Here is a 112,112-nt window from a genome sequence, read left to right as displayed (position 1 = left end):
TAAAGACAAAAAAATGCTGGCGTAAAATCAAGGGCTCGTTACAGGGACATTTTAATGGTGCCAATGGGAAAACTAAGTTTTTTTTAAAACTGTCTCTTCTTAAAGTTCCTAGGAGAAGCAAGCAGGAGCTACACCAGTTGGTATCCGCTATTCCCTTGCTTAATAACTAAAATCAAATAGACCAGAGGTTCTCAAACTGTGGTCCGTGAGCTCCAGTCAGGTGGTTCGTGGATAGTTCCCTCTAAGGTACACACGGGGGTGCCCCCACATGAGAGAATGAAGGGATAGCTCAGTGGTTTGAGCATTGGCCTGCTAAACCCAGGGTTATGAGTTCAATCCTTGAGGGGGCCACTTAGGGATCTGGGGTAAAAATTGGTCCTGCTAGAGAAGGCAGGGGGCTGGACTTGATGACCTTGCAAGGTCCCTTCCAGTTCTAGGCGATTGGTATATCTCCAATTATTATTATTACCTAATTAGCGGAGCTGCACAGGCATGGCTCCACTAATTAGGTGCCTGGACTGGACCCTGGAGAAGACGCACATGTAAGGTGAGGTGGTGGCCTTGGGGGGAATAGGGGGTAGTTGGGAGGGGGCAATGGGGTGAGAAGAGGGATTGGGGGGGGAATTTGGGACGTGCAGGGCTGTGGCAGCCAGAGAAAGAGGTGACTTTCCCCAGCTCCAGGGCTGCGGCTGCCGGGGAAACACCCCCTTCCCTGCCCTTCCCAGCCTCAGCTCGGGGGCTGCCGCGGCGTGGGAGAGAGGGCACATCCATTGCATTAGGAAGGTAAGACTACTGATATTAAAATATGAGTTGTGTGCTTTTATTTGTAGAAGAAAAAAAGCAAATTATTATAAAGGGTTTTTTATATAGCACTTTTAGCCAAAGCACTTTTCAGTAGTTAGCTAATGGTACAAACAACATTTGGAAAGATCATTAAGTGGTCCACCGAGACCCTCAGCAATTTTCAAGTGGTCCACAAAGAAAAAAGTTTGAGAACCACTGAAATAGACATATTGGGGTAGATTTCCAAAAGGGGTCAGCTAAATAAGGGCCAGACTTTCAAAAGGTCCAAGCGCCCATTGTGACTGTGATGGCCGCATATTCCAAAGAACTCGTGAGTTCTTCTGAAAATCTGGCCACTTAATTTTGAGCTCAGATGGGAGTTGAGTTCTTTTGAAAATTCTTACCATCCAAGATGAATACAAAACATGAAACCCACAATAACTGCTACACATACTATCCGAAATCATTTGAAGAGATATAGTTATGAACCTTAGATCATCTTTAAAAAAATACTTTTAGGTACCATCACTGCACCCTTCAGATTCAAAGCTAACTAGACTGTGTCTCTCTAAATTAGCAGTTAGTAAAGCAGGCCGATTGCCACTACTGATCATTTCTTCACCAGCGGGGCAGGGTATGTGAATGGTAATTCTCCAAATGTTGATCTACATCCTTCACCAAGTTTCAGTGAAATAGGGTGATGAGTCTTGAAGTCAGAACAGTTGTTTGCCAAATTCCTGCTGCTGGGGTCTCTGTCTTACTAGGTGCTTTGACACGTGATGACGATGCAGGAGGAGGAGGCAGAGATGTGCCCACTGGCCCAGTGAGATGAAACTTGGTGCCAAATGCTTTCAAAATCAGCATTAGTGTCAGGGGGATTGGCGTATTTTTAGACCAAACGGGCTGTAGTATCATCCCCAGGTGCAAGGGACAAATGCTCACTCATGTGCAGCCACTTCACGTAGCCTGTGCAGAACTTTGACTAGAGCAGACATGCCACTTATGACCACGTACATTCCTTGGGCTGCCCAGAATGCTGTTGGTGTTTGGTGTGAGAGCAGCAAAGGCCATGGCAATGAACGTGCTGTTTCTAGAGGGCTGTTGGGATATGGGTGGGTAACACCATTCATGCAGTGATTGGCCTTCTGGGTCCAGAGTGTGCAGTTTATAGTTACCATCTGATGGTGGGTCAGTTACCGTTGTGAAATCTCAGTTCAGTTCCCACTCCCTATCATGTTTGCCACCAAGGGGCTATCTACAGGGTAAGTGAAAGTATACCATGGGGTAGGCAGACCTGCATTGGCTTTATTTTAGTTAGCATGGGTAACAATAGTAGTGCTGACATGGACTAGCAACCAGAGTATGTACCCAGGAGTTCTGATGGACTTGTACTCATGTGGCCAGGCTGAAACCTGTGCCAGCAAATCTACACTACTATTGTTACCTGTGCTGGCTAGATTAAACCTACCATCACCCCTTCACGTGCAGTGTGGTCATACTCTAACTTGTGCCTTGTGAGCTTCTCAGCATGGCCAAGGACTGACTTGCCAAGGAAACTGGAAGACCCTTGAGATGGTCCTCCCAGGACAGGGTCTCTGTGGGCATAGAGAGGACTTCAGTTGGAAAGGCTGGCCTAGTGGCTAAAGATTCTGCATTGAATCTTAGGACATCTGGGTTAAACCCCAGACTTTGCCACAGGCTTTCTGTGTGGCCTCGGTCACATCACTTTATCTCTATGTGCCTCAATTCCCCAGCTGTAAAACAGCAATAATGATATTTCCTTTCTCCCGCCCTTTGGGCTGCCTTGTCTAATTAAAGTGTAAATTCCTTGGGGGAGGGACTGTTTCTTTTGCTAGGTGTTTCTACAATACCTAGTGCAAGAGGACCCAGCCTCGATTGGGACCTGTAGATGTTCTGCTATACAAATAATAATACTCCATTAAATCCCACACCTTTCACCAGCACTAAATCACTACACAGTCTTTTTAAAAAATGGATCACACCCTTTTTAAGCAAAATGGTGGCTTGATGGCCGCAGCTTTGAGCTTCAAGAAATTATCAAACCCAGTCCGTTTAAGTATCAAACCCTTCTGCACCTCTCCAGTGGCTGCTGGGCACAGTCTTGTTGGTGCTGCTTGACAGCTGCCTTTGCTTTTTTAAAGGTATCGTTTGTCCTCTAAAAAGCTTTATGTACAACAGAAAGACAGACAGACACACACACACACTCTCATTCCAAGAGGTGCCAAGCACGACTGCCACCTACTGACCACATTGGGAATTGCAGGTGTAACCCACACACTCCTGGGTTTGGTGTTCTGTCCCATCTAGTGGCACCAAGACCACTTAGACTAAGACAGCGATTAATGAGTCTGCTCTACAGCCTTGACAAACAGCCAGTTGGGTTTTAGCTCATGCAGTAGAGGCTCATGCATTTAGCTCCAGAAATCCCGGGTTCGATGCCGATGACCAGGGTCTGTCGGTGTTACACAGGCACTCGGTATCATTATGCATTAGACCATGAACACCAAGTAACCTATTTTTTAATTGTACATAACCATGGGAAGCAGAGCGATGCCAATGCGCATGCACCACATCCTATGATCCAGCGCTTATTTTGATGCAACTGGGCAAAGCAGATGTAGACCCAAGTCACTCCCATTTTATCTTGCTCTGTACCTCTTTCAAAGCCTCATGAGGAACATCAATATACACACACACACACACACACACACACACACACACACACACACACACACACACACACACACACACACACACACACACACACACACACACACACACACACACAAAATAAAATAAGTCCTTGGAGCTGGTTAAGAGCCCCAGAACACCATCCCTGGAGATCGCTGCACCAAGGTTTTCAAAAGTGGCTAGTAATTTTGGTTGCCCAACTTGATACATCTTAGAGGTGTTTTTCGGCGGGTGGGCACTCAGTGCTTTCTGAGGGTCCAGCCCCTTTAAGGTGTCACAGGTTGGGCACTCAGAAATGGTGGCCCACAACATTGCTGCTTACCTTTGAAAACCTTATCTTATGTGTGGAAGGGGTACGGAATGGGCACCATTAACACCATCTTCCCCCCACTCGCCCACTGTAGGATGCCCAGATATGTGAATTGGGAAATAAAGCTGGACAAGGATTCTCAGGCAGCGGGTGTTAACGACAAGTAACTAACGAAATGAAAACAGCATCTGAAATCTCTCTCTGTCTATTCAGCTACTGTGGTATCCATGTGCCGTGTATAAAATTAGGTCCTGATTGTACAGCTGGGTCTGCCTGGCTGGCCCTCTGGATCTACATGGAGCCCATGTGGCATACAGGTAGGCATGGAGGTCTGACCGCGGGGAGCCAGTTGCAGGATTGGGAGAGGAGCCTGGGATGTTTTCTGTAAAAGACACGCCCCCCCCATCTCTGCTGTGGGCCTTCGCTGCTGCGATTTAGAACGTGCTGTTTGACTCCTTTAAAGTGTACGTGAACCCTTCTGCTCTGGCCAGGGCACCAATAATTAGAACAATTGCTCTGAAAGTTGTCAGGTTGGCAGGGGTTTGGAGTCCAGAGCCCCGGGCCCTTCCTGGAGAGTGCCCTGCCTCCTGCACCCTGATACTTACAGCTAGGGCCTGGCGGCTTGAACAAGCCCCTGGGTCTCAGCTCCTATGGTATTGTGATGAGGCTAGGAGTGGTCTCTACACTGCAGGAATTGCACCTGTTCAGTGTCCTGTCTCTGATGGGGGCAGTACCCGGGGTGTCCGAGGGAAGGTCTAAGCAGCATAGTAGCAGTTATGGAATAACCCTGGATCACAGGCCCACCACTGGGGTGATTTGTGCCTCCAGGGGTGCTAGAAGAGAGCATCCTCCTGCTCCCCTGAATGCAGGGACTGTGACTGGGCCAGACCCTCGTGCAGGAGCACAGGGGAGGCCCCTAGCACCATGCCCTATCCTGTGCTAAAGCCGGGTACAGTCTTCTCCTAAACAGGCAGCCGCGTGCTCCCCAAGGTGGCGTGTCCCAGGAAGAGTATCCTGCAGCAATCCAGCCGCAAGGTGGCAAAGCACTGGATCACAGCGGAGACAGAGACGGAACAAAAACGGCCTCTTTATGTATTTAACTCTTGACATCAGGGCAGTTGGAAGCCAAGTTTCCGTCCAATACCATTTTAAACAGCAGAGCGAACCGCTAGCCCTCAGGGTCCAAGTTCTGTAATGGAAACACCAACTCAGCCGTAATGATTTCAGTAAATAAAACAGTGTCTGAGCCTGGTAGAGCGCAAGCTGCTTTCACAAAAGGGATTGATGGATGTGATTTGACACTGGAGGTACATTTGCAGTAATGTCACTCGCGTTTCTGAAGTGCCTGGGGCACAGATCGGACTTAATCAACATCTGTAGCAGCCTAAAAGTGTCGGTGTGTTTGGCTTCCCTTCTGAACTTGTATAGTCTTCTGCCGTGTGTGTGTGTGTGAGAGAACAGAACCAGGGAATCCTTTAGTCACCAGGTTCCGAGCTGCTTAGACACATTTGCTCCTAGTCTAGGAGGAAGGACTTGGTGACTACAGGCAGTGTTTTTAGGGCATTTCTTGAGACTGGTCTTCTTGTGGTTAAGGCTAGACTGGCACTCAGGAGATCTGCCACAAACTCATGTGACCCTGGGCAAGTCATCTAGTCTCTCTGTGCCTCAGTTCCCCATCTGAAGAGTTGGAAGGTTTTCATAATATCTAACCAAATCTCCCTTGCTGTAGATTAAGCCCATTACTTCTTGTCCTTCTCACCATCCTCTTTATAACAGTGCTTAATATATTTGAAGACTGTTATCTGGTCCCCCTTCAGTAGACTTTCTTTTAGATCCAAGTTTAATATTTAGCTCTCTTTCTATAATACTATAATTCCTACCACCAGCCAATAAAGGCTTAGGCTGGCATAAATTCCCCCAAGTAAAACATTCATGTTTAATACAAGAATTGCTAGTCCTTTGAAAAATTACTATTATGGGACTTGTGATTGTTGTGCATAGTTTCATGGCTCAGAAATGTATCATAGAATGTCAGGGTTGGAAGGGACCTCAGGAGATCATCTAGTCCAACCCTCTGCTCAAAGCAGGACCAATCCCCAGACATTGTACATTCCTTTTCTTTCCCCAAGAATGCCAAGTAAGGAATTGCTAACCATAAATGTGTTCCGTCGAGAAACAAGGAAAATCAGTTACATTGATCTATCTGATTTAATGACGTCCATGAAGATTAATAAAGTCCAGAATGTTGTGCACTGTGAATAGAGCAACCAAAAGGTCTGGTAAGATTTCTCCTTTCCATTTGCAGAGTGAAATATAATAGGCAATTCTTCCAAAAAGCTAGACAATACAAAATATTCAATAAACTTTAAGATGGTTTAGGAAAGCACTCATGATTTTATCTTCAGATTTTATCTTGATTCTCATGATATTTGATGTTTCATAAATCCGCAGCTGCTGGAGTCATGTGATCAGGTGAAAATCTCAGCTTTTCATTGAAGAAAAGAGTAAAAAAAGACTTGAAAATGTGACCTATGAGTGACCTGAGGGCCGGGGAAAAAAAGCCAAAGTTAAAAGCACCCATTTATTTATTTTGCTCATGTTTTTTAATCCAATTACAGGATTTGGGGTGGGGGGACTGTCTCATTATTTTTAAATGCTTGCAGTTGGCAGTGCTGGAACTTGCAAACTGGTTCTTTTCATCCAGCCCCCAAGAAGCAATGGGCAAAGGATGGATCCAAGCCCAAACAGCTCCAAAGCTTTTGAGTGTTTGGATGTGGGATTTTGGTTCTGCTCAGCAAGACGATAGTGGCTCAGCTCAGCAACGTCACTTGGATCTGATCGTCCTAGGTCTTTGGCTACTGTACGAAGTACCATATCAGTGCTGTTTTACACCAGCGGGGCATCTAGCTCTTTTATGTTTATGGTTTAGCTCTTTGTGACTATGGAGGATTCCCACTCTAGACTAGAGGATGTAAGACACTCATCTGTGCTCGGGGTAAGGGTGCAAAATGGGTAATAACTGGCTAGGCAGTAGTACTTCAGAAAAGGATCTGAGAGTGATAGTAGCTCACAAACAGAATGAAACAGCAGTTTGATTACTCACTTACTTAGCACTTAGTTCTGCCTGTGTCGCTGACACATTGGGCAGTCCAGTTCCTCCATACATTATGGTCACGCATTAGATGTGATACTTTTTCCCAGATAATGCCAGTGCATTCAATATCCTCTGTCACTATCTTCTGCCAGTTCTTCCATGGCCTTCCTCATTTTCTCTTTCCTCCCTCGGGTACCTAATTCAATGCTTGCTTAGCATGTCTCCCATCTTCTATATGGAGTACATGTCCCAACCACTGAGCCTTCTTTCTTTGATGACATTGTCTGACATGTCCTACTCTGTCAGCTCCCCTACTCTCACATTTTATATTTTGTCTTTCCCTGAAATGTGTAGTATCTTCCTCTGCCATCTGTGATGGGTGGCCTCCAATCTCTTTTTGTTAGCCACTGTCATCGGCCACGTCTCTGCTCCATATGGTAGCATGCTCAGTTCAGTTGCATGGCATAATCTGTCCTGGAGTCTGGTGTGGTAGGTGACCTTGTTTGACCAGATATTGGTCATCATTCCAAAAGTGGTGTTTGCTTTTCCTATTTTCGTATCTTTATCGCAGCAACCTTCAAAGGTCATCACCCTCCCTAGGTAGCAGAACTCTTCTACCTGTTCAATTTCTTTTCCAGCCATGTACACCTTTCGCTCTGTTGTCCTCTTTCTTACCTTCATAATCTAGGTGTTGGCTGCATTTACTTTCAATCCATTTTTTGCTGCTTCCTGTTCTCCCTGTGATGAAAGGGCAATCATTCTGTTCCATGTCACACTTCAATGTCATTGGCAAAGTCTAGGTCATGTAATTCATCTCCGCTATCCCATTTTCCACCATCCACCAGGCCTTTTGTTGCCTGCTTCCTCACTCATGCTACTGCTAATGTAAAAAGAATTGGGGATAACACACATCCTTGCCTAACGCCAGTCATAATGTTGACCCTCCCTACCCAGGCCTGTATCTGATCTTACTGCCTATCTGCTTCCATGATATAAACTCATTATGTTGATCATTTTGGCTGATAGTTTCTAGCATGTGAAAGCTCCTGGGGGTGACAGAATTCCAGCAGAGGTACTCAAGGTGCAAGGTGAAATTCTGAATGAACAGTTAACAAAACTCTAACAAAATATGGATGAAAGAAGAAGTGCCACTAGACGGGAAAGATGGTATCATCATGGCATTGCCAAAAAAGGATGAGCTTACTCAGTGCACGAACAGAAGTGGTATTGTACTGCTATCCATCCCAGGCAAAGTACTGGATACTGTTATGCTGAATTGAATGAAGAGGGTGGTGCATGAAATTATTACAAGAAGAAGAGTCTGGGTTCCATGCTGGTAGATCAGTTTGTGAACAGATATTCACTCTTTGTCAGATCATCAAAAAAGCTCCTGCCATTTTAATTAACTTTATCGACTTCAGGAAAGCATTCAGTAGTATCCACAGGGAGACGCTGTGAAATATTAGAGCTATTGCTAGAAGATCACTATGATGCTGCAGCGAAAAAGGCTATTATCCTGGGAGGCTAACAGGAGGGTCATATATAAGAAGAGGGAAATAATTTTGCCACTCTATTTGGCACTGACGAGGCCTCAGCTGGAGTGTCCAGTTTGGGGCACCACACATAAATGTGGAGAAATTGGAGAGTCCAGAGGAGAGCAACAAAAATGCTAAGAGGTTTAGAAAACACGAGAGATGAGGAAAGGTTGAAAGAACTGGCCAGGGTTAGTCTAGAGAAGAGAAGGCTGAGGGGGGACATGGTAACAGTCTTCAAATAATTAAAAGATTGGCATAAAGAGACTGGTGATCAGTTGTACTCCACCTCCACTGAAGGTAGGACAAGAAGTAATGGGCTTAGTCTGCAATAAGGGAGATTCGGGTTACAAATTAAGAAAAACGTATTTAACTATAAGCCCAGTTAAACTGGAACAGGCTGAGTAGGGAACTTGTGAAATCCTTGTCACTGGAGGTTTTGAAGAGCCCGTTAGACCATCCCAGAAAAGTGTTTATACTTGGTCCTGCTTCAGTGCAGGGGCCTGGACTAGGTGAGCTATTGAGGTCTCTTCCATCCTTACATTTCTGTGATTCTGCAAAGGTACATTTTGTTTCTCACATCACATACCTGAAGCACCCAAACATGCACTTACCTCCTTAACTAACCCTTGACCATCCCATGGCGTTGCGTTAATCTGGGCCAACAGCCCTGGCTGAGTAGCAGCAGCCCCCCCTCCCCCAAAGGCAATGAAGCAGCATCAGTGAGGCGGAAGCAGCATGCGAGACCCCAGGGCTCCTATTAAAGAGAATGGTTCCTTTACTTTGAGTTACAGCAGTACAATTTTGTCTGACAGCATAGCATTACCCAGGCTGATGGCTAGGTATGATAGACAGGGACTGCCGGGCATGAGATTCAACATCAAATTTATGTCTCTCTGTGGGGGCGTGGAAATTAATCTCATGTTGGCAAGGCAGAAGCTGACAGAGTGTAAACACAGTCAAAGCTGTCCTTTGACTCAGAGTGAGTGTTAAGGACCCTGGTTCAGAGTTTCATTAAAAACTCATTCAGCTGCTAAGGGTAGAATTCACCAAGGTATTTTGCTGCCTAACCCCCATTGCAATAGCTGGTGCTTCAGAACCTGGCAGGTGTGACACCAGCACGTGTTATTTAATAAGTGCCTGTTTGTCTTTTGTAGGAGTATTTCACAACTATAGAAAATATCACCGCAAACATGTCCTGGTCACCTTAGCCTCCTCCCCCCACACCGCAGATCCCCGAGCCTTAGCTCCTACTATGTTCTCCAAGCAGCTGGACTCTAAACCTCCCCCTCCCCACCATTTCTTGTGTACCAGTGAACTGGGGACCTTGCAGCTGGCGTCTGCCATGCATCGCCCCACCGTGCCTGCCTATAGCATTGTTCTTCAAGCAGCCCAGCTGGCCAGTCTACATTTTAACAGTCTGACAAGCCATTCAATCAGTTCTGGTTCTGCTAGTTGGGGGCATGGACATATACACACCGGCCAGTTCCTGACTAGCACGGCAATTGCCTGGCCGGGGTTGGAATGTGGCATTGAGGAGCCGGTTATTTTAGCCTGGCTCTAGCACCCACAAAGCTGATGTTATGGACTCCCTGGCAGAGGATGCTTTGGCAGGCCGTGGAATGTGGTTGGATGCCTGTTGACTAGGTTCTAGTCAGGAGCCATTGAATGCCCATCAGAAGGTAATGACTTTTACTCATGTCTTGTGATTTATTCATTATGGGGCTACATCCAGAACTGAAGCCAGAAAACAAGCCGTTTCCATTGTGATTCTGACCCAGACCCTAAACTATGGGGGCGGGTTTTGGATCCAGGCGTTGGAATTCAACCCGCTCTCGCTCCCAAAATTCCAGCCAATGGGATCCAATTTGAGCTTCTCTTCTTGGCCTCTCACATGGAAACGCTGTCCATAGGTAACCCCTCCCCTCCCAGCCCAGCCCCACTGCAACAGCTCAACAGACAAAAGCCAGGTCCAAGATGGCAACTTCGTCCTACATCATTAACGAACGCTAAATTATTCAGCAGCTTCATAAAAAATGAAAGATACATTTTACTTCACTAGAAACCCAAATATGTCGCACAGACTGATTGTTACCAAATGAGAAGTCCTGGCCCTCATTAAATATATAGCAAAGTGGGGTAGAACATGAAAGATGCATGGCGATGGGAAGAGAAATAAAGTGCTTTCAATCACAGCTGAGGGAGAGACGTATAGAATAAGGAAAGGAAAAGAGATAAATTGGTCAAAGAAAGAGAGAGGAAAAGAGAGGTAAAGAACTCAGGTTGGGCTTAAAGACATTAAAGTGACCAGGAGCATAAGTCCCATTGAAAGTCTTAGCTCACTTAGAGTAAGAAACGTGTCCATGCTTTTGATTATTTTAGACATTAGGGCCAGATTCTCAGTTGATGTAAATCAGCACTGGCGAAAATGGAGCAAGGTGTATTTACACCAGTTGATTATCTGGCCCATAAGATGGCACTAAGGGGTGTAGTGAAAGTTGGGGCCTACTCCAATTGAAAGATTCTTGGAGCAGCTAATCCTGGACTACACAAAGGGAGAGGCAATTCTTGAGTTAGCCCTCAGTGGAGCACAGGATCTGGTCCAAGAGGTGAATATAGCTGAGCTGCTCGGCAACAATGACCTTAATGTAATTATATTTAACATCCTTGTGGGGAAATACTGCAGATGCCCACCATAGTAGTAGTTAACTTCAGAAAGGGGAACTATGCAAAAATGAGGATGCTTGTTAAACAAAAATTAAAAGAAAGTCAAAAAAGTGAAATGCCTGCAAGCAGCATGGAAAATTTTTAAAAACACTATATTAGAGGCTCAAATTAAATGTATACCCAAATTAAAGAGAATAATAAGGGACCAAAAAAAGAAATGTCACCATGGTGAAACAACAGAATAAAAGAGGCAGTTAGAGGCAAAAAGGCATCCTTTAAATAGTCCTTCTGAGGAAAATAGAAAGGAGCCTAAACTCTGGCAAGTCAAATATAAATGTATAATTAGGCAGGCCAAAAAATAATTTGAAGAGCAACTAACAAAATCTAACAGCAAAAAAAAAATGTTAAGCACATCAGAAGCAGGAAGCCTGCCAAACAGTCAGTGGGGACACTGGCCAAACAAGTTGCTAAAGGAGCACGCAAGGAAGACAAGGCCATTGCAGTGATGCTAAATGAAATCTTTGCATCAGTCTTCACTGCAGAGGATGTGAGAGAAATTCCCACACGTGAGTCATTCTTTTTGGGTGACAATCTGAGGCGCTGTCCCAGAGTGACGTGTCAATAGAGGAGGTTTTGGAACAAATGGATAAATTAAACTGTAATAAGTCACCAGGACCAGATGGAATTCACCCAAGAGGTCTGAAGGATCTCAGATATGGAATTGCAGAGCTGTTAACTGTAGTATGCAACCTATCACTTAAATCAGATTCTGTACCAGATGACTGGAGGATAGCTAATGTGACACCTATTTTTAGAAAAGGCTCCAGAGGTGACCCTGGCAGTTACAGGCCAGTAAGCCTAACTTTAATGCCAGGCAAATTGATTGAAACCATAGTAAAGAACAGAATTATCAGACACTCTTAGATTAATACAATATATTCAGGAAGAGTCAACGTAGTTTTTGTAAAGGGAAATCATACCTCACTAATCTACTAGAATTCTTTGAGAGTGTCAACAAACATGTGGACAAGGGTGATCCAGTGGATATAGTGTACTTAGATTTTCAGAAAGCCTTTGAAAAGGTCCATCACTAAAGGCTCTTAAGCAAAGTAAGGTGCAATCGGATAAGAAAGAGGGTCCTCTCATGGATCAGCAACTGGATAAAAGATAGGAAATAAAAAGTAGGAAAAATTGGTCAATTTTCACAGTGCAGAGTGGTAAATAGCAGGATGTCTGAAGGATCTGTACTGGGACCAGTGCTGTTCAAAATATTCATCAGTGATCTGGAAAAAGGGGTAAACAGAGAGGTGGCAAAGTTTGCAGATGATACAAAATTACTGAAGATCGTTATGTCTGAAGAAGACTGCGAAGAATTACAAAGAGATTTCGCAAAAGTGGATGAGTGGTCTTTTAACTTAGCTATTACCACTCAAGAAACAGCTCTTGGAGTTATTCTGGATAACTCTGGGAAAACATCCATTCAGTGTGGAGCGCAGTCAGAGTAATGACAGTAAATAACATAATGCCATTATATAAATCCATGGTACCGCCCACACCTTGAATGCTGCATGCAGTTCTGGTTGCCTTATCTCAAAAAAAACATATATTAGAATTTGAAAAGGTACAGAGAAAGGCAACAAAAATGATTAAGGGTATGGAACAGTTTCTGTATAAGGAGAGTGTTAAGGTGTCACCCTCACTTTGAACTTTAGGGTACAGATGTGGGGACCTGCATGAGATAATCCCTAAACTTATTTACCAACTTAGATTAACAGTAAATTGCCACCACCAAGCGTGTTCCAAATCTTAGGGGAGAGCCACTTGGAACTCTGCCTTCCCCCAAATTATTTCCCCAGTCTTTACCCCCGTTTTCCTGGCAGGATTGAGACTGATTCACCGCCCACCAATTTCCGGTGAGCCCAGATCCAAAAAACCCTTGGATCTAAAAACAAGGAAAAATTAATCAGGTTCTTTAAAAGAAGACGTTTAATTAAAGAAAAAAACGGTGAAAGGAATACCTCTGTGAGATTAGCATGCAAGCTACTCTCACAGACAACAGATTTAAAACACAGAGGATGTCCCTCTGGGCAAAAAAACCTTAGTTACACAAAGAAACCCAGTTTGATTCTCCCACTATGCAAAAACGAAGTTACAAAAGAAAATAAACATAATCTAATACCTTTCTTCTCTAAACACTTACTACTTTTAAGAAATGTTAGATGGCTGATTCCTGGATCCTTTACTCAGGCACAAACTTTTCTGAACAAAGACTGATTTCCCTCCTCCCTCTTTGAAAACATCTTGTCCCCCCCATTGGTTCCTCTGGTCAGGTGTCAGCTAGGCTATATAAACATCTTAACCCTTTACAGGTAAAAGAGGAATTAACCCTTAACTGTCTGTTTATGACAAAGAGATTAAAAACACTGGGACTGTTCAGCTTGCAAAAGAGACAACCAAGAAGGGATATGGTAGAAGTCTATAAAAATTATGACTGGTGTGGAGAAAGTGAATAAGGAAGTGTTAATTGCCCCTTCACATAACACAAGAACCAGGGCTTACCCAATGAAATTATCAGGCATCAGGTTAAAACCAACATAAGGAAATATTTCTTCACACAATGCACAGTCAGCTTGTGGAACTCATTGCCAGGGGATGGCGTGAAGGCCAAAATTATAACTGGGTTCAAAAAGGAATTAGGTATGTTCATGGAGGATAGGTTCATCAATGGCTATTAGCCAAGATGGTCAGGGAGGCAACTGTATGTAGGGTGACCAGATGTCCCAATTTTATAGGGACAGTCCCGATTTTGGAGGCTTTTTCTTATATAGGCACCTATTAGCCTCCATCTCCTGTCCCACTTTTTCACACTTGCTGTCTGGTCATCCTAACTGTAAGCCTCTGACTGCCAGATGCTGGTACTGGACCACAGGGGATTGATCGCTTGAAGATTGCCCTGTTCTGTTTCTGCTCTTTGAAACATCTGGCACTGGCCACTGTTGGAAGACAGGATACTGGGCTAGATGGACCATTGGCCTGACCCAGTAGGGCCGTTCTTATATTATTATGTAAAGTGGGAAAGTGGATAAAGTTTATAAAGCATCACAATAAACTATACCAATAAATAGTGATGGGAAAAGGTGCAAAAGAGAGACAGGCAGACTGAATTAGTCCAAACAAAATGTCCTACTGATAACTCAAGATCTGTGTTAAGGTCATGCCTGGTAAACAAGAGAAGTGTGGGACTAGTAATCAATGAACCAAAATTGCTGTATCAGAAATTAGGCCTAATTGGTAGACAAAACAGCAAAGAGATGGGCTATTCCACCTGTCACTCTCTTTTGGGTCCTTTAAAAAAAAAGATCTTGAGGGAAGCTAATGCAACAATTGCTGACTGAAAGCAGGGGAAGGAGTGAGCTTGCTGCCGTCCTCACCATCTTCTGGGACCCTAGGATCCACCATGACATCCTTGGGCCTTCATTAGCCTGATTTTGAGGTATGTCTTGACCTGACTGGGCCAAGAGCAGGCCCCAGATGACTTTGTCATCTCTCTCTGTTTCTCGCTCACACACACACACCAGGGCCACCCGGAGGGGGAAAAGGGCAAGTGGGGCAATCATAATGGTCCCTTCTGACCTATGAATCTATGTTGTGAAAATGAAGGCCTTACAGAATACTTTACATTTCGTAGGCTCTATCTCCTTTGCTTTCTTTTCTGTTTCTTTAATAAAAGGTTGAAACGGTTTTAAATGATGTGTTTGCCATGGTACTACGCAGGATGAGGTCTCTGTATACCAAACCCTGTTAAAAACGGCTTAATGTTGGGCAGTTTCTGGGTCATGTTAACACCTTTGACTCTTTGGCCCCATTTGTTCCATCAAAATTAATACCACAGGGGCAAATTCAACTGATTTCAGTGGAGTTGCATCAGGGATGCCTTTCTCCCTGGACTCATAAGTATGTCCCCCTTGGCTCTGACTGAGAGGAAGATTTGTAGATGGTTGAAGGCTTTGTCTGTACTGTCTCCCCAGTCCCCAAGTTCTTTCAGTCATTAACACATTACATGGAAATAACCCAGAAGATTAGGCTTTTTACAGCTCTAATCCCTCTTAATGCAGTTAGTACCTTTGGGGTGCAGCGAATTTACACTTCTCTGCAATGCCTTGTATGTGCCACTCACTGAAAACCAGTACGAAGCCTGAGAACTGCGGTAGCCCTGGGCCTGCCATAAAACCAGAAGATAATCCAAGTTCAGAAATGGCCTTCCTTGTTTTCAGTCTGGCCACAGCTTTGTGCCAGCCTATTGCTCCTCTTCACTGATCTATGACAGCTCTCCTCTCTGGTCCATTCCCATTACCCAGCCAGCATGAGCTCAAGAATCTGCACCCCTGCAGCCCATGCGTCTCTGTCGCTCTTCATCTGATTTCAGCTCTCAGCTGGAAAGATTTCTTTTTCTCTCTTTCCTCTAGCTTTTTCTTTTTTTAATCTCCCATTGTCTCGTCCTGTTCTGGGCTTGGCCATGTACGGGTTTTTTGTATTTTTCCCACCCTACAGCTACCTTTGACACTGCTGTTATGTGTAAATAAATACCGCTGGTGTGTTGTAACACGCAGAAAGCATTTGGGGTATGAACGACACTGTGGAAAATAAAGTCCCATTGAATTGCTATTGCTGCTGAGAGTATGATTCTGGATCACTTGCTGGGATCATCTGGCTATATCTCACCTAATCAGCTTCGGCCCTCAGTGACACAGGCGCCGGCTTCCTCCTTTCCCCAGGGCTGCTCAACTCCCGCTCAGCCCCAGGCCATGCCCCCGACTCCACCCTACTCCCAAGGCCCCGCCCCACCTCTTCCCAACCAGTTCCGCCCCCTCCGCCAGCGCCTCCTGTACTCCCCGGAACAGCTGGTCGCAGCGGGTGGGAGGCACTGGGAGGGAGCAGGAGGAGTTGATTGGTGCCTATGCTCAGTGGCACCTCGGTCTCTCCTGTTCTTTAGCATACAATTTAGCTTCCTAAGGACTGACATGTTTTGGTCTAACTAAAGTCTTTGGGCTTAATGCAGAGGCAATTGGGTGAAATTTAACAGCCTGTGTTGTGCAGGAGGGCAGACCAGATGATCTGATGGTATCTTCTGGTCTTAGGTTCTATGAAACGGTTAATCATGTTTATTATGGTCATGCCTAAGCACACCAAGAATGGGGTCACATTGTGCTATGGCCTATAAAAACAGTGTAACAGACAGTCCCTGCCCCAAGAGTTTACAATCAGAATACTCACAGCAGACCCAGGGTAGGGGAATGGAGTGTAACACACTAGCAGAGTGAACAATATGATGGTGGCAAACGTAAGGTTAGTTCCATGATTTTGGGGTGGAGGGAGGGGACTCGGGAAGCAGGGAGTAGTTAGGAGGGGATAAGCTAAACAAAAAGAAATATGAAGCGAGCACAGCCAATACCAGTAGCAATAAGGAGACCAGAAACCAGTGCAACACAGAAATCATTAGGAGCTATCTAACTAACCCAGGCTAATACATGGGGTTTTTTTTAAATGTGCACACCTCTGCACCAGCTAGAAGCCAGGATGCCTTTATTGGAACTCTGATGCCGATATCATTGATATCAATAGACATGGGCCGGTTTGCACCAGATGAGGCCTTGCCTTATCTCTTGGGTGATTTTCCTCACTGCTGTCCAAAGGTCTTACAAACCATTGAAAACATACTCTGTGATCGCGGAGCAATGCATACGTGGTTTGTGATTTTTTAAATACAGCAAAAAGCATCCTCAGTTCCTTTTCCTTGCATGATCCCATTTCACCTTCTTTGTATTTAATGACTCTTGGTGGGCCTGAAGTGACAAATTGGGAGCGAGACCTGAATGGTGCCAGAATTCAGTGTGGTTCAGATCCAGGGTTTTGGCTTAGCCCAGTATAGAAACAGCTGCAATGATCTAGAGTGAGATTTCCTCAAAGCTCCAAGGGCTGTTTGGAACTGGAGCTTTGCTGTGTGCCATCTCTAGTAATTGTGTGATAATGGTAATTACACACAAAAAGATAATTTCTTAATCATGTGTAATGAGCACCCTTCAGCTAGCAAGCTATGCACATGCTCATTCCTGCTATTAACAGGCTTTGAATCCACCTCCTTTTGTACTGACTCTGTCCTTTGTTACCATACGCAGCTTCTCTGAGATGCTTTGTAATGGTTTGATGACTGGATTTAGTCTAATATCTTCTTGGTTGTTACCTGACAAACCCTGTCATTACAAATCCTGTGCTGTGTTTTGTCGCCTTAACAGGTGTTGGAATTTCCTAACATCCATTCCATTCCCAGTGACGAGAGTCACCAGATACCAAAAGCTTAAGGTTTATATTTAGCAAGCTCTGTAGCGCCAAGACCATCTTTCTGTTCTGTGCCTGTACAGCACAACACAAATAATAAACAATAGCAATAACTAAGGGTTTCCTGTTTAAAGGTCAAAAGGTCTGAATCTCTTATCGCATACACTGCTTTTATACTGGTGTGAAACTATTAACTACATGGGCGTTACTCCAGATTTACACTGGTGTGAAAGGGCAGGGACTCAGGCCCACAACCTTCCAAATCCACATAGAAATATTTGGGGCTTTCTTCAGTGCTTCATCTTGGGCCACTTTTGAATCAGGTTCCTTCTGGTTTTGTACCCAGCCCCCTGTAGGGGGGGCATTGTTTTGGGGCTCCAGGAGTGACTGTCCAACTCTCTTCCTACCTTGCTAGAAATGGCTGCCTCATCTAATAGCGGCAAAAAAGAGACGCAGGCCACCCTGGCCCAGAGCCTCAAAGCTAGTTAGGTGCCCAAATGCTTCTGAGGATCTGGTCCTTTGTGCTTATAGAGAGATGACTCACTAAAGGTGAAATTCATCCCATGCACAGGGCCAGCCTAAGGCAGAGGCACCACTTAAGTCTTACCTGAAGGCTTAAATGGAGTAAAGTACAGCAGTCAAAATGTTTGTGTTAAAACAATGAAAATTAGGTTTTTGACTGAACAAAGTTTTTTGGGAAAAGTATCTGATCTTTGTGAAAAGTTGTGCAGTGTCATCAAATTAAAAAAGCCAACTGAAAGCAGAAAACTTCAGCCCAAACCCTATTTTTAGAAATTAGAAAATTCCACTGCAATGCATCATGGGAGTTGTAGTTCAAGTGCCTCATGCCCTCATTCATCTCTATGGGCTGGGGTTTCCAACTGGATGCAACTCCCATGATGCCCCAAAGATATTTGACTCCCATGATGTATTGTAGTATCTCTCCAAGAGGGGACACTGGGGTGCATTATGGGAGATGTAGTCCCACCAAGGTACATAGCCAATAGTGGAGAACTGGGGCATGGAACACCTGAACTACAACTCCCCTGAAGCACTATGGCAGCATTTCTCAAGTGAAATTTTTGGGTGTCACTTTTCCACCAAAAAAGTTCACTCTGCTCTAGTGTTTAGGACTTGTGTTGGCCTTAAAAAGTATAAGATGCTCTTGACTGCAAAATAAAGACAAGGGATTCTGTCTTTCTATTGAATATTGTATACAGCAGGGATTCTCAAACTGGGGGTCGGGACTCCTCAGGGGGTCACGAGTTATTACATTGGGGGGTCGAGAGCTGTCACCCTCCACCCCAAACCCTGCTTTGCTGCCAGCATTTATAATGGAGTTAAATATATAAAAAAGTGTTTTCAATGCATAAGGGGAGGGGGGGGGGGGTCGCACTCAGAGGCTTGCTGTGTCACCAGTACAAAAGTCTGAGAACCCCTGGTATAGAGCCTGCTTAATCAAATGGCATCCAAATGTGGGTTTTTAAACATCAGTTAAGAATTTATATTGCATTAATCCTCTGAGGATTTCAAAAAGAACTGCTGACCTTGTAAATTAGGCTCCTAGGATAAGCCTTAAAATCCAACGATACCTGCACAAGTCTGTCTCTCACGAGCCAATATCAGCCAGAGTACCTCAGCTGAAATCAGTGGCATTTCACCGGTGTAAGCGAAGGGAGCATCAGACCCATGGGCTTTCCCTGCTCAACCAAATATAAATCATGATCAAGTAAAATAAATGACGCTGACAGAAGTAATGTTTCAGTGACTGACAGGCAACAGAAGATCCCATTCCAAGCAGTTCACCATTTTTATTGTACGCCGTAGGACTATACACATTTCATGCAGGCTCTGTGTTTGTCCCAGCTGCCACTCAGAATGAAGTGCTTCACTTCATGTGGGTAGGTCCTGGGCTAAGGTACTTGGTTCCTGGTCTGTAGTACCGGTGGCTTTATCAAGGGTCCTGCAAGCAGAAAAAGAGAGTCATTCCACAGCGGCTAGACTGAATCGGTGATCAAAGACCACAGAACATGCCCCCCACCCCTCGCCAGTTGGTATTGGCCTAGCAGTGAATCACTGCCTGGAGTGCATTCATTTATTATAACACAATAAATAGTTTATACGTTCACCGTATTGATGATGGGCCTGATTCTGCTCTCATTTAGGGACTGATCTAAAGCTCATTGAAGTCAATGGGTGTCTACTTCACTGGGCTTTGGGTCAGGTCCGTGCACTGGTTTTATTACACCTGTGCAGCTTCACTGACTTCAGCAGACTTGCGCTGGGTTTGGGCACAAACAGGATCAGGCCCAATGGGAAGCCACAAAACGGCTATAAAAAATGTTTGCCAATTGATTATAACCTGCATAGGAAGTCAAAGGGTGTCTCACTGTAAAATTGTTTAATAAATAAGCAGTGTGTTTCCCTCAAAGCAAGCAATGAATGCTGGTGAATGCCCTGTAACATATGGGAGCTGTGTGCAATAAATTAAGGGGTGACTCATCTGCCCTGAGGTTCTTAGGGACCCCTGAAGTGCTCAGATCCTGCCGTGTCAGTAAAATGATTGGCTTTACCAAACAGCAGCTGCCTGAAAAATACAGGCCAGGGTTTAGAGTGAGCAGATAGCAATGTGAAAAATCGGGACACTTTCTTTTGAGGGGTGGGGAAATGGGGGTATAGTTGCGTATATAAGACAAAGTCCCTAATATCGGGACAGTCCCAATAATATTGGGACGTCTGCTCATCCTACCAGGATTCCACTCTGCCAACACCTTTCATGTGTAAATTCAGCGATCCAAGGGAGCTGATGCCACGTGGATGGTGGGTGAAGCGTCCTCTGGGGGCTAGCTCTGTCCCCCGCTCTGCCTCAGGCCCCTCCCCATCCCCACTCAGCCCCCGCGCTGCTGCTCGCCACGTCCCTCCTCTCCTCCAGCTTCCTCCTTGTGAGGGCCCCCCCCGCCTGCCTGCCACTGGCCACGTCCCTCCTCACCCCTCCTGCCCACCACTTGCTGCTTCCCTTCTCATCTCCCCACTCCTGCATGACCCCCCCGCCCACCACATCCCTCCTCACCCCAGTGACACCCCCCACTGTCCACCACTCATCACGTTCCCTCCTCATCCCCCTGCCACTGTGAGACCCCCCCTGCCCTCCATGTCCCTCCTCACCCCACCACCACGTCAAGACCACCACCATGCACCGCCTGTCTTGTCCCCGCCTCACCCTTCCACACACACACTCACCATTCGCTGTGTCACTCCTCACCCCCCAGTTCCCACAGGGGACGGGGTGGAGGAGAGGAGGGATGCAGCGATCAGCGGTAGCGGTGCGTGGTGGGGGCCTCGGGGAAGGGCAGAGCAGGGAGGGGAAGACGCAGAGCGCAGGCAGGGCCACCATGGGCCAAGCATCTAGCAGCGGGTCAGAGGTGGCTGTGCCAGGGGAGGTTTAGCCTCCCTGGCCTATTATACCTGTCGCCCATGATGACAGATCCTGTTGGGGGGTGGGGACCCAGATGTTGAGCATTGGTATTAATTAGCACTCCACGGGGCTAGCTCCTCAGCTGGTGGAAATTGGTGTAGTTCCATTGGCATCATTGCCGATTTAACCAGCTCAGACTCTGGGCCCATGTGCCGAGGCGGACAGTCCATGGGGACCACAGTAGGAGGTGCTACATGCCTGGGGTCAGTGCAGGTAGGGGATCCTGGAATCAGGAAGGATGGTGGGGGAACAAGCTGAGGGAGATCAGGGCAGGAGGCAGATTGGCTCAGGGCGGGGAAAGGAGGAGGTCTGCGGGGTTGGCGTACAGCAGGTGAGAGCTGGAAGGAAAGGATCTACGGGGTCAGGAAGGGCAATGGATGTGCTCCATGTTGATCAGTAAGGAAATGGAAAGGGGATTTCTGGGGCAGGTGAGGCGCATAGGAAGGGAGAGAGGCAGTAGGTGGGAAGGGCTCTTTGAGGTCACAGAGGCAGAACGGAGATGCAGGCGGAATCCTGGCCAGATTTAAAATGGCTGCCGTCACATGGCGGTGGCCATTTAAAATATCTGGGAACCGCGTTGCTCTTTTCAATGAGATTTATACACAGGCTCTGGCCATATGTACAGACCTATGAGAGTTGGGGCTTAAAAGGCAGGACGGATTTTGTGGCCAGCACTCTGCCTATGTGAGTGTAGGTACAGTAGTGTCTGCCCATCTGATTGAATCTAGTGCAATCCTGGTTTGCAGCCTGTGAGCGTGACTTTCCCTGCAAGAGGCTATATGTCAGCTCAGCCTAGAGCCTGGACTGGGAGCTGCTCAGCTCGGGACAATCTCACTCATGTGTCCAGGGTTTATCTGACCTCCACACTTGCAGATTGGATTTTTCTGCCAGAACATATTGGCAGGGGGGCTGTGGACACTTCCCTACCCCACAGAGCAGTCATGGCACAGAGAATGAGCTGGTAACAAAACTGGCTTTCTGCAGAGGCGGGGGGTGCACAGTGAGAGAGCTGGCCATAACTTGGGAGGAGGGGAAGCCAAGAAGGTGGTGAGCCCAACACCTAAGGACAATGGAGTCAGTGGGAGTGTCAGGCCTACAGCAGCGCTCCACCTGACCTAGTCACGTTAGGGCGCTGGACTGAGTGCCTTGGGGCATGTTTACACTGCAGCTAGGAGCCAGCCTCGGTCCACAGACTCCTGTTAACACGCTAAAAATAGCTGTGTAGCCACAGTGGCTTGTGCTGGGGCTCTGAAGCCAGGGTTGAGGTTCAGAGCCTGAGCTCCAGCCCAAGGTGCACCATCAAAGCAATGTCTACACAGCAATGTTGAAGGTGCTCGCATGAGTCTGTGAACCTGGGATGTGAGGCTTTCACCCAGACGCAGTGTAGACATACCCCTGGAGGTCAAAGTCCTCTTGGCATAGAACAAGAACAGCAATGCAAGGTCCCCTGCATCGCCCTGTGCAAATATGCCTCAACCAGCAACACATAGGCAGGCCATTCATCTATATTTAAACTGGACAGTCCTCTTTTCGGGTGGTTTGTCCCTTGTCCGGTACTGAAACAAAACCAGACCTGGTTTTGTCCAGTATCAGATGGGGATGCCATTTTGAAGAGGCCACGTCGATGGGGGGGTGGAGTGGTGCACACTTCAAAATGGTGTCCTCTCTGTGTGGCATGACCTCGTCCACGCTGTGCTTGTGAAGACAGGCCAGCAGGGGCAAGGGTGTGCCGGTGGGGCAGGCTTCTGCCATTCCCCAAAGTACCAGAATGCTCAGTATTGTGGGAATGTGTCAGCGGACACCCTAGCAATCCACACTAGGGGTGAGGGGGCCTTTCAGTCTCCATGCCCCCATGCAGCACTCGTGCTGCGAACAGTTCTCCCCTAGGAGCTGAGCTGAGACCACCAGCTTCTTTCATGTAAGCCACTGAATGACCATGAGATGGGAATGTCCCAGCAGGCTATGCAGCAGCCTCCTGGAGGAGAAAAGGTCCACCAGGCCCCTCATTGGCATCCTTCATGAGAAACTGAAATAAGAATAATGGTGTGATAGTCATTTCAAATAAAGCTCATTCACAATGGGTGTTCAAATGGGGGAGGGAGACTGCATTAATTCCCTGTGAATTCCCTACTCAAGGAAGGACGCAAGAAACAAAACATCCCTCCCTCCCATCCCCCATCTTCCAGCACACACAAAAAAAACCAACTGGATCATGTACAGTGGAATTGGGCAAAGCGAGTCAGGAAGGTGAAATATCTACAGTCAGAACAAAGGGTGGTTTGAAATAAAAGCCAGCTCCTGAAATAAAATTGTCTCAATTTATAGACGGTGTGTTAAAAATTCCTGTTGTCTCAGCCAGGCAAGGCACTTATCTGAAGTTCTTTGCACTCTCACGGCCCGTCTGTGACAACGTATCGTCCAACAAAACTGGGGTCACGCCAAGTTTGCGGCAGAAATTAATGATGTGCTATGACAAGATGACAGATCGGTGCCCTAAGGACGGGATGGATGCTAGGCAGCAGCTCATAACTCTGGTTGCAGGTAGCTTGGGAAAGAGATCTGGCAAGAAATGCAGGGGTTTAGTAGTGAATTATCAGGCGTCTTAACAACCGGCCAGCATTTAACAGCTTTAAACAATAGACTGAGATACTGTATGTCACACACATAACCCCTAGCATGCTAACAGGAGGCTGTGGCCCCAGGCGGGGAGGCTGGCGCCCAGCTGCAGTATAGACATGGCCCAGGGCACTCAGTGCAGCGTCCTAAATTGACTGGGCTGGAGGGAGAGGTGCTGTGGGCCCGCTGACTCCACTGTCCATAGGCGTTGGGCTCCCCCAGGGCCAGTGCAAGGATGTTTCGCGCCCTAGGCGAACCGTCCACCTTGCAACCCGCCCCCCCACAGCCCCACCCTGAGACACCCCTCCCCTGCGGCAGCTCCCCCCCTCCACCCTGAGGCGCCCTCCCCCGCCCCAGCTCACCCCTGCTCCGAGCACGAGCACCCCGAGCACGCCATCGCTGCTTCACTTCTCCCACCTCCCAGGCTTGCAGCACCTAAGCTGATTGGCGCCGCAAGCCTGGGAGGCGGGAGAAGTGAAGCAGCTCACCCCTGCCCCGCCTCCTCCCTGAGCACGCCATGGCTGCTTCACTGCTCCCGCCTCCCAGGCTTGCAGCGCCAATCAGCTTAGGTGCCGCAAGCCTGGGAGGCGGAGAACAGCGTGCTTGGGGAGGAGGCAGGACAGCGGTGAGCTGGGGCGGGGAGTTCTCCTGCTTGCCACCCCCCCCCCCTTACTTGCTGCAGGCGGTCCTCCCCGCGCTCCCCTGCCCCAGCTCCCTCCACCTAAATGCCTGCGGCGACCGGGGCGGCCGAAGATCCAGGCACCATGGTCACTGCCGAAGAAAATGGCGCCCCCCAAATCCCGGCACCCTAGGCAACCACCTAGGTTGCCTAAATGGTTGCACAGGCCCTGGGCTCCCCTCCTTCCAAGTTATGGAACCCAGAGATAGGAGCCCACCTCCTGATTCTTCCCCCTTACATCACCACTATGCTGGTGTCACACCAGTGAGCTCAGTGGCGCTCCTCATCCTGGTTCGCACTGGTGTAAATGTGTTTAGAATGGGCCAGCTTGTCTGCTGGTGTATATGGGCATAGCTCCATTAAAAACAGTGGGCCAGATCCAGCGCTATGGGTTGGGCATGAACCTAGGAGGCAAAAGACCTCACTTCTCATCCTAGCTCTGATGCTGACTCACTTTGGACAAGTCACTTAACCATTTGGTGCCTCAGTGTATTAGGGATATGAGATTTCGCCACATGTGTGAAGTACTTTGAGATCTTCAGATGAAAAAGAGCTAGCTGCAAACTGCTATGATTTGTAACTAAGGTTTCTCTTTGGTAAACAAGGACTCAGCTGCTAAGAATTCATAAGGAGAAGTGCTGGTACCCAGCGCTTGCCAGAAAAAGAACCAGGGTGCATGAATGTTCTTGCTCCATTTGGGCACTGGAGTTTTTGTTCCCAGCTTCTTCATCTCTGTGCATTCGTTTAACCTAAGGGCCTGATCCTCAGCTGGTGCCAGTGGGCATAGCTCCACTCCAATTACACCAGATGAAGATCTGCCCCTGAATTGCATGTCATTAATTTGCCTAGACACCTGCTCTGCTCATGTCATCATGAACCTGAGGCGAGATTCACAACGCGGACTTAGCCATCTAATGCCTAGGCGTCCTGCTGCCCAATGGAATCCTCAGCCCCAAGTTATGCACCCAGGCTCCCCATGGGCACAGCTAGGCACCTAAGACAGGGATTCACAGAAAGCAGGATGCTGAGTGGGGAGCCACTTACGCTAGGCAGTAGGAAATGCCAAAGAGAGGAGCTGGGAGGCAGCACGCATGCAAGCCAGGCCATTATAGCCACCACCCTGTGGTTAGTCACTCACCGGGGAGGCAGAAAACTCGGGTTTAAGTCCCTGAACTAAAGCAGGGATTCAAACCTGGATCTCCCACATTCCAGATGAGTCCCCTCACGATAGGGCTATTGGGTAGCCTGGGACAGACACATACTCCAGCCAGCCCCCTACGTGCCTGCTCCTGACTGCGTGTACAGGTGAGGTATGCTCTGAGCACCCCGCCCGGGTCATGGCCCACGGACGAGAGAGGTGGGGGAATGCCTAATCTGATCATTCTTCCAGGGCTCAGGCGTGACCAAGGGCTCCCAGCAGCATTGCGACAGCAGGTCCATCCTAGGTGGCTTTGTGGTTGCCCACCGGCAGAGCTTTAGGCACCTAGGGCCTAGGGGGTTAGGTGTCAGCTGAGCGGTGGTTTTGTAAATGTCAGTGACACCTAAATGTTGGCCTCAGGTGCCTTAAGAGGCAGTTAGGTGCCCACGTCCCTTTGTGAATCTAGCCCTTGGTCACCTTCCTACTCCTCAATGAAGGATCCAGTGTTGTGGCATCTGCCGTGTTAGTCACTGCCCCGCATGTGTGTTCTCTTTTCTGGGACGCTGAGAGATAGAGGCAGTGTGGTCGCGTGGACTGGGCATGAAGATGGGCACTCTTAAGTTCCTAGTTTCAGCCAGAAGGGACCAGTATGGTCATCACGGCCAGGGGCGGCTCTAGCGATTTCGCCGCCCCAAGCATGGCAGCATGCCGCGGGGGGGCGCTCTGCCGGTCGCCGGTCCCACGGCTCCGGTGGACCTCCTGCGGAGGGTCCGCTGGTCCCGCGGCTCCGGTGGACCTCCCGCAGGCACGCCTGCGGATGCTCCACCGAAGCCGCGGGACCAGCGGACCCTCCGAAGGCACGCCTGCGGGAGGTTCACCGGAGCCGCCTGCCACCCTCCCGGCGACCGGCAGAGCGCCCCTCCCACGGCATGCGGCCCCAAGCACGCGCTTGGCGTGCTGGGGCCTGGAGCCGCCCCTGATCACGGCTGAGCTCCTGCCTGGCACAGATCCAAGAACCTCACCTGGTAAACTCTGCCTCAGGCCCATATCTTCTGGTTGAGCTAAATTCTAATTAAGTTACATTGTAATCCCAGGTTGCCAAATGTCTTGCTGTGAGGCCTTAGGTACGTCACTTAGGCCTAGATCCTCAGGGTATTTAGATGCCCACCCCCCCGTTAATTTCAGTGGGAGCTAGGCACCTAGATAGGTTCGAGGGGCTAGGCCTTAGCCTCTCTGTGGCTCATATGTAGAGTGGGGAGAGTAATACCCTGCTTCCCTTGCCTCTTCTGAGAAGCGTGAGCATTAACTAGGTAATATTTCCAAGTGCTTTGTAAATACAGGGCCTCATGCCTTTGAGTCGCACCGATGAACTGAGCACAGCACCAGACAGGTAAAGCACGAGGGGTGGGGATGTTAGATCCTGATACCCTGGCTCACAGTGGATAGTCCATTACCCGGCTAGCAATCCCATTGATTTCAATGCAGAGTCATTTAGTACTCAGTGCGAGGACAGCCCCGTATGAGCACTAACTAAGGGGAACAGATCTGTCCTTCATGGTGGCATGCCCCTCGCCACACCTCCCTGCCTTCTCTCCCCTTCCAGCCTTCCAGCTCCCTCATGCACCTCATGCCATCCATTGTCTCTGGCTTGCTCCCGTGGCTGTAGCTGGCACTGTATTATGATGTCACACACTAGTACAGTTCCTGAAGGAAACCTTTTCACTGGTGACTGCTGGCTCCCATTGTCCCTCATCAGGTCTTTTACTAACATGCTGCTCTTTCTCTATAGCTAACTGCACCCAGTGATCCCACTGTATGCAATGGCAGGTCTCAAGCTGGAGATCATTAGGAGCTGAGTGTGGTGATGGGTAGCAGTTCAGCGAGTGCATATAAGCATTGCCACCCACACCCTCCTTATAGAATATTTTGTTGTGGGATGCTGTAGGAACTGAGAAGCAAGGATTGAGCTGCGACTCTGTCAGTCTCAATGCAGTCCTGGCTCTGCCCCTCAAAAGGACAGGCCAAAGATGAGCGGTGCAAACCAGAACAATCAGGCTGTCGTCCAGACAGACTGCAAACAGCCCTGTTGAAATCCACCCTTGAAATGTCTCCTGCTGCTGATCCAGCTTCTGCAGCTTCCTCTGGAAAAGGCATCTGCTTTGATGTCCACTGATGCAGCTTTAGATGTGGCTCCTGCTGCTTTCTCTGTTCTGCTAGATGGTCTTGCATTGACATCTGCTGCTGTTGTGCCTTCTGCAGCTTTCTCTGCCCTTCTGGGCTAGGTGAGCTCTTTCCCAGCCTCCACAGCTCACGTGGCTGCACAGTCCCATGAAAATCCAGGAGACCCCACGAATTCCTCTGCACGGAGCCCCATGTTCTGCCAGCAGCACCAGCGCTGCAAAGGCAGAAGGTCACATTACAGCGCTGAAGAGGGAGGACGCCTGGGCAGAAGGCACAGGGCTGAGTGGGGTTCCCCACTGCTGTAAGAGAGAGGTGTGGGAGGGAGCAGAAACACAAGCACAGCAATGCCCAAAGGCTGCTACGATAGACATAGCAGTGAGGCCAGCTGCTGCCCAGGCAACCAGGCCAGACAGAAAGTGCTCTGGCAGACTGGAGACAGGGTGCCGAAGCCATACCACAGACAGAGAGGGGAGGGGTGAGGTATCATTGTTTAATATCACCAGTTACATAGTGACAGACCTATCATCTCAGGGACGCCCCGACGAGCTCAACATTGCACACGAAATGGGCGCTCGGGGAGGGCGTGGGGATGCTGGAGGGATTCCTGTCAGAGGCAGGTTTTCAGAAGGGCTTTGAAGGAGAAGGCACGTAATGGATGGGAAGTGGGAGAGGTTTAAGGGTGAGGGAGGGGCTGCATGACAGCCCCTCCCCCCCCGGCAAAACTGAGGGTGAGGGAAGAATGTGGAGGGGAATGAGAGGAGCAGAGAGAGCAAAAGGGGAAGCAACGTGCGATGACAGAGGGAGAGGAGGTGGTGGTGACCTTTCTCGTCTCTGAAGGGTGGCTGAGCCACACTCTGTCCTGAGAGGGTCCCAGGGTACCTACGCTTGTCCCAGTGAGAGGAGGTCGCCACAGACAGTCAGCTAGCAGGACTGGGGATTCAGGTGCAGTGTGACCAGCAGCTCCCCGCCCAGCAGACGGCAGCACTGAAAGGCATCTTCAAAACAGCACATGTGCTGCCCTGTTCTGATCTGCAGCTGCCTCTCCCTGCCCTACCGGCCACACGGAAACACCTGTTGCTGAGATGGAAAAGCACAGTGCAAAGCCCAGCCTTTTGGGATGATGTCAGCTCCCAGGACTTACATGGCCCTTTCAGCTCCGCAGGGAACCCAGTGAGTTTCAGTGTATGGGCAAGGGACCTACCCTAGTAGAATGGAGCAAGGCAACACACACATCCCATGCAATGGTGTCTTGCTGGCCACGGGCGATGTGAAGAAAGGCCACTACTACACAACAAGACACTCAGACAATTTGCTTTAAAAGCCGATGTGGGTGGGAGATCATGAGGTATCATGATGACAGCAAAGTAATTTCAATTCTCAACCAATGTTTATTGGAAATGCATTTTCTCTTTGCTGGCAAACATTCCTTCCAGCTGTTGCTTATGTTTACTTTGCCTTCGCCACTGTCTTCTGAGAGAGCACGGACATCTCCATCCTGTAGGTCACTTTATGCAGCAGCCTCTCCATAGAGCGAGCTGGCATTCGAGACACCCAAAGGTCCTTTCACTCTATGCACAGATTTGTCACCAGTCTCACGTGTCCTCCATCCTGGCATTCATTGGGTAGGTAGCTTTTCAAAAGGCAGCCTGCAACAGAAATCCATGTTGCTTACAAGGAATCTCCACACTTCACAATGAGCCACCAGTCATCAAATACCAGAGGTTTATTACCCCTTCCTGCAAACCTTTACTCATGTGTGTAGTCCTAGTAATTTCAACAGATTTACTCACATGAGTAAGGATTTGTATGATTGGGCCCTTAAACCCACAGTAAAATCAGACTTACCAAGTAGCTAGGTGACCAAGATCTGGCTGAGGTCTGACATCTGGAAGCTGGAAGCACCAGGGCATTTTGCTACAGCACTGGGGATAATATTCTTAGCACTGAACACTAGCATATGTTCAAGTCCACACTTAGAAAAACATTTCTTGTTCCTGTATAGTTCTTTAGTTTCTGATGCTGCAGTTGTTGAAAGAAGAACACAATTATTTCTAGGACACTGGGAAACACCAGCAATGACAAAGACATGTGCCTTAACATTCCTGTTCTTTTTGACAGTCCACTGACCCAATATATCTTAATGCCTACAATATCGAGACACAAAAGACAGGACTCATCTCTGCGGGTGGCACGTCAGCCAGTGAGATATATTCTTGACTTACTTTCACTTTAACAGTCAGGAATTGGGACTGATTAGTTTAATAATTTGAGATTTTCAAAGATTATCTGGAGATTTAGACACGCAGCTTGGAATATTTCAATCCAAAGCCGCGTCTTAGCCAACCAGGGAATCTAAAAGTAGCCAATTGTGAAGGAAAATCTAGTATATTTTGTCAGATTTTTACCATTTTCTGACTGGCCAGCTGAAGCCAACCTCAAACATTCGGTTTCTGAGGGTGTAATGAAGTAAAGTTGACCTTTAGTTTTAATTTATACATTTCAATTCTTTTTAAGCTTTTCTCCCCTAAATTCATATCCAACACTGTGCTCATTCTGGTGAGCGTCTCCACCTTTTAAGTGATCTACAAAGCGTGACATCCCTTTTTAAATAACGCTTGTCCTCAAAGCTTTGTACCGATCACCCCACAACACCCCTGTGAGACAGATCAATTGTGTCAGTAAGTGATTTGCTCCATGCTACACAGTGAGTCAGAGGCAGAACGGGGATTAGCCCCCCCAAGGGTTCCTGGTGTCTAAGCCTATCTTTGATTCATTAGACCACACAGTCTCTTCAAAATGTATCATTCAGATGTATGTAGCACTTGAAATTCGCAGCTAATTCTAAATCATGTTTTCCAGCACTGAGCATGGTGGTTTCCTCCATGTTCTTGTTGGAATGCTAAGCAGAGGTGCTTAGTGATTGCATGGTAGGTCAGATCCAGGTGCATAAATACTGGATATATGAAAACAATTCTGATTAGCTCCCACAATTACCCACAAACACATCCAAATTGCATACGCTTAATGACACACGTTTTCCCTGTCTATCTACCAGATCTAGCTGGGTGCAAACGCCTCTGGAAATTAGAGCTGTGGCTGTGACACCCTTAGAGCAATTGAAATGTTTTACGACTGTATGGCTGTCATGCTTGACCACAGGTTGGTATGTGCGTGTCTGTAAGAAGTTGCTGAGGCTAGAACAGGGTGTTGTTTTCAGCACTCGATGGAAATGGAATATATTTAGCAGATTGTTTATAGACTAGGCATAGGTGTGAAATCTGGTAGGACATATGGTATAATGTCAATTTTTTTACATGGGCCAGTTTCTCAGCTGGTGTGAATGGGCATAGCTCCACTGAAATCAATGGTGCTATGCCAAAAGACAAGAGCTACAAATCTGGCCCAAAGATAGATGATTTTCTCAGTTGAGGATCTGGCCCAGTGTGTTAACATAGCATTCATTAAATGAGAATAGAGGTAATATTCAAGGCAGAAGCTTGCAGATCTGGATGAAAAAAGCTGAATTAAATTCTCTGGCTATTCATAACTTGAAGTCAAAATATCACTCCTTTCCCCTCTACCCTTCATTTTTTTTCCCCAGGTGGTAATCACATTTACATTACTATACACACCAATACTTTGCACTTACACAGAAAGTGTCATCCAAGGTGCTCAAAGTGCTTCATACTCAGTTAATCAAGCCCCTGAAGAACATCTTGGTAGTTGGGTTTTATTAGCTTTAGATGAGTAAACTGAGGCACAAATAAATTAATCTGTGACTTGCCCGCAGTCTTATAGAGACAATCAGTAGCACACAGAAACAGAACCCAGGAGTCCTGGATTCCCATCCACTGCTCAAAATAAGACCATTCTTTCTCCCTCATGTATCCAATATAGTACATGTTCCAATATGGATTTTTAACCCTTTGTAGATTACCACTGAAAAAAAGTCAGGCAAAACAAATGCACTATTTCCCCAGCAAGGATTTTATGGGCCCTGGTCAAAAAATTGTTTGGCTTCATATAGACTGCCTGCGTAAGCCCCCTGTTGCTGGACATCTATGCATATGGACCAGCTTGTGAATGGGCAACAACCCTTCCCAACACATGGACATGACTGTTGGCAAGATACGATGCAAGCGCTGGTGTTGAGAGGAGGATTCTGAGTTTCCAGGCTTGTGGTTGAGGATGTGCCATTGCCAGTTCACCGCTAAGTAGCTTTCATTTGATATGATCATGTCAGAGGACCCAGACTGTAAGTTTCTGCGCTCAGGGCCTGATCTAAAATCCATTGATGGCAATGGAAAGACTCCCAATTGACTTCAATGGGCTTTAAGTGGCTTTATTGGAATGCCAGGTACAAGTGCTAATAACTCAGCCATCATACTCTTGGCAGGAGCTCCTCTCCTCCTCCGCACTGGGCCATGTTTCTGCGGCCTGGCTGATTGTGATTTGAACAGCAGCAAGGAGCAGAGAATCTTGGCCAGTAGCCTCCTGCACACAAGGGCACAGAGCAGGAGACCTTTGTTCAACACGGTGTTAGGATATAGATATTCAGGCCTGTCTGCAAAGGCCTATACTTTAAGAATTTAGGTATATTCTTATCACTTAGCTAGTTATAGAGGTATAAAAGAAAGAATCAAAATCACTGTCTGTGTAATGGCCTTCTCTTACTGTGACAGGCTAAGGCCTTCAGCTAAGATGTAGTTAGGCAGCCATAAGCTGGGAAGTGTATGGTCACATCCTCACATTCCAAACTAGTCACATTGAAATAAGGTGCTATTGGGCTATTAGGAATACAATCCTGCCCTGATATTCCTATCACCTCCAGAGAAAGGGAAGAGCCTACAAGATGTAAAAGGAAACTTAGTTTGATCGCATCCTGTCTGGCAAGAACTCACTTATCAATAGACACAGCTGGAGAACCCTTATATCTGTATAGATGTAGTTGTGAAATCCTCACTTCTGTATTGTTTTGTATGTTTATTTGCATGGTCTCTGTCTGGTTCTGTAATTGTTTGTCTACTGTATAATTAATTTTGTTGGGTGTAAACCAATTAAGGTGGTGGGGTCTAATTGGTTAAATAACCATGTTACAATATGTTAGGATTGGTTAGTTAAATTTCAGTAAAATGATTGGTTAAGGAATAGCTAAGCAAAACTCTGGTTTTGCTATATAGTCTGAAGTCAATCAGGAAGTGGGCGGGGGGGGAATGGGAACAGGGACTGCGGATGGGGGAATTGGGATCATGTTTTGCTAAAGGGGGGATGGGAACAGGAACAGAGACAGGGACACAGGTAAGGCTCTGTGGTGTCAGAGCTGGGAAGGGGGACACTAAGGAAGGAAACTGGAATCATGCTTGCTGGAAGTTCACCCCAATAAACATCGAATTGTTTGCGCCTTTGGACTTCAGGTATTGTTGCTCTCTGTTCAGGCGAGAAGGACCAGGGAAGTGAGAGGGTGAAGGAATAAGCCCCCTAACACACGGCACCGATTAGAAATAAAACCCAAACTACCTGCTCCATTCACATGCCTTCACTGTCCATCTTCATCTCTGCCAATGTTTAGCTCTCAGTTCATGCCTATGTGACTGTAGCAGCCATCTGAAGAGAGCCAGAGTGCAGCATCTCACTGTTATCTCTGCAATATGAAACTCAGCATGGCTCTCCCAATGTAAAACATTGGAAAGGGTGCTTCCTTCACTTACTCAGCTGTGCTTCTTAGCGAGAAAACAAGATCAAGAAGATGGTATTCGTCTTCAGCATTTATTTATCATTGAAAAAAAAACCCTTTGAGCAAGCAAAGATCACAAGCACGTCACAATCAATTGGCTATACATTAATCCGTTTGTTTTGTCATTCTCATACCAACAGCAAGAATGAAGTAGCACCAAGAGGTGGTGTGCTCAACACATTACAGAGACAATTTGTGATATGCAACCAAAGCCAGGCCACAAAATAGTAATTAGACACTTCCTATCTGCCTCCAAAAGGCAAGAGTACATGGGAGTCATGTATTTACAACAGAAACATTGCAGATGAGGAAGCCGATGATGGATTTTGCAAAGCAGTCAGAAAAAGAAGCCCATTGGCATTTAGCACCATCTTGCAAAAGGGAGTGACAGCACAATAAGAAGACACAGTGAAAATAAGAAAGCGGGCAATCAAAGCCATAGGAATTCTCACAAGGATAAAGCAAACACTTTAAACCAGGAGAGCAAAACATATGGTAAGTTGGTAATGAAGTATAACTGCTTGTGTGGCAGTTGGAAACCCCAAATTACAGAATAAATTCTTGTCAAATTAAAGCAACAAGCTTAGCATCCAAAGTGGACTTGAATAAGCAAAGATTTCATCTCCTTTCTGATCAATGTTAAATTCGCTATGTGGGTATTAAGTCTGAGCAACGAGAAAGCAGGCAGAGGGCTATACACTGTCCTGAATCCATGCACACAGCTGACATCGGTAGGAGTTCCGTCACAAACTAAGGCAAGATGAGGCCCTTAGGATCAAATTCTGTGCTGAGATACACCGCATGTAACCCAGCTGACGTCAGCGGGCTAGCATGGAGTGCAACTCAATGAAGAATTTGACCTTAAGACCTGATTTTATTATATCTCCTAATACTAATCCCCGGGCCAATCTAAGCACTTCGATGCATGCCTGGGGCCCTCAATAGTGTGCACATCTAGAGACAAAATTGGGCCTATCCAAGAGATTTACTGCTAAATCTCCTAGGGTCCCATTTTAGTCCCATTGACTTCCAGTGGACTTGGCACTTAGTGAAGCATTAATATGGATGCTAATGGGCAAAAATGTACGATCCTCTGCAATGAATGGGTACAATCTCTCTCATGTGTGAAGGAGCCAGCATTTCTGGCTATTGTAAACTACTTTCATGCTTCAACTGCTCTGATGCTTCATCATCGTAACTGTTGCTATCCTCTACCTGAGATAAGAAGGCATGGTACGGAGGCGATGTCTACACTAGTACTTACGTCGGAAAACTTTTGTCGCTCAAGGGTGTGAAAAAAACATCTACTGGAGTGACATAAGTTTTGCCAGCATAAGTGCTTGTGTGCACAGCGCTGTGTCCGCAGGAGACACTTTCCCGCCGACACAGCTACTGCCGCTCGTTGAGCTGGTTTTATTGTGTTGACAGGAGAGCGCTTTCCTATTGGCATCATGTGGCTACAAGAGCGCTGGGACAGCACCACAGCTGTATGGTTACAGCTGTGCCACTGGAAGCTTGTCAGTGTAGACATGGCTGGAGAAATGTCAAGGTGAATGGAGGCATCAGGTCGATAGGTCAAGAATCACAGAGTCTTTGAGGCTCAGCTCTCTGCGAAAAGTTAACAAACATCCGTTTTCATGCAAGGAACAGCGAGCTGCGTTATCTTTCGTGAGTTCAATGAAATGCTTTGCTGAGCTACTCTGCACTTACAGAATGAACTGAGGTTTGCAGTTGCGCAACATCCATTCAATTTCTGAGCACTCGGAATAGCGATGACCATTATAGACAGTTCAGTGAGGTTCTCCATGAAGCATGCATGTAAAAAATGTATTACATTCGCAAACAGTTCCACAGTTTTACTTCCTGGAGGATTTCCCTGGTTTCCTCCTAAATATTGGAGGTATATGTGTATATATATATATATTTTTCCACATAAACATCCTGGTTAGTTCATACTACACAGTTCTAACACCGCTAAACTTGGAAATACACCACTGAATTCAGAACATGACACTTATTTATACTCAAAAGCTTTAGGCTGTTAGCACAAGGCAAACAGGACACATTACACAACACACTAAACTTTGCATGTATTCATTACTCAGGCCAACAAAGTTTGCTATTCCCGTAGCATAGAACTTCCTTAATCTTTAGAAACCTTCTCTTACCCTTCCATTGTGGCATCCCTTTTAATTTTTCAGACATACCAAATGACAAACATTTAGATTCTGAAAACTGAAATCGCCACCTCCAGAAAAACAAACAAACAAAAAAACCACCGTTGCAAGTGCTTAATTGAAATCTAATATATTCTAGAAGCAAGATATTCCTTTTTCCAATACCACTACAGCAATATGGTTCTGGAGCTCTCAGCTTACATTTCCCCTAGTTGTTTTGCCCAGTGAAATTTGCAACTTGGTTTGAGCTATAGCAAAAAGGATTAACCAAGGCCAAACAGGCGTGATTCCTACAGCTGCTTTGGGGGTTTATTACCCAGGTGGTTCAATGTCTCAGTTTCGTCAAGCAGAAACCAATCCTACAAGGTACTTAGCTCTCTTAGCTCCGGCTGAATCTGTGAGCCAAATGTTGTGATCAGCACTCGGGGCCAGACCCGCAGCTGGTGTAAATCGATATAGTTCCATCAAGCTCAACAGAGCAATGCAATTGACGCCAGCTGGGAAACAGGCCTTCTGTGGTTACTGAGCTACACTGACATTGGTGGGAATTTACCAATAAACACTGAGTTGAGAGCCTGGGGATTTGGCCAAGTTGGAGGGTAGGGCTCCCAATAACTGGGTCATGGCTCCATTCGCACAATTATGAGCAACCATGACTTAACGTGCAGGTATATTTAAAACTATTGTGCTTGTGACAATTTCCTAGCAGTGTGTATGAAAATGCAATCAGAGCTAACAATGGTGACTTGCTCCATGCTACCTATAAAAAAGCCATGTCTGCAAATTGAATCCATTCCTGAAACCTCCTCCTACTCCTGTTGCACACAATATCCATCTGTATCTGAAAAACTAAGGAATCAGACCAAGATCCAAAACAAATCAGAAACCATAAAAAAGATGCAGATCCTGGAAAACGACAGGGAGGAACAACCTGCAGAGTCTGACCTGAAGCCCATTCAGGAAATCTTTGCAACCAGCTGGACTCTCTCTGCGCCTTACTTCACTTTCCATTCTGCTGCACCACAGGGCCAGATCCTGAGCTGGTGTAGATGGGCCTGGCCCATCTATCCCAGCTGACACTCTAGCCCAAAATCTTTCCTTACAAGGGATCTGAGCCTTCATCACTTCCTTGGGCCAAACACCTACTGATGTCTTGGAGAACAATTCTGCTCTCAGTCACAGTAGTGTGAGTCTGGAGTGACTCCACAGAGCCTGTTCCTGCAAGATATTGAGCACCTCTCCTATACTGTTGATCCCAGTGGGAGAAGTCAGAGCTCAGCACCCCAAAGGACGCTCAGCCTCATGGAATCAGTTCTTAGGAACAGAACTGCACCAGTGGAACAAATGGCAGCTTTATGCAATCAAAGCACTGGAGGATCAGGCCCAAGGAAAGAGACAAGCCTTTTAATACATTCGCAGCACACAATTAATTGAAAACCTTTGTAATCCTACAATCCTCTGTGCATTCCACCCCCCTCATCTTCCCCCCATCAGTCTGTGTAGATCTGTGTCGTGCAGGCAAAGCCGAAAACCTGACCTCTGAAATGAGTATTCCTAATCCTCCTTGGAAATAAAACATAAAAGCTTCTAATACAATCAGAACAAAAGCAGATTAGAAGCCTCTAATTAATTTTGTGGCCTTTATTTAATAAAAGAAAAAAAAAGAGAGAAGAAAAGTGCAGTGAAATTTACTCTTTAGCCTCAGCCAATTTATTGTTCATCTCTTTACTTTTCTCCTTGTCCTCTGGCTTTGTCCCGCTGGAGCTCTCGGCACTCTTTTTCTTGGCAGCCCGGCCAGATGCGATCTGCTTGTCTTTGGCCTTTTTCAGTGGTTTATGGCTCGTTGTTGTCTTTTTTGGTTTGGAAGGCTGAACACTACGCTTCTCCGCCTGGATGGATGTAACATACAAACCGCCAACACAGAAACACACAGGAAAAGGTAGAAGAACAGGATTTAGAGAGAGACATCATCAATGAGACGGCAATATGTGTTTATTTATGTTCCGCATTTAAGAGCTTGTCTACACGGAGACTTCGATTTATACCCCAGCTTGCTGCGCACTAAGGCCTGGTCTACATTGAAATCGATCTAAGTTATGCAACTTCAGCCACGTGAATAACGTAACTGAAGTCGACGTACCTAGATCTACTTACTGTGGTGTTTTCCCTGCGGTAAGTCGATGGCCGACACTCGCCCGTCGACTCCGCCTGTGCCTCTCACCCTGGTGGGGTACCGGAGTCGACGGGAGAGCGCTCAGCGGTCGATTTATCGCGTCTAGACTAGACGCGATAAATCGACTCCCACTGGATTGATCACTGCCCATTGATCCACCGGGTAATGTAGACAAGCCCTAAGTCAAGTGTTGGGGCTAATGCTATGTAAGTACAAAGGCCAGACCCTCCTGCGCATTTTGTCACCTCCTTGACTGGCTGATTTGGGGAGTGGCTTTGCAATCTCATTAAGCGTTGCCTTTCTTTGGGATCAGACAAGGGAAATGATGGCCCAGAACAAAGGGGAGGGGAAGAATCTCAGGATCCTTTGTTGGACGCTCTATAAGTTCCATACTGTAACCATTGTTTGGGGGGCTGCGGACTGGGAGTGGGAGGAGGGCGTGCTCCTTATTCTGCTCCTTTCTCAGGTTGATACAATGGAGGAAAAACACATTGGGATGCCTGGGGTTCATCTGCTGCCAAAAGAAACAGCAGCTCCAAGCGTGGAATTGGAATGATATCAGGGGAAGGTGTGAAGCAAAACCCTGGATCCAGCCCATTCTTCCTCCCAAACTTGGGAGGAGGGTTCAGAATCCCACTGAAAGCAGAATTTCCCATCTGACCCCCTCTCTCTTTATATCGGAACCAAACAATACCTCGAAGAACTGCACAACCCCAAACTCTGGGATGAAGGAAAAAATCCAGACCCCAAGTTGTACGGATCGGATCCATTTAAAAACACATCCTTGGCTGCTGTAAATCAGTGTAACTCCACTGAAGTCAATGGAGCTACCTCCATTTACACCAACGGAGGGTCTGGCCCTTAGCATGTTACTGGGGTGAAATAAAAGAAGGTAACGCATTTGTAGCTTTGTGTTTACCAAGTAAACACCTTAGCGATCAGGGAAATGTGAATGCAAAGAGATTGTCCTGGGGCCAGATCTTGCACCTGTTGTAATCCAGCATCCCACCACTGACTTCAGTGCAGTTATATTGATCTACACCAGTTTAGGATTCTAACTGGGGTGTCAGAGAATGATTCCTAATAGGGTCCCCGGCCAGACATGACTAAGCCATGGGAAGTGGAATGAAACTAAGTGGTGCTGTGAAGTCTTTATAGCCATGCGCTGCTGCAGGCACCTGCTGGCCCGTGGCCCCTTACGCTGTATTTCTCACCTTTGAAGATTCTTGGAAGGGCTCACTGTACAGGCTGCGTATCCTCCTGCGATCGATGAATTTGTTATCGGCTTGTACAGGCTTGTTGGGCTCCCCCTTGAATTGAGAACTGTAACTGGTTTCGTGGCTCACTTTCTCGTCCGGGGGCTTGTACTGGGACTTAGCTTTTATAAGCTTAACTCTGTTGATGTCTATCCAAGGTCTGAATTCATTTCTAGGGTTCAAAAAGAAACAGGAGGCAGAAATTAAAACAACGGGAAAATGGGTGGCTTGTGGAAACTCAGACGACCCCCTTTTTTAGCGGACATCTCATTGGATGGCTCTTCCCCTGCTGTATATTTTGCATTCTGAAAACCCCGTGCCATAAACATATGGGGCCAGATTTGCCAGAACTCAGCATCCAACAGCTCCCGTTGGGCTTGATCCATTGCCCATTGAAGTCAATGGGAAAACTTCTACTCGGATCTGGCCTACTGAAACCAAAGTCGCTGCTGGGAGGCTGAAAATCTGATCACTGTGGGTGCTGAGCCCTTTTGAAAATCTGGCCTGACCTCAGTGCCTCTTAAATCTATATTGCTTAACCTATGCTCTGGAAAGCCCAAGTTGAGATTCCTGACTCTTACATGCAATTATTCTTATGATGAAAATTCATATGTAAAGAGAGAGAGGAATGTGCAGGTTTACTGGATGTCACAATAAACTTTTGGTTTCCCATCGCAGCACACAAGCGTTGTTGTCAGCGAGCTTACCTGTATGAGAAGCAGCTAGGTGAGCGTCAAATGTAAAGAGTCCAATGTTTTCTACAATCGCCACTCATCTCGGGATTGTGTTGCGCCATTTGCTCTATATTGCACCACAATGTATACATTAGAGCCCTTGTTTAACACATCCCTTCTACTGTACAGCTATCAATTATGTGAGGGTTTTTTAGGATTCACCCAGATTGCAATGTGTACCAAGCACTGGTAGCTACACCTCTGCTTCTCTTCTTCATTAACCCCTGAAGGCAAATACTAGAGCTAGTGGAAAATTTCCCATCAAAACTTTTAGTGGTGGGGAAATGGCTTTTTGATCAATCAGAAATTTTTTAAAGACTCCATTTTAGTTAACAAATTTGCAGGGATTTTGGGAGAAAAAAAGCAAGCAAAACTTTGTTTTGTTTTCACCAACCAAAAAAACCCAACAGTTGTAAACCCAACATTTTCCTTTAAAAATAAAATCCACAACCAGGAAAATTTTCAAACAAACTTTTGACAAAAAATATTTTTTTTTCCATCAAAATTGTATTCAGGAGAAAAGGAGAATCATTTCCTGACCAGCTGCAGGAAACACAAAATCTGAATCCCAGGCTATGACATTTCCTCACCTACAGGTGAAATTCACCTGTGCTCAGGGAACCAGCACAATATCTGTGCGTCAGTTATGTCCTAAGGGTTCGAGTAGGACGCCAGCGATGCCATAACCCTCTGCACAGCAGTGAATTTCATCTACATAGCACAACACTTGTCTGTTTTTACGACTCTTGAAGGAAATTAACCCCTGCATCATCTCCTATCCCTCCTGCTGTCGGTGCTACATCTCTGTAGGTGCTATGGACCATCTTTGACTCTAGTAAAAGCTCCCAGTGATTAGTAATTTAATTTTTAACAATACCTTTCACTTGAGGATCCATTGTTCTTGTATTTACAAGCCTCTTGCTTCTGCTTCCTCACAGAATGTTCCTCTCTCTGCTTCCCCGCCTATTCTCTCTGCCCATCTAGCGTTTTTATTTTTACCTTTATGCAGTCACTGTTGGTAAAAGAGCCTTCTCCTCTGCAACTCCTACCAGTTGGAACAGCCTCCTTGTATCTCTACACCACCTCAACTCCCTATTTTATGGCAGATCTCAGCTAAAATCAAATTTATGTCCTTTGCTTCTACTTCATTTCTCTCCCCCGATGTAATTATTTAACCCTTTCATTGTCTGGTGGATTAACTATGCTGACGGGAGAAGCTCTCTCCTGTCGGCTTAGGCCTCGTCTACACTAGGACTTTAAATCGAATTTAGCAGCGTTAATTCGAACTAACCGCTCAACCGTCCACACCAGGAAGCCATTTAATTCGAATTAGAGGGCTCTTTAGTTCGAATTTGGTACTCCACCCCGACAGGTGGAGTAACGCTAAATTCGACATGGCTAGCTCGAATTAGGCTAGGTGTGGATGCAAATCGAACTTAGTAGCTCCGGGAGCTATCCCACAGTGCACCACTCTGTTGACGCTCTGGACAGCAGTCCGAGCTTCGATGCTCTGAGCAGCCACACAGGAAACGACCCGGGAAAATTTGAATTCCTTTTCCTTTCTGGACAGTTAGAATCTCATTTCGTGGTTGGACATCGGGGCGAGCTCAGCAGCACCGGCAGCAATGCAGAGCTCTCCAGCAGAGGAGTTAATGTAATCTCTGAATAGAAAGAGGGACCCGGCATAGACTGACCGGGAACTCTTGGATCTGATCGGTGTGTGGGGCGAGGAGTCTGTGCTTTCGGAGCTGCGCTCCAACAAACGGAATGCAAAGACCTATGAGAAGGTCTCCAAAGCCATGATCCAGACAGAGGATACAGCCATCATGCAACGCATCGCCGCGTGAAAACCAAGGACCCCAGACAAGGCTACCAAAAAATCAAAGCGGCAAACGGACGCTACGGAGCCTGCCACCACTGCCCCACCAGTGACCATGGACTCTGATGATGGGACAGTGTCGACGGACAGTTCCTCAACGATGTTCACGGACGGGGAAGATGAGGAAGTGTTTGTGGAGGACGAGGCAGGCGAGAGCGCTTACAACGCTGGTTTCCCCGACAGCCAGGATCTATTCATCACCGTCACGGAGATCCCCTACCAACCCTCCCCGGCCATGAACCCGGATCCTGAATCAGGGGAAGGAGCAGTCGGTAAGTGCTTTAACCATGTTAACTTTTATTCTTAATATAACAGGAATCTGAAGTGTGTGAGAAGGAGGTCTCTCTCTATATGGTGATAGAACAGAAATCCTCCTGGGAGAACTCCACGAAGCTCTCCTTCCGTTAATCGATAAGCATCAGCAGGAGGTTCCTGGGGAGAGCTGCCTTATTGGGTGCTCCGTGATAGCACCCTTTTCCGCGCGAGGCTTTCATGTGGTATTCAGGGAGCATTGCCTCCCCGAGCACGGCTGCATCGGTCCGTGGTTCATGATAGATTTCACGCAGCATGCGCTCTCTATCTCCTTCAGTGCCCGTCCTCACGGTGATCTCGCTAGGAGACTCATGCATCCAAGTAGTGGAATTACTGTTATGGTGCGCCTGGTCCAAAGTATTTTTAATAAATCCACGGACAGACGGCATAGCACAGACTCAGCACGCAGCTGCGTGACGAGCGTAATGGAAAGCCAAAGAATATAATGGATGCTCATGGAGGGAGGGGGAAATGAGGACGCAAGGTATCCCACAGTTCCTGCTGTCTCCGAAAAGTATTTGCATTCTTGGATGAGCTCCAAATGCTTCTAGGGTCAAACACAGTGTCTGCGGTGGGTCAGGGCATAGTTCAGCAATTTGCGCACACACCCCACCCACCACCAGAAGTGAAAACAATCCTCTGTTGACTCTTTTACATGTCACCCTATCTTTACTGAATGCTGCAGATAGACGCGATGGTGCAGCACTCAACACCAACATCCTTGCTCCCCCCACGCTATGGATGGCTGATGGTACAAAACGACTGGTATCCGTCCTCATCATCAGCCTATTGGCACATGGGGCAGTGCAAAAGGACTGGTAACCATGCGCACTAGCATCTTTGAGGTCGATCAAGGGCGCCTGGCCCTAATTTTTCATGGTAGATGGTGCAGTATGGCTGGTAACCATCCTCATCATTGCAACAGGGGGCTGAGCTCCATCAGCCCCCACCCTTCCTGTGTAAAGAAAAGATTGAATTGCCCCTGGACTAGCAGAGGGATGATGGGCTCCTTCATCCACAGTAATTAATGTCCTGCCTGGACTATCATTGCAGCTGGAGGCTTCCTTCCACTCATTTCTCACAAACAAGTCACTGTGTCTTATTCCTGCATTCTTTATTACTTCATCACACAAGTGGGGGGACAATGGTATGGTAGCCCAGGAAGGCTGTGGGAAGGCCGGAATGAACAGGTGGTGTTGTTGCAGGAGCACCCCCTGTGAATAGCATACAGCTCCAAATTTATGCAGGATCGGACACAGAGCAGCTGTGCTATCTGGTTCTATGATACAGTGGTTCTCTAGTACACTTGCCCATAATCTAGGCAGGACTGATTCTATTTTTAGATACCAAAAAGGAGGGATTGACTCAGGGAGTCATTCCCAATTTTTGCTTTTGCGCCCCTGGCTGCTCGGCCAGGGGCACTTATGACAGCACCAAATGGTGCAGTGCAAAAGGACAGGTAACCATGCCCATCTTATTACCATCTTATTACCAATTTATGGTATGGTAGATGGTACAATATGGCTGGTAACCATCTCTGCTGTCATGCAAAAGCAAAAGCATGCTGCTGCGTAGCGCTGCTGGACCACCTCTGTCAGCGGCATCTAGTACACATACGGTGACATACACAAAAGGCAAAACAGTGTCCATGGTTGCCACGCTATGGCGTATGCCAGAGCAATACTGGGAAAACGGGCTTGAAATGATTGTCTGCCGTTGCTTTCCCGGAGGAAGGAATGACTGGCGACATTTACCCAGAATCCACCGCGAAAATTATTTGTGCCCCAGCAGGCACAGGGGTCTCAACCCAGAATTCACAGAGACAGCCTAGACTCAGTTAATTGTTCGCAAAAATGTATCTTTGCAAGGAATTCACTCCCTGTTTCCCATTTCACAGCTTCCACTGTCTCCAGACCTGCCACAGCATCCCCCTCGCAGAGGCTGGCAAAGATTAGGCGGAGAAAGAAAAAGACAAGGGACAAGATGTTCGATGAACGTATGGGCTGCTACCTAGCCGAGGCGGACCAGCAGAGCCAGTGGAGGGAGACCGTCTCTCTGTACCAGCGCTCACACAGCGAACGGGAGGAGAGGTGGCGTGAGGAAGACAAGCAGGCGACTCAAACAATGTTTGGACTAGTGAGGGAGCAAACGGACATCCTCAGGCGCCTTGTGGATGTTCTGCAGGACCGCAGGAGGACAGAGCCCCCGTGCAGTGTATCTGCAACCGCCCTCCCCCGGCACAAAGTCCCATACCCCCCTCACCCAAAATAACCAGAAGGAGGGGCGCCAGAGGCCGTGTAAACTGTCACTGCACCCCAGCAGAGTGCTCAAGTACCCAAAAGCTCTCATACCCTACATTTGCAGAAGTCGTTCCCTTCCGGACTCACACAAGTCCCAATCCCAGTTCCATCCCCTAAGTGTCTACTTAAGTAATAAAAATACTTTGCTGTTAATTACTGTTTCCGTCATGTTTTTTCAAAGAAGACTGTGTTTGAATGGGGGGCGTGGGGAAGGGGGTTGTTAATTGCATAGGACAGTCACCTTTCCCAGGGTACAGACACGGGGGCAGGATCAGCAGCGGGTCACACACACAGTGCAGTCAGTAGGCACCATGGTCGGTATGGGAGGTGGTTTCCAGGTTCTGTGTGGGCAGGGGGGATGTGACTTTGTAGCGGGGGAGGGCGGTTACAGATCTTATACAGCGGTCCTTGTCCTGGACCGCTGAGTCACGCAGCAGAGGAATCTGTATCCGTACTCCTCCGCCACAAGGTCACATATCCCCCCGCACACAGAATTCGAAAAAGAGGGATGGCAGGCTCCGTTGAAAGAAGCAGTCCGGCACTGCGGACCGCTCTAGGAGCAGGAGCCTGTCATTCGTTGAGTTTAGAGGCGGTCTTTACATCACCGCACACCCTACCCAGCACAGTCTGCCTCCCAGTTTCAACCCTTTCACGAACAGTCATGAATAAAGAAACCTTTCTTCAGTAACAATGGGACATGTATTTTATTTTTACACGTGTGTTGGAAGTGGGGGAAACGGGGTGAATGGGGTATGTAACCGAAGAGGAGAGTCAACAGTCAGTGGGTAAAGAAACAGGGGCAGGTTCAGCTTCTCTGTAAAGAAACTGAACAGTCACAGGTCACGCTGCTCGCTGGTATTTGAAGAGTTCCTTGTCGCTGTCCCAGGCGCCTGTATAGGGCTTCATGAGCAAGTGCATTAGCGGGCAGGCTGGGTCCCCGAGGATGACTTTAGGAATCTGCTCATCCACAACAGTTATTTCGTGGTCCGGGAAGAAACTACCTTCCTGCAGGCGTCTGAGCAGCCCACAGTTCCTGAAAACACACGCATCATGAACCTTGCCCGGCCACCCGACGTTGATGTTTGCAAAACGTCCCCTATGGTCCCCCAGTGCTTGCAGCACCATTGAAAAGTAGCCCAATTTCTCATCAGCTGACTGTGGAAGAGGTGGACGATAAAGTGCGAGGAGGAGAAAACGGCGATGATCGCAACGGGCTCCATGCTTGCAGTGCTGTGGCGTCCGCGCTGTCACTGACCAGAAAAGTGCACGAACAGATTGCCCGCAGGCGCTTTCAAGGAGGGAGGGAGGGAGGTTGTGATTGACGGTTCAATGACGACACTTACCCAAAACCACCCTCGACACATTTCTCCCCCCCAGCAGGCATTGGGGGCTCTACCCAGCATTCCAATGGGCAGCGGGGACTGCGGGAACTGTGGGATAGCTTCCCACAGTGCACCGCTTCCAAAGTCGACGCTGGCCCCGTGAATGTGGACTCAGAAATTCGAATTAGTGTATTTAGTATGGATACACAAATTCGACTTCATAAGGTCGAATCCACAAATTCGAACTAAGTTGATTCGAAATAGTCTTGTAGTGTAGACAAGGCCTTAGAGTGTCTTCATTAAAGTGCTACAGTGCGCCGATGCAGCATTTTACGTGTAGACCTGCCCTCAGTAACACACTCTGCTGCCTGATAACCTCTGCAGAGGTGTTAATTACCCACTTCATTTTAAGTGGTCTCCTACAGTGTGTGTGACCTCCTTAGGCTTAACAATCTGTCCTACTTTGTATTTACCTTCTCCACACCAGATGCAGTGCTCTGTGTCAGTCAAAATCTTGTCCCTCCCACCAAAAGATATGACCTCACCTACTTTGTCTCCTGGGACCAACACGGCTCCCACAACACCGCAACCAAGCTTGCAGTGTCAAGACATACAGCATAACAAGGTGAAAGCCTGTTTGTGGCCAGCACTGAACAAGTTAAAATGAAGCTCTTATTTGACAGCGTTTGTATGGCCAAGAGATGCTGCTTTCAAACAAAAACTGAGGCCTGGTCTACACTACGACTTTAGGTCGAATTTAGCAGCATTACCTCTTTTTAACCCTGGACCCGACCACACGACGAAGCCCTTTTTTTCAACTTAAAGGGCTCTTTAAATTGATTTCTTTACTCCACCTCCGACGAATGGATTAGCGCTGAAATCGGCCTTGCCAGGTCGAATTTGGGGTAGTGTGGACGCAATTCGACGGTATTGGCCTCAGGGAGCTATTCCAGAGCGCTCCATTGTGACCGCTCTGGACAGCGCTCTCAACTCAGATGCACTGGCCAGGCAGACAGGAAAAGGCCCATGAACTTTTGAATTTCATTTCTGTTTGGCAAGCGTGGCGAGCTGATCAGCACAGGTGACCATGCGGAGCTCATGCAGAGCTCACCAGCATGATGTGCACATTGCCGGGGCACATTGCCCAGCCCGTACTTTGCGAGAAGTCTATAACTATGTCTATGTCCTCCTCACTCTCGTCGCTGCGCTGCCGTCGCCTCCTCGCCTGGTTTTGTGCGAAACAATTGTCTGCCTTTGCTCTGACGGAGGGAGGGACGACTGACGACATGGCTTACAGGGAATTAAAATCAACAAAAGGGGTGGCTTTGCATCAAGGAGAAACACAAACAACTGTCACACCGAATGGCCCCCTCAAAGACTGAACTCCAAACCCTGGATTTAGCAGGCCGTTGATTTCACAAAACAAATCATGTCAATTTCTTGTTTTGATCCATCTATCTTTTACATCTTAGGCTGGCAGCAGATGGTGCAGTATGACTGCAAGCCATCATCATCTCCTGGGTGCTCAGCAGAAGATGCTGCATTACGATTGCTAGCCATTGTCATCTCCTGGCTGCTCGTCAGAAGACGGTGAAGTTTGACTGCTAGCCATCGTCATCTCCTGGGTGCTCGGCAGAAGATGGGAATGACCTGCCTGAGTCACTCCCATGTCTGCACAGGTGCCCCTGACCGACCTCACTAAGGTCGGCTAAAAGAGCACCCAGGAATACGACGATGATGGCTACGAATCGTAATGCACCGTCTGCTGCCAAAAGACAATGAGCTGCTGCTGTGTAGCAATGCAGTCCCACGTCTGCCAGCACCCAGGAGACGGACAGTGATGGTGAGCTGAGCAGGCTCCAATCTTGCCATGGTGTGGTGTCTGCTCAGGTAACCCAGGAAAAAAGGCGTGAAACGATTGTCTGCCGTTGCTTTCACAGAGGGAGGAAGGGAGAGAGGGGCTTGACGACATGTACCCAGAACCACCCGTGACACTGTTTTTGCCCCATCAGGCATTGGGATCTCAACCCAGAATTCCAATGGGCAGCGGAGATGGCGGGAACTGTGGGATAGCTACCCACAGCTACCCACAGTGCAACACTCCAGAAGTCGACACTAGCCTCGGTTCTGTGGACACAGTCCGCTGACTTAATGCACTTAGATCATTTTGTGTGGGGATACACACAATCGACTGTATAAAAACAATTTCTAAAAAAACAACTTCTATAAATTCGACCTAATTTCATAGTGTAGACATACGCTGAGGCTTTGCTCAGAACAACGCGCCCCCTTGTGGTACACTATGGATGCATGGCATCTTTGTTGTGCCGTGTCAGCTGATCCTGGAACAATGAAACAGATTCAGCCTGGCGGTAAGTGGTTGCGAGTCTGAATGCTCGCCCAGTACTATTTAATATTTGTATTGCCCCAGAAGGGTGGGAGGCACCTTGCAAACAGGTAGGAGCACAAGTTTCCTGTCTTGAGGAACGTACAGGCTAACAGCATGATGGGACAAAGACATAAGATGCCTCCTTGCTCCCTAGCACCGGCTGCATGTATCGCTGGAGTGAGACAACAGCCTCCGCAAAGCCGCTACTCCGCCCCCAGCACAGGCAGGTGGAAATTGGGCAAGCAGGACTGGGAAGTTGTCGGAGCCTTGACTCCACCACCAGCACAGATGAGCCGGCAATATGGTAAAGTGCTGGTGCAGATGACTTCCCCCTTGGACCATGCGGGAGAGAGGAGGCAGGCTAATCATCACACATGGCCCCTTGTACAGGGCTTGTGGCAAAGCCGCCTCCTAGGCCCAGACAGGCAATATGAAAGAAAGGCCGGGGGTGGATTGCCGCAGTGAGCATGTGCAAGAGAAAACGGGCACGGTACGCACAGCCTCAGTTAGCCCCACAGTTTTTGTTTCAGATTTTTTTCCCTCCTTTCATTTTGCTCAGTTTGTTTTTAAGGAGCTTTTTCTTTCGGTGAAAGAGAGGCAGGAGGCTGCCAAGGAGCTAGCTCCTGATTCGCCATCTAGCCCCGGGCACAGGCGAGGAAGATCTGAAAAGAACTAATTGAAACTCACTGAAATCTCCAGTTGAAAAGCAGTGTCTGTGGCACTAGATGACTACTAACAGCCAAATCCCACAATCCTGCCTCCAGCAAAACTCCCACTGCCATTAACGGGAGTTTGACCAAGTAAGGACTGACCCAAAATACGCACCTGAAGACAACGACCAGCATGTCATTGCATCAAATCATACAGTTCCTCTGACCCTGGGTACTAATCCACACAGTGGTTAGTGAGCTATCTGACTTGGCTATAGGATACACTGGGCCTGAGTCAACATCCATGAAAGCCAATGGCCGTCTTTTTACTGTCTTCAATGAACTTTGGATAAGGCCCCCCATCCTGCAGGGAGACAGAGACTCTACTGTTGGCCAGCTGGATTCATAATGGTTATTTTCATTCGTATGTCAGATTTGATTCCCCCTTGGTCCAGGAGGATTAATGGAGACTGCAGGTGAAGATGAACCGAATACCCTACACGCACACGCCTGTGAAACACTGGCTGAACCTGAACTCAGCTCTATGGCTGGCAGCCACCTCAGGAGATGCCCACTGAAAGTCAGGTAAGCATTGATTTCTTCCATCTCTGTCAGTTTTTGAAGCCAGCACCTACAGGGGTCAGGTTTAACTGGTTCAGAGTGATACCATTTCAAGCTACAACCCACAGGGCTTTCAGACAGGTTTATGTTTGCTCACAGTGAGCTTAGGATGTCCAATTAATTCTGCACCCAAAGGGAGAGATCCTACTATCAGTTACGCTAGTGTTAATCTGGAGTGACTCCACTGACATGCAAGGTGTCAGCATCTCCCCAGATTTATATCAGTGTAACTGAGTTAAGAACCTGGTGCTCCTTGGGTTTGATCACTTCAAACGTATCCATAAGCAGATGCTACAAAGAGAGCATCCACATGTAACCCGTGGTTCACTGAATGTTATGGGTCCCGTCCTAGTGGCTGGTCCACAGGAGATAGAGTTACCAGTGAGAAGAGTTACTCCTTGGGTACATCTACACAGCAGCTGGGAGTGGGATTCTCAGCTTGAGCAGACACACGTGCTAGCTCTGCTTGAGCTAGCACCTAAAAGTTGCAGTGTAGCCCTGTATCAGAGGGGTAGCCGTGTTAGTCTGGTTCTGTAGAAGCAGCAAAGAATCCTGTGGCACCTTATAGACTAACAGACGTTTTGTAGCATGAGCTTTCGTGGGTGAATACCCACTTCTTCGGATGCAAGACTCCTCTCTCCTGACTTGCATCCGAAGAAGTGGGTATTCACCCACGAAAGCTCATGCTACAAAACGTCTGTTAGTCTATAAGGTGCCACAGGATTCTTTGCTGCTAGTGTAGCCCTGGCAGGTTGGGTGGTGGGTTGGGCACCCCACCCAACTACAAAGCCATCCAAATCTCTGGGTACGTCCTCGGGAGGCTAGCCCAAGCTGCCGCCCACACCACCACGTCCACACAGCTATTTTTATGCACTAGCTTGAGCAAAGCTAGGATGTGTATTTCTACCCAAGCTGGGGCTCACACCTCCCAGTTGGTGGGGAGACATTAAGGCAACTCCCATCTTTTAATGTACTGCTATATATATCAAGTATCAGGGGGTAGCCGTGTTAGTCTGTATCCACAAAAACAACAAGGAGTCCAGTGGCACCTTAAAGACTAACAGATTTTTTTAGGCATAAGCTTTTGTGGGTAAAAAACCCACTTCTTCAGATGCATGGAGTGAAAGTTACAGATGCAGGCATTATATAATGACACATGAAGGCTTTTTGTAAGCCAGTAGGTGAACACTTCAACCTCCCTGGACATTCTATAACAGATTTAAAAGTAGCTATAGTTGAACAAAAAAACTTCAGAAACAGACTTCAAAGAGAAACAGCAGAACTAAAATTCATTTGCAAATTTAACACCATTAATTTGGGCTTGAATAGGGACTGGGAGAGGCTGGCTCACTACAAAAGCAGCTTTGCCTCTCCTGGAATTGACACCTCCTCATCAATTATTGGGAGTGGCCCACATCCACCCTGATCGAATTGGCCCTGTCAGCACTGGTTCTCCACGTGTGAGGCAACTCCCTTCTCTTCATGTGTCATTATGTAATGCCTGCATCTATAATTTCACTCCATGCCTCTGAAGAAGTGAGTTTTTACCCACAAAAGCTTATGCCCAAATAAATCTGTTAGTCTTTAAGATGCCATCGGACTCCTTGTTGTTTTTGCTATATGTATTTTCCTACTGTATTTTCCACTCCATGCATCTGATGAAATGGGTTTTAGCCCATGAAATCTTATGCCCAAATAAATTTGTTAGGCTTTGGCTACACTTGCATTTCAAAGCGCTGCCGCGGCAGCGCTTTGAAGCGCTAAGTGTAATCAAAGCGCCAGCGATGGGAGAAAACTCTCCCAGCGCTGTCCGTACTCCACTTCCCTGTGGGGAATAACGGACAGCGCTGGGAGCGCGGCTCCCAGCGCTGGGGCTTTGACTACACTGGCGCTTTGTAGCGCCGCAATTTGCAGCGCTGCAGAGGGTGTGTTTTCACACCCTGCTGCAGCGCTGCAAATTTGTAAGTGTAGCCAAGCCCTTAGTCTATAAGGTGCCATAAGGACACCTTGTTGGTTTTGCTGATACAGACTAACACAGCTACCCCTCTGAAACCTGCTCTTAGTATGTCTCATTTTCGGTCCCTGGTGATTACTGTCATTGTACACCCTGTACATGGTTCCAATCTATCCACTTTCTAGGGCTTCCCGGCAGCATCTCCTCTATCCCAGCCCATGGTTCTCTCTGCTCTAGAGAAAAGCTTCAATTTCGCTTATACTCTGGTTGATGCTAACAAGATCCAGCATGAATCAACAGTGTTTATTCTGCATCTTTATGCAGGGTGGTAAAAAAGTCTTTACACCTCGAGCTTAGGCTGGCTTAAAAGAGGAGCCCTGAATTCATGTGCAGGAGCCTAGAAACTCTGACCCTGTTACAAACCTTTTGCCCCCAAAAATGTCAGCTTTGAGCAGACCCGGCCAATCTGTAAGTATACTCACTCCACCAGAGTTTGAGAAATAAAAACTGGATGTCATGCGATCCACTTTGGGTTGGGGAGTTAGAAAAATATTTTCATGACTACACAACAATGCACGAAATTATTTTTAACAAAGATTTAGAACATTTGCTGCCCACCCCTGTGTTCTACCTGTCAGTGAACGGTTATTGTGTTTTTAAATTCCAGACTGATGCAGGAAGGCTTTGACACAATGCAGCACTTTTACTTATCACCTCGGCTTAGAAAACAGCGAACAGGATAGAATCCCAGTCTCCTGCTCTATCCACCCAAAAATACATCTTCCAGATTCCTTCCTTATTGTGATAAGACACTGTAGGGCAACCAGCTTCTAACACTGAATTTACTTGGACAGCGGTGTTTTGGCTGTGAAGGTACCAAAGTGGTGGAACAGATTTAGGAGCCCGGGTGCTGAAATAAGATGATGGGAGCTGTACACAAATCGTTAGATAGATTAGATAGGTTGATAAATCATTTATTAAGAGAAACATTTTGGTTAGGAAAATATTAAGTAGAACTAGTCAGTTACTAAAAAGAAACTGCTTATCACAGGTTAAATGCTATGGATAAAATTAGAGGAAAGGTGTGCAGAAGGGAACATAATAAATCAAAGCAGAAATTAAACCCACATTTGAGAATGCGCTGATAAAATGTGCAGTCCCTTGCTTCCATCAACCCACCCAGCCCTCCAAGCATAACAATGGATCGAACCCTGAGAGGAGGTGCTGAGCTCCTGAAACTCTTGCACTAAAGGAACTGCAGGTGCTTCACATCTTTCAGGATTTCCAGTGACTGGGAAGATCCCATCTGAGAGTGAGAGGGAAGCTGAATACCCTGTAACCGCTGATCAGTCAAGGGAAAGTTATCGACTTTGCCACAGTCACTGGTGCAACCGCTGCCTACAGTTACACCTATGTAAAAAGCTCAGTAGCTCTGTTGAAGTTAATGGGGAAACTGCGCACTTAAGGCCTGCTCCAACTTCAGTGGACTTGAACGGGAGTTTTTCCCTTAGCTTCCCTGAGATTTGGCTCAGGGCCATATGCCAGTAGGACAGAGAGCAGAATCTGAACTGCACAAAATAACTGCAGTATCGTGGTCTGAGTGAAACTCTTTAGGGGCAACTTCTGCCCTGATCTACTGCAGCCTGTGCAATCCCCAGGGCTTCAGGGCTTGTAAAATAGAGCAAATTTGAATTTCATTTACAGTCTTAAGAACAGGTGAGGTTGCTTTAGGGGAACACTGACCTACACAAACTCCTGAAAGCAAGGAAATGTCCAAGTAGCCAACCAAGATTTTCAAAAGAGACTCGTCATTTAGGGGTACCATAATTTTTAGATGCCCAACCAGACACCATTAAAGGGCCTGATTTTCAGCAAGCTCTGAGCACCCACCCTCTCAAAAATCAAGCCCCTTTAAAGTGTCTCAAATAGGCAGCCAACAATTGTGATGCCTTAAACAAATTGGCCGCCTTCTTTAAAGTCCCAAAAGCCCCTCACAGCATTGGCAGACTCCGCCTTCTAAGTAACCCCCAATGTGTACAGTAAGACAATGCACGTACCACGTTCCTCACGCTCACCCAAGCACTAAAATCCTTAACCTTGACCTCAGCAACCACCGGTTCCATGACGGTTACACACCTGTACGCTCGCAATCTGCAGGAGATGTTATTTCTCATGGCAAAGTCTGAGGCTTGCGTCCTGATGATTTCCTGCTGCCAGAAATGCCCATCGGGGCTAGAGCAGCAGGAGGCTGACATTCAGGCAGCCTCCCGTTAGTGAATAACTCTGGCTCTCACCATTAGCCCACACATATTTCAGCTTCTTTTGATCAGAAGAGCAATTCCGAGTGATTGCAAGTGAGCAACTGCAAGTGAGCGAGTGAGATTTGCCAATAAAATCGTAAGAACTATCCCATCTGCTCCCCTACACACAACATCAGGTGCTACGGTCTCAGATTCCCTGTGGGTGCTAAAAGACACCCTTTTCCTTTGGTGCATCCATTATTATTTGTGCATAGTAATTTCCCGTAACATCTCTCCGGGACTGTAAATAGCGTAAGGCAGCTACTTGTGCCTGAGATGATTTTTTCCAAACATGAATATTTAAGCTTCACACACACACACACACACACACACACACACACACACACACACACACACACACACACACACACACACACACACACACACACACCAGCGCACTATGGTTGGCCCAATATAAAGTCAGTTATGTACAAATATCCTGAGTCAATCTGATGTATTAATGTGTGAGTGGGAAACATCAGTCAAATAAAGGAGCGGGTATCATGGAGAAATAAAACCTGTGGCTATGCTTTGCTAGGTCCTACCCTGTGCTGAACTCGAACACAAGATGGGGAAAGAGTCTGTAGGGATCCTCTCTCACTGTGCAAGAGGCATGCATTCAAGAAAGCTGTAAGAGGGACCAGGATAACATGCTGTCCATGTACCATATCCTCCACAGGATGTGGTCAATTCAGCTAGCAGAGGAGTCCATCCTTCCATCTGGTTATGAAGGATGACAGAGTCAGTACCTCAAGACAGCACGAGAATGAGGACGCCCAAGTTAATGTGCCAGCCATGCATCGTGGCCCCCATACAGTGCAACACAGAAGTTGCACCCACACTTATCCCTGCTCCACTGCAAAACAACATGATGCAGAAGAGTGACATCATGAATACGCTAGAGAACCTCAGAAAACCAGCAAGTAAGATAGCAATGCATCCTTGAGGGCACGACCACCATCTAGCCCTGTTTGATGAACAGATTTGCCATGTGCTCATGCTTCAGGATCTGCTGGACCAACATGGGGAGTAGTTCCAGAACTGAGGGCCTTCCACTGAGAACAGCCACACATCGTGTTCAGACCCAGTCGATCTCTACTGCGGCGATGGTGCCTGGGGAGGAGAGACGGTCTATAGAGTACGCAGAACCCAAACAATACGGCGCTTTAAATGTTGATACTAACACACTGGGTGTTGCTGAAAGCAAGTAGGAAAGTGATGCAGTCTTTAGCCCATGGGAGTAAGATGCTCCCTACGACCATCCCCAGTGAGCAAGTGGGCTGAGCCTTTCTGCCCTGGTTGTAGCCTCAGAGTGGTCTTCAGAAGTAGCTCCATGGACCATGCTGCAGTAGTCCAGTCCGGACCCATCTATCGCTGTCCAGACTCTATTAAAGCAGCACAGACCAGTTTTATATCTTGGGCTTCTGAAGTTAGGTGACTGAAACCCTCATGGACATGCCTGGTGGGTGACCTTCTGGCTCAGGGAGGCTAGTCCCCCACTGGAATCCAGAGCCTTCCCCTCCAATGCACCAGGCGGGCAGCGCGCAGCCCTCCCCAACCCAAGCACCAGGCAGGCAACGTGTGGCCCCCAGGCCCAGAGTCCCCAGCCCCCCCTCAGCTCGGCGGGGGCTGCCCCAGTGCCGGCAGCCTCCCCCCAGCGCTGAGTGGTCCCAGCCACCCCAAGTCCCAGCCGCAGACTGACCGCGGTAGCCCTAGCCCTAACCCTAGCCGCAAGCACCCGCCCCAGCACTCTTCCCTAAAGAGGAGCAGCCAGCCTGCCTGGGCTGGGGACGATGGGGCAATCTGGAGGGAGCATGAGTGGGGCCATGTGGGACTGTTTGGGGAGGCACAGCCTCTCCCAGCCTATGACACGCGCCACCTGGGCTCATGGAACCGTTCATAGGTCTGACCCCAAGCCCACTGACACAGTCAAACGTCCTAGTGTAAATGCAGCCTGGTGTAAATGCTAAAACAACAGTACTGGTCAGCCCTGAGCAGAGGGCCAGTCAGAGGCTTAGCAACATGTAGGTGCCCTGCGAGCCCCCCAATTCCCTCCCAGTGGTGTCAGAATGGAAGCCACCACACGGATTCTCTTCTCCGCGCCATCCAAATGCGGTGGGGAGGGGGCTGCAGAGGGCGAGTGGGAGAATTTGCAAGCGTCTCTCTCCAAATGCGGGTGAGCCGATCACCCTGTAACCCGCTAAAACAAAACAACTCATTACACAGATGTTCTGAGACGTGAAAATCTTTATTGTTGACAGATGAACGCAGCAGGATTAGAATCCAGTACAGGAGTTGTCAGAGGCAGATCTTGGCAAGCCTTGGTATTTAAACAGAGCTAGAAGAGTGAAAGTGCTGCTGTAAACATTTCTTGGACCACAGATCACTGCGTGTCTGATTTATCCTGTGAACACATGCAGTGCTATCACACTGGGAGGATACAGACATACAAAATACTGAGACTAACAAAGCAATATGCTCTATAACTTCCTAAATTCAGGGAGGAAAGTTCAGGGAGGAAGGGAAGTGAAATAACCTGCAAAGACAATAGTACTTAGCACAGTCCTGTAAATTCTGTTTTTCTTTGAAGATGCAAATATACTTTCAGCAATTAATATCATGTGTAATTCATTCACATACCAGGGTACTGGTAGACTGGCTCCAGGATACCACAGTGACTGTATGTGCTCTCTCCTTCTCCAGCCTAAGTGCTTCTATGGTGCCCATCACCTTATGTATCTGTGAGCCAGATTTGTATATGTTCAATGGTGCCTTTCCCCACAAGTAGTTCTACTCATAATACCAAGCTGGGAGGGGCTGCAAGTGCTTTGGAGGACAGGATAAAAATTCAAAATGATCTGGACAAACTGGAGAAATGGGCTGAAGTAAATAGGATGAAATTCAATAAGGACAAATGCAAAGTACTCCACTTAGGAAGGAACAATCAGTCGCACACCTACAAAATGGGAAATGACTGCCTAGGAAGGAGAGCCGCAGAAAGGTTCTGGGGGTCGTAGTGGATCACAAGCTAAATATGAGTCAAAAGTGTAACACTGTTGCAAAAAAGAGCGAACATCCTTTTGGGCTGTATTAGCAGGAGTGTTGTAAGCAAGACACGACAAGTAATACTTCTGCTCTACTCTGCGCTGATTAGGCCTCAACTGGAGTATTGTGTCCAGTTCTGGGCGCCACATTTCAGGAAGGATGTGGACAAATTGGGGAAGGTCCAGAGAAGATCAACAAAAATGATTAAAAGTCTAGAAAACAGGACCTCTGAGAAAAGATTGAAAAAATTGGGTTTGTTTAGTCTGGAGAGGAGAAGACTGAGATGGGACATGATAACAGTTTTCAAGTATATAAAAGGCTGTTACAAGGAGGAGGGAGAACCATTATTCTCCTAAACATCTGAGGATAGGACAAGAAGCAGTGGGCTTAACTTGCAGTAAGAGAAGTTTAAGCGGGGCATTAGGAAAAACTTCCTGTCCGGGTAGTTAAGCACTGGAACAAATTGTAGGAGGGATAGCTCAGTGGTTTGAGCATTGACCTGCTAAATTCAGGGTTGTGAGTTCAATCCTTGAGGGGGCCACTTAGGGATTTGGGGTAAAAATTAGTCCTGCTAGTGAAGGCAGGGGACTGGACTTGATGACCTTTTGAGGTCCCTTCCAGTTCTAGGAGATTGGTATATCTCCAATTATTACCTTTTTTAGGTTGTGAATCTGTCACTGGAGGATTTTAAGAACAGGTTTTACAAACTCCTGCCAGGAATAGTCTAGTTATTACATAGTCCTGCCCTGAGTGCAGGGCACTGGACTAGATGATCTCTTGAGGTCCCTTCCAGTCCTACAATTCTATGGTTCTATGATTCTATGACTTCAGTGGGACTATTTGTGGAGTGAGGTACTATTCCCTTGAGCAAAATTATCAGAATTTGGTCTTAAGTGTCTGTAGATAGATATTCAAAATATTACTCCCCAGAACTCAGTGAGGTACTTAATCACATGCTTAATTTTAAGTATGTGCTTATGTCCATCCCTATTCAGCAAAGCACTTAAGCACACATTTAACAGTACAGAAGGACACACATTTAAATGTACTTAAATGTTTTGCTGAATCATGGCCTATGTTACTGCAGTTAAGAACCTAAATTCAATCTACATTTCAATTTAAAATGGAAATCTGACACAGCTGGGTGATTTGGTGGAGGCTGGGAAAGACAAATGTGCTTTGGATCAAATGTATAAATTCAGGTGTGGTAGAATCCGGGTTCTGTTGGACCATGTAACAGCTCTAAAACCTGGTCCTTGGTAGAACACCGAAAGGAACAAATGCAATGCTTTTCAGGAAAGAATGGTCTGAATGTTCAAAAAATATGAAATGAAAACTGCCTAATCAGACTGATAATAATGCAACCCTCTGATCTGACCTACTGTTGCAGGAGTTGGGGAGAGGGAGATTCTTTTGTTCTGAACTCTTTGCCCAAATAAATTTGTTAGTCTCCAAGGTGCCACATGTATCATAGAATCACAGAATATCAGGGTTGGAAGAGACCTCAGGAGGTCATCTAGTCCCACCCCCTGCTCAAAACAGGACCAATTCCCAGATTTTTACCCAGTTCCCTAAATGTTCATCTCAAGGACTGAACTCACAACCCTGGGTTTAGCAGGCCAATGCTCAAACCACTGAGCTATCCCTCCCCCCCAAAAGTGCTGATTGGATCAGGTAAGGGGCGGAGAATAAAACTTGAGGACGGCTTACAGCCACAAATTGTTCTTCTGCTTTACCTTTATTAACTTAATTAAAGTACGCCTCGTTCTTTTTTCTTTGGAGGGAGTGATTCATGCCACCAAACTGGTATTTGCCCTTGCAGGGGAGGAGTTCCACTGTGGAAGAACCCCTGCTGTTTTGACCTTCCTGGAAGCTCGGTTGTGAGGCAATTTCAACACATCGCCTGCTCCTGTTACCTAGACTCTACTCCTGCTCTAGCAGCGGGACTCGATTCCAACTGAGGTGCAGGACCAAGACCTCAGAGCAAAGCCTGGACACTTGTGGTGGTGGAGCTGATGGAGCAGGGCAGCTGTTGCTCAGATCATGGCAGGAGGTTATTGGGCTGGATGCAGGAATTACAGGGTGAAATTCTCCCACCTGTGTTATACAGGAGGTCAGACTAGACAATCACAGTGGCCTAAAAAAATCTGTGAATCTAGGAGTATGTCTTCACTGCAGGAGCTAGAGCAGCACGGCTACAGTGCAGCCACTGTGCCACTGGAGCGCCCGAGTGTAAACGCTTCCTACATTGACAGAAGGGGGTTTTCCATCTATGCAGTTAATCCACCTCCCCGAGAGGCAATAGGTAGGCCAAACGAAGACTTCTTCTGTCGGCCTAGCTGTGTCTATAGTGGGGATTAGGTCAACCTAACTATATTGCACAGGGCATGACATTTTACACAGCTCTGAGCAATGCAGATAATGGATGTCTGTTTCCCCCCCATTTAATATTATTGGCCAAAATATTCTTTCCAGTCCCATTTGGTAACCACTGCTCCTCCCTCCCCCACTCTGGTGTTTCTAATGGAGGCTGAAATGAGTATGGCTTTCTGATATCCTTTGTTATCAGTGCATCAGCATCATCAACCATGTCAATTCAGCTGTGGGACTAGAACTGAACCGACTGCCTTTGACCAGGCAACAAAGGAGACACAGGATGAGAAACACTGTTGCTGTCTAGGTCCTACTTAAACAGCAGCTATTGTCTTGCTGTTCTGTCGATCCAGCTGTGTATTCATACTGCGTGCATCACCGTAGCATCCTTTATACAAATACATCTGGAGTATCACTTAAAATGTATATGAGACACAGTGTACTGCGAGACGTAAATAAAATATCGTTCTCAGCCATGGAAAGTTACTGGTTATTCAAGTTGGAAAACACAGCCCGTGTCACGTTAATATGAGGATGTGATAATGATACAGGCATTACTGTGAGACACAGGAACCCAGCTTCTAATGCTTTTCATGTTCAAGACACTAACAAGGCAAAATAAAGACCCAAGCGTCTACTGTGGGGACAGGGTGCACAGGGATCTGACTTTCCTAGTTCACTCATGCGAGCATTCAAAGAACAGGGACCCTGCCTGCGCACTAGCAGCGAACAAGCTGAATGGTGCTGTGTAGCTCTAGGAGGCTGTGGCCATGCTCCCCAGCCTTCTGTTCAGATGCGGCTTTTGGCAAGGGGTGCTGGAGGAGGGGGAGAGGCTGCTACTGTTTGGGAGAACTCGAATTTTACACCTCTGTGCCAGCCTGCTCGACACAAGCAGGTGGAATCAGGGTCCCCCTCTCCCCCAAACCCCTTTGTAAGAGTCTGTCCGGAATCCGTCTGGGAGCCCCTCCAAGAGCAACAAGTGTCATCCCAAGACATTTACAAAAATAAAGACCTATGCAACCGAAGAACATTTTATAACAAAGTTCAACTGAGCGCCGTGCTGGATACCACTTGCAGTTCAGAAAGAGTCATGGAGCGTGAGCCTCCTCTTCCTTACACTGGTGTAACACGGGTGACTTCAGTGAAGTCACTCTGGGTTTACAATAGTGTGAGAGGAGAACTAGGACCATGATGCTTTGCAAATACAACTAGGGCCTGTTCCCACTCCTGCTGAAATCAATGGAAAAACTCCCATTGATCTCAGGAGGAGCTGGATCATGTCCTTAATTATTGACAAGATAGGCATTTCAGACCTTTGTCTCGTCAGATCAATCCACTTAGTATTCTGCATCTGCCTTCCCTTGGGCAGCACTGCAGCCATTTCAGCATTTTCAAATTCTAATTAACAGCAAACATTTTGTGCTGTTAACAGTCCAGTGCAAAGAAAACCCAGCTCTGGCAGCCCACAGAGCACTGCATATGCCTTCAGCACATATTGCTAATTACTACCAAAGGTAGAGGGTCTGATCCAGAAATCCTTAAACTGACAACGCTTCTTTCAACTTCAAGGTCCCATCAAATTCATCAGGAGCCTTGACGCAAGATCATGCCCTAAATTGCCACGAATAACATTTTTCAGAAGTGCCTAAGTAGACTATAATACCTACATCTTACATAGCATTTTTCATCTGCAGATTTCAAAGCACTGTGCAAGGAGAGCAGTATCATTATCCCCATTTTATAGAGGAGGAAACTGAGGCACACAAAGGTGAAGTGACTCACCCAAGGTCAGCCAGCAGAATCAAGATTAGAATCCAGGTCGCCTGGTTCCTTGTCCAGTGCACTATACATTAGGCCACACTGGCTTCCCAGTGTCTTCTGACAGTGGCCGGTGCCAGATGCTTCGAGGGGGGAGGGGTGAACAGAACAAGGCACTTTATTGAGTGATGCATCCCCTGTCATCCAGACCCAGCATCTAGCAGTCTAATGTTTAGGGACCCACAAAACATGGGTTTGTGTCCCTGACCATCTTGGCTAATAGGGCCACCAATAGCTATCCTCCATGAACTTATCTAATTATTTTGTTAACCCAGTTATACTTTTGGCCTTCACAATGTTCCCTGGCAACAAGTTCCACAGGTTGACTGTGCACTGTGTGAGGAAGTACTTCCTTATGAAAAAACGAGGAGTCCTTGTGGCACCTTATAGACTAACAAATTTACTTGGGCATAAGCTTTCGTGGGCTAGAACCCACTTCATCAGGTTGCATTTGTTAGTCTCTAAGGTGCCACAAGGACTCCTCATTGTTTTTGCTGTTACAGACTAACATGGCTACCCCTCTGAAACCTACTTCCTTATGGTTGTTTTAAATTTGTAAATCTGCTGCCTATTAATTTCATTGGGTGGCCCCAGCTTCTTGTGTTATGTGAAGGGGTAAATAACACTTCCTTGTTCACTTTCTCCACACCGTTCATGATTTCATAGACCTCTATCATATCCCCCCTCGGTCACCTCTATTCCAAGCTGAACAGGTCTAGTCTTTTTAATCTTTTATCATATGGAAGCTGTTCCAAACCCCGAATCATTATTTTTTTTGCTCTTCTCTTTACTTTTTCCATTCTAATATATCTTTTTTGAGATGGGGCAACCAGATTTGTCACCTAAAAAGAATGGCTTGGGGGTGGGAATCTCCCTCACATCCTCTGCAGTGAAGACCGATGCAAACAATTCATTTAACTTCTTCGTAATGGCCTTGTTTTCCTTGAGTGCTTCTCCAGTGACCCACTGACTGTTTGGCAGGCTTCCTGCTCCTGATGTACTTTAAAAAACTGCTATTAGTTTTTGTGTCTTTTGGTAGTTACTCTTTGAATTCTTTTTTATGGCCTGTCTAATTATACTTTTACACTTGATTTGCCAGAGTTTATGCTCCTTTCTATTTTCCTCAGTAGGATCTGACTTTCAATTTTGTAAAGGATGTCTTTTTGACTGTAACAGCCTCTTTTACTGTGTTTAGCTATGATGGCATTTTTTGTTGTCCTCTTACTATTTTGTTTTTATTTGGGGTATGTGTGTATATATATATACACATACCCCAAATAAAAAAAACCCAGTAAGTATATATATAGTTTCCATACAACTTGCAGGCACTCTTGTGACTGTTCCTTTTAACTTCCCTTTAATATTTTATATAGTTCCACTTTTGAAGTTAAATGCTACTGTGGTGGGTTTCTTTGGTATTTTCCCACCTACAAGGGTGTCAAATTTAATTACATTATGGTTGCATACCAAGCGGTCCAGCTACATTCACGGCTTGCACCAGATACTGTGCACCACTGAGGACTCAATGAAGAATTGCCTCTCCTCTTGTGGGTTCTTGGACTAGCTGCTCTAAGAAGCAGACATTAATCCAAGAGCAACATGGCACCTTTAGTTAAACTAGTGAAGCTTCTGTGCTTAGAGAAGCTTGTTGATAAGAACATAAGAACGGCCGTACCAGGTCAGCCCAAAGGTCCATCTAGCCCAGTATCTGTCTACCAACAGTGGCCAATGCCAGGTGCCCCAGAAGGAGTGAACCTAACAGGCAATGATCAAGTGATCTCTCTCCTGCCATCCATCTCTATCCTCTGACAGACAGAGGCTAGGGACACCATTCCTTACCCATCCTGGCTAATAGCCATTTATGGACTTAACCACCATGAATTTATCCAGTTCTCTTTTAAATGCTGTTATAGTCCTAGCCTTCACAATCTCCTCAGGTAAGGAGTTCCACAAATTGACTGTGCGCTGTGTGAAGAACTTCCTTTTATTTGTTTTAAACCTGATGCCTATTAATTTCATTTGATGTCCCCTAGTTCTTGTATTATGGGAATAAGTAAATAACTTTTCCTTATCTACTTTCTCCACATCACTCATGATTTCATATACCTCTATCATATCCCCCCTTAGTCTCCTCTTTTCCAAGAAGAAAAGTCCTAACCTCTTTAATCTCTCCTCATATGGGACCCGTTCCAAACCCCTAATCATTTTAGTTGCCCTTTTCTGAACATTTTCTAGTGCCAGTACATCTTTTTTGAGGTGAGGAGACCACATCTATACACAGTATTCGAGATGTGGGTGTACCATGGATTTATAAACGGGCAATAATATATTCTCAGTCTTATTCTCTATCCCCTTTTTAATGATTCCTAACATCCTGTTTGCTTTTTTGACTGCCTCTGCACACTGCATGGACATCTTCAGAGAACTGTCCACGATGACTCCAAGATCTTTTTCCTGACTCATTGTAGCTAAATTAGCCCCCATCATATTGTATGTATAGTTGAGGTTATTTTTTCCAATGTGCATTACTTTACATTTATCCACATTAAATTTCATTTGCCATTTTGTTGCCCAATCACTTAGTTTTGTGAGATCTTTTTGAAGTTCTTCACAGTCTGCTTTGGTCTTAACTATCTTGAGCAGTATAGTATCATCTGCAAACTTTGCCACCTCACTGTTTACCCCTTTCTCCAGATCATTTATGAATAAATTGAATAGGATTGGTCCTAGAACTGACCCTTGGGGAACACCACTAGTTACCCCTCTCCATTCTGAGAATTTACCATTAATTCCTACCCTTTGTTCCCTGTCTTTTAACCAGATCTCAATCCATGAAAGGACCTTCCCTTTTATACCATGACAGCTTAATTTACATAACAGCCTTTGGTGAGGGACCTTGTCAAAGACTTTCTGGAAATCTAAGTACACTATGTCCACTGGATTCCCCCTGTCCACATGTTTGTTGACCCCTTCAAAGAACTTTAATAAATTAGTAAGACACGATTTCCCTTTACAGAAACCATGTTGACTATTGCTCAACGGTTTATGTTTTTCTATGTGTCTGACAATTTTATTCTTAACTATTGTTTTGACTAATTTGCCCGGTACCGATGTTAGACTTACAGGTCTGTAGTTGCCAGGATCACCTCTAGAGCCCTTTTTAAATAATGGCGTTACATTAGCTAACTTCCAGTCATTGGGTACCGAAGCCGATTTAAAGGACAGGTTACAAATCTTAGTTAATAGTTCCGCAACTTCACATTTGAGTTCTTTCAGAACTCTTGGGTGAATGCCATCTGGTCCCGGTGACTTGTTAATGTTGAGTTTATCAATTAATTCCAAAACCTCCTCTAGTGACACTTCAATCTGTGACAGTTCCTCAGATTTGTCACCTACAAAAGCCGGCTCTGGTTTGGGAATCTCCCTAAGATCCTCAGCCGTGAAGACTGAAGCAAAGAATCCATTTAGTTTCTACGCAATGACTTTATCATCTTTAAGCGCTTCTTTCGTATCTCAATCATCAAGGGGCCCCACTGGTTGTTTAGCAGTCTTCCTGCTTCTGATGTACTTAAAAACATTTTGTTATTACCTTTGGAGTTTTTGGCTAGCCGTTCTTCAAACTCCTCTTTGGCTTTTCTTATTATACTCTTGCACTTAATTTGGCAGTGTTTATGCTCCTTTCTATTTGCTTCACTATGATTTGACTTCCACTTTTTAAAGGAAGTCTTTTTATCTCTCACTGCTTTTTTTACATGGTTGTTAAGCCACGGTGGCTCTTTTTTAGTTCTTTTACTGTGTTTCTTAATTTGGGGTATACATTGAAGTTGGGCCTCTATTATGGTGTCTTTAAAAAAGGGCCCATGCAACTTGCACAGATTTCACTTTAGTCACTGTACCTTTTAACTTCTGTTTAACTAAACCCCTCATTTTTGCATAGTTCCCCCTTTTGAAATTAAATGCCACAGTGTTGGGCTGTTGAGATGTTCTTCCCACCACAGGGATGTTGAATGCTATTGTATTATGGTCACTATTTCCAAGCGGTCCTGCTATAGTTACCTCTTGGACCAGCTCCTGCGCTCCACTCAGGATTAAATCTAGAGTTGCCTCTCCCCTTTTCAATGGACTTGAGCTAGTTAATCACCTAGACACTTTTGAGAATTTTACCCTATATTATTATTCTTTATCTAATATAATTAATTATAATATATATGCATTATTTTCTATATCGTTCCTCAAATGCTTTGTATTATGTGAAATGATATTTTCAGAATTGTACAGATGATTTAAAACAATAATGTTGTACACTTCATCGTACTATAGAATATGTCCATGTTTTAATATAGTGGAGGGACCACCGAGTTCCACTCCTAAAAGGCCAGATGGTGTTCTTAGTAGGGCTTATTGCACTTGTATGAGGTCAGAATCCAGACCTGTACTCTCAACAAAATTTGATGAAGACTGGAAGACTCATTGACCATATGGGGCTTCAGACATGAGAGTCCTAAGTACGACCAACATGCTGGCCATGTTACTTAAACTTCAGCAGTAAAATTGAATGCAGTTTACACTACTATCAACTAAAAAGTGCTGGCTAACTTCAGTGCTGTTTGCAATACTACTGCATGTGGTTCTGCAGCCTTGTTTGGGTTGCCTAATGTCCTATGTCAACATTTTCTTGAGACTTACTATAATGTGCTCACCAGCTGGTAGCACAGAGTTCCGTATTGACCCACTATGAATATTTCATAGCACACATTTCTGCAATTCAACGAGCCACTTTTCCACCGCGCCCTGAGAGCGTAACGCCAGTGAGTGAAATCAGGCATAGAGACATGCAATATGCAACATGTGTATCTTCATTAGAACTCCATCATGCGTGCATTACGACAACAGCAGAAATATGAATAATGTAACATGGAACGTGTAGGGCAGCCAAGATTAACCCAGAGCAGAGCCGATTCCATTGCTGGAATTGGTGTATGTCTGTGTCTTTTTACAAGGCTATTTATAGTGAAATTAAGGTAATTTTTAGCTAGCAAAAATTACTGTATAGCTGCTGGCTTTGACGTATTAGGCTGAATTCTGCCCTCCATTACTCCCATGCAACGTAGTCATGAAGGTTTCCTGTACTGAAATAAATGTATTTATTTTTAACTGGGAATAAAGTCAATAATAAAGATGGATCAGAACCAAAATCCTAGATCCAAATATCACTGAATTTTTTTGTGGGTGGGTGGGAATCTGAACCAGGATCCTAATCTTAAATGTTCACAATCTCTATAAACGGGCCAACCTTTGTCCCAAATCTGAACCTTTAACTTTGGGGTGAGCAAATCTGCCTCCAGATTTGAACAATGCATCTCTAGCATGTCACTCTTCACAGTAGAGTGCATCAAGCTGACAAGTGAGATGACTTTCTGCATGATCCCTGAGCCCAGACCTCAAATTTTAAGTAGGGGCTTTGGGAAGAAATGTAGGGACACAGATTTTAAGTCCACTGAAATACACTGGGCTAGTGCTTAGACCATATGGTACTGAGTGCTTTAAAAGTAAAACAGACAAATAGACTAGACTGGGCTGGACAGACAGACAGATGGGTATTTTGGAGGGACAGAGTGGAAAAATGGGGATGTTCCTTGTAAATAGGACCAGTTAGCATGTGACTATGGTACAAAGTCTCACACTGTGTCTATAATCTGTATAGTTCTCTCGGAAGCCACAAAAGCCCCCACCAAATTACAAGTCAATGGGGCTGCATGGGGATCACTGAGGGCAGAGTTAGGCCCACAGAGTGCATAGCACACATAACACAATAGAGTAATGCTCGGCCCACTCCTTTTTCAGTTGAGTCTTCCTTCGTTAGTAGTTATTCAGGCCTGTGGAGGGGACAAGAGATTGGATCAATGGTAGAAGGTGACACGGTAAGACACCCCTTTCTCTCCCTGCCCCAGGAAAACAGGCTGAAAGCTTTTGAAAATGTAAACATCATTTGCACGTCAATCATTATTTTACAGGGAAGAACAATTCAATCTGGTTCCCAAACAACTGTCTTAGCCCCTAGTGGATCAGCAAGCGCCAGGGCCATCAGCGGCATCTCAGGGGAGTCTGGGGAAGAAACAGCTCGAGACACTGCAGCAGATGGCTACATTGTAAGACCTCTTGCTAATTAGGTGAAACAAGGAACGATAGAAGTGGATGAAGCAATTATTGGTCAGAGCTGGTACCGATGCCACAGACGCTGTTTATATGACAACTGCCCTAGAAAACCAGAAATGCTGAACGTCTCGCTTGGTAGGTTATGAGAAGCCAGGCTTCAGAAGAGTTTTATTTTATAATTAATTTGCTTTGAGATGTTCTCCAAATCTTACATGGATTCAAAGCCTTTATGTTGAACAATGAGCAAAACTGGTGGCACTTTTATATACCAAAGGATTTTACAGTAACATGGGCGACTTTATACATTCCACTGAAGGTTTTGTTCTAAACAGCTGATCTAGGAATATGTATATCACAATGACCACAGAAATTGTGTTGTTATTATTTGCATTACAGTAGTAAGACTGAGGTCTCATTGTGCAAGGTGCTGTACAAACACATAGTAAGAGACAATCCTTGCCCTGAAGAGTTTGCAGCCTAAATACACAAGACAAACAAAGGAAGAATTATTGTCCCCATCCCACAGAAAGGGAACTGAGGCACAGAGATGAAGTGAATTCTGCAAGATATCATGGAGAATCTGCAGTAGACCCAGAAATTGGACCCAGATATCCTCATTCTCTAGTGCCTTAACCACAAGACCACCCTTCCTCCTTTATCTGACACTTGGCAAACAAGAAAGTAAATTCAGAGGTGATACGTGTTTTTCCAGCCACAAAGAGCAGATCATATAAGGTGAATAGAATGGCTTTCATTTCAAACAAAAGGAAAGTCTCTATGAGAGAGTACAGTGTGTGTGTCTCCTCTGTAACTGTCTGCACTGAACTAAACATAAAATGACCACCAGTCTCTGTAAACCACATTGCCAGAGATTTAAAAAAAAGTGCAATACACAGAAAACAAAGATATACTAGTTGCACAGATTAGGGGTAACAATTTCAGAGATACCTATGTGATTTAGGAGCCTAGGTCCCATGTTCAGAAGTGACTGAGGCACCTATGTCTCATTGAAAGGCATTAAGTTCCTAAGGGCCAGATTTTCAAAGGTATTTGGGCACCTAAAGATGCAGGTAGGTACCTATCTGACTAAGGCGCATTTGAAAATACCATTAGGTGCCTAATTCCCATTGAAATCAAGTGAAGATAGGCTCTTAAGTACATTGGATGATCTGGGTTGTACACACCTAAGTCCCATTGACTTTCAATGACATGTAGGCTCTTAAGTGCCTAAATCACTTCTGAAAATGTTTCCCGAGATGATCACAGCCGTTCCACGTGGCCTTAAAATCTACAAACAGGAGGCTCCTCTCCTGTTCCTGAGGGGTTACAGTTAATTTAGCACGGTGTAACAATACTTCCAGTTATTCCTTGCAACGTGCACCACCCTGCACTTGTCAGCATTTCACCTACCTCTGCTCCACTCCCTCTGTACCCGCTAATCATTGCAGGTTCTCCAAAGATGTTCTGCAATCACACAGCTACCCACTAAGGCTTTGAGATGTGGCTTGGATGGCAGTGCTCTTAACTTTTAGACAACTGAATTTAAAAAATAATAAAACAGCCAAGATATTAAACACTTGTAACTTATCTGCAAAGATATTTCATAAGTATATTTTGCATAATTCTGTGAGTAAATACTGCATACATTTACACTCCCTCCGAGCCCCTGGGGTCCACTGGATAAATAATCTGCATTTGGAAACAAAGTCTGTAAATACTTATTTCTTTGGAGCTGTTCCAAGTTTAATTGACAAACTAAAACTTGCTAGGCACAAATGTATTAAATGGGTACTTAATTGAGAGACCAGAGCAAGGAAGAAAATTCCTTTCCGGCAAAACGTGCATGGTTTAAACACATCCCTACATTGATACTTATTGCAACTGACGGAGCAGAAACTGTGGAGAAAGCCGCGCCTTCCTCTCCCATAAATAATTTACAGTTTGTAACATTTCATAAATGTTTATATTTAAAAAAAAGAAAAGTAAATGTTAAAAGAATGCAATAAAGTCAGATTGAAGCTGGGAGAGAAATCAACAGCACTGCAGGTGGTGAAAGTGAAGGTCCTTAAATGACAGTGTTGGGTCTTTCCTTTGTCACCGGCACACCACAACCCACAGCAAAAGCAATTGAAAGAGAGACTATTTTGCTCAGCAGGAATCACAGCTAGTCCTTCCCTCTTCTGCACAGGATCAAATCCTTCTCCTGTCTACACCAGTGGGAGTTTTCCCACTGATCTCCTTGGCATTTGGATTGAGCCTCTTTTCATCAATGTTAACTCATCCAGCTTTCCCCCACCCCCTCCCCCAAATATGGAATGCCCCTTAGGGGAGATCCTGAGGCAGGGCAAGGCTAGGAGGACTCTGGCCTCACTGCTAATGCAATGCCCCCTGGCCCTTGTCACATGGATGATGCCAGTGGAGTCCCAGAGATCCTCATGGACCTCGGGGGATTTGTAGGCTTGCTTCCTTTTCTGGGGTGCAGCATAGTCTCATCTGTGCTTTCTAGGTGGGAGGGTGGACATACCTGCATACAGCAACTGCATGCATCTACTGTGCACGGTCTTCCCTTTGTTTTTCAATGCACATTAGCATGTCTTTCCAGCTGCACGTTGTACCAGCGCTCAGTGCCACATTCACTACCCCACGCTGACAGGTCTGTGCCTACAGCGCTCACTGACAGAGGGGCAGGGCAAAAGTTTTTGGCAGCTCAAAATCCCACTGAGGCTCCTCCATAGCCCTCTGCTGCTAGCTGTAGAGGGCAACAAGGATGTGGCGAAGGGCGCTGGGGGCAAGGCCTGCAAGTTGATATGCACCTGGTTATGTGCAGCCCTGACTTGGCATTTGCAGACCCAACCTGTGCAGCTTGTTTGTGCACTTTGGCATGTGAGGTTCAGTAGGTGGCTCCAGACTGAGCTAATGTCCCAGCCTGGGGCTGGGCGACTGGAGGGGCTGTTGGGTGACATTGGGTGCCTCCTTTTGTGGGTGCTCAACTTGAGACCGCTTAAAGCTCCCCAATTCTCAGAAACAGCGGAGCCCCTGCCTGATGAAAAGCAGACCTTTTAAAAGCTGGGCACCCCAAAATGGAGGGACCCCAAATCACTTGTCACTTCTGAAAATTTCAGCCACCAGTCAAGGCCCTCGTCACTTATGGCCAATAAATCTCCCACGAACATAGGGGTGGTAGATATGATGGCTCAGACAAATTAACATGTATGTTAAACACGTGCTATGGAATGCACCGGGACATCCAGTCACATGCCAACCGCCTCAGAGCACCTGCTGGGCTGGAGGAACCATGGGCGGGGGGAAATGGGTGTCAGGGGAGGGGTAATGATTAAGGACCAACAAAGCCATAAAGGTAATTTGAATCACAAGTGACCTCACATATATCGAAGTACTTTTTATTACAACTGCCATTGCTCGATCCAGTGCTCTCCTTGTGGAGCATGAAGGAAGGCAAGGAACACCAAGGGCATCGCCGACTGGAAATCAATGGAGAGAATGATCTTGCATGTGTTGGGCCAAGGAGGGGGAGACCGAAACACTGGGGATGTAGTGGGGGAAGCTATAGCCTCCAGCTGGTGCACAACATACGTTGGACCTATGCCCTGATGCAGCAAAGCACCGTAAGCACCTGCTTCACTTTGTGTATGTGAGCGACCCCACTGACCTCCCTGGGGGTGCTGTCAACGTGTTTAACGATATTCACACGTTGAACGATAACATGCTCTTAAGTGTTTCGCAGGAGACTTTAAATCTGGGTTTGCAAAGTAATTTGTAGGCGGTAGCTCAATGAGTCAAATATAGAGCTCTGAAATTTCAAATCCAAATTAGACAAACACAAACACAAATTAGTAAGAGTGAGGGGGAATTAAGAAATGGCACAAATTACTAGGGGAAGTGGTGGATTCTCCCTCCCTTGAAGTCTTCAGCTCAAGACTGGGTGCCTTGCTGGAGGCTATGCTTTAGCCAAGCACAAGTTACTGGGCTCCATCCGGGAGTCACCCTGCAATCCTGTACTAGGCAGGCAGGCAGGCAGGCAGACTAGATCATCTAATGGATCATTTTGGCCTTCAAATCTATGAATTGCAATAGGTTCCAGGTCAGGCTAGGAGCACAGAACCTTCACCAGACGCAGTGCTGTGAAGTCAGCCCCTTTTGGGGGCTCCTGAGTAGATTAGTTCCTAGCTGGAAGGGAAGGAACCACTTTTTCTTCTCCAGAGAGCCGGGAGCGGGAGAAGCTGTGTTGACCTCTTCTCATCCAGCGGAACATCCTTGCTGAAGTGTGTGTGTGAAGGCTAGACAGCGGGTATTTGCTTGATGAGTACGATAGCTGGGCAGCAGCAACTCTACTCACTCAGTGACAGACGCAAGGCTCCAAGCCAATTACAATCTTTCCACTGATTTCACTGGGCACTGGAGCAAGCCCTGGGCACTTGGCTTTAGCGCCTAAAACTGGCCCCAGTGGTAGGGTAACAGCGATCACTCGATAGCCACATGCAGCTTGGCTATCCTGGCGTATTTGACGCCTTGCAAATACAGCGTTCCGGCGCTGCTTCTGCTCGCCTCTGCCTCTGGAGCTATACCCTTATTGCTGTAATGGCTCTGAAAATATGCTCACTACAGCATTTTTGGCAATGGGACTTTTCACATTCCCCTTGTCTCACTACCAGCAATGGGGACCCAGGATACATCACCAAACTGGGACCGATTCTATGTGCCAAGCAATTTCCAGATTACAGAGAGTCTAACTCGCCAGCACTAATATGGGCAAGAATTGGGCCAGAAGACAGAGACTTCTGCAAATCACAGACAGGACCACAGTTAAATTAACTGAAAGTGAGGCACAAAGGATGCATTTGGCTGCATTTGGGGGGCTTTGAACAAAATAAGCGAGCCTGCATTTAAAATCACAGTAACCTGCTGCTTGTAGCTCTCCCTTGCAGCTACCAGGCTACTATTGAGCCCAGGGCCGTCCCTAGCCATTTTGGTGCCCTATGCAGCCTCCCCACCTGTGGGGGGGTGGGGTAGCCCCAGGCCTCCACAGGAGAGGCAGAAGCAGGTCTGGGGGGCAGGGGGGAAACCGCCCCCAGTGCAAGCCGCTGGAGCGGAGCGGGTTGGGACAGGGTCGCTCCACTTCCCGCCACCCGGTGAGTGCAGGGCACCCGACCCCTGCTGCAGTCCTCAGAGGAAGGGGTGGAGTGGGGGCAGGGCTAGGGTGGGAAGAGGTGGGGCTGGGGAGGGGCAGGGGCCATGGGGAAGAGGCGGAGCAGGGAGTGGAACAGCACGCAGCTGCATAGGGCACCAGGAAATTTGCCAGGGCAGTTGGTGCCCCTGATTTCCTGGTGCCCTACATAGCTGCGTACAGGTAGGGACGGCCCTGATTGAGCCTATGCAAAGAGTCAGGCTATGAGAGCAGACAACCCTGCCTAGTGCTCGTTCTGTGCAGTGTGAGATCCCTCATTTCCTCCCCAAAACACAATAGCTCTCGCCATCCTGTGTCACAGGAGACACCTACTCACCCCTTTCTCCTCCATGGGTCACTTTCGCACTCCCCTCTGGGAGACTCCTAAAGGACATCACCAACTCCGCCCATCAACATAAAAGAGGATTCATAGATTTTACAGCCAGTTTTATGACAATTGTCTGGTCTGACCACCTGCATCACAGAGTAAATGTGGCACTAGGTAACTTGCCCAAGGCCACAGGTGAGTCAGTGACAGAGCTGTGGTTAGAACGCAAGTCTCCTGATTTCCACATCCATCGTTAAACCACGAGAACAGCCTCCCTTGCCAGTGTGGGTGTGAAGAGGATGCAATTTTTATGTGAGGTTATGGGGGTGTGGCTGCAGAGACATCCTCCAGATTGGAAGACAGAGCTCTGCCCTGGAAGGAACAAAACAGACTGGGGCTTGCTGCAGCTCATGGTTCTGATCACTGTGTTGTGTCACGTTTAAAGGAAAATCATTGAGTTGTTAAATACAAACTCCCCCTGCGTTAATGAGCACATCACCACACATGTAGCATTGCCAATCCCAAGTGTTCAAAATTCAGGAGTCAGCCCGCTACACATCCTGGGGCTGGCTTAAAAGCCTAGAGTGTTTTTTTGTTTTTTAGAAATAATAGATCTGGGGTTCTTTTTCTGTGCATTCTAGGTGCGAAGTGTCAGCATCACCCGCAGTAGACAGGTTTTGACGCTGCCTTCAGTACAGTGCATTAGGAGTGGCTCATATTTTATTTCTCAGTGCTCTGTATATTTATGCCAGTGGTTGGGGAGAGGGAACTGCCTGTACTTAGTGTAACAGACCATTCCACTGATGTCCCTGACCACGTCCATGGCTGGGAGCTGGGCAGCTGGCCAGGCGGGTTATTCGGAATGGCTGAGCACATTACCACCCCACAGCCGCAGCAGCACCACCGCACAACCGGGGCACGTGGGTCCCCTTCCGTGCACTCCACTGTTCCATCTCGCCCCTCTGGCTGCCTGCCAGCAAACCCTCTCGGAAACCTCAGGGCCCGTTACCATAGATACTTGCGGACTCTGTGACAAGCTCCGCTGCTTCGCTCAGATGGGCTCATTTATCCACTGGACACATGGCATCCCTGGCTTGCTACGCTGCCTCCCAGCAATCCACTAGGCAGCCGCATGCAACCAGAGCCAAGTCCTTTATAATGAGAGGGGCTCCCTCCTGCATGCAACCTGCTCAGCTCTCTCGTTGTGTAAGGATCCAGGGATTTCAGGGATATTTCCTTGACACTTGTGCCAGGTGCTTTATCATCCCGATCCAGAAGTCTCCTTTTCTCTAAGCTTCCCAGGACCCCCAATACACCAGCTGACTTGTCAGTCAGTCTTGGGACAAGGATTCCCAGACTGCATGAATGGGAATTGCGATGACCCTGCTCACTCATTATTCTCTTACATCCCTTGGGAAGCCATTCACGCCTGGGCAAAGGGAGGGTAAAGTGCTGACAGCAGAATGGTAAAGGTGTTACCCAGGTGTTAACAAGTCCCCAAGGCAGTGGGAAATCAGCCCCTCAATCTCTGGGGCCTGACTCTTCTGTTATACTAGTTTTATTCCAGCGTAACTCCACTGATTTCAAGAGAGTCACTCCTGATTTACACCAGCATCAGTGAGACGGGAATTGGGCCTGCAGGAGAGTTTAGGACATGCTGAACCCAGTTCTGGTCTCACACCAAATCAGATCCATGGGGCACCACACTCACAGCTGCCATGAGAAGAGGGGTTGTTATCTACCCTACAGTGCATGAGATTTAAGGTTGGCTGGCTCCCCATTCCAGGGCTTTCACAAATAAATCACCAGCCCCATCTATTTCTCCCTGAGCTACCCAAGGGCTAGCTGTGTTTTCAGTTCTCCCTGTGCTTCCAAAGAGAGCGGCTACACGGATTTCTTGGAAAAGTCCCATTTGCCCTTAAATACAGCAATATGATAGTCAAGTGCAGGAAATGTAAATCAAAAGTGGATATTGACTTAAGCCTAGGATTCTGAATTCTGTCTCTTCACTAAGCAGCTGGCAGGCAGTGGTTCAGAATGGGTCCATAGGGATTTCAGTATGGTTTAGATAGCACGGTGCAGGGCGTGGTGAAAGAACCGTAATAGACAGAATTTGTACATTCTGTTCTCTGTCCTGTGAAGAATTCCTGGTTCACTGAAGTGTGACATCACAGCTACAAGCAGTCTCATTCTGTCCATGCAATTTGTGGCATTTGCCATATCCAAGAGACCTTCAGCATGCTAGGGAAAAAAACCTTAAGATTTTGGAACAAAGGAGAATTCAGACCAAGTTTCCTAAATTAAGCTAAACCAGTTTAAATGAAGTGTAAACTGGTTTATGTGCATCAACATTAGGGGTTGTATACGTTCGAAATGTGGGTAGAGGCCATGGCTGGGGCAAGGGATTTCTGGTGTCAGGGACCCAGGAGTCTGGGGCATTGTCTTCCCCCCTTGCTGATTGTATTTGAAGGACCTGCTGAGGCTGTGAGTTTTTGAGAGCAGGTTTTCTGGCAGGCATCTACGCACAGTGGCACCTGCTACATTATGGCATCCTTCCTTAAGAATGTTTTCAGGTGCTTAGCTACCCCTGCTCCCTGTACCATAATGGAAGGCTGCTCATCCGCTGAGAAATAATGTGTACCCCTGACCCAAAGTGATTAACTCAGTCCATCTCCCCCTCCATGCCTCTGATCGCAGTAGGCTCTGTGGCCTGGTTAATGGGAAGGAATGAGAAGAAAATGGACAGGGAGGAAGAAAGCATTAATTCACTCCCTGAATAATTAATCACAGAGAATTCCTCATATTCAACCACACTCTTCCTTTCTCTAGTAACCATCATGACCGGCATTCCCATAATGGGCTTAACTACCTACCCCATCTGCAAGGGGTTACAGGATCAGGGCCAGCATGGGTGACTCCCTCTATACGTAGGGAAAAGGCAAAACAAGGAAACTGGTATATACTAATGATACTGTGATGTTTCTGCACAGCACCCCTCCTTAGGTTCAGACTGGGAGCAGACTCTTCAGACACCTTCCCCTCCTGCTGTGATCCACTGCACCAGCATGAGAGCAGGTGTCATGAACATACAGCTAAGGGTAGCCTAAAATCCCTCCTTTACCTGTAAAGGATTAAGAATCTCAGATAACCTGGTTGGCACCTGACCAAGAGGATCAATAAGGGGAGAAGATACTTTCAGATCTGTGGGGGAAGGTTTTTGTTTTGCGTTCCTTTGTTCTCTCGGGCCAGGGAGGAATCAGGGCAGGGAAAATACATCTCCTAAAGCCAAACCTGAGCTAAGCATCTAAGATTACAAATTGTAAGTAATAGGAAGGAAATGCCTTAGATTATATTTTGTTTTAGCGTGTGAGTTTTCCCTGTGCTTAGGAGGAAGGTTTATCCCTGTTTTTTGTAATTTTGAAGTTTTGCCTAAAGGGAAATCCTCTGTGTTTTAAATCTTATTACCCTGTAAAATTACCTTCCATCCTGATTTTACAGAGGTGCTTCTTTTACTTTATTATAAAGTTCTGTTTAAGAATCTGACTGGGTTTTCAGTGTCCTGGTTCCTCTCAAGCCTCCCCAGGAAAGGGAGTGAAGGAGCTTGGGGGATATTTTGGGGAAACAGGAACTCCAAGTGGTCCTTTTTCTGAATCTTTGTCTAACTCACTTGGTGGTGGCAGCCAGGGCCAGCTCTAGGTTTTTTGCTGCCCCAAGCAAAAAAAATTTTGGCTGCCCCCTCCCCAGCTTTTTGGGTTTTTTTTGCTTTTACACATTTGCACTTCGCAGTTTTGTTTTGACTGTTTAAATTTTTCTTTAAAAAAATGAAAACAGAGAATTTGTAGTTAGTGAAATAAAACAATTTCCTACTAGTGTAATTTTAACATTTAATTTTAACAAAACCCTCCCGCCTGGCCCAACTCTCACCTTGCTGCGGATCTGGCCCGAGGCGGATTCAGCTCCCGTCACCACCGCTCCCAGGGCCAGGGGTTGGGGCTGCTGCTGGATCCCAGACCCGCTCATCCTTGGTCTTCGCCTTGGCCCTGGCACAAGCTGGGCTCAGCCCGGGCTGCCGCTCTGCTCCCCTCTCCCCTCCCCTGGCAGGAGGCGGCGCAGAGGGGAGGGGGAGGAGGAGGCAGAGGCGGGGACAAGCCAAGGAGGAGCGGCCCGCCCAGGCGCCATGTTCCCCCCGTCCTCTGCAGCCAGAGCAGGGCCGTGCAACTGCTCCCGCCTGGGAGGTGGGGGGTGGCCGCTGACCAGAGGAGAGTGGCGGGGACAAGCTGAGGAGGAGCGGCCCATCCTCTGCAGCTGGGGAAGGGCCGCGCTACCGGCTCCCGCCGCTCTTCCGCGGTCAGGAGCCACCCCCGCACCCTCCCAAGCAGGAGCCAGTAGCGCGGCCCTGCCCTGGCTGCAGAGGACGGGCCGCTCCTCGGCTTGCAGCGGCAGGGACAAGCCAAGGAGGAGCGGCCCGTCCTCTGCAGCCGGGGCAGGGCCGCGCTACCGGCTCCCGCCTGAAGGGTCGGGGGTGGCCGCTGCCCACGGGAAAGCGGCGGGGGGACATTCCCCACTTAGCCGGCTCCCTGCCCCGCTACACCCGGCGTCAGAACAACAGGCTGGTTACCACCCCCCCGGGCCGTCAGGATCCAGCCCGGGACGCCGCTTCAGGTAGGAGCTGGGGCCCCGGCATTATGCCGCCCCATATGTTTTGCTGCCCTAGGCACCTGCTTGTTTAGCTGGTGCCTAGAGCCGCCCCTGGTGGCAGCAGACTGTCCAAGGGCACAGAAGAATTTGTGCCTTGGGGAAGTTTTTAACCTAAGCTGGTAGAAATAAGCTTAGGGGGTCTTTCATGCAGGCCCCCACATTTGTACCCTCGAGTTTAGAGTGCGGGGGGAACCCTGACAGCAGGGCTCAGTGGACCTGCTCACCCTGCAGCCCCATGGAGGCTGCCTCTCTTGGCCAGACCCCCAGCTGGTGTGAGTCAGAATAGCTCCATTTATTTAGCTCCGTCAGATTACACCAGCTGCGGACCTAGCCCCTTTGCACAGATGCTGTGATTGGCAGGAGGGGTATTCACACTACTGCCTCCTGGAGCAGCAAGAAGTTGCACCACAGCGTATCTCGCCCTCTGCAATCCGGATGGCTCCAGAACTGCTCCGCTCCCCAGAAGGCGCCTCTGGTGAGGAAAGAACGTTCTTCACCCTTTATATCTTATAAAGCAGCAAGAATCAAAACAGGTCAACTTCTAAGACCTACCTTTAAAGCACATGAAAAGCAGCAGCAAAACAATATTTGCAAACCAAAATACGTTACAACGTCATTTATAACAGAATACCCGGCCATTCTCCAGCAAACACACCCGCGAGACTGGATGGATAAATAACATTCTAGTTTTCATTTGCATGGAGGGGGGTGATCTTGCGGTGCCATGCATGCAAAGTCCCACTGCAGTTCAGCCCTATATTTGTACAGTACACACAGAAGAGACAACACAGCCTTCCTTGCTCTCGTTAGCAGCATAGTAACAGATGCTGAAACGGATCATCTGACTCGCAGCTCCACTATGTCTCTGTGCTGATATTTTTCAAGTTAAGAGAGAAATGATAAAGGCCTTGCACGAAGCGATTGCCAATCACTCAAATCACAAATCTTCTGGCAGCAACAGACAAACAGTTCTATCCAGTGCTAAACTGCAATGACAAGCTTTTATTCTTATAATACAGTAAAGAGGGGCAGTGGGCTCAAAAGGTCTGAATTTAAAAACCTGGGAGCCTGGAACAGCTGAGTTCTAATCTCTACCACCGACTCCCATGCATGACCTGAGGTAAGTTATTTGAAAGCCCTGCCTCAGTTTCCCCACCTATAGCAATAATTATATTTTGCCTCACCGCAGTGCCTTCCACCTGAGACTTTCAAAGCACCCTATACATGGGGACACTAATGACTCTGCTTCACAGTGGCGTTGGGAGGGCGAATTAGGTGTGGTCTGAAACTTGCCACGTTTTATCATCTCACAACAACTGATGCACAGAGAGTGTATTGTGCTGACTCAGTGCCTTGCCAAGCGAAGGGCTCGGTCCTGCGTGTTAGGCTCTGGCTGGGGTGGAACACATGGGCCCTGCCCCCGAGGAAGGTCCAGGAGGCCTGGTGACCAGCTCCGATAAACCCTTCCACACTCAGGGATACAGTATGTGCTCCACTCTGGGACCATTCAATTCTTCCAGCCAATGCTGAGGATCCTGGGGCCACTGTCTCCTCTCACTGTCCTTTATGGGGTGGCTAGGGCACTCAGTCCTATGGGGCCGCAGTCCTTCAGCCAGATCCTTTGCAAGTGTAAATCAGTGTCGCCCCATCGAAGTCAATGGAACGACACGGATTTATACCAGCTGAGGATCTGGCTCCTTGTGTTTGGTGGGACAGCCACTGTGAGTGAATGGTTGTAGGATTGGGCCCTTATGGCCCACGATGATGTCAGCAGGCACTTGACTATAGATAGTCAGAGCATCTCCAAGAGCCATGAGTGATCACATGGCATTTTTTGGCAAGAGGCAGGGATGTGAACTACAGTGTCCTGTTCAAATGGCAACCCCAGTAATTACATGTGCCACCTAAAATCCTCCCTAGGACTGGGTTACTTCCCCTGCAACAAACAGTCTCCCCACCCTTCCCCACTAGACAACACCCTGGCTACGTCATCTCACCGGCACAGGCTGTGTGCTGTGTTTCACCACTGAGGTAGCAGTTTTCCACTGGTGGCCAAGTTATTCCTACTGTATATACTGCCCGCAAAGTGTCTTGGGACTCTGCTGGGTGAATGGCCCCATATAAATAGACATAGGTATCATTAGATAGCAATATACCTCAGATAATGTTCTACTTGAGGACAGGAGAAACACTTGGGGACCGAAATTAGGAGCCCCGTATACGGAAGTGAGTAAAAGGTGAAGCAAGCACAGGAAGTTATAAATCGAAAGATCAATTGTTCCATTAGATAAAACACTCTAAGATCACTGTCTCACTGTCTTCCAGTTGGGCTGGCCGGCTAAAGGAGGGGTGTTTGAATTCCAGAATATTAGTATTTCCAAGGCAAAGACCTGTTCTGATGGCAGGGACACAGGAAAACCAGAAGTCATGATCCGAAGGTGTTAGAAGAGAAACAAGCCATGGAACACCCAATCTAAATGTAAGCATAAGGCAAGGGAAAGTCCCGCTCTCTAAATTAGCGGCTCCTTACCTTAGAAACAAAGACCCTCCTCCAAGTCTGATGGGCTGTGACTCTAAATGAGCAAGTATAACAGAACATGCTTAAAACAGAGCCAAAAATATCAACCTCCCACAGCTCTGACTATCACATGGATTTGGCATCACTACTCCCTGCTTAGCTAGCAATGTTACACTTAGGCCTGGTCTACACTATGAGTTTATCTTGAATTTAGCAGCGTTAAACTGAATTAACCCTGCATCCATCCACACAACGAAGCCCTTTATTTCGATATAAAGGGCTCTTAATACCGATGTCTGTACTCCTCCCCGACATGGGAAGTAGCACTGAAATCGGTATTGCCATTTCGAATTAGGGTTAGTGTGGCCACAATTCAATGGTATTGGCCTCCAGGAGCTATCCCACAGTGCACTATGGTGACCGCTCTGGACAGCAATCTGAACTCGGATGCACTGGCGAGGTAGACAGGAAAAGCCCCACGAACTTTTGAATTTAACTTCTTGTTTGCCCAGCGTGGAGTGCCGATCAGCACAGGTGACCATGCAGTCCCAGAATCAAAAAATAGCTCCTTACCTTTATTTCCATTCTTTATTATTGTTATTACAGGAGCACGTTGAGGACCCAACACAGGTCAGAGCCCCATTGCCTTAGGAACCTACACAGGGAAATCTTATAGTCTAACTAGACTAGACAAGACAGACAAAGGGTAGAAGGGGAAACAGAGAAGCGAAGTAACTCGACAACACATCAGAGCTGAGACTAGAACCCAGCGCTCCTGAGGCCCAGTCCGGTAGTCCACTTCATGCCTTCCAAAGAGCCCTCTGCAAGTTCAAGCACAAGGTGCTGGGCTCAGTTGAGGAATGTGTGGTGAAAATCTTTTGTCTGTGGTGTGCAAGAGGGCACACTGGATGGACATCATGAATTCTGTATCCTTGTCCCACTTCTGTTTTCATGCCTTCTGCCATGGTAGCACTATGCACCCCTCTGTGCTGTCACACAGGCCCTCATTCAAATCCTTCCCAAGAAGCGGTTAGCCATTCTTGGGGTTAATGCACTGGACTGGGACTCAGGACATCTGGGTTCAGTATCCCTCAGCTTCATTCATAGAGAGCAATCATATATCTCCCCTCAGCCTTCGTGTGGTTTCGCTAAACTAGCGAAGCTCTTTGAATCTCCTCTCATAAGGTAGAGTTTTCCATTCCTCTTATCCCAGTAGCCCTTCTCTGCACCTGTTCCAGTTTGAATTCATCTTCCTTAAACATGGGAGACCAGAACTGCACACAGGATTCCAGATGAGGTCTCGCCAGTGCCTTGTATAATGGTACTAACACAACCTTATCTGTACTGCATCCTAAGACTGAATTAGCCTTTTTCACAACTGCATCACATTGCTGGCTCATAGTCATCCTGTGATCAGCTAATACACCCAGGTCTTTCTCCTCCTCTGTCACTTCCAACAGGTAAGTCCTGAGCTTATAGCAAAAATTCTTATTGTTAGTCCCTAAGTGCATAATCTTGCACTTTGCACTGTTAAATTTCATCCTATTTCTCTTACTCCAGTTTTCAAGGTCATACAGATATAAAGATGGAGGAGGCCTGGAATTACTTCAAGTCAAAGTTGCAGAAACTATTAGAAGCCTGCATCCCAAGAAAGGGGGAAAAAATCATAGGCAGAAGTTGTAGACCAAGCTGGATAAGCAAGCATCTTAGAGAGGTGATTAACAAAAAGCAGAAAGCCTACAAGGAGTGGAAGATAGGAATGATCAGCAAGGAAAGCTGCCTTTTTGAGGTCAGAACATGTAGGGATAAAGTGAGAAAGGCCAAAAGCCATGTAGAGTTGGACCTTGCAAAGGGAATTAAAACCAATAGTAAAAGGTTCTATAGCCATATAAATAAGAAGAAAACAAAGAAAGAAGAAGTGGGACCGCTAAACACCGAGGATGGAGTGGAGGTTAAGGATAATCTAGGCATGGCCCAATATCTAAACAAATACTTTGCCTCAGTCTTTAATGAGGAGCTTAGGGATAATGGTAGGATGACAAATGGGAATGAGGATATGGAGGTAGATATTACCACATCCGAGGTAGATGCCAAACTCGAACAGCTTAACGGGACTAAATCAGGGAGCTCAGATAATCTTTATCCAAGAATATTAAAAGAACTGACACATGAAATTGCAAGCCCATTAGAAAGAATTTTTAATGAATCTGTAAACTCAGGGGTTGTACTGTATGACTGGAGAATTGCTAACATAGTTCCTATTTTTAAGAAGGGGAAAAAACGTGATCCGGGAAACTACAGGCCCGTTAGTTTGACATCTGTAGTATGCAAGGTCTTGGAAAAAAATTTGAAAGAGAAAGTAGTTAAGGACATTGAGGTCAACGGTAATTGGGACAAATTACAACATGGTTTTACAAAAGGTAGATTGTGCCAAACCAACCTGATCTCCTTCTTTGAGAAGGTAACAGATTTTTTAGACAAAGGAAACACAGTGGATCTAATCTGCCTTGATTTCAGTAAGGCATTTGATACGGTTCCACATGGGGAATTATTAGCTAAATTGGAAAGATGGGGATCAATATGAAAATTGAAAGGTGGATAAGGAACTGGTTAAAGGGGAGACTACAATGAGTCGTACTGAAAGGTGAACTGTCAGGCTGGAGAGAGGTTACTAGTGGAGTTCCTTGGGGATCGGTTTTGGGAGCAATCTTATTTAATCTTTTTATTACTGACCTTGGCACAAAAAGTGGGAATGTGCTAATAAAGTCTGCGGATGACAGAAAGCTGGGAGGTATTGCCAATACAGAGAAGGACCGGGATATCATACAGGAAGATCTGGATGACCTCGTAAACTGGAGTAATAGTAATAGGATGAAATTTAATAGTGAAAAGTGCAAGGTCATGCATTTAGGGATTAATAACAAGAATTATTGTTATAAACTGGGGATGCATCAGTTGGAAGTAACACAGGAGGAGAAGGAGCTCGGAGTATTGGTTGATCATAGGATGGCTATGAGCTGCCAATGTGATATGGCCGTGAAAAAAGCTAATGCTGTCTTGGGATGCATCAGGCGAGGTATTTCCAGTAGAGAAGGAGGTGTTAGTACCATTATACAAGGCACTCATCTGGAATACTGTGTGCAGTTCTGGTGTCCCATGTTTAAGAAGGATGGATTCAAACTGGAGCAGGTGCAGAGAAGGGCTACTAGGATGATTCGAGGAATGGAAAACCTGTCTTATGAAAGGAGACTCAAAGAGCTTTGCTTGTTTAGCCTAACCAAAAGAAGGCTGTGGGGAGATAGGATTGCCCTCTACAAATATATCAGAGGAATAAATACCAGGGAGGGAGAGAAATTATTTAAGCTCAGTACCAATGTGGACACAAGAACAAATGGATATAAACTGGCCATCAGGAAGTTTAGACTTGAAATTAGATGAAGGTTTCTAACCATCAGAGGAGTGAAGTTCTGGAACAGCCTTCCAAGGGGAGTAGTGGGGGCAAAAGACATATCTGGCTTCAAGACGAAGCTTGATAAGTTTATGGAGGGGATGGTATAATTAGATTGGTCTTTGACTATTAGCAGTAAATATGCCCAATGGCTTGTGATGGGATGTTAGATGGGGTGGGATCCAAGTTACTACAGAGAATTCTTTCCTGGGTGCTGGCTGGTGAGTCTTGCGCACATGCCCAGGGTTTAACTGATCGCCATATTTGGGGTCAGGAAGGAATTTTCCTCCAGGGCAGATTGGCAGAGGCCCTAGGGGGGTTTCGCCTTCCTCTGCAGCGTGGGGCACGAGTCACTTGCTGGAAGATTCTCTGCACCTTAGAAGTCTTTAAACCATGATTTGAGGACTTCAGTGGCTCAGACACAGGTTTGATACAGGAGTGGGTGGGTGAGATTCTGTGGCCTGCGTTGTGCAGGAGGTCAGACTAGATGATCATAATGGTCCCTTCTGACCTTAAAGTCTATGATTCTAGTATGATATTCTGGTCCTCCTCTGTATTGGCGATATCTGCCACCTTTGTGTCATCTGCAAATTATTAGCACACTCCCACTTTGTGCCAAGGTTATTAATGAAATTACATCTTCTGCAAGGCCCACAGCCATGAACCCACCTCAGTCAGCTGCCTTCTTCATCCCAGGAATAGAAGAGGGAGGAAAGCAAAGTAGTCAGGAAGAAGGAATCAAGAGGGAAAAGAAAACCTGCAAATTGTACCACTGCAGAATCAGGGCCCTAGTTTATAAACACAGATTTTAAATAATAAATCAATCCATTAAAACACAGTCACACAGCAAAGCCACTAAGACACATACACAGACCTGAGCCACCATGTCTAATTATTACTCTTGTCCTCCCTTTCTCTCCTTTGTTTATTGCTCTCTTATTGCATCAGGCCTAAAATCAGGTTGTAAGGCCCCTTGTGACTTCTGTTCTGCAAAGCACCAAGGCCCTGAACAAAGAAAGAACTATTCAAATATGCAGCGGCTCACAGGATCAAAGACCAGCACAGCTGGGAATCTTCACAAATAAGTCACTGCTGATATTGGGGGGAGGGGGAACAAGACGGGTTCTTTTGTGTGAAGTTGATCAGTGCAGGTAACTGACTAGACAGACAGGCGATTGGAACAGGTGGAACAGATGGATTTAAGAAAAGATGGACATACACCTCACATCTAATAACAACTTACTGGGTGTGCAGGCTGAAAAGTAGCAAGCAGCAGAACCAGATGTTCTCTGCATCTTCAGTATGGGAGATGCGGAGTGACTTAGTCCAAGGTCGCGCAGTGAATAAGGGGCTATGCAAAGATTGGAGCACCAAATCATTCTGTCCCCTGGTTATATAGGTTGGGTGATCCCAATCCACAGAGCCCTGATTGGCTGGGGATGGGCAGATGAGAAGCTGGCATCTCCATCCCCCAGAGATGATTATGTTGACTCTCATTTTTATCTGTGCAGCTACCTTCTCAACATGATCATGGAAGGAGAGGGTGCGGTCGAGTTTCACTCTGAGATATACTGGAGTGTAATCATGTTGCACATTTAATCACAGAATGTTACTTTCAGTGTGTTATTGGCACTCCTATTATCAAGATGAAACATGCTTACTATTGTCTTTCCAGGGTTTGGTTTGAGCCTCCATTTCCAGAAATAGTGTTCCATATTTTGGAGGTCCTCAGTTAATGCTTTCTCAATGTCATGGAGATTTGATGCTTGGATTATCATGGCAAGATCATATCCAAATTTTCGTGATTTAGTTGGAGGCATGTCACTTACATAAATATTAAAAAGGGTTGACGCAAGTACAGAGCCTTGTGGTAACCCGTTGTTTCTGATACAGGGTGAGCAGGTCTTATTACCCAGGTACACCATAGGCATCTTACTCAGCATGGTCCACAGCAGGCCAAGTGTTTGGTAGCAAGGTATAATTTTAGCAAGTTTCAGCATCAGGCCCTTAATCCAGACAGTATCATGCGCAGATGACAGGTCAACAAATACTGCACCAGTCTTTAGGGGGTTTTTTTGTTGGGGTTTTTTTGTTGTTTTTTGATAGCCAGCCTCAATGTGAGTTGTGAGTGCCAGAACTTGATCACAACAAGTACGTTTTGGCCGGAAGCCTGCCTGTTCGACACGGATAACTGGCTCAGTAAAAGGGCTTATTCTTTTGAGGATGCTACATTCAAGAAGTTTATAGGTCGTACATAGTAGAGAAATTGGCCTATAGATTCCCACTTCATCAGGGGACTTTCCAGGCTTTGGAATGGCAATTACTATTGCCTCACGCCATATTTCAGGGATCCGTACTGTCCTTAAGGTAGCAGAGTACAATGTTGCTAGCTATTGGGGTCCTTTGGAGACCAGATGGTGGAGGAATTCTGGCAGAATACTGTCAGAGCCTGCAGCCTTCCCTTTTTTCATCATGGAAAGTCCTTCTTTTACATCCTCAACACTGACAGTGGAAGGTTCTCCTCGGTGGATTGATGCAAGTGTTCTGTAGAGTTGTTGATACACTTCTCTTCTTGTGTGTTTATCAAGTGATCCTTGTGTTCTCCACCAGTTTGAAGGCTACTGAGTTTGGCCAGTGTTCAGATGATGTAATTGCAGTTATCCTAATGAATCAGTGGCCTTTGTGGCCATTATATAGGTGGGGATCATCAGAGTGCAAGACAGTCCTTATGCATGGTGGGGAGCTGGAGTGAACAGCACAGAGCTGGTTACCCTGCTTGAGTATTCTCTACGCCTCTGAAATCCCCAGCTGCCCAATTAGGGCAGGTCTGGGGCACAAAGGGGCTGGAATGGGGAACTCCTTGCCAAGCCACAGACTCCCTTGGGCATGCGGGTTTAGCCTACACTGTGACTCACTTCCCCATACATAAAGAAAAAAGTACTTTTCTGCTTCACAGGGGCATTGTGAGAATAAAATCTACGCATGATGGTGAGATGCTCCGACACTACAGAGGAGCCCGTAGACACAAGAGACAATCTCAGATAGGCGCATGTACAGATTACTGGTATCCACTTAGTGCAGACGTCTGAGTCAAATCGCGCTCCCTCTGCCAATGTGTGCAGTCCCCTTGAAGCCAGTGGAGCTGCACGTGGGAGTGAGATAAGCAAGATTTCCCCTAAGGCAGTCAGTGATGTGCTGCCATGTGTGGTTTGTACAGCACCTAGTACAATGGGGCCTTGGTCCAGGCTCCTAGGTGCTACCGTAATACAGAGAAAAGTGAATAATTAATACATCACGCCGACATGTGTTGTTATTTATTGTTTGTATTTCCACAGCCTCTGGGAGCCCCCGTCCATTGTGCAAGGGGCTGTACAAACAGAACAAAAAGCCAGTCCTGGCTCCATAGAGCTCTCAATCTCAGTGTTTGTGGGAGTAATTATGGGCTTGTCTACACAGGCAAAAGAGGGAGAACTTTTCAATGGTGAGCTACATCAACTCAGCTAACACAACTGTAGGGAGCTCCCTTTCTGCTCGTTTAGATGAGCCCTGTAAGGGAAGGATGGAGGTGAAGGGGTGTGCACGGGGACGGGGGGGCAAGCAGGGGCACGGGCTGCCCAATAATCGTCAGGAGCAGAGAACTCTCCAGCCTCCCCAGAGCTGCAAGGAGGAAAGTGAGCTCCAGCCAGAGCCAGGGCAGGGGGGAGAGAGAGGGAGGGGAGAGCGAGCTCCTGCCAGAGCCGAGGGAGGGGAGCACAGAATGTGCCCCCTCCCCCCCCAAGGGGTCAAAGTTAAATTTCTGCACACGCCCCTGAATTAAGATGATGTAGGGCTAATGGGGAGTGTCCTCCACATCAATTTGTCTTATAGATCTACCCGTTGATTCAGTCTTGTCCATTTTGTTGTTCGAAACTATTTTTGTGAGTAAGTCAATGCTGGCAGAAATGATTATCTAGCCAGATCCTGGGGGGAGGGAGTGAGGAATGACTCCAACACGGGCTGGGAAACCAGGCCCCAAGCCTCACTTTAATTAGGTGTCAGAATTTTCATGGCCAGCTCTCAGGAACCCCCTCTAGCAGCCCCCCGAATAGTGTGTCACCTTCCTGGGCTTGATCCTGGTGAAATCCCCACTGAGTGCTGTGGGAGTTGTGTTAGAGAAAGCAGTGCAGAATCAAGCCCTATTCCCATTGCACCCCTATAACCAGAATATCATCTGCTACTGAATTTGTCATTTGCTTTTGGTTGGAGACCGGTTTCATGGCCTTAAAGCATCACATTACGCTGATCTTCAGCGGGAACAAGGACTGTAAGAAAATCTCTTAGGTCATCTGTTCTCTGAATATTGGCTGCCAGCCCCTACCTGTGCATTAGCGCAGCTAAGGGCAAAGAGGACAGGCACCGATATGAAATGTCCTTTCTGACCTGAACATAATAGTATCATGTTGAGCTTAGGGTCTGGCCTCTGGCTGCCACTACTTAGCTTTGCTGGAGGAGGATGGAAAGAGAACACAGGAAGCCACTTTCCTCCCCATTACACCCATGCAGACCCCAGGCATAACAGTGACATTGACGGAGAAAGGGCTGGTACTGCTACTGCTGCGTGGTCCGAAGGAGGCATAGCCAACTGTTTGAAGGCGTGATCAGTCCTTGTACCATTGGCTATCCAGTGGTACAAGGGGAAGGGGGCATTTCACCTTTATCTGCCCTGTGCAAGCAATGCCCCCAAGCACCTCTGCTCAGCTGCTACAGATCTGTATCCACCCAGCCTCTCCCTTCTCTACCTACAATTTGCTTTTGTGGGCCCGATCCTGAACGATGCTTAGTAAAGTTCTGTGCTGATGTCACTGGGGGCAGAGAGAGCCCGGCACCTGACAGGATTAGGGTCTAACTCCTTAAATTCAGGTGACTGGAATTCAGCCATCAATATTTCCTTAATGCCTGAAGCCCCCGCAGCTCATTTTAAAAACACTTTTCAGACACAGTGATTTATCTGATTTTTTTTTATAAAGTTAAACATGAAACAAAAGAGTAGCTCAGCAATTCCCTTAATTTTTACACTAGTGCAAGTCAAAAGTGGCTTTTGCATCAGACACAACATGACATTTAATGAGCACATGGAGGCAAATTTTAAAATGTAGGTGCCAGAGGGTAGGCACCTAAATCTGGATTTTATGTACTTATCTAGCTGGTTGCATCATGAACAGGTGAAATTCACACACCCGTGTAGGGAAATTCACATGCCATGCGGTCCTAAGTGCCTAAATCAGCAGTTTGGTGCCTGAAACAGGTATTTACAGTATGTGCTTTACTGTATATTGAGCTGTCTAAACTTCTGGCATTCAAGTTTGCAAACTGTGCCCTTAGTCTCTGGCACACTCTTATTTGATGTCTTGGCGGGAAGGGGGAAATTTAAGAGTACGAGAGACTACACGCACAGCGCGCTGCTTATGAGCAGAAAGCTTTTCAATAATTAAAAGGATTTCTAGAATTTGGCATTTTTTAAACAAGGAGTAACTCTTAAATACTTCCATATTAAACAGAGAACTAGAAATCATCTGGCAACTAGCACAAGCATCACTTTGGTATAAACGAAGAGGCAAGTGCAGAGACAGAGAGAGAGAGACCACTTTTATAGCCCACGCCCTTCTTGTGACACACTCCAAGGAGTAACAGGATTAAAATGAAAGCACAAAGAAGAGGACTACTGGGCGAATACGTGATACCAAAAAGGCATAATACACTACAGACCTAAGGCTCAATCCTGCCTGGAGCTGAAGCCCTTCAATCAGCATTGATTCCAACACCTCCAGGGCTTTAAAGCTAGAGCCTATATAGCATATGCTAGACACCCAGACTGACAAAGGAATTAGGACTCGACTGCTAAAGATTCACTTCGCAAAACACCAAACAACGGGCTCTGTAGCAGATTGCAGACTCGCTGCCACAGCGCCTCCTGCTGGTCATCCAGGAATTAGCTTGATTCCAGCACTCAGAGCACCTCCTGCTGGCCGGTGTCTCTCCTGCCTGAGGCCCTGTGTCCCTCCTGGACCCCGGTGCCCCTTTTCCTTGGGGTTCTGCCCACAGCAGTACCCCACGCTCTGGGTCTCCGCTCTCAGGGAAATCCCCAACCCTGTAAGCCCACCTTCCCTCAGCAGCTACTGCCAGTCATCATCTAGCCCCCTCTCTCTGGGGCAGACCGCAGTCTGTAATGGCCACTCATCACGGGCAAGAGGGTTGGACCAGCTGCCTCTGCCTATCCCCGGGCTGCACCTCTGCAGCCCCAGTACCTCCTTAGACCTTTGACAAGGCCTCAGCCTGAGGAGTTGCCAGGCTGGAGCTCCCCTTGCCCCGGCTCGGCTCGGCTCTAGGTACCCTGTGCTCCAAGGCAGCTAAGCCCTTCCCACTCCAAGGCTAGAGAGAGTAACCCTGCTCCTCTCTTAGCACTTATATCAGGGCCAGATGTGGCCCGATCGGGTGTGGCCACAGCTGTGGCCCCTTCCCCATTCAGCCTACCTTTTCCCCCAGGAGCGGGGTAACTGCCCCGCTACAGGCTCATATGACAGATGGCAGCAAACAGGCTCCAAAGCAGCTTTTAGCAGTTTGATGGTAAATAACTTCTTTCCAAAGGCAGGACTCTACTATGGCTCAAGGATCTTGCCCTGTGTTCAAGAGGACGCACCACCTGCAGGGTAGCGGCTGGAGGCATTCCCCCTGCACAAGGCAGGAGCAGGCATGATGCCTTTACGAGAACGATGAGGAAGCACAATCATTTGCAGAAGTTACTTCACCTGTAGAGGGAAGGTATCGCTTGTGCTACCCCAGTGATACCTCCTGGCGCTAGCTAGTGTGAAGATGGGGCCATGGCTAGCCCCATTTGCAGTGGTGATCACTCGTGTTAGCACTGGGCAATGCCTCCTGCCGAAGGGAGTGCAATCAGCTAAATTATGACTGCTCCCTGCATGAAGGGAGGGGGGCAAAGGGTGTCATCCTATCCTTCCAACAGCCTCAGAGAGCAGACATACACCTCCCTTTATTAAGCATACCAAACAGAATTGACCTGATCAGACCTGTTACATTATATCCACTGCATCCTCAGAATTAGTCATGGCATCAAAATACTGACTGATCCAATTAAAAGATGCTACAATCAATTGCATTAACCAGTGCACCAGGGCTGTGATTCTGTGTATGTAAATAATCTAAATATCCATTTACTCGATGTGATAGAACAGAGAAGAGTCCGGCACTTTATCATGTCAGCTCTCACATGATTCAAGGACACCGTTTACCTTTTATTCCTACCATTAAAAAACAAGCAAGGAATGTCAAAGGCAAAAGCTATTTCTGCTTGACCTAAACAAAAAATAAATAAACAAACAAGTCAAGAAAATCCATAATTAAAAAGGGACTAGTGATTTTTGGGAGCATCTTAAAGAAGCCTGATTTTTAGAGGGCAGGTGCTCAGCACTTTCTAAAAAATCAAACCACTTTAGGGCATCTCCAGATGAGCCCCCTTAAATATTGAGGCACCCCAAACCACTAGTCACCTTGGCAAATCTTCCTTTGTCCTTCAAACTTCCTACTAGATATTTCACAATATAAAGGTCCCTAGCATCACATGCAGAGCTTTGACATCAGCCAATAACAACAGGAGCCCTGATTCAATCCAATATCAGTCCCAACTCCAAAACAAATCCGAGGGCTCTTACTAACCTCCTTCCCCCACCAAAAAAAACCTGCTTAATTCTCAGACATTTCCTACAGGGATGTGACAGACACACATTAATTTCTGACTTTTGCAAATACTAGCCATAAACAGACATTTCAAATATCGATTTTTCTATTTAAACTTTTTAGGTTAAAATTTTGTTGACAAGGGTGAGCTAATTTGCAGGTGGCGTGTTCCTATCAGATTCTTTGGGCCTGTTCTGCTCTCACACTAGCACAGCTCCATTGACTTTGAAAGGTGGCACTGCTGCTTTATACGAATGTGAAATCAGAATGAGGCTCGTATACATCATCGTTCTTCATGGCAGGGTATCATTTACACTAGTGCAAAGTGAGGGTGAAAACACTGTCAGATAGGAGTGGCACTGTTTTACACCCACGTTTACTCCTGGGGGAATTCTGTGCCACTTCACATGTGCAGAGTTCATGTCCCGGGCAGATTATTTTTCTACACAGAAAATACATTCTGCTGGAGAGGTGCTGCAGTTATGCCTTTCTAGGGTGACCAGATGTCCCGATTTTATAGGGACAGTCCCAATTTTTGGGTCTTTTTCTTATATAGGCTCCTATTATCCCCCCACCCCCGTCCCGATTTTTCACATTTGCTGTCTGGTCACCCCTATGCCTTTTGCCCACCAGAGACTGTTGTGGTGCCAGAACAGAGTGCAGCTGGCTCACCGGCCAGAGCAGCCAAATGCAGAGAGAGCAGAGGAGAGCCTGCTTTCCCCACAGTGCCCTGTCCGTGGGGCCAGGTGAAGAGGCCGGGGATTTTTGGGGGGGGACAGACAGAGCAGGGCATATGGGAATGCTGGGGGGTGACAGACTGGGGTTCAGAAAGCAATGGGGGGACAGACTGGGGTGGGAGCTGAATGGGAGTGCAGGACCACATGGGGATGGGGGCGGCTAAGTTGGGATGCAAGGACACATGTGGGAGAGGGAGGGGTGGCTGACTGGGGATGTAGGGAAACTTGGGGATGGGGGGAGATGCATGTCTGACTGGGGGTGCAGGGACACATGGAGACAGAGGGAGGGGGTGTAAGGACACATGGGAACAGGCAAAGGAGAGGTGGCTGAATGGGGGTGCAGGGACACATGGGGACAGGAGCACATGTGCCTGACTGAATGGGAGAGACTAGGGCTCAGCCAGGGTCTCCAAGGGGGAGACTCCCCAATTCCCTAACAATCCCTCCCCTCCCAAAAATACTTGCATACTTCTTCCACCCACACCCAACAACCATCCAAGTTCACTCCCAGGCTCCTTCCCAGCAATTACTTCCCTCTCCCTCAGCTCCTCCATTATCCCTGACTTCCCCAAGCCTCTGTATTACTTGTAAGGGGTGCTGGAAATACGGTTCTGTATCGTAGTTTAAATGAATTATTACTTAATGTTCTGTATGAATATGCCTAGTAAAGAATCTGTTTGTCAAAAAAACATTTCCTGAATCTTTTTTAGTTGTCTGTATTGTTACAGACATACTTGCTGACAGGTACTTTGAAATAAATCACCAAAATAATTGAAATGGGTGTGATTACATTGTGTTATTTTGACAAATAAAATATGCAGATTTTTGCAGAATGTTTAATTTTTTGGCGCAGAATTCCCAAGGGAGTACGCTTTGCACATGGTAACATGGCTGCCAAGGTGCAAGGCAATGAAGAACCAGGCCCAGAATTTTTAGCCTTAATTCATAAGAAGGAAAAATCTACCCCGTCCATGATTTTCAAGCTGAATGCCAACTGCGCCTTTCCCCACGGCAAGCAGAAAAATGGAGGCGCTAAATTATGTATACATTTTAGATTCACATGAATTGTTTCTCATGCTGCTATGTGACAGGTGCCATCTGCAGAACCCATGAGATGGGCTAATTAGTCACAGTCCCTTTGCTAGAAACACCAACCATTCCTAATGGGGGTTGAGGGGACAGAGGAATTGCAACATTTGTTTTGTCACCAAAAAACCACCAGTTCTGCTCTCAGGACTATAGAACCCTAGTTTCCTCTGTCAAGGAAAGATCTGGAAAGCAGCATCAAGGAAAAGCTCTGATTTCAAAAGGAAATCAACGCTCCAGTTGGGCCTAGACAATGCGTGTATACTTCCAGCCTGCCACCTCTTTGTTACAGTTTGTTTTTTATTTACAATACATCATACTTCTTCAGCCAGAAACAAACGCCTTACAGCAGCTACATTTCATTCTGAACCACGGGGAGGTCCATTTTCAGGTGAAATCAGGCATCATTTGCCTTCTGAGAATCAAAAGAGAAAACCAGGAAGAGATGTTACTGGGGAAAACCTGCAGCTTATATGTGCTGAAACGTGTGATTCCCCCAGCAGCCAGCACGCTACTTCAATCAAATGCATTTAACACGTCAGTGACAAAATTTTGCCCCACCCACCAACTGCAGGATCCTGCAGGACACACCTAATCTGCATCAAATGAAGCCCATTGTGGAGGTCTGTTTTCATCCCAGATACCTCCTGCTCTTATAAACCTGGACCAATGCATGCTCCCACCTGTAGGCACCTTTGGATTAAAGGCACAGTGCAGGCTTTAAACTCCACAAGTTGCCTTCAGCTCAAAGGCCATGCTTCAGCCCAGCTGATTTTATCCTGGGCTCCTATGAAGCCTCCAGGAGCCCAGACATAGCTTGCAGACATAGTGCAAAAGTGGCCAGCAGGCTTATTAGCCCAGCATGTGAACACATACAGTTACAAACAAAGGGGAGGTGGAAATAAAAGGGTGATTTACTGGTGAGACTGCATTGGTGGGAGGAGCTCCCAGAAAGTTCTTGAAGCTGCAGACCCAGTGATTCTTATTGTGTTTAGCTAATAGGAGATGGTCACGCACACCACAGGGAGATATATCTGGGGTGAGGCTGGGGGAGGATGGCAGGAGATTTCCTTGGCTTCCCCTCAACAGAGAGGACCCAGAAGATGGAGGAGGGGCATTGGGTGGATACACAGAGGATGGAGGACGGGCGTTGGGCAGGTGGACAGGGGTTGGGGGAGGGCGCTGGGCGGACACAGAGAGGATGGAGGAGGGGCGTTGAGCAGGTGGACAGGGGTTGGGGGAGGGCGCTGGGCGGACGCAGAGAGGATGGAGGAGGGGCGTTGGGCAGGTGGAGAGGGCTGGGGCAGGGGGTTGGGTGGACACAGAGAGGATGGCGGAGGGGCATTGGGCAGGGATTGGGGAAGGGCACTGGGCTGACACAGAGAGGATGGAGGAGGGGCATTGAGCAGGTGGACAGGGGTTGGGGGAGGGCGCTGGGCGGACACAGAGAGGATGGCGGAGGGGCATTGGGCAGGTGGACAGGGGTTGGGGGAGGGCGCTGGGCGGACACAGAGAGGATGGAGGCGGGGCATTGAGCAGGTGGACAGGGGTTGGGGGAGGGCGCTGGGCGGACACAGAGAGGCTGGAGGAGGGGCGTTGGGCAGGTGGAGAGGGGTTGGGGGAGGGCGCTGGGCGGACACAGAGAGGCTGGAGGAGGGGCGTTGAGCAGGTGGACAGGGGTTGGGGGAGGGCGCTGGGCGGACACAGAGAGGATGGAGGAGGGGCGTTGGGCACGTGGACAGGGGTTGGGGGAGGGCGCTGGGCGGACACAGAGAGGATGGAGGAGGGGCGTTGAGCAGGTGGACAGGGGTTGGGGGAGGGCGCTGGGCGGACACAGAGAGGATGGCGGAGGGGCGTTGGGCAGGTGGACAGGGGTGGGGGGAGAGCACTGGGCAGACACAGAGAGGATGGAGGAGGGGCGTTGAGCAGGTGGACAGGGGTTGGGGGAGGGCGCTGGGCAGACACAGAGAGGATGGAGGAGGGGCGTTGAGCAGGTGGACAGGGGTTGGGGGAGGGCGCTGGGCGGACGCAGAGAGGATGGAGGAGGGGCGATGGGCAGGTGGACAGGGGTTGGGGGAGGGCGCTGGGCAGACACAGAGAGGATGGAGGAGGGGCATTGGGCAGGTGGACAGGGGTTGCGGGAGGGCGCTGGGCAGACACAGAGAGGCTGGAGGAGGGGCGTTGGGCAGGTGAACAGGGGTTGGGGGAGGGCGCTGGGCGGACACAGAGAGGCTGGAGGAGGGGCGCTGGGCAGGTGGATGTGGGTGGCGGGTGTCCCAGCGACACTAGCTTCTGGGCAGAGGCGCACAGAAGATGAGGGTGCTGGGTAGGGGTACGATGTATCCGCCTCTCACCTGTAGGAGCTGCTCACCCCGGCTGCCGATTCCTCCCTGATCTGCCTGTTGAGGGCATCCACCGCTGCTCGCCCTTTGGCCGCCTCCTGGGACGCCGAGAGCCCGGGCTGCTGCTGCTGCTGCCCCCCATCCTCGACCACCTGGACCCTCTTCTTCCGCCCTTCCTCAGCCCTGGCTGCCTTGGGCTGCTCCTCCTTTCCCCTTTGCTCTGCCTCCTCCTCCTTCTTCTCCTGCCCCGGCTGCAGCTTCCTCCTCTTCTCCAGGCTGGGAGGTTTCTCCTGGGGGCCCTTGTCCGGGGCTGGCCCAGGGGACGGGGCTGGCTTGGGGATCCAGGGGTGGTCCCCTCTCTTGGGGATGGGCCAGGCCCGGAAATCCTTCTGGTACTGGCTCTCCTTCGCAAAGGGGGTTTCCGAGGGCAGGTACTCGCTCTTGGGTTTGCAGCTGGGCTCCGGCCGCTGCGCCTTCCAGGGCTTGTAGTCCTGGCGCATCACCGAGTCGGCCAGCGGCTGCTGCCCCGGCCCAGCCTTGTGGTCCCCCCCAGCCGCAGTCGCCCTGGCAACTGCATCCAGGTCGCCGCCCAGGATGGAGGGCTGGGTCTCGATGGCAGAGGAAGGGCGGGGCTGCGGCGGCTGCTGCTGCTGCAAACCCCCCTGGGCCGCGGGGCTCTCGGTGGCCTCGGAGTATTTGGTGAAGACCAAAGGCACCGCGATGTCTGCCTTGTCCAGCTGGTTCCAGAAGCGGGCGATGCAGCACGCCCGGGTGATGCAGGGCCAAGCCATGGTGGCGCCTCCAGCTCTCCCCGGCTAGGCAGCCCGGCCTGTCCCCGCACACCCTGCAAGAAATCCACTCGCTCGCTTACTCCCCCGCCAGAAAGAGCCCCCGGCCGCGGGGCTGCAAAAGGAAATTCGGGGCCAGTTCAAGATCGAGGGGGGCGGGGGCGGGATAATCCGAGCTGCGGCGGTGCACGCGAGCACCTCGGAGGGGGAAACCGGTGCCGAGCCTAAGCACAGTCCCTAGCTGCACGCAGAAGGCTCGGTGCTAATCGCCAAGGGCCAGGGCTCTGGCAGAGCCCGGCCCCAACCCAAGGCAAAGGAAATGCTGCCCCCACCCCCCAAGCAATGGTCGGTCAGAGCTGCGGATTTCCCCCACCTCCTTGGCGACCTGAGGCAAGTGCAAACGCCCGGCAGCCCGGTCGGGTTTCAGCCCTGGTGCATGGCGGAGAAGCGCCCGGCTGCAAGGTCCTGCCTTCCCCCCCGCACCGCCTCTCCCGGCGGGTGCTGCTGCGGCTCTCACGGCCGCGGCTGGAGGAGCAGCCGCCCCACAGCCATCATCCGAGCGGAGACCGGAGCATCGCCGCCGCTGCGGCTGCAGAGAAAAAAAGCCCCACCCCGCCCCGCTCTGCTCTGCTGCCAGCAGCGCCGCGCAGCGAAGGATGCTGGAGAAGGGCGGGGGGATGCAGAGAGATCACCTGCCTCCCTCAGCGCCTGCGGAGTGGGCTGCCCGCCTGTTAACTCTTCCCGCCCTGACCACTGGGGTGGGAGGCAGGGGAGCCCTGCCGGGAAGGGTGTGTGGCTGGACAAGCAGCAGGGAGACGTTAGGGTCCCACCCATTTTCAGTACTAAAAAGCTTTGGACAGAGCCCCGCCTCCATGCAGAAGAGCGGTGCAGAGCATGAAGCAGCAAACAATACATTAATCCACTTTAATCCACCCTGGCATGCCCAGCTGTAGCGCCAGCCGGGAGGGGGAGAGAAAAGGAAGATTATCGGCTATTAAAGCCTTAGGGTCTTTAAGAAAATCCAAATGGCTAGAGCCACTTGCTTGCTGGGGAGATTGTTCCAGTGTCCTATTTCTGGGTGTGGGTTTCAGCGATCAAAATGGTTCCCCTCATGGAAAGGGGGAAAAAAATCACAACAAATCTACCCAGATCACAGCGCCACCTTAAAGCAAACACTGTCTAGACGAGAGTTAAAACACACACACACCCAAAGCCCCACCACACACAACTCAGATCCTTTGTAGAGGACTGAGAGACAAGGCTCCTTTCCCTTGATGGTTCAAGTTCTGTTTCCCTTAGGGAGTCTGCTTCCCTGCTTCCCCTTCCTCCACCCTCATTCAGTCTCCTCCTGTTTTTACAGGCACTTCTCTCTTTGGGCTACTTCGACCAGAGCAAATCCTGTTATGCCACAATTTTGAGCCTGTGGGTATTTAGGCCCAGAGCTAAACACACGAATAAGTGTACACACCTGGGCTAAACCTTGGCAGGTTGGGGGCCTTGATCTATAATGCTGTCCCCTCTATCTTCTTAGTTCCTGCTGGGTAAATAAGTCCAAGAAATATACAGTGGGAGAGAAAAAGAGCTAGGTTCAGCCAAATGTCTTGCAATTAATGAGCAAAATATGATAAGAAAATGATTCTCCCCGGATAAGGAAGTGTCTGAAATTTGTGGGGCTGCAGCAAAGCGTAACTTTAGCTGCTGTTTGGTTGCATTATTAATAGTAATGCTAACAATACTTTGAGATTGTAGGATTGACGTGCTATAGTAGCACAAAGTAAGGTAGACATTCACAATATAGGCCCAGATACTCCAAGGTATGTAGGTACCTAACTACCATTTATTTCAATGGAGGATAGGCACATAAATACCTTTAAAGATCTGCGCCTTCATCCTCACCGCTCTGTAAATTTGCATGACTGGTTTAAACAGATGTGTGTGTATAAATCCAACAGCTGTCCCTTTATCTATAGTATCAGAGGGGTAGCCGTGTTAGTCTGGTTCTGTAGAAGCAGCAAAGAATCCTGTGGCACCTTATAGACTAACAAGAAGTGGGTATTCACCCACGAAAGCTCATGCTGCAAAACGTCTGTTAGTCTATAAGGTGCCACAGGATTCTTTGCTGCTTTTATCTATAGTGACTACCCTGTTTCTGCTTTTATATAAAGCACAGTTTAAAAGGGGGTGAGAAAGGAGTTTTCTCTTTGCTATGTATGAAATAGGAGGTTTTTCACCGTCTCTCATACTGCAATCAAGATCATTCCAAACCAGCCACAGGTCTCCACTACCTGGGTCTGATGCGTGTATCTCTTTTATTATGGCTTTTAAAAATAATAGCTAGAGACATATTGCCCGGCCCATTACAGCCAGATGAAAGCAGTGCCGTAGTTAAGGCTAAGTGATTGTAAAGACAAGAGCCTCGGGGCAGACGGTATCTTTTAATTTGAAATTAGATGGAAAACACACCAGAAAGACAAGAGACCATGGAAGGTGAGGTGGTCTGGGAAGAGTATTCATGGGGAGAGCAGGAGGTAAATGCTGTTATTTGGATATACTCTGCACAAGCATAGCGCTTTGTACCCAACTCCCACCATGTTTTATAGCGGTGGTAGGGTTACTCTTGTTTTATAGATGTAGAAACTGGGGCTCAGAGACAGAAGTTGATGTGTGTGAGATCACACAGTAAACATAGTGGCAAAGTGAGAACCAGAACCCAAAGCCCCTGTTGTGCAATCTCCCACTCTAATCTCTAGTGTGCTTTGCTTTCTGCAAAGGTACGATAGTAGGTACCAGTTACACCAGATAATATTAATTCTGATGGCACCACCAATGATCACAAGTCAAGAACATGCTACTTAATATCTCAGAAAAACAGTAAAGTCACAAGGTTCTCTCATATTTAGTCTGTGATCCACTATGACCCCCAGATCCCTTTCCGCAGTACTCCTTACTAGGCAGTCATTTCTCATTTTGTATTTGTGCAACTGATTGTTCCTTCCTAAGTGGAGTACTTCGCATTTGTCCAGCTTGTATTTCATCCCCTATTTACTTCAGACCATTTCTTTAGCTTGTTCAGATCATTTTGAATTTTAATCCTATCCTCCAAAGAACTTGCAACCCCTCCCAGTTTGATATTGTCTGCAAACTTTATAAGTGTACTGTCTATGCCATTCTTTAAATCATTGATGAAGATATTGAACAGAACCAGACCCAGAACTGATCTGAGTGGGACCCCACTTGATATTCCCTTCCAGCTCAACTGTGAACCACTGGTAACATCTCTCTGGGAACAGTTTTCCAACCAGTTATGCACCCACCTTACAATAGCTCCATCTAGGCTGCATTTCCCTGGATTGTATATGAGAAGGTCATGTGAGACAGTATCAAAAGCGTTACTAAAGTCAAGATATACCACATTCACCGCTTCCCCCCAACCACAAGGCTTGTTACCCTTATCACCTTATTATCTTTTAGGTGTTTGTAAAATGATTGCTTGATTATTTGCTCCATTATCTTTCCAGGTACTGAAGTTAAGCTAACTGGTCTGTAATTCCCCTGGGTTGTCCTTATTTCCCTTTTTATAGCTTGGCACTATATTTGCCCTTTTCCAGTCTTCTGGAATCTCTCTCGTCTTCCATGACTTTTCAAAGATAATCACTAATGGCTTGGATATCTCCTCAGCCAGCTCCTTGAGTATTCTAGGATGTATTTCATGAGGCCCTGGTGACTTGAAGACATCTAACTTGTCTACATAATTTTTAACTTGTTCTTTCCCTATTTTAGCCTCTGATTCCACTGGCATTCACTATGCTAGATGTCCAAGCGCTACTAACCTTTTTTGGTGAAAACTGAAACCAAAAAGTCATATCCAACCTAAACCTCCTCCACTGCAACTTGAGACCATTACTCATTCTGTCATCTGCTACCACTGAGAACAGTCTAGATCCATCCTCTTTGGAACCCCCCTTCAGGTAATTGAAAGCAGCTATCAAATCCCCCCTCATTCTTCTCTTCTGCAGACTAAACAATCCCAGTTCCCTCAGCCTCTCCTCATAAGTCATGTGCTCCAGCCCCCTAATCATTTTTGTTGCTCTCTGCTGGACTCTTTCCAATTTTTCCACATCCTTCTTGTAGTGTGGGGCCCAAAACTGGACACAGTACTATTCACTAGTATTTCTAGTTCTTCCTATGCCCACGCTCCCTCCAGGTTCCAACCCTTCTCCCAGGTCTCCATGTTTTTAACTTACCTGTGGGCTTTTGTCTCCTGCCCCCACTGAACCTCATTTAAAGCCCTCCTCACTACGTTAGCCAATCTGTATCCAAATATGCTGTCCCCCATCTTTGATAGGTGGACCCCATCTCTGCTTAGCAGTCCTTCTTCCCAGAACAGCATCCCATGGTCAAGGAAGCCAACACCCTCTTGGTGACGCTATCCCTGCAGCCAGCCACCTTCAGCCAGCCACCTTCAGCCATTCACCTTCAAGATGCATCTGTCTCTGGCTGGGCTCCTACCCTTGACTGAAATAATCAAAGAGAACATCACCTGCACTCCCAACTCCTTCCCCCTTACTCCCAGACCCCGGTAGTCACTTCTGATCTGCTCAGGGTCAGACCTCACAGTATCTTAGTCAGGGGGCTAGATGATCCTTGACAATCCTTCCATTTATTTATAGATATTATTGCTCTGTTGTTTCATATTTTTTGCCTTAAAAGCTATTGGTGTGATTAATTGCTATAAGTATAACAGAGATAGCGTGGTCCAGCAGATAGGTTACTAGACTGGGAGTTAGGGCTTGTCTGCACTACTGCTCAGAGTCAATCTAAAGCAGGGGTAGGCAACCTATGGCACGGGTGTCGAAGGCGGCATGCGAGCTGATGTTCAGTGGCACTCACACTGCCCTGGTTCTGGCCACCGGTCGGGAGAGGCTCTGCATTTTAATTTAATTTTAAATGAAGCTTTTTAAACATTTTAAAAACCTTATTTACTTTACATACAACAATAGTTTAGTTATATATTATAGACTTATAGAAAGAGACCTTCTAAAAATGTTAAAATGTATTACTGGCACGCGAAACCTTAAATTAGAGTGAATAAATGAAGACTCGGCACACTGCTTCTGAAAGGTTGCCGACCCCTGATCTAAAGATACGCAATTTCAGCTACATGAATAGCGTAGCTGAAGTCACGTACTTAGATCTACTTCCTGCAGTGTCTTCACTGGTGGAGTACCAGAGTCGACAGGAGAGCATTCAGCAGTTGATTTATTGCGTCTACACTAGACACGATAAATCGACCCCCGCTTGATTGATTGCTGCCCAACGGATAGTGTAGGCAAGCCCTTAGGAACCCTTTGTTCTACCTCCACTCCTGCCACTGATCTTGACCAAATCATATATCTTCTCACCTCTCCCATCCTTCATCTATTTAGACTGCAAAGTCTTCAGGTCAGGGACTGTGTCTCACTATGTGTTTGTCCAGCACCTCGCACCATGGGGCTTTGACCTGATCTGGGGACTCCAGATGTTACTTTAATACAAATAATTTTGCTACAGTATTTGAAAGAAGCTTTAAAATATCTGTTGATCTTGCATCTCACGTGTACAGCTAGCATCATTTCACTTTACTTCTTAATAGGTCTGTTTAAAAAAAGGAGAAATAAAATGCTTTGTGGTATACAGCTAACCTTATCCTACATGAGATGTGGCACGACCACATACGCTGCAGTATTTGCAGACAGAGGATGTTATAAATTCACTGCTTTGCAGACACCAGTTAGAGCAAGAGGCTGTAATAAGCTCCATAATGAGACAATATCATAATGCCTTTGGTAAAGGCTGTTTGGTTTTGCAGTTCACCCCCCACCCAAAATATAGCTGCTGATTCATTTTCAGAAATAAGCTACAGAAAATAATTTAATCTCTTTCTGCAAGTAAAGTACATTAGCACCAATCAGTTGAATTGATTTGCTGGCTTTAAACCTCGCTCAGAAAGGACAGAAGTTTAAATAAATAAAATGCCTTGTTTAAATAGCAGTGGTGGCAGTATACAGGAAGAGCAGACGGTTGTGTAATGATGGGAAAATACCAACAGCGGAAACAATTGTGCTATGTAAATCATCTGGGTGGAATCTTGACCCCAGCTGACTTCAGAGAGGCCAGGATTTCACACTTTACCTTTAGCTCTGTCTCCAACCTACTAGAACCTACTGCTGCACCCACTGAAGGTTGCTACGGATTTGGATGGTGCAGCGAGGAAGGATGGTCCTGTGATTTGTGGAGCAGGAACTTGAGCCAAGATCCCCCAAGTCCTAGACAAAGGAGATCTGGGTTTAATTCCTGGCTCTGACACAGACTTCCTGTGTGACTTTCATCATTTAGTCGCCCCCAGTTCCCCATCTGTAAAATAGGGATGTAATAGCATTTTCCTACCTCATGTGGGTTCTGTGATAAATACGTTAAAAGATCATGAGCTGCTCAGATACTATGGTAATAGAGGCAATATAAGTACCCAAGATAGCTAGGGATAAAGCAGAGGACTGGGAGGACCTGAGTTTTATTCAAGACTGTCACTGATTTTTGTGTGTGACCTCAGGTACTTCACAATTTTTCTATGGAAATTCTAGGCTACACCCACCGTCATAATATCAAGGTGACTTTGCCTGTGCCTCAGTTTCCCCACCCTTAAAATTGACGTAATAAATGTATGCCTACTTGTCATGCACTTGGAGCTCTTCAGATGAAAGAAACCATATCCATTAGGGTATTATTTAACAGCAAACAGATGAATGTAGTCACTGAGTGGAAGACTGGTGACATCTGACTGGCTGATGTACTGTGCATTAATTCTCAAGAAATCCCAGGAACAGCTAAATGTTGCCTGGCTCCGCTCTGGACGTTCCTCACTACCACAGCCAAGTCTTCATGTCACAGAGCTGCTCATGCCTAGCTGGCGCGGGGGAATCCACTGCACCACTCCCTCCTGTCACCCAGCATCAGGGAAATCTGCTCCAGCTGAAGCTCTTGGAGAAGACAAAGCGCAGCAAAGTGGCCTCACACCTGGGAGGCCTCAGAACCTCCTGCACTCGCTCATCAACTTCAGACACTCCTTCCCCAGCACTCCGAGGCCGTGCATTAGGCAGAGTTACTGTGGAACATGACCATCATGCACTGCCTGACTCACATTATAGCTCTTTGAAGACATGAGCCTGGGAGAGAGAGGAGACATTCAGCCATTCTCCCATGGCAGCACCCAGTTCCTCCAATACACTGCTGACCAGGAGTTAGAACCTAAGAATGGCCACACTGGGTCAGACCAAAGGTCCATCTAGCCCAGTATCCTGGCTTCCGACAGTGGCCAATGCCAGGTGCCCAAGAGGGAATGAACAGAACAGGTAATCACCAAGTGATCCATCCCCTGTCGCCCATTCCCAGCTTCTGGCAAACAGAGGCTAGGGACACCCTCCCTGCCCATCCTGGCTAGTAGCCATTGATGGACCTGTCCTCCATGAATTCATGTAGTTCTTTTTTGAACCCTATTATAGCTACTGCTTGGGAAGGCTCCAGCTAGGGTACTTCCCAGCTACTCCGGCACGCACCCCCTCTGGAGTGCAAACCCAAAATTATACTGTCTTGCACTGCACGGGGAACTGTACAGCGCAAGCTCATGAAATTCGCCCCCCCCCAATGTGGAGAGGAATATACAACAGCTTCCTGCCCCCCATTATGACTCCCACACACTGGTTTTAGATGTAACAAAAACAAGTTTATTAACTACAAAAGATCGATTTTAAGTGATTATAAGGGATAGCAAACAGATCAAAGCAGATTATCTAGCAAATAAACAAAAGCACAAACGTAGTTTAATATACTACATAGACTGGCTAGGAATAGCAAATTCTCACCCTAAGTGATGGTACCAGCAGGCTGCAGATTCTTAAGGGGCGAGCTGCACTGGCTTACAGCTTGGAATCCCCAGGTGTTCCATTCACAGGCGAAAATCCCTTTAGCCTGGGCCCAGCACTTCCCCCAGTTCAGTCTTTGTTCCTCAAGTGTTTCCAGGAGTCTTATTGGGTGGGGGAGTCAGTGAAGAACCAAGATGATGTCACTCTGCTGCCTTATATAGGTTTTTCATATGGTGGGAACCCTTTGTTTCTAAGCTTGGTTTCCACGCCAGTTGGTGGAAAAATACTGATATCCCAAGATGGAGTCCAGCAGCAGGAGAGCTGGTTCCATGTCCCTGTAGTGTCACAGGAGCCACTGCTCAAAGGCCATTTGTAGCATCCTTAGGAAGACTCCCCAGGTGGGAGATAAGCTTCTTCTAAGGCCTGTTGTTTTCTCTAATGGCCCTTCCCCATCCAGCTTTTCTGAAAGCATCTTGTCTAGTGGGTGTTCCTCAGGTGTAAACACATTTGTAATATGGATACATAGTCAATATTCCTAACTTGAGATACAAAAATGATACATGCATACAAATAGGATAATCATATTCAGTAAATTATAACCTTTTCAGTGATATCTCACATGATCTCTCTTGCATAAAATACATCATAATTATGCCACACTCATATCATAATAATATCACTATGAAGAATATGAAGTGCAGTGTCACAGTAAGGCTAAGGTTTAGTCATGGGTATTTTTAGTAAAAGTCCTGGTCAGGTCACGGGCAATAAACAAAATTCACAGCCCGTGACCTGTCCATGACTTTTACTATAAACACCCCTGATTAAAACTTAGCTGTCCAGGTCCCCTCTGCACTGGGGGCCCCCCAGGTCCAGCAGCACCGGCCGCTGCTCAGGCGGTCCCAGAGGCCAGCCGCACCAGCCGCTGCTCGGGCGGTCCCCGGGGCCAGCCGCACCAGCCGCTGCTCGGGCGGTCCCCGGGGCCAGCCGCACCAGCCGCTGTTCGGGCGGTCCCCGGGGCCAGCCGCACCAGCCGCTGCTCGGGCGGTCCCCGGGGCCAGCCGCACCAGCCGCTGCTCGGGCGGTCCCCGGGGCCAGCCTCACTGGCTGCTGAAGCTGCAGAATTTCACGGAGGTCGCGGAAAGTGATGGAATCCGTGACTTCCACGACCTCTGTGAAACTCACAGCCTTATTTAAAGGTGAGTGGGGTATGTGGCCATGCATGTCAAATAAGTGGGAATTCCCTAGAATAGGAGGAATTTAAATACCAGGGTTATTTGCAGTAATTTGCCAGGATTTGCTACTGAGGCACCAGCCTTGGGGTGTTGACGGTACACTAAATACAACACTGAGGGATCAGTACAGTAGGCAATCCAGCGCGCGGTGACCCAGAGTGTCCTCCCCATGCCCAGAATCATTATTCTGGGAAATTTACTTCTCAGATTCCTCCTCTGTGCTCTCGAAGGAGAAGCTTCCTCAACCTAGCAGAGAAGAGGAGAAGGAAGACAAAGAGGAAGAGATGTTGCAACCAGAACTGTCCTGGGGGCCCAGGAAAGAAATTGGACTGGACTAAGAGTTTGAATTTCAGTAGGAGTTTCCCTAAGGCTCTTTTGAAAGTCAGTGGGAGTCTTTATGTACAGACTTTTTTCTGACTTGCATCACTGTGATATCTTGGAGCCTCTGATATTAGTGATTTAGCCTCCCTCCACCTCTCTGAGGAAATGTATTACCACCCCTTTTACAGGTGGGGAAATGGAGGCACAGAACAGTTAAGTGACTTGCCCAAGGTCACATAGGAAGCCAGTGTCAAAGCCAGAAATTGAATCCAAATCTTCTGACTCCCAAATGAGCCCATCCTTCCACCTCTGTCTATTAATTTACTGCACATTAGTAAAGATGCTCTGATATTATACTGCACCCATTTCATAGATTCCAAGGCCAGAAGAGACCATTGTGATCATCTAGTCTGACCTCCTGTATAGCACAGGCCATAGAACTTTCCCAAAATAATCCCTAGAGTAGAACTTTTAAAACATCCCATCTTGATTTACAAATGGTCAGTGATGGAGAATCCACCATGAACTTTGGTAAATTGTTCCACTAGTTAATTACTCTTGCTGTCAAAAATGTACACCTTATTTCTGGTATGAGTGCCTTATTTCCAGTCTAGGATAAATAAGCTCTTACTGATCTCAAATTAACAGGTTGCCTAGGCTTTGGGTCAGTAATATGTGGGTTTTTTACCTCTGTTAATTTTGAGTTCCAATGTGTCAAAAATCTCTAGGATCATGTACATTGAATTGTTCATGTGCTGTGGTTGATCTTCCTCAGATGAGCCAACATCACGATCCCTTGTCTCCTCCAAATTGCTGCTGCAACTGCCAAGCACTTGATGAATACAGTTGGTACTCTGGAAAGCAGAGATGTCTTGTATTCACCAGAAGTGGTTTTTACCGAGTAAAATAATGGTTTTTATCACCCCGTGAGAAACTAATTAGTCCCAGTTTAAGTCATTTTCTATTTAAAAAAGAAGTTTAATTAATGCACACCACATTACACTTAGCTTTAGTTACACATTCAGAGTGTGGTTACATACGGCTGCTTCAACGAGGTGAAAGGACTCCATTTCTCGTTCAACCCTATTGCAACTGAGTATTTCAATTTTTCGTTACTGCTCCTTTCCAGAGTAACATTAAGGACACTGTGGAATGTGCGGTGCCTGCCCCCAACCAGAAAGCATGACTCCAATATCTTTTGCGCCCATCCTACACCCCGGGTGTTTCCAAAGCCAGAGTTTTGCCTGCATTTTAAACCTAGTCTGGTTTAAAACAAAACAAAAACCAACCCCCTCAGTTGCAATGGCAGCCTTTTTATTTCTCTCCAGTCTTTAAAAACAATCTGATGACTGCTAGAGATGAACGTTTGCACCGAGTTTCTAAGGGTGCCCTTGTGTGAGGCAGAAGCGCCAAGGGAGCTGCAGAAGCGGCCGCTCGACAGCATCCTTTCGCGAGCTGCAGCAGGCAGAGATTTATAAAGGTGTCTCAGTGCAGGACAGATCAATGACAGCAGGAAGGTCACCCTTTGAATTCCTTATGACTATCGCTCAGTGCAATTGCTCTGAACCAGCAATACAGAGTGGTGCAGCTACTTATGGAGAGGAAGGGATGGGGTAGGCGGCCATTCTTCAATAGCTATGCTCAGCAACCTCTCATTAAAAGAACTTTTGGCGCTCCGTAACCCTGCAGAGGCTTTTTCCCCACAGAGAGCTAGCCTCTCCCGGAGAGCAAAGCCCAGAGATAACAGATTGCAAAACACCCCCTTGTGGGGTTTCTCTTCCCCAGGTGTTCCTGCCAGGCAAAGGCATGAGGAGCAGGTTGAACCTTCCCTCTGTCTGGGAGGGGCCAGCAGTGGCACCTCCCTCCCTAGCCCCGCCTTCCCCATGTTCTCAGAGAAGGAAGTTGGTTTGTATCCTGTCCCCTTTCTCAGAACTCTTTCTGATTGGCTAAGGGAGGGGGAGCCGCACCCACACTGCAAAACTCCAGTCCTTCCTCTCACGCAGTGGCTGCCTGCCTGGGTCTTTGCAGCAAAACCCAGGCATGGCCCCAGAGACTCCCCTCTGCAGCCGTCATAGGCTAGTACACTCCATTGCAGGGAATGGTAAATGACAGTGAAAGGCAAAAAGATTAAAACTGATAGAGATTTAAAGTCACACGGCACTTTGCTAACCAGTGGAACTCATAGCCACAAGATATAATTAAGACCAAGAGTTTAGCAGGACCCACACAGGAATTAGACCTTTATAGTGATGAGAACATCCACAGCTGCACCAGGGAGAGGGGCAGGGGACAAGGAGAGAGAGAGAGAGAGTGTGAGTGAGTGAGTGTGAGAGAGAGAGAGAGAGATGGGTCAGGGATTCTGAGGGGGGAAGTCAGGGGGCGGGAAGTGGGAGGGGGCAGATAGGGGGCAGGGGCCAGGCTGTTTGGGGAGGCACAGCCTTCCCTGTCTGGCCCTCCATACAGTTTTGGAACCCCGATCTGGCCCTCAGGCCAAAAAGTTTGCGCACCCCTGACCTATTCACTGATGAGGGTAAGGAAGCAAACCTCCCTGAGAGGTTGGTTATTCCACAATTGTTCGCTATGTGTTAAAGAGAGAGTTGGCAATGTTTGTGTGAATAAACATCCAGAGCGGATCTGCATCAGAAATGGGGGGAAGGGGCTATCCTGAAAGCTGAGGGAGTTAACATGTCGTCCAATTAACAATAGCGCATTACTGAGGAGACCAGCGTGCAGAACCACAAAGGATGGTACCTGTAAGGCGCTGAGCACCTCCTGAAAGGAAAAGAGGACTCGGCAGCTCTGGGGAGGTGCTCCTCACCTCTCTGAATCAGACCTCTAAGGAATACCCAATGCAACCACTGCAACAACTGACTTGCAAGCAAAAACTTAGGCTGAAATAAGTTAACAGAAACCAGTCACTGAACAATTTTTACTGATGCACAAATTAAAAGAGCTGGTAATCTGCAAACAAAGAAAGGGGCGAAATTAATGGAACAAACAGTTCTCTGCAAAGTGTTATCACATGTAGCACCTGTTCCTAGGCATTAGTACAGCACCCAGCACAATGGGATCTCTGTCTCAGCTGGGGCCTCAGGCCCTACTGCAATGCCAACAAGTGTAGCAGTTAACTGCATCCCAGTTAAAATGAATGTGTTCTGCGATCTTTAGGAGTGTTTTAATGGGAACGCTGTCACTGCTGTTTGGCAACATGTTTAAGGAGCTATAGCAGCACTCAAGTACTCGTGTAATTACTCGGCGACTACATGGCACCTATCAAGTGAGTAGCTTTGTAATTTCATTCTTGTCCATTACAAGGGAATTACATTTGAAGTTTTCAAGTGGCCATAAATAACGTGGGATTTGCTTCCGCGCTCATGACAGGACATTTTCATTTGTCTGGAAGAAACGACCCCTGGATTACCTTTTAACTTACCATGCAGCATTTCAGCTATGCACTTTAAAGAGCGATTCGATCGCAGGCTATTTAATCACCACTGTTTTGGGCTCAGTGCAGACAGACCGACCCCTCCATATGGCCATGCACTGAGCATGGTCATACTTCCTGCTTTCCAAGGGCTGTATCCTGACATTAGTTTTTATCATGAACTCACCATTGAAATCGATGAGGAACTAATGGCACACTGAGGCCAAGTTCTGGGCCACTAGCCTTGCGTGACTCACACTGTAGCCTTCTGCTCTCCTCGCCCCAGCAGTGCAGATCTTCAAGACATGCCAGTGGACTCCATATACAGTAAAAGCTTTGTTATCTGGCATGTTGGAGGAGTGGTGGGGGCAGTAAGTCAAAAATTCTGGTTAACTAAGAGGGAGGGAGTTTGGGTGGAGAGGGTCTCAGGCCTGGGGGCGCGGGACAGGTGCAGGGCCTGGGCTCTGGGAGGGAGTTTGGGTGCGGAAGGGGGCTTGGGGCACGGGAAGGGTTTCAAGGTGCTGGATCCAGGCGGCGCTCACCTTGGGCAGCTCCTCGCAAGTGATAAGATGTTCCTGCTGCTCCTAGGTGGAGGAATGGTCACAGGGATTCCGTGTGCTACCCCCACCCCTCCCCAAGTGCTGGCTCCGCAGCTCCCATTGGCTGGGAACTGCAGCCAATAGGAGCTGCAGGGGCGGCGCCTGCAGGTAGAGGCAGCGTGCAGAGTCGCCTGGCCGTGCCTCCGCCTAGAAGCAGCAGGGACATGTTGCCTAGAGCTGACTGAAAATTGGAATTTTCATCTGTGGGAAATTCCAAAATTGTGAAAAAAGATCGCTGCCTTTTTGGAACAAAACAGAAATTTCTCAGTTTCCCACTAAAGGGGTGTGTGCAAAGTTTGTCATGCCGTGTGTCTTCGGAAGGCTCATGATGCACTGAAAATTGTTGTTATAGTAATGTTATAGGTTGTAATTTCATGTATATAGTTATGAGGCTGAAAATGTGTCCGCATGGCTTAAAACAAGCCCAGGTAAAGCTCTCCAGGAACAGAGAGGCAGTTCACACCTCATCAGGGCATGTATGGGACAAACCCAGCCCAGCCTCACAGGAACAAAGGACACTGGCCTAGGCAGCAACAAAGGATCTGCTGGACTCTCGAGTGAGTCACCCCCCTTCCCTTGGTCAGTTTGGGACTGCGATGAGGTAATGCTCACCTGACCCTGAAGTGGGGGACAAAGCCAAGAGGGAAGAAAGAACACGATAAAAGGGAGAGTCGTTTGCCAAGCTCTTCCTCTCTCTCTTCCACCTCCATCTAGAGACACCACCACCAAGTGACTGAAGTGCTGATCAAAGGGGAGAGCCTGGCTGAAGAGCAACCAGCCAGCCTGTGGTGAGAAGCATCCAAGTTTGTAAGGGCATTGAAAGTGTTAAGATCAGCTTAGAATGTGTTTTGCTTTTATTTCATTTGACCAAATCTGACTTCTTGTGCTTTGACTTATAATCACTTAAAATCTGTCTTTTGTAGTTAATACATCTGTCTGTTTATTCTATCTGGAGCAGTGCATTTGGTTTGAAGCATGTCAGAGACTCCCCTTGAGATAACAAGCCTGGTACATATTAATTTCTTTGTTAAATTGATGAACTAATACAAGCTTGCAGCGTCCAGCGGTCATAAATGGACACTGCAAGACGGAGGTTCCTAGGGTTGTGTCTGGGACCAGAGATATTGGCTAGTGTCATTCGGTTGCACAATCCAAGGAGCAGCTTACATGCCAGAGGCTGTGCGTGAACATCCCAAGAATGGGGGTTCTCACAGCGGAGCAGGGTAAGGCTGGCTCCCAGAGTCAAGAATTGGAGTAACCTAGCAGATCACCGGTCCAGATAACACCAGAGGAATGTCACAAGGGGAATCCAACCCCCCTGGCAACCCCTGTGTTTCCAAATAATGTTTTGCTTAAAGAAGTTGAGCCTGGGAACCCAAACTCCAAGGCTCCCAGATTCTCCATCACCCCTGGTGCCTGGGCAGTGAGCTTAAGAGCTCTGGAGTCCGTGTCTCTGAGGTAGTCCATCTGGCAGGACTTCCCCAGAGCTGCAGTCACTGGAAGCCCTAGGGCAGTCCATGTGGTGGGGCAGCCACATTGCCACAGACCCTAGAAGCCCGAGTACCCTTGTTTCTGAAGCCTGCCTGTGTTTCACTGGAAGTTCACCAAAACCAATATACTTCCACAAAACATTTCGGTTTCAACTAATTGTTATTTTCTGCTGAAAGACTGTTCAGCCAGGAGATCCCTGACCAGCTCTAGACCAGACGTATCAGGCAGATGGAGGGCCAGGCTGTCTTGATTAGGTGGGGGCAGGGACAGCTCGGCGGGCCAGCAGAGCCAGTTGGCTGCCTTTAGAATTTGATCATTTGCATTAATAGCCTAATTGACAGAATCTAGCTATTCAGGGAGCTCTTCCCACAGCAGATCACACAGTGCAAGGGAGCCATTTAAAAGGTGTGACAGCCCTGCACATTCTAACAGGCAGCCAACACTCTCCCAGCTTCTCCGCCCCCAAAGCACCTACATACACAGACCCTGGTTTAAACTACGAGTTCGACTTTTGAATTCTGAACCTTCAAGCTTTGCAATCTTCTGGTTATCAGAAAGCTGCCGGTGTTAGCAACTGTCTCTCTGCCAATGTTTATTACTTTATTGTCCTTTTATGATGCACAGTGAGTGTTACACAGCACAGGGGAGTGGCAATGGATTAGTTCATTTTCTTGAGTAATTTTTTAATTATGAGAGCTGGCCATACGTTAGTGGGGGAGAGGGAAGGGATCTATTAATGTTTCTCAGTGATTTGGGGGGATAATATTCAGACTGCTGCTGGTGAGCCACCAAAAGGTTTGTGAACTTCAGTACAGATCTGAAAATTTGTACCTGGAGTTTGTTATCCATTATTCTTCTGGTTAAGGAGGCTCCAGGACTCAGCCCTGCCTGCACAGACTTCCTGTGACACCTTGGTGAAGTCACTTAGCCTCTCCATGCCTCTGTTCCCCATCTATGCAATGAAGACAATGATAATTATTTCTATTGCAATAACATCTAAGATCCCCACAGGGGAATCAGGACCCCATTGTAACAGACAACAAACAAGCTAGAGACAGCCCCTATCCCAGAGAGTTCACAAGCTAAGATTTAGACAAGACATGGTGAAGAAACAGGTGGAAGGACAAGTTCGTAGCAGACATAAGTTAGTCATCAGGATGTTCTCAGCCATCACAAGTCTAACCACCGTTTAGTTCTGGTAAAAGCACTTTAGATTCAGATACTTTCAGACCAGAAAGGACCATTCTGAACATCTAGTCTTGTCTAATACAGGAAATCTATAGCCTGTATCTAGCTGAAAAAATTGTGGCTGTACTAGTAGAAAGCCATCCAGTCTTGATTTAAAAATTCCACGCAACAGAGAATTTATCACGCCTATTAGCAAGCTGGTTAGAGACCCTCCTTTAAAAATGTTCACATTCAACTCCTAGCAACTGTATCTTGTGACACTTTGCTCTGCTGGGTGAAAGAGCCTCTAGCACCAGATATTCTCTTTAATAAGCTACGCAGATTGAGCTCCTTTAGTAATGTAAGGTACCTATCTTCTGAGCTCGCTAATTTTTCAATA

The 112,112-nt window shown here is 47.3% G+C and overlaps 1 protein-coding gene across 4 annotated transcripts; it reads right to left on the bottom strand.

Annotated features, from left to right (window-relative positions):
* Positions 1-19,226: 19,226 nt before the first annotated feature.
* Positions 19,227-96,182, bottom strand: MAP6 (microtubule associated protein 6). 4 transcript variants are annotated; one of them, XM_045021584.1, is made up of 4 exons: positions 94,802-96,182; positions 38,822-39,035; positions 37,127-37,323; positions 19,227-19,397 (listed from the first exon to the last, which is right to left on the bottom strand). In XM_045021584.1, the coding sequence occupies exons 1-4, from the start codon at positions 95,578-95,580 to the stop codon at positions 19,328-19,330; spliced, it is 1,260 nt and encodes a 419-aa protein (XP_044877519.1). In that variant the 5' UTR covers positions 95,581-96,182; the 3' UTR covers positions 19,227-19,327. The 4 variants fall into 4 exon arrangements, with proteins under 4 accessions (XP_044877519.1, XP_044877539.1, XP_044877509.1 ...); XM_045021604.1 differs by having other exon boundaries at positions 37,164-37,323; XM_045021574.1 differs by lacking the exon at positions 19,227-19,397 and adding an exon at positions 20,650-23,468.
* Positions 96,183-112,112: the final 15,930 nt, after the last annotated feature.

The sequence above is a fragment of the Mauremys mutica genome, chromosome 1 (genome assembly GCF_020497125.1).
Source record: "Mauremys mutica isolate MM-2020 ecotype Southern chromosome 1, ASM2049712v1, whole genome shotgun sequence".
Lineage (NCBI taxonomy): Eukaryota > Metazoa > Chordata > Testudines > Geoemydidae > Mauremys > Mauremys mutica.
Note: the sequence above shows the minus strand (reverse complement) of the source record. Positions and strands in the feature narration are given on the sequence as shown.

Coding starts and splice junctions, on each gene's coding strand:
- MAP6 (XM_045021574.1), bottom strand. CDS start 95,580: ATGGCTTGGCCCTGCATCACCCGGGCGTGCTGCATCGCCCGCTTCTGG. Junction 39,036..94,801: donor GGGGTGAGCAGCTCCTACAG/GTGAGAGGCGGA, acceptor TTTGAACCCTAG/AAATGAATTCAGACCTTGGA. Junction 23,469..37,126: donor AAATTGGCTGAGGCTAAAGA/GTAAATTTCACT, acceptor ATTTCTTGCCAG/ATCTCTTTCCCAAGCTACCT.